The following is a 121,896-nucleotide window of genomic DNA, read 5'->3' as shown; positions in this document are numbered from 1 at the left end:
TCGTGCCCTACACTAGCTCCTCTCCCCTGCTGAATACTTAGAAGACTGACAAGAGCCAGCTACTACACTGAGAGTCTGAAGAGAGGTGGTCTCAGCTCTCTGTAGGGCCAAGAGGTTTTAAACTCACCCTTGGGCTCCTATGCAGCTTGGCATTGCCAAGGACTGGAGTGGTACCAACCCTCTCCTTCCCTTGGAGGCTAGGAGGCCTCAGTGCACAAGGGTTTGTCCTTTCTCTTGCATTTCCTGGGAGGAGACCTTGCAGCCTGAGAAGGAAGAGGAATTCTTAGGAAACCAACTGCTGCCCATCATGCAGCTGGCAGGCAGAGCTGGATGTGTGGAATAGTCTCCAGGCTGCATAGCAAACAGAGCAACCTTGGAGTTGGCCATCCCCTCACTCCACCAGCAACCAGGTGAGAGCTGCCTCTAGGTCTACTCCAAAAAAACAAGACACTGGTGGAAACAGAAATATGTCAGTGCAAGGATGCTCTTTGCACTTGTCAGTAATTTACTAACTCATGCTGGACCCTTCCTCTGTTATGATTTACATGCTATACATGCTATGCACATCCCATAATGATGATATCCGGGGAGTTCTCAAATACATGTTGGTTACCCTCTACTGTGTCATGCCAGCCAGCCAGACATAACCTGGTGAGGCTTACACTGATTAGTGAATCAATCACATCACTCCCTCTTGTCTCAACCCAAGTCATTCTTCAGTAGAACTTTTCAGGCTTGGGGACCAAAAAACCAGTCGGTCCTCTAAAGCGATGTGGTTTCTGCCCCAGAAGTTAATGCATCACCGCTAACATTCAGAATACAGAGGGGGTTTTTGCTGATTGAGTTGTGGAGTGAAATCAATAGTGTGTAGAGGGCAGGGTGGTACTTCACCTCCACTGTTTCAATCATACCTCCCTCGCTCGGCATTTTTTCCCCAAGCTTCAGCAGTGTCCAGATTCCACCAGCACAAAACCGTGGTGTTCAGTCACGGGCCACCAGCTTCTGATGATGCTCGCTTGTCCTCTATCATCTTACTCAGAGCAGGAGAACTCTTTGGGCTTGCTCTGTTTTAGTGAGGTTTAAGGTCTGGTTGCAACTGGACTTCTTTCTTTTTATAAAACACAATGCTCTGTTATTTTGCTAAACATGTCATCTGCCTAATTACAACGACTGCGACAAGCCTGGATTTCGAGCAAGAGGAATTTCTACCCAACACCCCGCAGTGATAATGGGAAACACATTGCTATTAGAGACTGATATTTTTCTTTTTTCTCCTACCAACTGCATGCCAAATGAAGTTTGAAAATGGACCCAAAATAAAAGTCTTGACAGTTGCAAAAGGAAAAGAAACGGTTGTTCCAAAAAACTTAACAGTCTGTTACATCCGATTTTTAAGCAACATTTAAGATGCAGCTAAAATCAAGAAGAAATTTAACTGTTACAGTTGGATTTCTTGCCTGTACACTGACCGTGGCAGTTAAGATGAGAGGCAGTAGTACTTACTGGTTTACTCACTGCTAATACTTACAGTGTTACTTGCTGTTTGTGTATAAAATGCTTCATCCTGGTTAGAAAAGAAAATCAATGTAATGTGTTTTCATTTTAAATTTGCTGATTTTGCCGCGTTCTAACTGGGATCACATCGCCTTAACGTTGCATTAATAAAGACAAAGAGAGAAAAGAAAAGAAAACCAACAAAAAAAAAGAGGGAAAGAGAAAGTCTTCGCTGGTCCTCAGCCCCTGGCTGCCTGCTTGAGACCGCCTTGCTTGCCAGTACGCTTGCTTCAGTGTTCGTGTGTCTGCACTGCTCCGTGGAGGACAGCAGCGATGCCCTGCGGGACGGCAGCACTCCCACCCACCCATGGCTCGTGGTGCGGCCTTAGGTTGCTTGTCCCAGAGCCGAGTGACTCCAAGGAAGGTAGAGAGTTTTCTGTTGTGCCCACCTAGGACTGCTGAGCAGTGCCAGCTTAGGACGAGCTCTTTATCCCAAGAGGAACTTTACAAGATGACCCTGTTCAACAAATAGTATTGAGATGATGACTAACTGAAGTCTGTTTCTGGTGTACAGGTTCCTACAGGACATTCACATAACGCAATTTTGTGTCAGCTTTTCCAGTGGCACTTTCTGCAGGACATGTTCGCATCCAGCTGCTACTAGGAACAAAGTTTCCTCCTCTCCAGTGGCATCACTTGGCATTTTTGGATAAGGACAGCACTGGTGGTGTCACAAGTTCCTTGCTTTGCCATTCCAGGTGTGGGATCTTCTCCTGCTTACCTTCCACCCCCTGCCTACGCCACCCAGAACAGTGCATCAATGGGAGGGTGAGGTGTCTTCCAAGCCCAGAAGCTCCTTTACAAGTCTTTCGCCAAACTGCGCGCGGCTGTACCTTGTCACGTGGTAGGCCTCTGACATTTTGTAGAGGATGTAGGCATTGTTTATAGCGATGCTGATGGCAAACCAGAACACTTGCTGCCAGGTCTTGTTTGGTTTGTGAGAAATGAAATACCTAGAAAGCCAAGAGAAAAGGGGAAGGAAAAGCACTAGTCAGCCAAACACCGGCAGCTGGGACACAAGAAATAACCCCGGACAAAGATTCTGCAGGCCCAGGACTTAACACCTAGTGCAAGGTCATCTTAAGAGATTTTGTACAATGTATTTCACAGTTGTCTATGGCTAATGAGTCCAGTTTTGGAAATTTCTAGTGGTGTCTTTGCTCTCAGAAGCAAAACCTCAGCAACGCTCTCACCTCTGTACCGCTCCACATAAAGTGTACTGATACAGACTGCTCAAGCTTACTGGTGACAAACATCCACATGATGGGAGCTGTGGGCTTGAATCCCTTCATTTTGTAACTAAAAAAAAGCCTCGAGCACATTACGTTACAGTTTAGGGAAGAGTGCTGATGCCTCTCCTCTTGTTTATCTCCACTGTGAGCAAAGAATGATTTCTGCTGCTGTCAACAGTGGGCGGGAGAATGTGGGGGCAGCACCAAAGCGTGCAGTGCTGGTGTGTGGAGCACCTCTCCATAAGGCAGAACTAGAAAGGACCGACATCCTTATATTTAGGTTCTGACTAATTCTAGGACTGCCAGAATATTCACTCTTCAGTTGTAAGATTTCCCATTTTCCTACTTTCACTTTTTTTAGTAACCATTTAAATCTATTACCTCACCTGTTTTTCACATTGATCTCCTCAGATCAGATCCCAACATCGATCTCCAGCAACCACCTCCTCCTCTTTCTTCTCTTTGACTGAATTCTTGCTGCCTTGCCCAGAACTGGCTTGGAAAATCCCTGCTGCTTTTTCTCCTGCCTCAATTTTTAGTTCTTGATATCTTCTACACCTCATTGCTATTCCCACAGCCGAGCTTCAATGCCTTTACTCTTACTCATTTCTGTTTCTCCCTGGTACTTTAAGAGCCAACACCAAGGACCACAACTGGAACTCAGGAACCAAAAGATCTACATTCTGCTCTCTCAGATCATCTAGATCCACAATTGCTCCGGGTGCCACAAATGTCATGGGGCCAGATAACCACCTGAACACCACCTGCTGATAGGGGTGGAGAGCTGAGCCTGAGAGTTGTGGGGTGGGTAGGCCCTTGTTGCATTCTCTACTTAGCCTTCAATTTGCTGTGACCACACACATTGGTTTTGACTGGTGGGTGGCCAGATAAAGCCAAAACACTAGCAATGCAGCTCCTGCCCTTGTGCAGAGCCAGCTTCTCATCTCTGGGACAGGAGTGCTGTCAGGGATTGATTCTGTGAAGTTGGGATCAGGCCCTGAGCCGCAGATCAACATGGAGAACTCACTGCATCCACAGAGAAGGAACAAAAGAAACACACACACATACAGGTACACACATATTCTTACTTACTTGCTGTATTTGTCGTCATATTTGCAGATGTAGCTGAGGTGAGCAGCAAAAGCTTCAACCGCCAGTGGGCATGGAATTTCTCCGCTTTTTCTCTTAATTATAACTCCTGCATCAATTAGAAACATAACAGTTTCAAATGCACATCAGAGCTCTAGCAATTAGAAAATACAGTTTATAAAACATAAGTCTTATTGACAGTTTCTGCCCTAATACTGGGAAGTTATCTACAACAGAGATACTAATTTGAATTTTTTTTCCCCACTGGTAGTACATTGAGCAAGTGGAAGAAGAAGAAGAGGGATCATTTTTCAGTTGGAAAGGAAAAGGTGTTAGACACAAACACTTCTACCATATGTTCAGAAAAAAGCATACATTACTGTAGTCCCACAGCAGCCCCCCCCAGACATTACCAGCCTCTCCTCTGTTGGTTCACAAATTGTGGTCAGCTCTAGAGTTGTGACTTGCTATTTTATGCTTTGAGTTCTGAAGGTCCCAAGTAAGTCCACTGAACCTAAATCTTTGGCTTATCTCCACCTGTGGAGATCAAGAGCAAGAGCACCTCTGCTCCCCTGGGTGTGAATGGACAGAGAAAGTCCAGTAAGGAGGAGCCAAATGGCTAAACCCAGTCAGGGCAGAGGTGATCCTGGTGAAGGAGCCATGACTGCAGTATCTCTGGAATGAGAAGCAGCCTGATTTGCTGCTGTGGGCAGCCAGAGCTCAGCTGTACACTTTGGTTGCTCAGTGGAGCTAAACACACATTTCTCTGCCCATGAGTGATGCTTCCTGCCCTGCCTGGTCAGCTGGCTAGATAATTCAGCTCATCACGGGGGATGACTATCTTGCCTACTGCAGAAATCTGTGGTAACCTACTTACCAACCACTCTCTCCACAGACAAATGAGCAGGTTACTCCAATGTAAGGGCCCTGTTCCCTTACATGGTGCATCTTTGACCTGGCCTTCTACACTGCAGCACACTGTTTTTCTCCAGGCCTGGTGAAGCACAGGCTTGGCTGCATCCTTTATCAGCGTTGTTTCAGTGTGGGTACAATCTTGGCTTTCTCATTTCTCAAGCCTTCAAACTCTTGTTGCCTTCTGTCTGCCAACTCTTTTAGCATCATCCCTAAAATGCTCCTCACGTTTTGATTACAGACGTCACCATTTCATTCCTTCAGCTGGAAGTCTCATTCCATCCATTATCTCTGTCAAGCCCCCTGTGCTGTCCTAGCTGGTAGGCTCTATTTTGAAGCACGACTTATGACACTTGCTTAATGTCATGTTACAGCTGAGCCATGCAGCAATTGATTTGGGGTCTTTAAAGCCTGATTTTTCAGAAGTCCAAAATGATACCACCTGTAAATTGTTCAATACACTCTTTTTTTCACCTCTGCCTCCCCAAGCTGGGTGTAACATAGGCTGAGAGGAGGGGAAAACCCAATCTAACAAAAAAATAAATATATCAATCATTTGTTACATTCACATACATTGTTACATTCACATTACATTATTATAGTGCATATTTTTATATCCTTTTTAATGAGTTCTCTGACCAGCATGAGGTAAAAAGGGCTGATATACCACCAGCTGGCTGCATCAGAGCTGCAAAATCACTTGCTATGCCACCTGGGCGGGTCAGGAAAGGGTATGTATGTTCTTGGTTCCACGGTTTTACAAAATAAATCCCTTTCTTTTTCTTCTTGCTCTGCTCTCTTCTCTTTCTTCCCTTTCTCTTCCTCTGAGGGATTTATATTTCCCATGCAATTTGCTTTGTATTCACAATCCTTAAAAAAAATAAAGTATCACTGTGGTAGCCATGTGGGTACCATATATGGGTACCATATATTCCCTCTCACTTTCTTTTATATTCCACATAACATCCCTCTGCTTTGAGGATATAAATAGCTTTATAAGCACATTATTTTTATAGCCTTTCCTAGGCTTGTTTTGCAGCTATAGGCCACCTCTCCAGGGAAGGCAACTGCGGGAGCTGGGTCGCTCCAAGCTGCAGGTCTCTGTGGCAAGCGGTCCCAAGCCAGCTGACTCACCAGTACATCCGATGAGCTATTTCCCCTCTTGGTCCTCCCCCAGCATCCCCGTGTTCCAGCCCTGGCAGCACTCCAGGGAACACACCGTCTGCACGGTGGCCTCAGCCTGCCTTTGCTTGCGTGCTGGAAGGGGCTGCTGGCAGCCAGCCTCCGTGCTTCCACCATGGACAGGGAGCAGCTTTTGGGTTTGGGTATTTTTAATCTCTTTTTTTTTTTTTTTTTTTAAGTTTTTTAAGCTGTGTGTTCATCAAGCAAAGCATGGAAATACCATCCCAAATGAAAAAAACCCAAAACTCAAAGGTGTGCATATGTTTGCTTCCTCAAAACACTTATTCTAAGCCAATCTGTGCCTTTAGGAGCTAGAATTGTATTTTTTAAAAATGGAGGCTCAATAATACCAGTGCTTGTACCCACTTTGGCAAACACTGAGATTGCATAATATAATGTAACGGGGGGACACTGCATGTTCCAAGTGCTACACAGCTTTTCATGAGGAATGAGATTTGTCACAGTTCTCCATCAGAATTGCAGACAGTCAGCATTGTACAAGGTCTGATGTTGAAGGTCTTCCCATCAGAATCCTCCGGCCCCATCCCCACTCTCACCATACTTGGACACAACCCCCTGAATGGAGTCTCACAAAGGACATGTGGAAATTTGAAGTTAAACCCCTAAGCTCCCCTGTTCTTAAACATACTTTTTAACATTATGCTTCTTTCCCCAGACTTTTCAGTTCTGGGCCAATCCAAAAAGCTGACTTTTTTTCAGGAAACCAGATGGTTACCAGACGCTCCTCACTCCAGCTTCTCCTGGGCTAAGAATCACAGAGGGGCTTGTACAACTGCTTCAAATGATTGCAACGTCTCCAACATCTCCTATCTTCTCACAAGTCACTTGTGAGATGCCAACATGCTACTTGCAGCTCTTTAGCCCTCATGTATGTGGCAGCCGAGCTCTGTTTTCTATCCTTAGTTATTGTCCCTTCAGCTTTTAAAGAGAGCTGGCTGGTGAAGAGCAGCTGTGAAAGCTCTTCTCAGAAAGAAGCTACTTCTTAAAAGGATCACATGTTCAACAAGCTTTTGCTAAAGATGTCATTCTGGTCATCCTGCTGTGCAGCAAGTGAGATTGCTGCTTGCTCCACCCTGCTTCACATGAAAATAAGGAAAAATTGTAGTTATTTCTAGAATGCAGTAATGGAGATGCTGTGAAAGTGGGCACCAGATCTAGAGTGGGAAACCAAAAAAGCAGCCTTGTCCCATAGTTTGGAAGGTTTGGGCCAGCATGTACATCACTCACTTTAGAATAAGGATAACTCCTTACTCTGGTGGTCCTAATCTCTTTTGGCTTCTCAATTCTTTGGTAATATAGTCACAAGGAAAATTAAAACCAAGTTAAAGCTTAAGGGAAATTAAAAAGCCCACCGAATTTTGTTCAAGGCAGAAACTTCATATTTGATAGCAGAGTAAGCAGGACATTTTTGCAAGACCAAAGGAATAAGACTCATCCTTTAGCATCTGAGATGATGTATTATGACATGTTGGTTCAAAACATCCATAATAAATAACCTGCTGTATCTAAGAATAGTATTCATAGATCAGCTCTGACAAGTGTACTGCCCTTCTGGTGCCTCTGGCTGGGGTGGGATTTGCAGTCCCAGTACAGGCAAGATTTACCTTCTTGACTTTCCTTTAAATTGCAATAAATAGCTCAGTATTAGTTACATCCACCTCTCTTCTCATCCTAAATTTTCTTTTGACCGTGTCTTGCCTTCGTTTTTAAGGTTTTCTCTTCATGGCCTCCTCCACCCTGTCAATATTTTCTCTCAACCAAGTCCAAACAGGCACCATACATCATAAGACAACCCCAACAGTGCCAACCTCTGTCCAACTACCCCGTGCAAGTTCTATCCCCCTTCGGCCCTACCTCCTCTCCTGTCTAAAACACGTGCTCTGCGGGTATGTGCTGCAGTGTTGCCCAAGGAGCACAGATTCCTCCTCTTCCTCCTCTATATTTACATGCCTTAGAGGAGACTTTGGTAGTCCAGTTTCAAGTTGCTTTAAACAAGCTTTGCTGCACTGACTTCAGAGGTGCCAAATCCGAGGCAGGCAATCTGGTCTCCTGCCTTCCTACTGAGCCTCCATCTGCTCCCAGCACTCCACTAAAGATTCCCTTTCCCCCAGCACCACTTTCTAAAAAGCCAATCTCTGTTTTCTGCTCCGATTCACCACAAACTATGCTGACTGTCCCAGCCAGTGTTTGGTGAGCAATGTGTGGGGCCTGTCTCATCCATCACACACACAGGTCCTAATCAGTGGGTGTCAAACTACCTCACACACGCTATCTACAATACCATCTATGACAAAACAGACCCAAGGTTGATCACAAGCACCACAGCTCACACCTCCATGTGCTGCTTGCAAAAGGATAGTGCTAGCACAGCGTTTTGTTCCCTCTTTTAACAGACCAGTTAACACTGGCATGTACAAACAGCATTTTTCTAGTAATATTTACGAATTATAACTAAACACTCCATGGTACCCTATTAAAAACCAAACAGGTGACACGTAGTGGTAACTCCTGTCCTGTTAGTGCACTGAATAATCTAAATCCAGCAAAGCACAGCAGGGAAACAGCACCTGACAGTGAACGTCCCTCATGGGGACTAACAATGCTCCAGGGACCAGCAGGGTCCCCAAAGCATTGTATTACAGCATTTATGCTCAGACACCGGTCCATCCGAATCACCAAGGCCTTGATCTGCCTGGTATCCCAGCAGAATTCCTTGGGATCAGCCAAGCCTTCCAGTAAGGCACTGAGCAACACACCAAGTCTGCTTAGCTTACCACACAGTCATTCAAAGCCTTAGCCCTGTTTCTGCAGCCTGTACACCCATGTGAGAGTCACTTGGGATTCAAAACCTGAGTTTGCAAGATGCCTTTGAATTGGCAGCTTTGCATTTAAAGGTTTAGATCATTCTTATTTGTCTCAGGCAGTTGTACATAAATCTGAATAATAAAAATGGAAAGAAATCAAACCAATATTTTCACTAGAAGCACAATTTCAGAGAGTTAGCTAATCATAAGGCATCATACAGAAGTCTCCAAACCTTCTTAAACCATGTATACACTTTCTAAAAGGAAAAGATTTCAGCATCAAAAAGCTCTTTGCAATTATTTGAGCCATCCAAGTGATCTGCTTTGGTTTCTTTTCATCAACTGCTAAAATCAATTTAATATACAACAGGAAGCCTTAATCATATTTACTTCTGGCAAAAAGACGTTTGTTTGTGACTAAGATTTTACTGGATAAGATAAATTAATTGTAGGACCTGCTCCGAGTTCTAAGTGCATCATGACGTTTATTAATTTTTCTGCAGCAGTAGTCCTACGAGATGCTTTGCAAATGGGGTTAGTACAGCATTATGCAACAACCACCTTCCCTCTCTGACTGTCAGCAAAGATAGAATCTTTACGTCTACAGGGATACTGTCTCCATGAGCTCAGGCAAAGGAGGCTGCTTAAGCAGTCAGCTTTTAACCTTTGTATGGGCAAAAGAATAGCTGTAGGAAGACACAAAGGGGAAGTAATCAACTACTGCTCCTGTTCGTCTAGGATATTATGATCAAGCTCTTTGTTCAGGCTTATTATCAAACGGACTGACTCATTTTGCCTTCCCACACCAAGCACGCGCGCCTTCGAGAGGAGCAGCAGGAGCGCTGCTTACCTTGTTGGACTGGTGAGTAGGCGTTGGTCAGAAAACGGAAGTGCCCTTTGTTGTACCAGCAGATCAAGGACATGTTTCCCTTCATTCTTATTCTGTACTGCCCTCTGGACTGGGGAGTCTCAGGGTTGTTCAGCATGGACGGAGGTAGGCCTGTGCAGTCACTCTTCCTGGCGCTCAGCAACCCACAGCAGTAAATCTCTGTGTGTGAACAAAAAACATTCCCTATCAGCAAGCTGCTGCACAGACCCAGAGAACAAGAGCAACGAGGCAAGTCTGAATGACCTGCCTAGGGAAACAGCTTGGGCTACAACTTTCTAGTCCAGCAGACTGGTTAGCCAGCTGGCCTTCTCCTGTGATACTAAGGATTTGTGTCCCACACAAATGTCTCTGGAAACTGAGGCAAGCACAGAAAACCTGCTCTCTTGAAGAAATGCATTGACACCTCCTGCACAGTCATGACGACATGGTAAGAGTTCAGGGTATCGTCCCAACAATAACATCTACCACCTGCGTAACAGCCTTCCCAAAACGTTTAAAACTGGACTGAGAAAACCCCCCCAATGGTGATATTCATTATGGGACAAATCAGAATTTATGATCCAAGGGAGTCTTTGATGTTAAACTAAGAGAATAAATTGTGGAGGGAGCAGGGAGGTAGGGAAAGCTATAGCTTCTTAGATGTTAACTGAAATAAATTCTCCAACGTGACTCCCATGATGCTTTAAATCATAACATCCATAGCCAACAAGCTCTGGTTTAATGTACTGCTTCAGTATGCTGCCCAGTTCTTGATTTTCAGCCCACATTTTAATTGCACTGGCATCATCTGGTTTGTTAAGGAAATGCTGCTTAAGCAATTAAGAACCACTGAAACCACTGGTTGATTTACAAAATGCATGTGTCAGAAGGACAAAGGTGGAAATACAAGTTCAATTAAAACAGATTTTAAGGAAATGAGATAAACCAAACAGTGCCCTAATCCAGTGAGCGCTGATCTTGTCCTGCACAGACATCAGAGGCTCCACAGGCGACATCTTCTGTTGCTCATGCCTTCCTGGCCTTTTCATAAGTGAAAGAAGCAATGAACAACATCTGAAACCACAAAACACGCCTCAATGCAGCCAGGTGAGCACAAACAAGACTTGAAAACAACTTCAGTAAAGACAACGCTTGAATTTGCCATTAGGCTATTAAATAATAACAGCTTGTTTCCATTAGTCCAAGGTAAGCAGAACTTCTTGATCAAATTAACTGAATTCAAGGAAGCCTTGGATGGAAATTTCCTCTGTTCCCCTAGGTTTTGTGTTAACTCACCTGAGTGGGAAAAATGAAAGCAAAGATGGGCATGGAAGCAGGTGATATCTGTGCACATCTTTCATATGTCAGTGGAGGCTTGAGGTAATTTAAAGCTCATGTGTCAAGGTCTGCCTGATTAAATTATTCACTGTGCTGAATTCTGCCCGATGAATAACTGGAAAGCTGTGCAGGGGAAATGCCAGGTCAGACTACAATGCCTGGCTTCCCCTGAGTGTGGTATCCCCGTTCTTGGGTTTCCATTTATGTGGCTCTTCTGCCTCTGTCTCTCTGAAATGACTTAAACTCTCCCGTGCGGGTGCACCCTTTGTCCTTGGTTCCTGTAGTGCCTGGCATGCCAAGGATCCCCTCATCAGCTCACAGATACTACAGCAATAATACAATAATTGCTAATACTCATTAATTGATCCAGTTGCTGTGGGAAGGTCTTCAAGGAGCTAAGGCTCTTCCATTGGAAATGTAAGGTACTCATGTCACAAGGTGGCCAACCAACACAACCACTTCACTGTGAAGGAGGAAATCTGCACTCCAGCAGTTATTTCTGATGAATGAACCAGTCCCTGGAAATCCAGAAGTTCCTTCCACAAAAGACAGAGAGAAAAGCCTGATAGCAACAGGCTTACAGTCAATATAGGAGGAACTGCACCTCCAGGGGAAGGTGGTGGTTTTTTTTTTTAATTTCTTTTCTTGCTAAGAGGTACACAAACAGTGTAGGTCACGTGCCTTCAGACTTCGGCATTAATATAGCAAACTTTCAGAAAGCTTTCTTTGAATACTGAGATCTTCCTGCTCTGATAACAATGAGAAGAATATCCTTAGCTGCCTAAAGTTTGACTCACTAAGGGGTGATATCTTACCCTCTTCCAGGAGACTGCAGTGGTATAAAACCAAACTAATAACTACATTATTGTGCTAGAGCTTCAAAATAGCAACAGCCATCTCTGAGATCCCATAATAATTAATTGTAGCCTTTCCTTTAGCTCAGGCAATACGCCTAGAGAAAGCTTCCAGCAGATGTTTCACTCCTCATACAGAATAATGGGAACAATTTCCTTTCTTGGGAACACACGGCGTAACCTTCCTGCTGTACAACCCAGAAAAGAAAGAGCAGCACTTTGGCAGATTTACTACAGCCCCTCACCATGGCTGACACCTTTAATCTGTAGAGTTTTTTAAAACCACCCAGTTACTTTTGCAATAAGAGCAATAAAAATAATACCCATCTGGCTCAATGAAGTTTTTGTGTGATATTAAATCAGAATCCCAACAGGTGTTTGTCACATACCCAGGAGTCAGTGGAGACAGGTCATCCTCCTCTGGTCTTCTTAAACTGTTAGTGCAATATAAATGTGTACATCTAAGCCACATTGGCAAAGATGAGGAAATGTGGTGAAGCCACCCAGGATTCATTGCTAGGGCCTCCATACCCCGGAGAGCTTGTGTTGAATCCTGTTTCACCACATCTTCATGAGCATCATTTGCAAAGGCTGCCAGGCTTGAACTAGTTCAGTCAAAAATACACATTTTGCAATTGCTTATCCTGCATGCAGCACTGGGTCAAGTCAGAGCTGGGGCAACTGGGGTGCCTGCTGTGGGAAGTAGATGAGAGCTTGCTTTAGAGTCAATGTGCTGAAGTTGCAGGATCCTGCAAACTTGTGGGAGTGCCACGGTTGCTCAGGCTGGCAACTCCTGCAGCTTTGCCAACCCCAGCCCTCTGCAGGACAGAGCCAGCTGCTCCTGCTGGTTCAGAAAACGCAAATGGGATTTTCAGAGATCAAACATTTAAGGAAAGTGGAGGACACAGGGCTTTAGGTGATGTTCTCTAATGGCCAACACTAATGCTTAGGGGGGGTAAAAGAGGTGTACATTATGAATGAATGTCTAAGAGTGGCAGCTGTCTGCTCTCAGAACTGGAAATTTAGGGCATATCAGGCCGGTTCCAGTTCTATTTGAAGGCCAGAGAAAGAAAGGCTTTGTATGTTCCTTGAAAAATAAAAAGTAGACTATTCAGGTTTTTGACTTGGGAAAAGATCTAAGTGCCCTGTCTTATTTTCTGAAGTTTTCTGAGCTCCTGGTATTTTCATAGATTTTAGGATTATGTTCACTGACATCCCTTTACATTCCTAGGCATATATTCTCTACTGCAGTACAGTGAAGGTGGTACACCACAGGCTTTCAAGGAAGAACACTGTGGTTTTTGCAGTAATGCATGTGTAGGTTAGCAAAAGCAAACCATAGTTAAGGTTCCACAAAAGTCTTCACAGGATAACAGGATCCTATGGATTAGAAGATAATTCAGGTTGGAAAATAACTCAGAAGGTCTCTAGTCCCATCCCGTGCTCAGAGTAGGGTCGGCTCTGAGGTCAGTCAGCGCTGCTCAGAGCTTTAGCTTGTCTGGTCTTGAAAACATCCAAGGATAGAGACTGCACAACCTGTCCTGGCATCCTGCTCCACTGCCCTCAGGAAAAAACTTACATCTTGTTTGAACTTCTTTTGTTTCAGCTTCTGTTGGTTTTTCATCCTTTTACAATGCACCACTGTGAAAAGCCAGCTCCATTCTCTTGATGACCTCCTTAGGGTAGTGGAAGGCTGCTTCTGGGTCCCTCTGATGCCTTTTCTTCTCAGGCTGAAGCAGCGCAGTTCCCTCCTCACAACAGAACATGTGGTCCAGCCCCTGGTCAGGCTGGTGGCCTTCTGCTGAACTTCCTCCAGTTTATCAGTGCTTTTCCTGTACTGGGGGCTGTGCTGTACTGAGCTAAACAGGAGGCAACAATCACCTCCCTCGATCTACAGACTACGCTCCAGTTAACACTGCCCAGGGCCGTGCTGACCATCTCTGCTGCCAGGGCACGCTGCTGACTCATGTTCAACTTCCTGACTTGTCATTAAGAAGTTTGAGAGCAGCTAACACATTTTTAGTGGGTGCCTCTTTCTGGATTTTCCACAATTCCCTTTAGTTCTCTTAAATGTCAGTTTAGGCTCCCAAAAGGTTGATGGTCTCTAAGCATTAACTTATTTAAACATTCCCCTATTTCCCTGGTGACAGTCACACACAACCCCCCCCCCCCCCCCCCCCAATAAACAAAACAACCAACCCAAACAATATAAAGCATAGATCAGTACCCATTTCTTTTTGGCTTCATTTTTTTCAATGGGATCTTTCTGCTGTTGACCCTGCTCTGGACCAGAAATGAAATCTTCTTGAACAAGAAAAGTAAATGTGTCAGTTTAAGGATGTGTCTTGAGCTGTCACGAGCACCTGAGCAGAGATGCTTTTCAACAGGCTCTCATGACACTTTTCGGTCTTGGTGTGGCCCTATTCAGATTCAGTTGGCTAAGCCATACATAAAAAAAAAAGCATTAAGGTTGCTGCTGAGGGTGAGTGTGAGATGATAGGTTAGGAGAGCTCTCTGTGCTGAGTCCAGGCTTCTCTGCCTGCCTCTCCCCAAACGTGCTGCCAATGCAGCAGGATCCCAGCGGGTGCTGGCAATACATTTGCCGCTTTGCAGTGCAGTCAGTAAACACCACCTCCTCCAGGGCTCCTCCTCACTGACTTCAGGACTGCTCAGCGTCACTAGCATCTCACCTCTGCCAGTGTTCTCACAGTCCTTCCAGTCTAATACCTCCCTGCAAAGCCCCTGAGCTAGTCCTCAGGAACTCTTGGCAAATGCAGATAATCCCATGGCCTTATTAAACAGAAACATTTTCATCACATGAAAATGTAATACCCTTTATATAGGAGCACCACGCTGTTTTGCAAAGCCTGTAAATCCACTATCTCAGTGTCCACCCCCTCACCCCCCACCCCATAACTTCACCCCTGGGAAGGTGATAGCGTGTACAAGACCTGAAATTTAATTTGGGAATCAGCTGTCAAACATTGTAAGAAGTCTCATGAAGCCATGTAACAAGCCATGAACCAATCTGAAATCTCAGTATATAACCATTAGCATTTTTGATCAGGTGGAAAATCTAAACTACGTTTTAAAAAGACATTACTGAATTTTCTGCGTCCCATAAACTGAATTTGCACGATCTGCTCAGTGTAAAGCCTGTGAGTAATTCACCCCTGTGAACAATTTGAATTATCTGTAAGTCATAACCAGCAGCTTTAGTGGCCACCCATCTTTTTCACTGGGGTTATGCACCAACTAGGTCACACCATATTGTCTTTATCCTTCCACTGCTGAAGATAAAGGGTGCAACTCAGCAGTCAAGTTTTTGTCTGTCAGTCTTTACATTTAAACCTGACATGTCTCAGGTACTAGGAGTGTGTGGGTTATCCTCTACATTTTCCCAACCCCGTATTACGCATCACTGCTTTGGCAGCCTTGTAATGCTTATAATCAGCTGGGAAAACAGTCATTTACTAAACAGTCTCTGCTCAGAGGAAAAGCTCCAGTGCACTATCAATATGTTTGACTTTGGCTGTTTGAAGCATTTGGGAAACCATGACTCTTTTTTGAGAAGACTGGGTGTCCCACAGTACTCCACGAACTTCCAGCTTACCTGAAATAATGCTGCATGGAGCTCAACAGAGACAGCCCTCAATGCCAGTGCAGCCTGAAGTGCTCAACTACAGCACTGGTGCAACTCCCCAGTGTTCTCATTTTAAATGAGAGTCAAGTTATTGTCCCAATTCCCAGCCTTCTTCCCCCCTGTTTTGGGCCACATTTCATTAATATAGAGCCCCAGGTAGATTTAATTTTCTGGGATGGAAAACATGCCAAAAGCAACACTCTGTGGTCAGTAGTGTGTTGAAAAGGGAATGACTGGCACCTCCTCTTATCTGACTTGTAACAACAGCCTCCAGCCTTGCTGCACGAAGGATCTATTGTACATACCCTACCCATTCTGGGAGGCTATGCTGACTGAAGAACAAGCAGAGACCTACATTGAGATGACTTATAAATGACTGTCAAGAGTGCAGGAGCCTGTAATTTAAGGGGAGCCTGAAGCCCTCAGCAACTACAAAGTAAAGTAACATGTGGGTTTTCCAGACCCAAGGCAAGGGGGCATTTGACAGAAAGAGTGTCCTGGTATTACTGTCTGCACTAGCAAGGAGCTGGCTGGGAGAACCACGTTGCTGTATTGATGGACATTCTGTTGACAAGTGTGCTTTTGCTAATGTAGAGTTTATTATGCTTTCAGAATGAATTCTGTCCTACCAAGGCACATTTATACCAACAAAATAGCCAACCATGCTACAGCTTTTGCAATGGCATGGAATGTCATCTAGAGAAGTCTAATAATATCTTTTACAGATATTAAACCAGCAAGGCCTTCCAAAGCACAACTTTAAGGATTCATCCCATCCCCAGTCTTTCACAAAAGGAAAAGAAAAATCACAGGCAACCAGGATATCCCTTGAAAAGTCCCCCAGGCCATACAGGAGACTAGACCTCACATTTCTACAGTAAAGAACAAAAGCAAGGGCTTTAAAATACCTATATTAAAAATGTTTTTACATCCTTATTTTGAAATTTAAAAAGATTAAAGGGCAACTTAGAAAGTCCTCTGTATAGTACCTTTTAATGAATGATATCTTCTCTTAGAGGTGACCAACTTATCTATACAAAGAATTGAAATCTCAGTGAAGCCTTTGGGGAGTTTTTTTAATTCAGTGGCAGGAGGGCCTTTAGGTCTGTCATCATTATAATCCAGTGAGTCACCCAATACCCACCTTGCTTCTCAAATTCTTCAAAGAGATTCAGGCTGGTAATGCTTGGGCCAGTGAAGATGATGTAGTTCTTCCCAGAGGCGTTCTGACAAAGGCTTTTGGCCACCATACTGTGGAGCTGTGGTTTGTTCTTCAAAGCATCCAGGCCATCAGCACCACTGCCTTCTTTGAGATGGACATAAATCTTAAATGAGAAATGGAGAGAAAAATCAGAAGGTTGTAGGGGATCCAGAGGGAGCAAATGCAGTTGCTCAACTCGACTGCTGAGAATCGAGGCAGCAAATACTTTTTATAAATCACTAATATCCAAAGCCCCTTTCAAGGGGCTGTTTCTTTAAAATCACCTCAGGTTAGCTGGCACAGCTACCAATAAATACAGCATCCTTCACCTGTACCGTTTGAAGAGTGCTTGGCAGGAAAAGACAAGTCATAATTGAGATTACGTGTTGCACTGAATCTGCATAGGCTTTAAGGCTGCCAGAAAAAGGAAAGCAGGGGAACTTCAGTTTCAAGAGAGATCACTACAAGAGGAGCAGAAGGAAATGGCCCATTAGCTTCACTGCACTAATGTTCAGATTTATTTCTGCCAGCAGCAAACATTAGGCTGCGACACAAGTGCGTGTGCACCCCCAAAAAGGAGAGGAGTCAGCAGGACACATACCCAACCAGCCAGAACATCCTCACCAAACTCTCCAGGCTGGGCACTAATTCTTGATTCCTTTACTTAGACCACGATTTGGAGACAGCCCACCAAAACAGACTGAAGCAGGAAGCAGGGTACTGTGCAATACCTCGCCCTTAATAGGGAACTGCCTGGCTCATTTGTAGCAGGCTGGAGTAGCCTTAGCATGTATCCTGCTACAGTGCAGGCCACATCGCTATGCATTTCAAGGGACCTGTCACCATCATCTGTAGGTGGACATCAATGTTTGTCTTAGAGCGCAGGAACATTTATCCCTTGGTAATTTGACTAATTAACCAAACACAGTTGAGCCAGTATACCCACCAATTGAAAGAGCACTGAAGGAAAGCTATGCCCTTCATTCCTACAAGTGATCCCTCTAGAAGAGGAGTCTTCTGCACTGTCACGCAGAGGGAGGAAGCACATAACCTCCCCTTTGTACACAGCCCTCGATTTTATTTCCCTGACAGTATTTTACAAGCATAACTTCCAGCAAAGTTGAACACCTATTAAAATCAACTAGGCATCTGACCTTCATCTTGGTCTAAAAGTCAGCAGAAAAAACCTGCTGGAAAGAGAAATGAGAAGCAGCAAGGGTGCTCAGTCACTCAAACGGTGCTGTAACACCACAGAACTTGCAAAGATTTAAGAACATGAGGAAATATAAATTTTCTGAAACATTTGCCCAGGTCTGCCTTGCTGACTTTGGCTCTGAAATACTCAAATCTTCTAGGAATTCCAGAAAATTTTACCCCTTAGAGGAAAAAGCTGACACTCACTCAGCATTCTGGGGCAGGGAAAAGGAATGGTGCCTAGTCTGTTGGAGTGACATATCCACAATGAGCTTTACTTAACCTTGCTTGAGACCTCAACCATCCAGAATACACAGCACTGCTTTCCTGCATATGCCTCTGTTTCTCTTACCAACACATCCCTTCTCAAAGCAAAGTTCACTACGATGCTCTCAGAATAAAAATGCTTGCATGTTCACAGTAGTGCTCCCAGTCACTTGTATAGCAATGATCTTAGAGGGGAACAAAATTCAATTAAATTGCTTCTCCCTATTTCAGATGGTGCATCTCCCAGCACTGGTATTGTAGACATACTAATGTAATATCCCCTAGCATTTCATACATTGTGGAACAGACCCCAGAGAAGAGTGTTAAATATGAAATCTCTGAGAAATGAAACATAATTTGTATTTTGAAGTAATTAATGTGCCAAAGAACAAAGTTGGTGCAAGGATGAACACATGCTAGCTCCAAAGAGAAGTACAGCACATATTAAAAGAAGTCTTAAAATATAGATTATTTATCTTTTTTTAAAAAAAAAAAAAAGTTCCAGTTTGTGACAGAAACGGGTTCCAGATGAGGACATAGGCAGGAATGTTTGTAGACTCCCTGACCATGCTCCACTCACTCTTGAAAGCTGTCAAATTTGTGCTTTCCCTCATGCTAAGGCTGAGGACTAGCTAATTACGGTAAGTCATTTAGGTTATTAATCAGGACTCAAGAGAGTAGTTTAACAGTGGAATACATACAAAGGGCAGCCTGTTCCAAACTCATAGCAAAGTTACCTCATTATTATTATTATTATTGGCATCAAAATTAAGAATAGGTTGCTAGTATGTCAGCACAGAGACTGCACATCAAGCCCTTAACATCTACAGACAAGGCAGCGGAGACAAAAGATGCAAACAGGTTAGTTTCAACCTTGGATTAGCAGTTAGACTGAAAACAAAGCAGGAATCTCTGAGTCTAGGAAAGTGTCCTACCCCTTCACCCCTTCCCTCCCATACTGCAGTAAGTCCTTGCAAACCAAGAGTCCCTCCTGCTCTACGCTAACTAACTTCCCCTAAGGTTGAGCCAGTCTGCTGATGAGCCAATTGGTGCTTTGTTGCAGGCAGGATTGGGTCTGCAAGCAGCTACTTTAAAGCACACGCCCACCATGAACTGGCTACTGAGACAGCTCTGTTTTCCTACTAGGATGCTCCATAGGTTTTGATAGCAGTGGTCCCTGTGCAGCTGGCACCCTCCCTCTGCACTCCCCTCTATGTCAAGGGTCTTTGCAATAGCCACCTTGTGATTCTCCCCCCCACCTTGTGTTGTTCAGTGCCCTTTATGCAAACATCCATATCCATTGATGAACCTTCTCTCCTCCTCCAATGTTAAATATATCCCCCTTTTTTCTCCTCATGCATTTCCTTGCCTATTTAAACACAGCCTTTGTTCTTGGCACAATTGGTCCTGTTTTGGAAAAGCATCATTCAAAGCTTCATCATGCTCAGCTCTACTGGGAGATGGGTGACGGCAGCATAATGTTGGAAGACATAAAGGCGGCTGTGAAACAGCAGCTGGCTACAGACAACTGGCAAGGCACAGCTGCAAATATCCTTGCAAGTGCCTAGGATCCCATATGCCTTTCTTTTTCCTCCCCCTGTCCTCTCATCCAGCTTATTTTATTTCACCTCAATAATTAAGATCCTGCCTATTGAAGCCCACAGCATTCCTCCCCTTTCTGTAATGCATTAACAATGGCATTTAACAGCAGCCTGCAGAAGAAGCTAAGGACTGCCAGAAACTGGCTGCAAGAGCTTCACAGGCACAGTCAGAACCTGCGCCCCAAAAACATTTGTTAAACCATTCACCAGAGGTGCTGGTTTGTCCTGCGACAGCGTTAAAGCTCCGTACCCTTTCCTTGTGCTTCAACAGCAACACATCATCAGACGTACAGGCTTTCTGACTGGTGCTGGACAACAGATGGAGATGTTGGCAGCAACATCCCCTGCTTCTGCGGGTGACAGTCAAAGCAATGCTTCTCAAATATCTGCAGAGACCATTTCTACTGTGTATCTTTTCCAGTGCCTACCGATCCATTCAATCTACAGCACCAAACAGAATAACATCGTCTGTCTTAGGAGGCAACTACAGGGCTGAAGAGCTTTATCCTGTAGTGTTGGGACAGAAATTGAGCTTTCTCTAGTCATCCCTCAATTATTCGTTTCTTATCAGAGCAGCTGCATGTTTGATTCTGCCATCTCACTACCTACTGCAGCCCTACTGCACCAGGAACTTCCAACACAAAGTGTTTTAATCCCATGTGCACACCACCAGCTCTCTTCTCATGCTATCTAAGCTGTCCCTCAAACCCTCCTCCCTTCCACCATCACTCTCCACACAGCGTCGTAACAGTCTCTTCTCTTTGAAAGCCTGATAGTAAGAAAAGACCTTCAGAATCTCTGGATCATCTTTCCCTTCTGCCTACAGCTGCTTCAGCCTCGTCCCATCACAAACACAAAAGTAGGCATCAATCAATACACTGAGTGACAGGGTATGGGTAAAGACTGTGCTGAGCTCCTCCGAAACAAGAAAAACGGTGCTTGGGAAGACCATTTACCTCCACAATCAGAAAAGGCATCACATTTCTGAGTAGGAGATTTCACATGACAGATGAGAGGCAAGTCAGCTGTCATTCAGGCACTGAAATCAAGTATGTTCAGCCTCAGAGACAGACTGCTAGAGGGGGTGCTACCAGAGTTAGGAAGATCTCAGTGTAGGCATCTGTGCCACAAGCCAACAGGAATTTCCATGCTCTATACTAGCAATTTACTCCGTGAAAAATTCATGTGGAAGGTTCATGGGGTCTCGCTAGAAACTGGGTAAAAAACCCGAGCACTTAGGAACAAAAGCTGTGTCTTGACTGCCCTAGAAACAAAAATATTGGCGGTTCTGCTCATATTCAAAGCTCAGATGGCAAATTGAAAGCACTTGTGAATAGCACATCCTAAATACTGTGCATTGATACATAATTGAAGCACTCCAGGGTACAATTCTCAAATGAAACAGATGACATTTGGAAGGGAAAAAAAAATAAAAAGCGGGGATATTAATAAAGAAGAGGAAGATTTTGAAAGCTACATTGTGCAAAATAGCTCATAAAGGGCAGGCACTAAACAACCACAAACCAGAAGGCAAGTTTTTCGATGCCACAAGTTTTAAAAGCAAGAGAACAAAGAACAGTACTGCCATACTTTTTGGATCCTAAACAGTTACAAAAAATAGCTTCATTTTTCTGTAGACTTTACAGCCAAATATTTGACTGTTCATTCCTAGCAGTGCTCTCTACATCCTGCCTCAATCTGTCTTCCTCTCTCATTCTAAACCTCGTCTCTGACTGTTGCTATTACCATCGCTGTTGGGAGACCCTCCAGTCCCACCCCAAACCTTCTCTAGCCCATATTCCCCCTCTTCTTTAATGCCTTCTTCCCAACCAACTCTTAGGTCTAGCTCTTCCTCAGCAGCTGTTGGCACAACTGATTGATGGTATTCTTACTGAGACTGTAGTCTCTAATTTGTTTGAGCCACTCTCCAGTCTCTTCCTACTCTTCTAAAGGCTACTTTGAAATTCATGCAAGGGGCACAGAGTTTTCCCTTTCTATTCCCAGGTAGCTTAGTGTTCCCTACAAAGTTCTTTCTGTGGTCCCCCTCTCTTCTCCCTCTGCCTCCTATTTAGCATAAACACACAGATCCAGATCGTGTCTTTGTGCTGAGGACTGGCATTTCTCTGTGTTGCCTGCATGTGTTCTTCAAATTTTCTTTCAAGCCCTTCGTAAGACTGGCAGAAAAATTTAAGTATAGCTGAGAGTGCAAGCTCAGTAAGGCTTAAAGCTCTTTGTTTTCCTTCCTGTGATAGCCCTCTTCCGTGTGTCTTCTTTATCACTGAGGACACTATGACACCTTGCCTATTTGGTGGGCCAGTATCCTGAGGTTCACCAAACACTGATTTCTCTCTCCTGCTTCTCCCAGGCCAGTCACATCAATGCCAGGCAGACTCATTATCTATAAAACATCTACAATAAAGCAGCTCCTATTCTTTCAAATACATAGGAACTGCCCTGTTCTCCCCTCAGTTACTACAGTTATCCTTCTTTCCTTTGGCCTTTCTTAAATGTAGCTTGACATCCAGACAGTGCTCTGTCCCCAAGACGCTTAAGCCTTTGCTTTGACCAAGTCAGCCTTTCTCCAGTTCCTCCTTCTTTGCAGCACCAACTAGAAGAGGAGCTAGAAAACCGAGACCAGCCTTTGCTGTTAAGCCCTCCCTGGTGAGTTCTTCCTATACCTTTTCAGTATACTGATTCCTGCCCATGTTTGCCTTGTGACACCACACATCCAAACACTGACACCAAACAAGACCACATTTGCTTCCTTCCACACAGCCCTTTCTCCTGCCTGGTTAGAAACCATGGCTAACCGCTGCAAAACTCTGTCTTTTTGCTCTTCAAAACCATTCACAGAACAGAATCATAGTTTGGGTTGGAAGAGACCTTTAAAAGTCATCTAGTCCAACCTCCCTGCAATGAGCAGAGACATCTTCAACTAAATCAGGTTGTTCAGAGCCCCATCCAGCCTGACCTTGACTATTTCCAGGGATAGGGCACCTACCACCTCTCCAAGCAACTTCCAGCATTTCACCACCCTGCCTGGCCTGCACAGGCTCACTAGGAGCAGGAAAAGACACCAGCAGTGTGTTGGTCCCAGCTCCCGGCTGTAGCATTACCCAGCAGACACTGCCACACACACCCTGCTTGCAGAGGCTTGCCAGCCACAACATGCCCAAACTAAAGTGACCCACTTTAGGCTTATGCTTCCATCTTGCTAAACTTGCTTGGGTTTTTTGTTCTGCCTACAGCACCCAGCAGAAGGGGATGGGATCCACGAGGTGGGTTCATTATGACAAAACTATTAAGTGAGGAAGAGAGGAAGCTCCAGTGCTTTTAGCCCCCTTCCTCGGGCAGAGCTGCCCTGAGGGACAACAGCTGCACAAAGGAGACAACCACACAAGTAGTTTTATCATCAGAACCTCCAAGCACCGCAGAGTGGAACTGGAAAATAACCACCTGAAAACTGACACCAGGACTATGTGTAAACGCAGGGAGAGCCCTTTGCATTAGGTCACACCTAGATGTTTGTTTTTCCCATGCACCCAGAAACACAGTAAGACTGTAAACCCCACAGAAACGAATGGGCCTGGCTCATCACACTTCTGCAAAGCTACCTTCAAACTTAATACCGGTAAGCAGAAGATAATTGACTTTTAATTGAGATCTAAGATTCCCAGACGCTGACCCTACAGAACCATGTGCATTAAAAAGCCAGAGGCTGGCAGGAGCCAGAGAAGAAAGCAGATAGGATTTTCCAGCCACCAGTGACTGACAAATGAAGGCGATCGGATTTCCTGGGATCCCCTCCCAGCCAAAGCCTGACCTTGAGAACCTCCGCAAAGCAGCCACTACACCTGTGCATTCCAGATGCAACTGATCCAGCAACAGAGAAATTATCAGGGCTCTGTTTAAAGAAACCCAAGGGCTCAGATTAGTCTCTAAGCAGAACTCAAACAGGCTGAAACACCAACATTGCTGAGCAGCTTTGTAAAACACATGCGTAGGTAGCTAACTCTCTGGCAACTCTGACCTTGAAAACCTCATTCACTCCAGGCTTATTTACCCCTCCCTTTCCCTGTGACTTATGTGGGGTGTTGGGAAACCATTAATCGTTTGGGACACCACCTCAGTTCTCCTAAATTCTGGAAAGCTCTTACTCTGTAAATTCAAGAGGGTTATGAGGTATTTGAGCTGTTTGAAATCAAGATTGAACTGCAGCTTTTAAAACAGAAGCATGATGTTTACGTTGCTTGGGTGTTTTTGCCACAGCTGAGAGCTCTGCCACTGATCTGCGGAGTAACCTCAGGCATCTCCCCTCACTGAGAGTGCTGCTCTTCAGGGATGGAGCTATTTCCTACCCTCTCATGCAAGAGCCACCCAGATCTAGGCTGCACTCTTTCAATACAGCAAGTTGCTGATTGTTCAGTAACATGGGCAGGCTCAAGCTGCAGGGACACGGTCCTTTTCCTTCATGTCTGCTGACTCATCACTTTTTCATGGTGAACGGTGGAAGGTAGAACCTCAAATTCAGTCCCAGGACAAGAGTCTAAAGGCCTTCATAAAACTGAGCGACATTTTTTCACAGGGATATTAGTGAAAATTAAATTCCTTATTGCAAAAGCTTTCTGCCAGTGAATAAAAGCAAACGCAGAGTCCATATAGTTGGGGTCAGAGGACATGTCTGTAATAGCCTCAGAGGACAAATTTCATCCCAAGAATAGGAAAGGATACACACATCTATAAAATCACCTCTTCTCCACCATGATTTCACAGGTCTTCTTAAGCAAATAATTAGGTTGATGAGCTAATTCCATTACCGCCTATCACAGTGATTAATATTGCCTGACTGCAGCGGGCTCTATGATCTACATGCTGCCTTCCATTTTGTTGATTGATGGCTCTTTGTGTCAGGGACCATCTTTAGGATTATTTTTGTGCCAGGACCCGTGGGACTGTGGGAATACCTTGTCTTGCCTGACTCCCTGTGGAGTCCTGTGCTTCTTCCTTCTGCAAAATCACCAGCAAACCTTCTGGTGCAGGAGGAGCTATGCAAGGACTTGGCATCGCTTTGTAACAGTTCTTTATGAGCATCTCTTACAAGCAAGAGTTGCAGACTTTTTGAGAAAAAGAGAGAAAGAAATAAGACCTGCTAAAACTACAGTTTTGATTTAAATAGGATGGCTTAGTCAGCAAATACTCTAAGAAAGAAACACTTCTAGGGTACTGCGATCATTTAAACAGCAATCAAGAGAATAAAATACTGTTTTTTTAAAGGGTCTTAGTGGTAGCACACATATCAGGAAATACATTGGAGGGAAATGAAGAAAGCAAAGAGAAGATGGAGCAGCGAGAGACACCTGAGGTCCTGCAAGCTGAGTTCACTCTTGCTGAATTAGAAGGGAAGCAAGAAAAAGGCCCAAAACCCCTTCCGCAGGAGCAGTTCCTGCTGCCGCCACCTTGATGTCCAGCATCCAGCATGGGTGAAAAAGGCAACAGTATTAGGGCAGTTTTGCTAGCTGCTTCACCAGAGTCAGCTCTCTTGGAGCCCTTCTGACCCTCTGAAAGGTTTTGTTCATGTTCCCAGCTGCTGTAGATGTATATTTACTTTGTTTGAATGATGTGTCCTTCCTGCGTGTTCCCACTTGGCCAGCTGACCGTGAAAAGACACTCAGCAACAAAACTATTCACTGCAGCAAGATGCTTTGCTTGAGAAATTCCAAAGCAGAGATTTGATCTGAAATTGTGCATCCATCTTAAAACAGAGAATTAACTATCAGGGTGGAGTCAGGTTATCTGTATTGCAGAAGACAGAAAAGTAATCTAATATAGAGTCATTATTTATATTATGCATACATAAGCCTATGCACATTCTTATATCCACAAGCAATATTTGTGTTTGATGCCACTTCTGCTCCACAAATGGCTGATGGGACTGAGTATTTAATCCGGGTATCATTTGCTTTATTAAGCAAACAAACCAGTATTTACTTACACACCTTAAAAGAGTAATTCAGAGGTTCCTTCATCAGAACAAGCAGACAGAGGAATTTGTGGAGTCAAACAGCTGAAAGTCCTAACATAAACCAGCCCTCCGAGCTGCCAACCAGGAGCTGTTCACACAGTAGCTCAGCATGTTGCTTCAAAACACTGATACTGGTTTTACATTAGGAAAACAAAGCAACTCTTCTCATCATAGGAAAAACAGATCACTGGGAATACTGGGATTTCTACAAAAGGAGATTTTTTTTTTAACCTCAGAGTCATCATTTAGGTTGAGGGGACCTTGCTTTTGTCCAGGAGTATCACAAATCTCTTGAAGCTCCTTCCATTCCTAGGAGACAGTCATATGTAGCTAACTTCCCTCTTCTGCCTGGGCTGCCTCACCTTTTTATAGATAAATATGACTCAGACTTTTGAAATTTAATTAGCCTGATTTATGAAGTGTTTGTAGTCATATTTTATCCGGAATAAAATGACCTCGATATCATGCTGAGGAAACAATGAGGGAGGGAATTCATCCAGACAGGACTGCAGAATTTCTGCATATTTCCAGGTGGGTGCTGTAAAGTTTTTCTGACAGCAGAGAGGTGACAGACCAGTCAGTATTTAAGCATCAGGCACCAAGCCTTTGCTTCATGATGGCAGTTTCACAATAGATGGAGGGGGAAGTGTGCAAAGGAAGGGGGGAAAACATTGAATTTTCTCCTTGTTTAGAGTAACGGTCTCCACATGTTAAACATATAAAAAAAAATACAGGTCTGTTTTAGTGCAGTAAATAAACCAACCAACCTCCTAAGGTTTGGATTCTGCAAGTTCCCTTGTAAGTGTGTCACGTTAACTGAACACAGCATTTCAAGCATACCACAGCTGAAGATCCACATCCTCCCCAGACTCGGTTTTTCTGTTTTAGCATAAACATTCATGTTCCTGTATATTCCTTTTCTCTCTTCCCTAAGGCCCCTCTCACCCAATCATTTCAGCATGATGATAATTACAGCCAAGTCATGGAATGAAAATAGAAGGCAGCTGGTAAGATGATCCTGGACGTCATCCGGATGCAAGTGAAGCATGAGTATCTAATTCATTAAGGGAGCAGGAGGATTAGGGTGGTGCTGAGCATCTATTCTGTTTAATTTGACATTCCATTAATTTATTCTCTCAACGGACAGGACGTGCAACGTAATTATGAATCGGAAACCTCTAGCATATCTGAAGACTTCTTAGTTTGGTGGCAGTTGGCTGGGGGCTGGGGGGGATGGCAGAAGAGATCAGCAAACTTTATGCTTGCTGTACCCATCACGCTTCAGTAATAAGCTCTGTGTGGGACCGGTGAAGTTCACCTTTGGAGATAAAGGACACTGCCTCTGTGTAGCAAATGACTTCCCAAAAGCCTTGAGAGCAGAAACTTCCAAGGATAGGCACAAGCTGAATTTATTTTGTACCGGACAAAACCACTGCTTTACAACCTGGATGGAAGATGTATGATCCTAATTTTCTTCTTCGAGTGAAGAGCATCGCTGAAAACACCAAGCCCTGTTCCCAATGAGCTTCTTTTCTTGCACAGCCACTCAAACAGTTGTGGTGATTCATGGATCAAATTTTACTTTGAAGAAATATTCAAATGCAGCAAATCCACAGGCCCTGAACATTCTGACACGCGTTCAGCCTGAGCAGGCAGAGTGCATGTCCGACCTGCATCTCCGAACTGCTGCTCGGGAACATGCAGGACACACCATATTTTCACAGGAGCTCTTGGGAAAAAGAAATACCTAGAGGTGAAGTAGCAGGTATTTTGTGCTATCAAAACAAACAGCCAGATTTTTCAAGAGCTCTCAAAATACATCATCAGACAGGGAATCTGAGAATTTGACAAGCTGTCCCCACTGCTTTTCAAAAACAAACCCTTTAATATGTCTCCCACTCAAGCTCATATCTCACCTTGAAGTCAGATCAGATTTTCTTTCTTTGGTAGAGAAATGGAGGTGTGAAAAGAGATGTAATAGGAAACCCTGCTAATATGTTTCTCACAGAAAAATGGACATCTTGATACCATATTGATTTAGTCTCTTGGACACCACTGGCTATCACAGATGCAGCGTTATACTTAGAGAAAGAAGCTGACTCATTAAAAATTACAGAAGTCACAGTATCTAGACATTTAGATAAACTTAGGATGTACAGACAGACCTCTTAACTCCATTTCAATTTAATTAGTGTAGGGCTGGCAGCCAGATGGACAATATTAGAGACAGGCACCCTCAGTTAAATCATACAGCAAATGAGGAACTTCTCAGCGCTGTCCACTGGATCTAGTGTCTGCAGGAGTCAGAGGCCTGCTGCGTTCAGATTTTAGCCCTCAGCAAGGTGACAAAGAGAAGTGATCGTTACCTTTAGTCCCAGGACACATTTAAGGGCCTGCTGGAACTGAATCAGGACATCAGAAAAGGTAAAACCCACCTGGCAGATGAAACCAGTGGATGAGCACTGCCGAACCCAGAGGCTGAATTTCCTCTTTTTCCTTTTGCGCAGCTCCCTCTCTGTGCACGTGGCGATGAAAACAGGGTCCTCATCGATCAGGGGCTCGTGTAGTACCTGCAATTGGCAAGAAAAAGAGGGAGGCAAGAGGGAGAAATGGAAGAGTACGTGACTGATGGGAAACGGTGCTTTGAATTTTTCCGAGGAAGTATGATCCTTGGGTTGTGCTTGTGTGCACCACCTTGTATGAAGGGGCAAACACACTTTTGTTCAGTGCTACCATCCAACAACACCCAAAAAAGCCTCACCAGGCACACTCCATTGCGGGTGGCTGCTCTGTACTTGGTTTGCTAACATTGCAAGGCATGGCTCTCACTACCAGCTACAGTTCAACACCTCTCCAAAATGAAACAGGGGATAGGGAGGGGTGGGGATGGTTAGCAGCATCCTTCTCCAAGCTTCATCATCAGCTCCACCTTGTTTGGCAAAATGTCTTTCACCCAAACATCCCTTACAATATGTTATAAGCTCCACTCCTTGCTTACAGCATGGAGAGAGAGAAGGAAAAAAAAATACTCTCTGCTGCCATTTAAGGAGGTGGTAAAGAGACAGAAAACACTTTTTCTGGTGGCAGGAACTTCAGGAAAGCCTCTATTGCCTCAGGAGCTGAAAAATTTAACAAAAGGAGACAGAAAAATAAAGGACCAGAGGCAGGAATAGAAAAAGACAAGGCAGCGTGGAGCAAATAATGAAAATCTGTGAAAGTGAAGACATTTCTGCATTCTGCAGCCCAATGATACAAGTGGTTCCCTGTTCCTCATAGCTGCTTTGTTACACTTCTCTCTATTAATTAGGCTTTATACTAAAGAACCTACCTGTAGAAAAGCACTGCTACCTGCTTGCAGCCTGCAAGTAGCTGTGCATAACATACACATCCCTGACTGCACGGTGACTTTTCTAGCAAGTCACTGGTGAGAGTACAAATGCTTGGAAGCTGTTGAAAGGTCTCAGCCAATGAATGTTGACCAAATTCACACATCTGCATGTAAATCAGAGCAAGCCACTGCAGGTTCCCCTCTGGAAACAATTCAAACCCTTTAAAAGGATATGTGGGAAATAGGTCAGGTGGGCGATGATCTTCTCTTCCAGTGACCATTACCCCAAAAGACAGGCTCAGATACAGGCATCCACAACACAGAGGCTCTCACCCTCCGACTGACTCTTTCCAAATCTGCTTGTGTGCTGCATTTTGTGCACACCTGCAGTCGGAGCAAAGCTGCATTAAACCTGGGAGCAATGCTTGTAGGAGAGGTGTGGTGCATAACTGGTCAAGCACCAGCAATGAGCAGCTGCTGGCCTCCTGAACACAAGATGTTTGTTGAACATCACTCTGTCAGCCCAAAATAGGCACCCGTGCCCTCCCCACTTCAGGGGCAGCTGTGCACTTTCATTTATACACACTCCACTTCTTAACAGCTCATAAAACATTCACAGGACCATCTGAAAGCACTCTTGTGAAATGTTCAAATTATACACCAAAATGCAGATGCAAGCAAGGAGAGCTGCACACAAAGCTATTTATTCTTAAAGCTGCAGCTGTCCCATTTCCCTCCTGGAGCTAAATCCTTGTCCTCTCTCGAGGTCCACATGAAACACCACTCTTCCTTTCTGATCTCCTCCTGAGGCATTTCACGCTTCTACCTTGGGGAATGCTGACAGCGTTTTGCAAATACTAACCGTGCCCTCATTAGGTTTCTTTCTTTTCTGCCTCTTCGGTGCAGAGGGGAGGACCAAATCCCTTGGGCTGGGTACACTTGTTAAGAATTCCTCAGCTTCTGGAAAGGCCCTCTCATCTCCCAGATCCCGCTGAGTAGTGTGCTTCAACTCTCACAACCTCCCCTGCCGTAGGATGGGGAACAGCAGAAAGAAAGGCTGCACATGCATCACGTTAGGAAAGTTTTTACCCTCTGTCATTATCTCAAGCTGCCTCCTCTGCACCACAGCATCAGCTCTCCTTGCAGCAGCTCTACCACATCCTGCTTAAGCTTTGCACCCTTTCTGCCTTAGAAGGCAGAGTAAGGCCTGTCAGCCTTAAATTTAGAAAGCAAATCTAAATTTTGAAAACCTCTCTCCATATTCCTCTTCTCTCTGCTGACACTCAGCCCTGCCTTCCCCTAGGACCCAAAGCTTCCCCTTCTTTCCCCTATCCCAAATGTTTAAGCCCTTCCCATTTCTCCACAGGCCCACCAGGGCTGCACCGAGGTCCTTACTGAACTGCTGGGAAGAGGGAATGAAAATGGAAGCAGGGCAGGGTAGGGTTTGCTGTTGCTGTAAAGAGGGAATATGAACAGGCAGGGAAACTGAAATGAAAGCCCTGGAGTTTGCTCTTCTTGCTTTCTCCGAAGAGGGTGGGGAGACAAGTGTTGTCACCCCTCCAGGTGCAACCACTGCCTCATCAGCTGCAAAGGACTTTGTGAGCAAGGCACCATGTGGACTGTGCCAGCTGCTGGAAAAGCTCACCCCCATCTCATTTTTAAAGAGGACAATTTGTTGCTTCTTGCACCGATGTGATTTTCTTTTTCAAAAGCTGTTGCCACTGGCCCTTCCTTTTAGTTTGTTCACCCTCCTCCATTCTCAGTCTCCTGGCCTCTCCTGTAACCCCAAATCCATCTTTGCCCAATCCCCATGAAAAGCTGTACTTGCTCCCTTCCCACACCCCAGTCTTGCTGTCACATCAGTATCTGCTTTTCCAGAGTGACCCTACTGTCCCCATGACATATTTTCTCTTGCTTCTCATCTTCCTAGGTAAAAAAATAATAAATATCTACTTTCAAGCTTGACTGACTCCTACACATATTCCTGGCCGCCTCTTCACCATCTTTGATTCACTCCCCAAGCCCTCCTCTCTTTCTCTTCTGACTCCCTTTGATGCAACCTATCCAGTTTGTGGAGGTCTTCACAGAAATTGTCCACATTTTCTTCTCTCAAATCCCCAGTTTTGTTCAGGTCTAAGCAGCTCCTCATGAAGTTGCTTTGCTCCCCCACAGCTATCCCACTGAGGCTTATTTTATCATCTTTACAGACATTTTCATCCCTGTTAGATAGTCTTGCTAAGGTTTCATTCTTTGTTTTGCCCTCGATATGTACATTCACTCCAAGTGTTGGAATCCTGTCTTGGAGTCTTGCCTCTCCAGTAATTGCTCCATCTCACAAGTTCTTTCATTTACTGAACATAGCAGCTAGCCACTGTCAGAGGAGTCTCTCTGTCTCCTCCATGTTAGATAATCTCCAAAGCTCTTTCCACTCCACAGTTCCACCCAATCTTCTCTTACCACAGCACCAATAGGCTTGTGGGCAAAGCCCAGAGCCACCAACTCTTCTGTACTTGGACTTCCTGGGTATCATTGCCTTAGATAATGAAGCAACATATCCTTGAAATAGCTCATCTTCTCTTAGCTGCATCGCCATCCCCAACACAGGCTGTATCTTCAGCCTGTCTCCTTCAGAAGCTGCCTCATCTTGCCTCGACTGTGGCTTTTGGGGGGTACCATCCAGCTGCAGACAGAGTTCCCTGGTTAACTGCACCTGTATGCCCAGATTCAGACATTGCTTCTGCACCGGTGGGTTGTGCTTCTGCTTCTTTGCTCCAAAGCTCCTCCTGGCTAAACTGAATTCTCTGCTTGCACATCCAGCTGTCAGTTCTGGTTTTATTACGCTACATTTCAGAGCATCTCTCTTCCCTTAAGATAACCCCTTACCATCTCCTTTTTCGGTCACTGCAGACATTCTTCTCCTCCTGCTGCAGATCTCACTGGCCAGTGAACCCAAATGTCAGTCTTTACCTACAAGTCCCAGTAAGTGTCTTTGGAGAGAGGAACTGCCTGCATTTTCCATGTTTTCTGAGTAATAGTTACTTATGTTAGAGTAACAACCCACTCACCCAATAAAGTTTTCATCCAAGCCCACCACCATCCTGCATCAGTTTTCCTTTTGGCCTCAACACAAGGCAATCCTGCCCTCCAGATTGTTGCCTGGAAAGCCATTCTCTGAACCCACCACACTGGCCACATCACTTCTCTTTGTTTCTCTCTGATAGCTGTCCTTTATAGCATATCATACACTTTCTCTCTCTTCACTTTCAAAGTCCTGTTCAGCCTGTCCTCATTTTACTGATCCTCTTTGCCATCATTCAAAGGTTAACTCCCACCTCTGAAGAAGCCATGATTTCCCATTCCTCTAACCATTTGTTCAGTCTTCAGTTGACTCTCTTCAAAAAAAAAAAAAAAAAAAAAAAATCAGTTCTTAGAGCACTCCATTACCACTAGGTAATTTAAAAATAGCCATAAAGGTTCATTTTCTGCTGTCAAACTCTCCCTAAAATCAGAGGGTCAACAAGCTAAGAGCTACAGGACATCAGAAATTTACCTTGCTATTCACTGTTCTTACTGTTCTTCTCTCTATCTCTTCTACTTGGCTGATGCCCTGTGCATACTTACGTCTTTGCATTACACTTGCATAAGCCCTAAGGCAGAACAGCCCTGGTGTGGGACCAGCACCCTTGCTCACAAGGAATCATTTTGGAAACAGGAAAACTGAGATACAGAGGTGTGACTTGAGGAAGATCTTATAATTCAGAAATGCCCATTACCAAATCACAACTTAAACATGAAGACACAAAAAAGCTCCGAGTTGATCGTCCTGGTTCTGCCCCTCTGTTTTCAGACAAGTGCTGTGAGCTGGTGTCCTGGAACTACGTTGAAATTGCTTGGCTACACCCCACTGATACCACCAAGAGCAAAACACAAACAAGCTCCTGAGTAACTGGCCAAACTTTAGCACCATGCCTTTGCAGCACGAGGCTGGAGTTACGTGACTCTCTTTGCCAGGGAGTTCACTCCTGCCTGAGGTACAGACTTAGGCCAGCTGTTGCCAGCTGATGTTTCACTGGGCAGATGCAGAACCCCGTGGTGCCAAGATGCCAAAGAGAAGGTGCTTTGGAGGGAGAGGAAAAAGGAGAGTGCCCAGAGTCGTGCTCCTGAGCTCTCCCACGCCAGCCCGGGGCAGCCAGAGACAGCAATCCTGTCTAGTCACATCCCGCTGACAAGCATATAAATACTCAGCAGGCACAGAAGGATATTTGAGCAGTGATGTTATTTTCCTGAGCTCCTCTGGTTTCTGGAATTCAGTGAATACCCTTGGCAGGTGAGTGCCCTTGAATTTGTTGCAGTGTACCTCCTGAGCTCAAGCAGGGCATCCTCCCCAACTTCAGGCTTCCACTTAGAGACAGCAGCACAGCTACAAGGCTAAGCTGCAAAGAGACAACACTGACTCCAGCAACAGACCCCAAACTCCCCATCTTGTTGCTCAGGTAGAGGCAGCAGCTACTTACACAGAAGGCGTTGGGGAGGGACAGGATGCAGAGAATATTCCTGTCATTCCTACCCAGTCCAGGTCAGAACAGCCTCTTTTTTTCTTTACTTTGGAAATGGAAGCTAGCACTGCTGATAAACAATTATAATGTTCTGGGCTTTCAATACCTTCATAAGCTGGAGAGTAATTATTTCCTTTTGTTTGCTCAGTATATTTAGCAAAATGATTACAATTCACTAGATTGTTTTCTTTGTTTTGGTATATTGGCACAGTTCTCTCTCTTCCTGTTTCCTTTCATAGAAACTGTGGTGTCATTTTTGCATGCACATTTTTGGAGGGCTACACGAGGAAAAAAAATCCTAAATATTTTTCTCACAGAAATATCACTTAATCTTTTCTAGCTCTCCAAAAAGGAAAGATGAATTCTGTAGAAGAAATAACTGTGAAGGCACACCCTGCTGGATGCAGACTGGCTGCTCTGTCCATAGGAGTGACTTAAACATGGCATCTTCCTAACCTGTGTTCTCTGAGTCCATGCTGCCAGATGAAGAAAGTCAGAAGCAAGTCTGCCTTATGAGCCCAAACAGCCTTGCTGCATTCAACAACAAGGAGCCCAAGTCAATCTTCTGCTTGGTGCCACCTAGACCTTCGCATGAAGCTTGAGCGTAGACCGCAGCTCAGGCACTGGGTGTTATTTTTAATTATTTCTATTATTTCTCACTGGGCCTGACATTCTGTTTTTTCGTTTACTTCAGCCTGCCAGTCTGCACTCAAAGCAATTTCCAGGGAGAAGCCTTTCCTGCTGTTTTCAGCAGATGGGGTCCATGTCTCTTGAGACAGGTAGTGTGTATCCCTGCCTGATGGCACCCAGGAGAATGTCACACGCAAGGCTCCTTTTGGGAGGAGGCCTGGAACATCCCCCAGTAGGCTACCAGCACTATACTACAGTATTTTTAACAAGAGACTCAAACCCTTTTTCTTTCTCACAGATTTATTTTTGAAGCTGTATTGCTTTTTCTTCCACTCAGCACCACGGACACATGCGGTATAGAAACCACTGATGTAAACACTGGCAAGGGGAGCAGAAAAATAGAGGGGGAAGAAAGAGAATTGGGCTGTCACTACTTCTTCCCCCCTCTTTTTTTTTAAAAAAAAGTAGCACCTCCTTACCAAGCTCAGCACAAGCACACGTTTGCTTGTGGGGGTTTTGGTGCTTTGCCACTGCAAACAGGACACTATGATCTTGTCAATTCAGTTCTCAAACCGTGCGCAGGAGCAGGGAAGGGAGAAGGGATATACAGCAAATCAAATTTTATCCTGTAATGGATTTGCACTCACAGCACACCATTATAAGCATTTACATTAGACGCAGTGATCACATTTCTGAAGCCTTTATCTTCCACCCACTGAAGTCAGTGGCTATAAGGATTAGATTTCATATCTTAATGAGAGCTCAGTCCCAACAATGCTGTGACTCTCGCTGCCTGTTTTGTCTTGATGGAAATGCACCTCACTGTCACAGCTTAGTGAGAGGTCCCTCCTCTCTTTTCTACCATAACAGCTTTTTATACAGCTGTGTTGTCCTGAATTATACAGGTATAATTTTTATTGTCTATAAAAATAGAAAAAAAAGTAATCATTCCCCAAGTACTTCAGGCAAACTTCAATGGATATGATGCACCTACGTCTTCATTAATTTCCTGCAGTGGGCAAAAACGTGATGCTTCTGAGGGAAAACAGGAAGAAAAAGAGGATGATGGATACAACACCTTTTCCAAATGTCTAGGTGAAGACTTTATATTCTGGAAACAGTTCATTGAAAAGTTATTTCAAGCAGTAACATATTTCATGCTTATTCCTTTTTCTTTCCAGACTTCTGAACATGATCAGTAGCAACAGCTCCAACAGGAGATAATTTCTACTGGAACAAAGTTTAAATAGCATGTGATGAACATTATGAAAATAATTCTTTGCACTTTAAAAAATAATAAATTGTTCAACTGTACAACTGTAGCCAGATAAGCATCAGCTACATCAGTTTCTATATTTAACACCTTACACTGGCCAGTCTGCGGAGCAGTCTCCCTATAGAATGGCATTCTGCTCTACCTTTAGTTGTATAGAGCAATGAAAAATCATTGGAGTCCTGTTTACTTCTGTTCCCAGCAGTCCAGAAATATTTTCCATTTGCTGACACTTAGGTTGCCAATCCACTTATCAGTAAGTTTTTCCACAGAAGCATCACCCATCATTAAAAAAGCCAGGCTGGCAAAAGGCACAGGCAGTGCTGCTGAGGGCAGCTGACAACCACAGTAAGCAAAGGCACCTGTCCCCCTCCCCTGATTATTTCCCCTTTGCCCAGTCATGAGGAGGTAGCTGTGCTGCTGGACCATACAACAAGTACCTACTGCTAAGGCCAGGGGTGGTCACTAATGGCAAACTCCACTCTTGCATCTGACCCTCAGCCTGCATGCAGCAGGAGCAGCTACAGGTTTTCCTTCCAGCCCAGCAGCACCATCTCTGCCTTTTCCACTCTCCCTCACAGCAGCAGTTCACAACCTCCCATTCTCAGGATGGCAAAACCTGCCCACCTCACTGAGAAGTCTCCTGGCTTGTTTAGACCAGTAAAGCAAACAACCCCAGCTGAGAGCGCATCATTCCTATTGAAACATGCCTGGTACCTGCACTGCAGAGCAGCAGGTCAGATGTTTCTGAGCACTCGTGCAGCTTTCTCCCATGTTCCACGGAAGCCCTGCAGCACAGCTTCACCCTGTGAAGCCCCAGAGCTTTCTTCAGGCAGCTGTGCTCTGCACTTTCATACTGTGACAACCTAGAGCATGCAGGTGAGCTGTTACCTGCCAACGGGTTAACTCTTACCTGGGCTTGCGAAGGTCTAAAAGCAGAGTCAAAGCCATGCTGCAGAGAGTCCAGAAAAGGCTGGATTTTGTAGAGGCCATGCGTTGTCTGGCTCGAGCGGAAGGCCACAATGTGGAAGTATTTCAGGATCTTCTCAAACCGTGACTGTGTCATGATAAGTGCAATGCTCTTGTTGCTGTAGAAGCCGCTGCTCCAGATGCTGAGAACGGACTCACAGTGGTGGATGCTGGTTGATATCATGTAGCCTAAGAAGGCCTTCATTTCCGTCAAGGTGACATCGATCCAGGCCTCATCACTACCAAACCTCTCCTGGTACTTCTTGGCATACATGTTGGTTTGGACCACCATATTCTTTAGTACGTTGTCAGGGACAAAGAGTTGAAAAAAGTCCATGGCACTGGCAGTCAAGGGCATTTTTCGTGTTGGACCTAGGACAAAAGCAAGGAGGGAAGATAAGCTCACTCCTGATAATCACAAGGCATGTCTGGCACAAGCAATTTATAGCAGGATTAACTTTCCTAAAGCAGGAAAACAAGGCCAAAGTGATGTCGTGTCAGCTAACTCCTCTGAAAGCATACCCACTGTCTGACATCTCATCAGGAATCTTCTCCCCTATATTCTCTGTCTTCACAGAATCACAGAATATTAGAAGTTGGAAGGGACCTCAACACATCTAGTCCAACCTCCCTGCCAGACCAGGATCATCTAGACTAAATCACACAGGAATGTGTCCAGGCAGGTTTTGAATGTCTCCAGAGAAGGAGACTCCACAGCCTCTCTGGGCAGCCTGTCCCAGTGCTCTGTCACCCTCACAGTGAAAAAGTTTCTCCTTATACTCACAGGGAGCTTCCTATGCTCCAGCTTGCACCCACTGCCCCTTGTCCTATAGCAGGCCATTGCTGAGAAGAGCCTGGCTCCAGCCTCCTGACTCTCGCCCTTTACATAGTAATAAACATTAATAAGGTCACCCCTAAATCTCCTCTTTTGCCAGCGAAAAAGGCCCAGCTCACTCTGCCTTTCCTCACAAGGAAGGTGTTCCACTCCCTTAATCATATTGGCTGCCCTGCACTAGATTCTTTCAAGGAGTTCTATGTCCTTCTTGAACTGAGGGGCCATATAGGGTCTCCCTCCTGCACGATAAAACTACAGCTCTGAGAGTAGTTTCTCCCTCTGCGCTGCACACTCGTTTGTAGCATGCAAGTCTGTGAGGCAGCATGCATTTAATTTGTCAGCTTACACACAAGCTGTACGCCTTTTACCCCCAGCAGGCTTTTTAGCCTTTTCCTGGATAGGCTTTATTAGCCCATGTGCATGTCAAAGCAGCCTAGAAGGTGCCCAAGCCCTTGGGTGAGAGTGTGCTGTCCCCCATCCCAGCTGACACAACTCCTGGGTACTAGAACTTGATCCCACCTTTTCTTTTGCACCTCCAGTTCCTGCCCAGCTCATTGTTACTAATCCTGTGACTTTAAAATCTGCTTCTGCTCCACACAGAAGAGCTGTGGAGATCATGCCTATGGGCTTTTGAGTTCTGTGCCTCTGCTACCGTGCCGGAGCCTTGCCCTGCACTCTGACATCCCCAAGAGAGCACATCACCAGAACATAAAGAGACACCACATGGCTGGTGTCGCTGTCCCGCGTCACAGGGAATATTTTTAGCATTACAATGCATACTCTGGTCCTCTTCCTCTCATAATGTAATAAGCCTTGCTGTCCCACGCTGTCATTACTCTAGCTTTTCACTGATTCTGCACCTTCTCTGCCACTTTCAGCTACTCCATAAAGGGGAGGAGGAGGAAAAAAAAAAAGAAAGAAAGAGGCTGTCAGGGTTGGCAGCACTGTATCAGTGTAACAAGTTTATCTAGTCAGACGCCAGATTACATTAAGCCGAATTATGAACATCGAGCCTGCAATACCAGGGACGCACACACCAGTCCTTACAGCCATCCCTCCCCTCTAATCCCTTCCATAAGCTAATTAAACCCCATTTTAAAGGTAGTGTTTTTCACGCTCCCACCCCGTGGCAGTGGTTTTAGTCACCAGGGAAGGGCTCTGGAGGCAGAGACATTCTCTGTTCTCCAGGCAAATCAATCCACCCGAGAGGGGCTGCAAGGACAAACCCAATGGGCAGTGCCTAAAAGCAGTTCTACATCCCTGCACAAAAGGGAGTGTCGTGATTGTAACTCCAAACTAAGAGTTGGATGCAATAAATACCACACCTTAGTTTTAACAACCTCCCTTCAGCCCTGGGACAGTGTGAACAACATTCTTCAGGATCAAAAGCAGGGGGCACACAGCTTCTCATTCAAAGTTCTGCCTAAGAAGAATGAGTCTGCCTTGCACCAACACAGCTGCTTGGATCTCAGCAGCAGCTCCCCCAGCTGAACCAGAGCATGAGGTTTGCCATTCTGCGCTCTGGCTCTGCTAACATCCACTAACATACTGGTTGGGTCGCATTCTCCATCACCCCTCTAACTCAGCTCACATCCTTGGTTGCACTAACAACTGCAGCTTGCAGAAATTGTATGTGAAACAGTACTACAAGGGACTACACAAACACCGTGGTTGGACTTGCTCTTAAGCCTTGATGTTTGGGTGCACTCTGGTGAACCCAAGTTATTACAAGGATAGCAAAAAATAGCACCAAGGCACTAAAACAATGAAGCTTTAGATTGCAAAGAGTGCCAAAAAAGTTAAAAGTGGATTTTTTTTCCTCCCAAGTACACTGGGGACAGAAACATACATTTAAAGATTACTTTCCAGTTTTAATTTGGAAGATTGAGAAATTGGAAGTGAAACATTTAGGTGAAAGCACATTCCTCTGTATAGCAAGACCAGAGTGAAGAGCCACACATAAGCCACGTTCTGGTAAGGACAAAGCAGAAAATTTCAGCTTAAATGATAAAAGGTTTTTGTTCTCAAGTGAAAGCTGTGGGGCTAGAATAGATACACCTACTTAACCCGAACTGCTATTGTAATAATAAAGCCTCTTAAACAAGAGCTCTCTTCTTTTGATCAGGCGATTTATATTCTGCTGGCACCTGCTGGACTGTTATAGCTGACATAAACTGCTCTACAAATGATTCTGTATGAATGACTTACAGCACATCACCTCTGCCTTCCCCGCAACTTAATCACGTTTTGACACTCGAGGGTAGATAGGGCTTTCTGATAACACCACACTGCACAGTGTATTCTAGTTATACAGGAGGTCTTGAGCAGCTACTGAATTCAACTCCAGCGCCCAGGCAACCTTCCAGGCAGAGAGCACAGAGGTAGTTTTAAAATTCTTGCCTTTGGAAGCAGAAACTGGGAGTGGGGGTAACAATTTAACTCTTGCCTACAGCAACCAAAATGCATCCAATAAAGCGCCAAGTTTTATGATGTGAAATATGTAGGTCTTGAGACAGGTGGATATGGGCAACAGGCATGTGCCACTCCATCCTTAGGAAGGCAAGAGCAGTCAGAAGCCCACCAAGTGGCATTTTGGCACGTAGTTAAGTCTTCAGTAGCTCCACAAGTTTACCTTGAAAAGCAATGATGGAAAACTCCCAGGCATCCTGGATGGGACAATCCTTTCGTACTGATCTATCCTGCTCCAGCCACACAGAATCTCCTATCTGCTCTCAGGCTTGAAATAAATATGCAAGATTTGTATCCCATTTGCCATGCAGAACCCACACAGCTCTAAAAAAGTAAGCTGAATCACTTTCTGACTCAAACATCAACCTAATTGTTGACTAAATATAATTCTGAAAGCCCCTGTATAATCTCATTGTCTTAAAAAACAGCCTTTATTGCCAAAGTGAGCACAATTGATTCATAATTTACTGGTATGCAATAAAACAAGAGTGACATTGAATTTCTGTGGGAAGAAAACTGAATTTTTAACATGAATTGGGTTTTGCATAGTTAATGGTGAGTCTAAAATAAATTATTTAAATATGACTTTCTATCTAAGCACACAGATACATCCCATATATAGATCCAACCACACAAAAAAACTTAAATAGTGAATTTGCATGTTTTCAGTATTTTTACATTGATTGAAATGGCATTTATGCAGAAAATACTGATATCAAAAGATTGTGTGTCCTGTACATGTACTGTTTACCTTTCAAAGCCTTACTCAAAGAAAGCAATGGCTTTGCCTAGTGTTCCATCCCCTGAATGAATATACAATTATGCCTATAAAATTCGTATTTTTCCTCCCTCCTTTGCCCTAAAGTGTGTGCATGGGGAATATACGTATTTACGTATAGCAGGGTTTCTCCCTTTGAAAACCAGTCAGGATTTCCAATACAAGTGGTAGAGTCAGAGCACCAGAGTTTGCAAACATGCAGGTAGACCCAGTGGTGTGTGGACACCCAGGGTGGGGACAGGGCTCCACTGAGTAACCTCTGGCTGAGCAGCACATGCCAGCACAAGCATTTTGAGTTTATGCAACTTGGTAAAACATGGAAAATAATAAACTTCCTTTGTTAAGATACAACGTGCACAGACAAACTCTCCTCCTTCCTTCTCACCCTGCCTACCAACAAAAACGTACGTGTGCACTCAGCAGCAACGACCTTGCACGTCATGACTGCTACCAGGACCTCTTCTGACCAAGTTTGTTGCATCTTCTTTTGTGCACACAGAAGGAATGCCTCCCCCAGAGCCACAGCTACTGCAGTTGTAATAACAGACCTGAAGTAAGTGAAGATAAGAGGGAAAGCCATTTGTGTTTCCCTGCTGGAGCTAGGATTGGGGAGCGGAGGCTGGCACCTCGCCCTCAGACCACGTGCATTGCAGAGCCCATTTTGGCTCAAGTCTGCTCAGGGTAAACTGCAGCAGCCTCTCTGGGTCCAATGCCTAGCACAAGAGCAGGCTGGACACTCAGCTTCTCAGCAAGCACACACGCTGCCGAAAAACCAGGAAAACTTAAGAAAAAGTTCATGTGAAAGTTCTGTGTGACCACCCCGCAAGGCAGCCCCTGCGTGTCCTCCTACGATCTCTGGCCTTTTCTCTTAGGTGGGTCCCACCAGCCATGGTCCTTCTCCTGCTCCAGTCCCACCAGTGTTTCCAGCCTTCCTTACTGAGCAGCACATTAGGGAATGAAAAAAAAAAACAAAACAACCAACCCTAAAAAAAAAAAAAAAGAACTCCAAGTGAATTAACGTCTTTTTCCACTTAACTGGTTTGCAGGACTAAGTAATTTGAGCACATTTTTAATAGGTTAATTAATCCTTTTCCATTTTCTTGATTATCAACCTATATTTAGAAGCTCAGAGTTCACAGACTCGGAATAAAAGATGGAAGGTTTTGAAACCTTCTGTAAACCATTGGTGCTTACGACATAACATACAAACCTTAAGGAGGTCAAAAGCATCATCATTTTGGGCAGGATAAATCAGATGTTTAAGAAAGAAATTCTCTTATTGCTCTGCTGTGCAAAAGACTTGGTGCTCTTGTTCAAAGTGCAACAAGGTTTAAGATAAAATATCCCATTACCTTGACAGGCCCAGATATTACCATATGCCTGCGAGTCCCAATTGTATGGTTGGAAACAAGCCTTGTACAGAGCTATCCAGGGTTGACCATGAAATTAATTTCACTTCATTGGCAACTGTGAGCCCCCAGTACTCTTGGATCAGGCACAGAAGTGGCAGAAGCATCAGTTTAAGAATTTAGAAGTAATTTTATTGTCCTCTTTGAGAAAAAAATCTAACAATTTATAGTCACACGTATTAGGTGTATTATACACAGATACATATCTAAGACAAATCTATCTGAAACCTGTTATTTTTTGGCAATTGGGGAATATTTTGTTCTCTGACATATGGCACAGCTTTCAAAGACCAGGGTTTGAAAAGCCAATTAATTTTTTCCTCCTAAGTCCAAGCAATTAGAGACTGATTTATATTCCTGTGACGTTGCCTTTCTAAAAGTACACATGACTTCTGGGTCTTATTTAGAGAACATTAAAAAACTGCTGACAGAACTTTTCTGTCAGAAAATACACATTCATCAAAAAAACCCCACCACTGTGTCATGAAAAATGTCAATTGATGAAATATGACAGACAGTTTAAACAATTTTTCATCTTTCTCAATGAGTAGAGACCAATACAAAGGGCTCAAAAAACAGCAACAAAGCCAATGCTTTAATCTTTCCCAAGCGAGGTGTTTCAGAATTTTGGTTTCACACAAACTTCTCTCATGTTAAGCTTTGGAGGCACTGGAGCTTATCTGGCTTGCCAGAAAAATCAGTTTTTGCATCAGCTCTATTCTTAATGGCCTGGAAGAAGTGTACATCAGACCACTCTCAAACCATAGCTAGTTTGACAGCATTATGACAAGCCTGTCAAGGCATCTTGAAGTAAGTGCATGTAGCAGTCATCTTCCGCGTTTTTTTCTGGTTTATTTTAGACAATGCTCTCCTGTAGGGACCGGGCAGCAAGAACCCAGGTCTTTAATGTAGGATATTATGCTCTAGGTATTTCGTTCATCTTTGTTACAGAAAGCAAACAAAGCTTCAGTGACGTCTATTTCATCAAGTCAAAGGAGTCATCCTAATTTATACTGGTGGTTTGGACTAGTGTTTTACAGCAAGTAGATGTTTGTTGTTTTGGTAGATGAATCTTGCTTCCTTTTAGGACTGCCTAGCACAAAAATTCTATATAAATGGTCAAACCATGCTCCATACTGTGGAGTTGCAAGGAACTCAAGAGCCAGACTACAAGGATGCAACAAAAAACCCCAACACCTCCCAAACAGACATTATATTGGCCTTCTTACACAAGAAAGAACAAACTGGACACAGGCCTTCCAAGTTCTCTTCTAAGACTGTACGGGCTCTCCAAGCAGCACAGACTCCTGCTTAAGTTTTTACTAGGTCACCTTCCCCCAGAAACACACATAGCACCCTTGCCTGGACACTCAGTAGCACACACTTTCACTCTGCTTTTGTGTTCAGTCAAGTTTATTCCAAGCCATTTAGCAAAGCGTGATTTGCCTGCACTTCTCCAGCCCCTAGAAGTAAGCCTTTGACAATGCCCATCTGCACATAATAACTGTAGTCACAAAAATTGTTCCAGACAGCTTTCATGAAAGGGCATTTTCTCTTCCATCCCCTGCATTAAAAAGGATTGTTTTCTTCACAGCGTCAGGAATAAAGTGATCCACACATTGCACTCCGACCCCTACCCAGAGACTCAAGACCTGGGTCTAAAAATGATCCAAGAACAAATGAAAAAGGACCGAAAACCAACATACAGCTGCTCCCTCCTAGCCCTGGCCAAAGGAGTCCCTGACCTCCACACCAGACAGCACTGAGTTATGAAAAGATAGAATTTTAGCAAACCAAACAGTACAATTTAAGCTAAATTACAACATTTAACAAGCTCTTTGGTAAACTAAGGAACTTCCTCCAATTCTGCTTGTTCCCTGCTATGTACTCCATCCAGATTCTAACCTCATGTTCTTCATCATTACAGCGAAACCCCTGAGACACGAATCTAGCCTGTCAATATAGCACAGACTAGGAACAAGTGATATGGCTGTTTCCAGCCAATATAAAATGGCCTTTGAACTTGACATGACAGTAGCTTCCCAAGGCCCAGCACAATAACCAAGGCACCCTGCCCATTGCCCCAGCCCCATGCTGCTGTGCATTAGCTGGCAGTTTAGCTTGGACAAGGTGAAGTTGTTCAGTGGGGCACCAAGAACAAGACTGGGATGCCAAGTGTAAAGGATTTTGGCTGTGACTTAACAGGTTACCACATGTGATAAGTCACCATATGAAATGTCTGGGCCTCTTCAGGGTACTAAACAGGCAGGTCTTATGCCATTCCCATGGACTAAATGTATGCTCTGCCTCCAATAGCGCAGGTCTGAGAATGAGCACGTGAGAGGTGTTGTGGCAGTTTTCCATGGAAGTACAGCTTGTTGTAGATTTAAGCCATGGTCAAAAAACATTTAATTACAAGAGTATGTCTTTGTGTTTACCATTGTGTTGTAAAGCTACACAGTCTTCAAGCTGTGACAAGTGAAGTAGCAAGAATAAAAAGCCAACTGCAGGTAATGTTGACACCTTTAATTATATACATAATTGTTTCTGCGGTGAGATCTTACAGCCCACCAGTCAGCATTATTAACGTCCAATGGAACTTCCCAAACATTGGTACAAAGTCTTATGGTTAGAATAATTACAAAAAGCCAAACACCTTAAAGCTGAAACACTACCAGAGAGTGTCAGCTGACATAATCCTTTCCACATTAGTCATTTGGCCATGGGACTGAACAAGTTTGTCCCTTGTCAGGGGAATTCCTGCTGCAGCAGCTTCCATGGCATTAGTGTCCTGTGCTTCCTTTTGCCACTGCAGTTTTTATTAACGTCCAACTGCACTCAACCATCAGAGCAGCTTGACTGCTCCTTGCAGTCCAGCTGACACCGAGCACATCTGGCAGGTTTGAGATAATGTATGAAGTCAGCATGTTGTTGGTTATCTGTAATACAGCTTTCAGTAGATCACAGAGCAGGTACACATCTGGCTGTAGGCACAGCTGTGCACATTTGTGAAACAACTGTGCAAAGCAGCATGGACAGTTTTATGTCAGCACACTTCCATTACCAGCAGGGTGGCCCTCATCACTAAATCCCAGAAGGCTGCTTTGGAATGGTCCCATGGTGAGGTGCCCACACCAGCAACTTCTGCAGATGCAATGCACCTTCCAATCTTTCTCCTCTGGGCCCCAGTCTGTTCTAGCACATGCTGCTCACAAATACCATTACCTGCATGCAACTTGCTTCTTTATGGCAATTTAAAATAAAAGTCCACCTGTATAAGCATTCCCCACACTTGATGTTAGGACCTTGCCTCCAAAGGGATACACTTTGTGTTTGAAGAAAGGAAAATAGCCTAGTAAGTTTTCCAGGCAAATCATAAGTACATTTAACTTATATTTTGTAAATAAAAGTCAATAAGCAACTGACCCAACTAATGAGCTGAAAGCCTTCACGTCAACTCCTGCCTTTACATACAACACACGCATATGACACCGAATAATGAACCTTGTTTTTCCACCAGGTCTCATGAGGAAATGGTCTTCTGCTTTGTTCAAAAATTTGTTTAAAAAATAATATCCCAAACCCAAATATATCAGATGGAAATCCAGACAGTTCAGTAAAGCTTTAGAGACAACCTTTTCAGGCAAGAACATTCACTTCAGTACAGAAGCTCCAAATGATTCATCTCCATCCCACACAAGCTAAGGTGGCTACAGTACTAGTCTGTACAACTGCTTCCTGGCAGCTACAGCCTCTTCCTGGGGAAGACACAGAATGGTTGTTAGCATAAGCACAAAGTTCCCAAAGTGTTTGATGCTCCTTCCCATGTACAGAACTAAGCACTTAATGCTCTACCCACTTAGGAGGTGAACAGTAGGGTGCTCTTGCTGCAGCCCAGCTACAAACTCAAGAACCAGAATCTCTGCAAGGTTGGTTCCAGGAGCTCCATGGAGATGATATTCAAACTAGTTTTCTAAACTTACTTCCTTTGGGCTGTTCCAGCCTCCCTTGGATTTTACTGTTCTCTCTAGGAAAGCATGCCCATGCATTTCTAGGTGAGCTTCACAAACTGCCCAGTAAGACAAGGTTTCTCTGGTGTGTTCACCCCAAACTGTGAGGCAAAGAAACTCTCATCACTTTAGAGATCACCATAACAAAATAAACCAAGACTTCAGTCACATGCCCCCACATTTGAAGGCTGCACCATCTCCATCAGTGAAGATCACAGCACATCTGCATTTAGACAACTGCTTTTATGCTTACAGTTTTCCCCGTGTTAAATTCTCCATGTTCTTCCCCAACATCGCCAAAGCCTTGGGACAAGCAGTTACAAACCACATGTTCCTTGCTAGTGCTTTAGGCTTAGGGGCAGAAGGAAGTGTAAATACTTCCCTAGGACAGCTAAGAAGATGCAAGCAAATCCTCTATGTGCAGTCCTCGCTAGAGCCAGGGCTCCTTTACACATACACATTATCACTTTGTGTGCCCTTTTCTTCCTGGTCTCTGACTCCTGCCCCTCTTGTTCGACTGGCTTTTCCCCATCTTTGTTCTGCCTGCCCTTAGAAATGATCAGTGCCACAGGCTGTATGAACATCTGTCCTCAGAATAGCCAAGCGGCTGGAAAGTTCAATAAATTACTTCCATATACCATGCACATCAACGTCCCTAATCCTCTTACCACATGCAGGATACATGACGCACTCCGCAGCACTCCAACTGCTTAGGCGTCCTAATAACTCTTAAAACTCCACAACTCCCAGTTTTAAGATCAACAACAAAGTGTAAAAAAAAATAAAAATGAAGTGCAATCATCTGCGCATGAAGGTGGCATTTACCTCTGGTACTGCTAGCATTAACTCCAGGGTGATGCAGGCGTGTTTACAAATCACTGTACCCCCAGGGAAGGCTTTCAGGGAGTTGTATCTGCGGAGAGCGAGCCAGGAACACAACTCTGAGCTAAACAGTGAAGTCAGAGCGTGATCTAGAAATAGTAATCCCCCAGCACAGCTCCTGCAGCCTCTCCCCAGCTCCCGTGTGCGGCTGGCGTAGCTGCTCAGCACCCGGCAGCCAGCTTCACCCACGGCCTGCACAGCAAGTGGGCAGGAACTAGACAACGGAACTAGGTTTACAGAGACCACTGTCACCTGTCTTCCCCCACAGCCTTTCTGGAGAAATGCTTTGTTACTTTGGGCTGTCTCCTCAAATAGAGTCTTAGAATGCTGTACTCAGGTAGGGAAGCAATCTGAGGGCATCTGACAGACCTTGCTTACCGGTAGCCATTCATCACACCAGGTCACAGGTGCACTTAGAGGTCATCTTCTTAACGATGCTATGGGGCTGCCAACACAGGAACCAACAAAAGCTGAAAAACCCTGTAGAATTTAATCACTGTAACAACATGTCTCAGCTTGTAAAAGGAAGAAGTAGCTTATACCTCTTGCATTGGACCTAGTAACAGCAGATATTTTCAAAGAACTTCCTTATGTGCTCTCATTAAAAAATAAGTAATCAGCAGTCACTGAATCACTAGGTTGGAAAAGACCTTTGAGATCATCAAGTCCAACCATACCCATCCTCTACTAAACCATATCCCTATGCACCTCATCTACCCATCTTTCAAATACATCCAGGGTTGGTGACTCAACCATCTCCATCAGCCTTTTCCAATACTCAATAACCCTTTCAGCAAAGGACTTTTTCCTAATGTCTAATCTGAACCTGCTGTGGTGCAGCTTGAGTCCATTCCTCCTCATCCTATCACCTGTCACTTGGGCAAAAAGACCAACACTCAACTCTCTACAATCTCCTTTCAGGTAATTGTAGGTGGTGATAAGGTCTTCCCTTAACCTCCTCTTCTCCAAGCTAAACAACCCCACTTCCCTCAGCCACTCCTCATAAGGTTTGCTCTCCAGCCCCTTCACCAGCCTGGTTGCCCTTCTCTGGACATACTCCAGAAACTCAATGTCTTTAACATGGGGTTATGTTAAGTAGTGGAGTGAAAGAAAAGCCAATAAGCCAATAAATCTTTCTCCTGCACAAAAGCCAGGCCCAGACACCAGTTCCTTGAGCCCACAGGTATAATTACACTGGGTGCACCAACAAAGGAAATTTACATTAGCAACATGGGAGCAGCCACTGCAAAGCATGTCCTTCTGTTTGCAAAGTGCCAAGCACTTCACATTAAGGATTTCTACAGAGGCTACTGGGCACTATCACAACAGAAATAGCAGCTTCACATTTGCTAACAACAGATCAGGACATTTATAGCTCTAGATATCAGTGACTGGAGCTTCACATTGCCTAACTATTATTCTTCCTCTTACAGAAGCACACAGTCTTCACACTGGGGTTCAGAACACATCTTTGGATTACTATGCCAGAGCTAAATCCTGCACAGTTTGGAAAAAAATCTCAGTTTGGAGCAAAAGCCTGAGCCTGAATAGAAGCTATTGATGGAGTCAATGGCATGCTCAAGGCAGTGTTTTACTAACATAGTAACAAGGAAGTTACTATGTATGATGAGCATATGATTTGTGCTCTGTAAACCTGTCATGGTTCAGCCCCAGGCAGCAGATGATCCACCCACACTCAGACTGTCACTGACCAGGCCCTTTTACTGGGGAGGTGCAGGGGGCATGTATCTACCCAGTGACAATTAACTGGAAAAGTTCCTATTTAAATAAGAGCTGTGAATTTTGATTGCTGTTCAAAGATAAAAGTGGTGCTTCCCATCCAACCTGCATGCCCACCAAGCCAGAGCAAATAAATGTTTTCTGATGTCAGAATGGGGAACCAGAGGTCCTGCATGTTTTACTCTGCAACTGATATGCTCTGCTCCCTTGGGCTAATCATGTCTGTGCTTCTGGCTAACCCACGTCTCAGGCTGGCACTGGGACCTATGCCCTGTTTCCTTTTGCCCCATTTCGCACATTCCTAGCCTCTCCCGGCTCCATGCCCCTGGACCCTGACCTTCCCCAGGCTCCATTTCTTCACTCCTTTCCCCACCCTTCCTCTCTGTTTTTCAGACACTGACATACCTCAGAGCTTCCTGTCCTCTTGGCATTTTCCTTGAGCCAAGAGATGAGGCTCATGTTAGTATGAATTCCTCCAGTGTGCAACTGCTGTTTCTAAGGATACCTGTTTCGAGACAAGGACTAGCTGTCAGGTTGGACAGGTGGACAGCTAGATCACTGCTGGTTTGGAGTATGTCCTACTGTATGTTGTTCAGTTCTAAGTCACAGAATAAAGATCTGCACCTGGGCAGCCTGTGGCTGCTCAAAGAAAAAAAAAAAAGTAAAAAAAAGTCCCAACTTCCCCTGGCTCCTGTTCTACTTCTCTGCTTTGCTCCCAAGCACTGCCCCACGTGAATTGATGTAGCACTGGTATCTACAGTCATACTTTATACATAATTTTTCCATTAAACCCTTTCTGGCAAAGTACACCTAATTAGCAAGTAAGCACAGATCAAATGCCATAGCTACTGGTGAAGGAGGTGTGCCACTGGAGAATTCTTTCATTTGAAGACAGCGCAATGTTATATGAGTGCGTTCAAAGTTTTATTCCCTGCCTCTTACACTACAGACCACAGCTATGAGCGTGCCACATCCACACCCTCTTCAGTTGTTCTCAACATAATAAAATAACTCAAAATCTGAAGAGTGAACTTAAGGACTCAAAATCTAAAAGGGTTACACACCTATTTCTGTAAGCATTCTCTTCTGCATAACCTATTCATCCAGCCCATAAAAATAAATTTAATTCCATGGCAGATGAGAAACAACTCACATGAGCTGCTGTTGTAAGTCCCTTTTTCTTGTCTTGGCCAGTCCTTGCTTCTTCAAGCACCCAAGCCTCTTTACCACTGCATTTTCTAGAAAGCTGAGATCTCCCTTCAAGCCCTCACTGAGATGCTGCCTCATTTGGTGTTCACTTATCACAAACCTCAGGTCAACTCACTCTCCTGGAGGGACTAGCGTTTGCTACTGCTCCTGCTTAGATAACATTAGGATTCTCATCTGTTTCCAAACCTGAATATGAAATCCCCCAGGAAAAGGAATATCTGAGAACCTCAAGTTTTGATTTCTATGTCTCTCCCTATTCTCCCAGCCCTATCTGCAGGAATAGCAAGGCAAATACAGAAGAACAATATGTATTTCCACAGGGAGCCTCCTGCTTCCTAAGTCCTCCAGACTTAACTGCTAAAGCTGGCTTTATATTACAGACAGATTTTTTTCCTTTCTATCGCACTTCCACTTCCTCAGTTGCTGTGTCCACAAAGGTCTCATTTAAGCAACATTTCTCTCCATTCATTCATTCATTATGTTGACTGCCTTATAAAAAAAAATTAAAGAGACCTGCTGCATCTCATTCAATCCCATCAGCTTCTTCCATCAGCTCTGATGTGGCTCCTTTACTTCTTACCAACTACAAACGGCCCTGAAATAGGCAGCATTTTCCCTTCCACATCAAGAATTGATTACATTCCTCCCTTAGGGCCAGACTCAACTAGGTCCTATGCACTATAACCCCCATCAATGTTTTAGTAGGGTAAAAAAAACGCTTTCCGATTATTAGCAAGGCTGGGCCTGGAGTTTTTATAACCTAGTATCATCAAAACCTCCAGCCCGCCAGGCAAGCTAGGATGTTATTTATTTGTGGAGGAGGCAGAAGAGAGAGGGAAGACAGAGCAAGCAGGCGAACACAGCGCTTTTCATCACAGCTAAATACTAGAGGTCTGGTAATAAGCCCGGCAGAGCACAGCAAGATGCTTCACAGAAACTCGCTGGGTCAGGACTGAAGTGGGCTGGCAGATCTGGACACAAATGACCACAGTCCTGCCTGCTGGCTGCAGCCACTTGCCCATACATGAACTTTGTATCAAGATCCTTTCATAGACCCTAGTACAGTGGCCTCCAAAATGGGGCGCACCCATCCCAGGGAGCACACAAGACAATCCACTGGGGTGCTAGAAGAAAGTAGTTGGGTTTTTTTTTTACTATTAACACAAAATAAATACTATGTAAATATTATATCACTATCTCATGCTTTTAAAATGTCTATTTTTGCAAATGTTTTATAATGTACATACAGTAATACACTACAGTACATGTACATAAATAATTCATAAATTAATATAAGTAGATGAGGGTACCTGCTCAAGAAACTTCTACTGATAGAGGTATGTGATCAAAAAGTCAGCCTGGAGAAGAGAAAGCTCCAGGGAGCCCTTACTGCAGCCTTCCAGTACCTGAAGGGGCCTACAGGAAAGCTGGGGAAAGGGTGTTTGCAAGGGCAGGGAGTGACAGGACAAGGGGTAATGGCCTTTAAGCTGAAGGAGGAGAGATTTAGACTATGAGGAATAAATTCTTGACTGTGAGGGTGGTGAGGCCCTGGCAGAGGTTGCCCAGAGCAGCTGTGGCTGCCCCCTCCCTGGCAGTGCTCAAGGCCAAGTTGGATGGGGCTTTGGGCAGCCTGGGCTAGTGGAGGGTGTCCCTGCCCATGGCAAGGGGTTGGAACTAGGTGGTCTTTGAGGTCCTTTCCAACCCAAACCAGTCTGTGGTTCTAAATTCAGAGAATATTGCCCTACAGCTCTTCAGTAATAGCATTCAGGACTAAAGCTGTCTAGCAGACAGTTTACTCTTTAGCAGGGGACTGGGTGAGCACTCGAATCCTATGAGCTTCAGCTGATCTACCTGTGGGGTTTATACTGGTATAGCCAGTTTACTTTGAAAATGAGTAAGTTTTCCTTTGTCCTCCTTAGAAAATGGTTGTTCTTGTAAGAACACGGGAGTGATAATACCAGCCACGGGTACTTTTGAATTGGTGTAGTGATTTTCATGTCAGTCTGCTATTAGCACATTACTACACTCTGTCACTAAAGTAGGACCACATATGCATAAATTTAAGTACGTGCTTATAACCTCCTCTGGATTCAAAGTATAGTGTACTATACTAACATTCCTTGACACATTTAAGTCTTTTGCTTTGTGAGTGACACAAATTAAAAAGATGTTTAACAGTCTTAAATGTTTTCCTCTAGCAGAAGTAAGTTTCTAGGGCACACGCTTGTCGTGCAGCCAGCCATGCAAATTATTAATCTTATAAGGAAGACTGAAGCTGTAATATGCATAGTGGTAGAAAAGGATGGAAGTGTCTTTATCACATAAACCCTCTGTATTCTCTTCTCCAGCCCTGCCGGCCTCCCTTCAGGACTTTATGCCTATCACTCAGTAGACTCCAATTGTTCTTCTCAAACCTTGGCAAACAAATTGCAACTGATGTGTTCTTCAGGGAACACGGGGGTTTCATTTTGATCACAGGTCTTACTGTTAGCTTCTACCACTTGTACTCAGATCTGATACCAAACTTATTACTTCTGTGAGTATATAAATTGTTTATTAGAAACTATGTTTAGGGAGCAATCCAGTCACACAACTTGCCATTGAGTTTTAGGCATGTAACAGTGTCAGGCACTTGTACATTCTCTTGTCTTGTACAGTCAAAGTAAATAGGTTGTACTTTTCAACAAACATCAAAAGGCATCTCAGAAGAAATTTTCAAGGCTACAGTGTGGGACTTAACTAACTGACAACACTAATCTCTTCTAAGGGTCTCTCAGACTCCAGTCCAGCAGACTGCAGTTGAGGCAGACACTCAACCTTAAGCTACAGTCATCAAATTATTCTTAGGCACCAGTGCCACACTAGACTGAAGTGCCTGATTTTGAAGTGCGATAACACATGCTTCTTATAGCCCAGGGCAGCTCTACAGTTAACAGTAGAAGTAATGTCAAGTGATGCAGTCTGTACCAAACAAAGAATAACTATAGAAGAGTAGTGAGTTCCTTAGAGGCATAACAAAAATGGTGCTTAAAGGCTCTGCTTAGAAGACATAACTGAGTTTAAAAGCTTGCTTAACTTCTCCTCCTTCTAAACTCACAAGGCAATTTATAATGGCTGGCTGTGTCAGTGGTCACAAAGAAACACTTAAAATTTGTCTGTGTGTCTCCTTTCTTTAAGGAGCATTCAGGTTCCACCAATATGTAGAACAGTGAGTTTATCTAGCCTTGATGAGAAAAAGGAATGCAAAACAGCCATGCCAAAACTGCTTAAACAATCACAACATTGTTTTCTTTATAGAAATTATTACTTGTTTCTGGCCATGTCCTCCTGCCTCTAGAACCAATGTCTGGGGGATAAGGGGCTCCATCATACACTGTGCAAGCCAGGAAAGACATAGTAGACCCAATCTCCACTCCCACCAGTAGTGCTGAGGGAAAAGGGAAAATAATCTTTAAACACTTGCCTCAAAGAATCAGGCCCATTACTCTGCATTAGCCTCTAAACTTTCACAAGTCTCTTCTAGTAGGCAGCAAGAGCACAAATGCATTCACACCTCAGCCCAAATAAAATGTTCACTCAAAACTCTATGCAGGGGCAGGTGACATTCCCAAAGTACAGCCTTCATCCAAACAGAAGTCTGATTAATCATGGGATAACCAAACCCATAAATAAATACCACTCATTAGATCTGAAAATTCAAATTTTGAGCTGCACACTTCATTCCTTCCAGCTTTCTAATGCTAAGTTTGATGTTGTGGTGGGTGTGACAGTTGTTCACATATCACATCTCCTACACACACAGATCTGGAACATCAGCTGCAGCGGGTGTGGGTGAGCAGCATGGCCAGGGGCATCTGCCCGTCACTTTGGTATGTTAGAAGTACCAGCTGTCATCTTTATGTGACACTATGAATGGAAGAACATGCAGAGTCTGGTTTCACACAGCCCTACCTCTCGACATCAACTAGCTTTTTCATGGCAGGAGAAGCTGTTAGAGCCCACAGGTTCTTCTCACTAGAGATGTGCTGTCTAGTAAGGACTGAACTCAAGCAAGACATCTTTCAGCAAGGGCAATTCAAAAGGCTATCACCCCCCATCAGCTACTTTTTCTATAAGGAAAAAAGCTCAATACCTGGAAGACCTTTACCTTCTCCTCCCACAGGAACAGACCTGGGCACGTGAGGCAGAGCAGAATTACAAAGTGTCCAGCTTAGTAAGCAGCAAAATTTGAACAATGAACCCCTGCCCTGGACTACCTGCAATTTTAACAGGAACAGTGGAGACATGGTGTCCAGCAGAGCCCAGAAGAATTTAAAAAAAAAAATAGAAGTTTCATAATGACTAAGAACATGGTGTTAAAATGCGAAGTATCAGTAGGATCTATATTAAGGCGCAAGAGAAACGTTCATTTTTATGACAGCAAAGAATTCTAGGAAGCAAAATACAATTAGAGAAACCAAATGCTGTGGTAGAGAAGAGTAGGTTAGGAAAAGGTTATAGCACAGATTAAAAGGATTCAGTAGAAATGGAAAGCTTCAAAGTAAAGTTCTGAACAGCTTTTGTTATACTTGTTTCTTACTCCTTTTCCGATTAAAGTATTGTGCTGAAGCATTCTCCCTTTAGCTGCCCATTTCAGCTTAAAAAGAAAGAATCCCATCTCCCTTTTATCTTGGGAAGAAAGCTGACATTAGAAGAATAGGTAGCCCACTGCTCCATGTCAAGCCGCTCCAGGTCAATACTCAGACCTCTTTTGAGTCAACCTTTCAGCAAAAGGCCTGAAGAAAAGGCACAGTTTGTATTTCAACGTTCCACTTGCTCAACTGCAATATCTGCCCATAAAATGCTATCAAATGTTTCTGCTTCAACATACAATGCAAATGGCTGCTTTTAGAAAGAAACTAATGCTCACTTAGTTTCTTTTCATTGATTCAGGGAGCGATAGCCAACAGCCAGGAAGAAAAGACTTAAAACCTGGTACAATGTCAACACTAGCACTAACAGCGTCAAGGCCATTTCACATTCCTAGAACAATTTCATATTCGGTACCTACTTTGACAATACCAATTCAAAACCAGCCATAGCTGAATACCATACACTCACTGCCTTGACCCAGAAAGAAAGCAGGTGCTGGCACTGCAATTTGCACTTCGAGCTCAACGTGGTTGGTATTTACCCCAGCCCAGTGGGATTGTAGGATTAGGTACTTCTGGCTATGCTCCCACCCCTCTTAACCAGAGACAGCAGTGTCTTGTACAGACTGAGCAAAAATGCTCTTTAACCAAATAAAATGGCGATGGAGTGGAAGGAGAAGGAAGTGAGGCCCGTGCAATTTTCAGGACATGTATTCACAATTCACCTAGGCAAACTTTAGCTGACTGGGCAAGGATTTTGCCTATGTTTTCAAGGCAACTAATGAGGTTCATAAAAGAGTATGTCTCATGAGTCTGAGGACAGGACACCAGAAGCTGCAATACCTGTGACAGAGGCAATCACACAAAAAAATTCAAATGTTGCAGTTCAGTATCTATCTTAGGTTCTAAAGCTCAAATACTAGGAGCCCCATAACCTAACTGGATCCATGTTCAAGGTAACACACTAAGCTTTTTCTCAGCTTAGTGACTTTCAGACTTTGAAAGAGAAATTAGAGACTTTAAACTTGTTACTCTGATTTCAATGCTCCTCAAAGACCAAATAGATTTTGGAGGAAAGTCTAATCAAGTACTTCAAGACAAATGCAGAGCACTCTTATCACAGGCAGATCACCTTACAATTGGTTTTAGTGGGTAAACTTCTAAGATACTACTTACAGGATAGTTGGATTTATCTGCTCTGTTTCTAGATAGGCACTTGTTAATCGGCAGCAACAGGGATAAGAGTATTAACATCACTCTCCTCTGTACTCAGATTTTGACTGAGAGTTCTCTGGATGAAAGTACAGAACTTTGGGAAAGAGATAGTTTCTTTTTTTTTACTATAACATGGAACTAGAACTGAGTGTATCATCAAGACGCTAACACGCATTGCTGGGCTGACCTGTTACTTTCTCATTTTTAGCCTAGAGGGAAAGAAAAAAAGGGGGAAAAAGCCAATCTCAAATATACTTGAGGAAAGTATCAGGAAGAGACCACCTAAGTGCCAGCAGTACATTTTGCAAAATGAAACAATTTTGTAATTTCATAAAGAAGCAAAGAAACAACTTTCTGATAGCCAGTCCATGAACTGGAGAAACATGGAGCAGACATGCTGTTCTCCCTTCTTGCCAAGACATACATCACATGGTCATCATCAGTTATTGCAGGCATCTGGACAATGACTTGGCTGGGCCTACTCCAGGTCTGTGCTTGTTTTCCTCCACTCGCATAGTCCATAGAGGTTTGTGCTGAGATTTAGCTGCAAGGATGTTCTTCATACCTCAAGGAGTCATGGACCAAGGCAAGTACAAACCCAGGCACTGCTGGAGGATGCAGTAACTAAGTGCCTCCAAAGTGCAGCATTGCTAATCTCAAGTATTTGGGTAGTGTTGCATCAGGCCTCCCTGGTATAAGAATATTAGTGGTTTTAACACAAAGGAGTTTTGTGATTGAATCTTCTATCTCATATGACCATCGACACACAACTCAATAGCATAGAAACGTGGGTGAGAACAATAGCCAGAACAACTACCTTAATGAATCAGGAGGCCTTCAACAAGCACACAGCTGTTTCACTCAAGCATCACACAGCTTTCTCCCTGTTCCCAAAGCTGATGCAGAAGAATCAATAGCAAGTCTTCTGCATAGCAGTCCAACATACAACTTTCCACTAAGCAGCTTCCTTAGAGTTTTCATTTATTTTAACCAGAGAAGAGTTCTGGAAGGGACATCAGGAAGTCCTTTAGTCCAGGCCTCTATCTCCATTCAGCACACATACTGGGTACCAGGCCATTACAACAGGCTAGCACCACTTTTGTTGGGTTTCCAGTGACACACTTCCTGTCTTCTGCAGCCCTGCACTGCCCACCTGAGAGTGTCTATCATGTCTGATTTAATTATCCATCAGCTCCGTGTATACCACATATTCCTTATATTCAGTCTTCAGAGCAGGTAAGGCAGATAATTCCCTTTCTTATAGCAGCCCTTACTTATCCATGTGGCCACCCAGCTTAAAAACAGAATACTGAAAGGTCACCCAGTTCATAGATTTTCTGCTTCTCAGTCCTCTCCCTTCACATTTGACTATTTGCTTTGGGTTGGTGACCTGTACTATCTCTCCTAAATGGCAAACCGATCTCATCACAAATCTTGTTCAAATATCTGGGGAGGATGTTTGCCTTTTCACAACAACATGACACTGAGTCACATTTTTTCTGGTGTTCAGCCTCAACCTCCTTTTCCACCTAAACAGTTCTTCTTCCCCTCGATTTTCCACTTCTGCTGTTAGTCACTGCTGCCTTCACACAACATGTTTTTCTCTTGCACCATGCCCTTTCCCCCCCTCCGGGCTATTTCAGGCTGTCAAGAACCTTGTGAATTCTCACCCTGCCCTCCAGTGTACTTGGAGTCCCTCACAGCTTCATGTTATCCAAATGTGTAACAAACGAATTCAGTAAGTCCACCTCCATTCAGGAAGGCGGCTTCAGATTCTCATTAAATTAACTTAAAAAAATAAATTCTTCCATCAGAACATTTAAGCTTTTGCCAGATCTTTATGCAACATGTTTTGGAGATACTGGGCCAGATCCTATCAAATTCAAATAGAGACAGAACCAGACATTTGCAGTAATGATTTTAGTGAGAATATCTAGATGGTATTTATTCATTCACATACCTTTTCTTCTCGTGCTATATATTTTAATCTCTGTAAGGTTTGTTGCAGCAGATAGAGCATAACACAAAGCACAACGTGAAACTTAGAGCTAGCAATGCAAAGATGGTTCATGCCCGAAGAAGGTGCTTCCAATTCAGTTTAGAAAACCAGGAGATAAGTCTGATGTGGAACACAGTGATTGTGGCGAGCCCTCACAAGGCTCAGATAGCTCCTGCCCATGTACAACCACTCCAGGCACCATAACCTCCACGAGCTGGTACCTTGTTTCATACACCAGAAGTAACTTGAACCAAAACAAACTTGCAGGGAACCTATGGAACAGAAAGGTCACAAGAAGACAGCATGCTCTCTCCCAGTGGCTCTGTGGCAGCAGCTGTGCTCCACATGGCACAGGGGAGGGCTGGCTACAGACAGGCAGCCAGAGGGGTAGGAAGCAGAACACAAATGTCCCTCCTTGGGAAAAGAGTGATGCATTTTGTAGTAAATGACATCCCACTCTTTCCACTTGACAGGGTTGTCCCTGATAAATAAGGAATGACCCTCTCAAAAAAGGCCTTTCTTCATCTGCTTCTGTACTACTGGGTAATGACTCACACTTAAACTGACATCAGAGATGGTCTAAAACAGCAACCCCCTGTCATTGTGCCCCACATCTGGGACTTAAATGCTTGAAGTCGCTTCCTTTCCTTACCCTTAAAAGAAAGGGCTGGGACTATCTGCAGCAATGTTAGCATTATGAAAGTACCTGCAGATCACTCAAAGGCACCCCAAGTCTTAGTGCTTAGTTTCTTTTAATCTCAAAGCCAATGTCAAGAAGGAATTAATGCAGAGTTCATGAGTATAAACCTTCAGACATTGTATTCTACTTCATCTCAAACCAACCAATAAATACATAATAGGTTGTTTATAATTAAGGAATAATTATGATGACCAAGAGATGAGGGAAAGTCTTCAGTTTAAGGAGGTCTTACCATTTAGTGATCCTTTTCAGGTACACAATTCAGCAAACTAAAACCCCTTTGAAAGACTAAAGAAGAATTTATATCCACATAGGTATCTATACCCATGATGAAGTGTATCCAGAATGGCAGACGTAAGAGCATCTTACATTACTCAGGATCATCTTGAGAATTTCTTGCCCCAAGTTCATTTTCACCAGGCTACTGCAGTATGCAAAGGCTTACAAACCACCACCCAGCCCTCTGGGGAAGGCTGTCCACCTCTCCCCTTGCAGTCCAGTTGAACTGTTTTCTCTGCACTGGGACAGAATAAGTAATCCTAGTGCTAACATGCCCAAGTGTACACATCCATGAGTTTCAATACATAAAACCTCTTCAAAGTAGTTTTTCAGGACACGGATTGACAAGATTACCACTGCCCAAAGCCCTGTATCAGCAGGGTGCACACAGCAGCAGACAGCACTGTGACATCAACAGGAACAGCCACACACCCACAGCTACACACTGGCCCCAGACTGCACACCTACAAGTGCTACCCACAGGAAGTCAGCAGCCAGCACCTACCTTTCAAAAAAAGAAAAAAAATAAAGCAGCGATGACTATATGGACTGGATATTCAGTTTCCAAAAGAGCGAATTTCGTAACTAACTTAAAAAAGGAAAGATATTCTAATTTTTTGCTCCAATTTCATCTTTCATATACACCCACCTCTCTGCCATATGTAATCAAAAATGAATCACAGTTCTAACAGCAGCTTTCAGTCTTTTTCTCCACTAGAAATAACACTTCCATTTGTGCCCAGTGATGGGCTCACTGTATCTTCTCAAACCAGTCCAACTCACACCCAATTCCCCCTATTCATACAGGCATACATGATACTCTTTGATTCACTGTCTCCTGTGTGTGTCTCTGGCATGTGTTTTGCACCCTTACAGTGTGCCTCACTGACTACACTTCAGTTTGCTCAGTTTTCAACTAGACAGCTACAGCTTTGTATTGCTCACTGAACAGAAGTTACTTGGGTTTGCTCTTTGTCCTTTTAAATGGTGATCAGAGTTTGTAAATATAGGTCATATGAATCCCTCATGCTGTCCAAGAAAGCAGAATTGAAAGCATGTTTTCTGTCCTGTACCATTAGAACCAGTTGTCTTCACAGAAAATCAGCAGATAATCCAGGAGTAATTTACACGTAGAAAAAGTAAGTGAAGGAACCTCCCAAACCTATTCCCCTGCAGTCCCTCGACCAAGAAGCTCTGGTTTTGGTTTTAAAAGATTCACCCAGTTATGGGTCAATTCATTTTCAGACAGAACCAGTGACTGATTAAATTCCTGAAGGAACAGGATGAAGAAGTGGGAGCTTGGATGAGCTTCTAGAAAGGATGCCTTGCCACAAGGAAGTGAGATGTCAAATGCTAGCATTCTCAGGCATTTGTCTTAGCCATGCATTCCTTTTGAGCCCATCTGTTCTGTTTTCTAATAACATGCCCATTTTTTGGCAGTATGTGGAAGGATGAGGTATTTTAGGCATTATGTTCCACCAACCTCTAGATAAGATGTGTAGCTATATCCACAACTACCTCCCCTTTGGGATGCACCTTGTATTCCCAAACTGCTACATCTACGTGCTCCAAAATTTTCAAAGCTTGAGCATGGGAAGGAAAACACCTACAAGAATAAGCACACCTAAGAGAAATTTCCAGCTTCTTCTGAATCTGTGGCACCCAGGATAGCTTCCCGTGACATAGCAATCTATACAGACTCAGCAGAGAGGCTACTCTCCTCTCCAGACTGACCTAATGGTATGCAGAAAAGGAAATTGTTTGCTGTACTGTTTCTGTGATGTTGACAAAAGGACATGAGTAGCTGTAGGAACCAATCTGCTTCTTTTAAATTACCCCATCAGTAGCTGCAAGGGGAAAAGACTCATTTGATGCAGTGACAGCTCTAAGAGTAAATATACTTTTTCTCTGTAAAAGGCTAGTTGGTGTCTATGGAGAAGACCTTGATCTGCAGTGCTTATAAACTTCCACGTCTCAAGTACTGACCAAAACCGGTTCTCTGTATAAAAACAGAGAGCAGTTTTTTTCCATGAAGTTTATCAATACTAGGTTATTCCCTAAATGCATGTTCAGTAGCAGAGACACAGGGATTTAAAAAAAAAAAGCCAAATAGCTCAGTTGCACCACATTTTAGAATCAATAAGACTGTCACATCACGCACTTGCATCACTTCAGTGATGGTGGAAGCAGGAAAACACGCTCTAAACCCAGTAAAACCACCAGGAGAGAACATTTAGATTTCCTGAGACATATGAGATATTAAGCCTTTGCATAATCCACTTATTCAGAGAAAATTCAAACCTTCAAGTCATCCTATAAAGTATCTGGGAAGTAGCAGTGTACATCCTTGAGCTGTCTTGAGCATGATGACAGCATCACAACACTTCTAGGAAGATGGCAGTAATTCCTACTTAGAATGCAAGAACAGATTATATAGATGCACAGATTTTTTCCAGTGTTTTCAGTTAGTTATGCAAACCAAAAGCAACTAATTTCTCCCATAAGCAAGCAAGAACAAGTCACGGCAGTAGCATGTTATCCACTTACAGTCAGAGAATCTGTCCCACATATTTCTGAAACAGAATCCAGCATCAGCAACTAAGTAGCTTTCATAGCTTTTCTTCCACCTCTGGAAAGCATTGACCTCAATCTAGTCAAACTAAAACCTTCAGATTCAATTTGGGGCTTGAACCAAGCTCACCACCACTGTTAAGACTGTGGCATGCATACAGCCCTCATGGCCCAATCTGACCCAAGAGGTCTTCCTCCAGGCTTCCTGCTGCTGGAATGCTGCCTTCCCACACCCTCACCCTTGGGAAGAGAACGTGCATTGGATCTCCCCCTAGATCCTGTAAAGGCTTTCCACAGCTCTTGGCCCAGTTACAATTACAGCCGTTCCAATAATGGCTAAAAGCCTCTCTCTCCTCATTTGGATTGCTTTCCCCCCTTTGATTACTTAACTTTACTGAATTGTTTAGCTCTGCTAGAACTATTTAGAACATAGGTCAAATGAGCAACCCCAGGCTCTATCAATACATATTGTATCGCATGATTCACCGGAGACCAGCTCAAAGGAACTAAATTAACTTTCCTTATTTAACATTCATAAAACAACAGTACTGAAAAAATTCCAAAGGAGCATGAAGTCTTATTAGCTGACATGCAAACAGGCACTTGTGATTAAACATAAGAAAAAACCCTTCTTTACTATGAGGGTGGTCACAACCTGGAATTTAAAGCTGTACCTTTCTTCCTTGACTTTGCCTGGAACGTGCTACCATCCTGCAGACAGGCTCATTGTATCTCTCAGATAACAACATACCCTCCTTTGTGCACAAGATCACCTCTCATGGCAGCCATGATGGAATAAACGGCTGCTTCTTATAACCTGGTCTTTCTGGTAAAGAACAATTTCTTAAAAACAACACCACCACAAACAATTTAAAATATGCATTTCAACCTCTTCAGGGTGAGAGGAAGAGCCTTATGGCTAGATATGGTCCATACAACTTCTCCCTGAAAGCATGTTCTTCGAAGACAGTAACTTATGGCACATTTAGTGTTTCAGAGAAATACTCTGGAAATCCATAAAACCTAGTTACTCTCTCTAAATGCACCTTGAGTAGGAGCTGCTACGCTCTTTCATCAAGGAATTCTTAACATTTAGTTCTTGAGTCAAGGCTTAAGAAAACGGTTTGGAGGGCACAGAAAAAGGAAACCATAGCACCAACTGGCAGTAACTTTGAGGACTTCAGCATTAACTTTTGCTCTGACTTCCCTGCTATTGCTGCCATCCAATAATGTTATCCTGAACAACAGGAAGCACTCCTACATCCGAGGTCCAATTTTCTGGTCACTAAACTATATAGATAGATATAGGAAGCACTGAACAAAAATGCTAGCTATCCCAATTCAGGAACACCAAGCTGCTTCAGTACCAAGATATTTGCATCTTCTAAGACCCTCCACAATGAAAGACCAAAACCAATAGTGCCTCTGTGTGTTACAGCACATTTCCTGGCCAGATTACTGTGCTAACAAGGGAAGGCACCACACAGAGCCATCCCACTCTTGAAGAAAGTGAACACAAATTAAATCTGAGACAGGAGCAACCAGAATCAAGAATTTGCATTGAGTTACTGGCATTTAAGTCATTAAAGTAATAATAGTGGCTTGCCCACTCTCTCCATTTCAACCGTTTTCCCTGTCCTATCAGCAATTTGTTCTCTTACTCTTTCTGCACTGCCACAACTAGCTTTGTCCTCAGAGGAAGGGATGCCAGAGGAGCCCTAGTTATCCCCTCTTCCAGAATTAAAGTACAGTTTGGGCAGAGGTCAGCTCTGTTCCTAGAAGCCTACCTATCTGTAGGTTCACTTCCCAACACATCAATCCTGCTTCCTGTTCACAGCAAGGTTTGGAGACAAGAAGGGAGATGCCAAAACATGTCTGGATCCAATGTTTGATCATGGATGCCATTATCCCCTTAAACACTTGTTGACCTATCCATGGACCTGCTGTAGCCAGGCTCTCTTTGCAAGGGGAAATGCCTCCAAGACCACCTATCCACCCCTCCATGCCAGTACCTCAGAACTCACATTACTGCTTAGATGTGTGTGACAGGCACTTGAGCTCCCTTGTTTCCTCAACCTAATTTAATCATAACTACACAGTGCTGGTAGGTATCAGTTTAAAAATCAGGGCATCACAACCTGGTCGGGATTTTTCTCAGCACTGAAAAAGAATGATTTCACAGAGCAGCTTAACTGGAAATAACACAAAGTGCCAGCAAGCCATCTGTTCTAACCTCTGTGTTAAAAGTTAACAGCTATTTTGGATTTTCACAAAGGAAGTCAGCTGAAGCTATTCATGTTTTGTGTCCATCCCTCCCCCCGCCGGGGAGTCTAAGCGCCTACCATTTTTACTAAGTGGAACAGGAACAATAGTAACTGGAAATCCCTGAAGAAGGGGCACAAAACAAAAGTCAGGGACACAGACAGCACAGTGTAGCATAGCAATGGCATCCAGCATTTGCTCCCAACACGGAAGTCAATCCAGACCTTTCCCAGTTTGTCAGAATCCGCCACACAGCTGTGTCAAGCAGGCATCACCAAGAACACAGGCAGTGGCTGACTGCACTGAGGTCAAACTGAACCATCTCACGGCCTCCAACACATCTAGGCCTCTAGTATATTTTTTGAGATGACATATCAGTTAGCCTGTCTGTACTCAAGAGTAATTCTAAAGATGGATAAAAAAAATGATAAAGTCAATAGTACTTTCTACTTCTAGTTAAAAAGACCACAAGAGTTTTCTAAGTGCCTCTTCAGGTTTTTTCTTGGGAGCTCTAACTCATTTTCATTAGCTAACTTAATCCTTTTTCTCCTCCACAACTTCCCTTTTGTGAAGAAGCAGTGTCCCAAACTGAACAGCTTGACACTAGGCTTGATCCTAGTCTGATTCAAGGACTTATTTCCAGCATTGACGCAGTTGAAGTCTCTTGAGACTTCAGTCCACAGGGATATTTGCCTTCTGGCATCAGATGATGTCAGGTACCTCCACTTCTTCGCCTGAGATCTCAACCAGAAGGCTACACTAGGAAGTTTTGGTGCTAGCCTGAGATTTATCTCAGTCTCATGAAGGCTTCTTCCTTTTAAGCTCAGAGCCTAGAAAGGATTCTTATATCCAACACATCTGAAGGGAGAACACGGTTTTGTTCGTCCTCTGTGTCTGACCCTGCATTTCTTTCTTGTACTCTATGAGTGACTGAAAGATACACTGTCACTGCAAGGGACCGCTGTCTTCACCTCAGTAGACACCTTTTCCTCAGCAGGTATGGATCTGAACAGTGTCCAACAAAGTGATAACAATGCCAGTACAAGTATGCTTAGTGAGACTCCAATCAGGATACACACAAGGCCTAAAACCAATCCATCTACAAACTAGAATTGCAAGGGCTACGTTATATACAATGCAGTAGTTTCCATAGCCTGGAATTTGAGCAGTCAAAATAAATATACCACAGAGGGTGTAAATTTCACATGTATCAAATCATGACGCTAACAGAACTTCAGCCAAACCAAATCACCATACTATGAGCAGCATGCAGCACCTACCATCATCATGATGATCAACAGAATGAGAAAGCAGCAGCAACCTCTTCTCCATCTATTACTAGGAGAAAATATTTACAGCAATACCCATAAACCTTCCTTGAGAGACTTCTGCATCTATTTCTGACAATCATAAATCATACTCCTTTATTTCAAAGGAAATCTGACTGCATGAATTAATAGGTCAACTTAATTATTTTCCAAACCAGCATTAAAACACTAATCCCAGTTCTGCCTATTTTAAAATGGATAATACTATAAAGTAATGATATGAAGAAATAAGCCAGCAAAGGCAGCAAAATTAAGCAATAATTGATGCTCAAATAGAATCACAACATGAAACCTATGGTCCAGAACCTGATCTTAGATATGCTTGGGATTAAGCATCATCAGTAAAACTTAGAGTAATTTAAAGAGGTGTGCCAGCTTGATATTTAAATATTTTACAGGGTCTAGCTATTTCTGGAGGTAGAAACAGCTTCTATACATGCATATGTCAGAAGCACAACAGAACTGTCCCTGGGCTCCAGTACTAGCACCACCTTACTCCCCCATCCCAAGCTGCTTCCTCAGACAGGAATATACCACAGACAGGTTTCTGCCTGTCACATCGCACAGATTTCAGCACTCACCAAGTGCTGAAGTGCTCTTCTGCATCCACCTTTTCATAGCAATATGAAGGAATTAAAGACTACCAAAAAAAAAGTGAAGACAAGCAACCTTAAGACAGGCACACTGTCTGTCAGCTTGGTTGATGATGACAGCAGTCATCACATCATGCTCCAAGATGTGTCTTATTTCCCACCCCAGCTCTTCATAACCTTTTTTTCCCCTTCTCTTGCAAAGCCCTGTTGGTACACAGTCAACTTAAGTCATTGAGGCCTGGGGCTCCCTAGGCAAACCAGTGATGCAACTTGCTACACAAGCCAGCCCACGTAGATCTCCCTGCTGTGCACTGCTGCTGTATGGCACATCATGTCATTTCACCACTCTTGGTACTCGCACCATGCGAGAAGGGTTAAGGTTAGGTTCTGCTGTACAGAACGCCTTGCAGTCTGAGGGAATCCCAGCCCCAGCCCCGCAGCCCTTCTGCACAGGGCTGGCCAGGTCACCCGCATCGCTCAGACCCGCGGCCCAGGGGCCTGGGCAGCACGTCCCGCTCGGGGCAGCGCCTACCCGCTTCCCGCGGGGAGCCCCGCGGCTACCAGCGCTCGGGGCACCGCTACGGCGCGGCGAGGGGATGCCTGTGACTAAGCACAGGCGGCCTCCCCTCGCACGCCCAGGCTATACGCGCACCAGCGCGGCCCGCCCCGGGCACCAGCGGCCTGACAGCAGGGCCGTTCCCGGGAGGGGACCGGGCAGGAGGCACCTGTCGTCCTCGCCGCCCCCAACGTTAGGGGCCGGGCCCGCAAGGGCTTCCAAGCCGGCGCTGCCGGGCACGGCTGCGCCCCGACTCAGGCCCCGGCGTCGCGCTCGGGGCACAGCCCGCAGGCACCCCCACTCCCCGGGGGCCGCCCGGAGACGCCCGGCCCCGCCGCCCTCTGCCCCGGCAGCCCGTCCTCCGCCGTACCGCTGCTATCCTTGAAGTGAGGGGGTGGGACGTCTCGCAGCGACCGGGTCCAGCCCCCCTTCTCCGTTTCCTCCTCCTCTTCCTCCTCCATAGGGCCGGGGCCGCCCGGGACGGCGCTGCCGCCGCCGCAGACCTGCCGCTGCCGCCGCCGCTCCGCTGGGGTGGCCGCCGCCCTGGGGGCGCGGCGCCGGGCCGCCCTGCCCCGCGGGCCCGGCCCCTCCGGTCGCCCCTCGTCCTCCTCGTCGTCCTCCTCGTCCTGGGAAGAAGCAGCGGAGCGGGAGTCAGCCGAGGTGCTGTAGAAGGGGTTCCCGCTGCTGTCCTGGCCCGACTCCCCGAAGACGTCGTCGGAGATCTGCAGGCTCTCGTAGCGGGAGCGGGCCGCCTCCAGCAGCGACAGCGCCTTCCTCCGCGCCGGCCCGCCGCCGCCCTCCGCCATCATCTCGGCTGCTGCCAGCAGCCGCCCGCGCTCCCCTCGGCCGGGCTCAGCCGGGTCCTGCGGCCGCAAGCAGCAGCCCAGCAGCAGGAGCGGCTCGGGCACGGTGGCGGGCAGGCAGGGTGTAGGGGAAGCCCCGCCACCGCCGGGGCTGAGCCCTGCCTCCCGCTCCCGCCCGCACCACCCGCCCCTGTGTGTGTGCAGGGACATGGGGGGAAGGAGCCAGCTCAACATCTCCAAGTACCACATCCAGCCAATTACCGCGGCAGTCCGCGCCCGGGAGGTGGGGTTATATGGGCGCCGCGGGCTAGCGCGGGCCGCCCACCGCCCGCCCTGCCGCCCGCCGCCGCTCCGCCCATTTAAAACCACAGCGCCGGCTGCAGCGGGGCCGTCGCTGCGCGCCGCTGCCGGAAGGGGGGGTCCCTGCGGCCGGCCCCGGCCCCCGCCCCGGCCCCGGCCCCCGCCCCTGCCAGAGCTGTCCGCCCGCCCGCGGTGCTGAAGCCGGGCAGGGCAGAGGCAGAGAGCTCTGGGCTCGTTCTCCGCAGGCTTGTCAGTAGCGCCTGCATGTGTGCGGGCGGGGCGGTGAAGGGCTTCCGCGGGCCAGGGTCTGGCGGCCGGGTACCACGTAGCCGGGGCCGCCCCAGGGAGGAGAGAGGTGCTGAGGTAAGGCCTGGGTGGGTCGGGGCTGGACCCACACCAGCTCGTTGAGGCTTTGCAGCAGGCAGGGTGGCATGAGCAGCAGTCGGGGCCCTGATGTCGCTACCCCAAAATAAGGCACAGAGCTCCAGCACCGGGGCAGCCCTTGACGCAAAGAGGGAAGGTGCTGGAACAGGGGGCTACGAGGCACCTGGGCCCCACAAGCCAGGCGCTTGCTGGCTGCCACCTGCCTTGGGCTCTGGGGAGGCTGTGCATGGGCCTGGAGTGACGTGTGTGCTCCTGCCTGCTCCTTCCCGCTGCAGGCTGGGGGCCTGCGCACCTGCCCTGTGCCGTTTGGTTTCTCGGGTGGGTGTGGCATGAAGTAACCATTCTGCCAAAATCGCCGCTGACTTGGAAGCAGTATGGTGGCACAAGGAAAATGAGGGCAGTGAAAATACCTGTGCCCTGACTGGGTTAGTTAAACATGATTCAGAAGCCTCCCTGGAGTAATCCAAGGCAACAGCCGAAGCCCCTGGTTGTGTGGCAGTCAGAACCGTGTGTCTGATGTTACAGGGATGTTTGAAATCTCTGATCAAGGTTTATTATTATTACCGTTGGTGCCCCACTGTGCTGGCTACTGTACAAACACTCATTAAGAAGACAGTCCCTGCCTCCTTTCTCACTGACAGTGAGAGCAGCTATAGAGCCTACCCTTCCACAGACAGGCTTGCAAAATAAACAGTAATCAGATTCTGTGCATTGATTATATGCAGTGAGGGGGCATATTATTCCCATTTTTGGATGCAAACTTTCAGTGTAGGTTGATCTGAAGATCTGTTAGGTTTCACAGCTTTTATAATACGGAATTTGTCTGTCTGTAAGAAATAAAGATTAATGTACTGATGATTCTCAAGGACTTTAGCACAACCTGGAATGTGATAAAAGCTGGACTGTGTAGGTATTTAAAAGACCAATCTTATGTTCTATTCAGATATTTTTAAATTGCAATGACTTCATTAAAAGTTTAAAGTTCTGTGTAGTGCATAAAGCCAAATCCAGAGAAAAGAATCCCAAGCAAACAGAAACCCCTGGTGTAATTTGAGGGGTGAGATATAAGCCATATTTCTACTTTTAAAATTTCTCCTAAGTGTCTTATTGATTAAAAATTACTGTTTATGTACAAATGGATTTTTTATTATTTTTCTTTTTACTGCAAGCTCTGCCAGTGTAGCCTGTAACTTGGGCATCACACTGGGTTAGTTTCATCTCCCTGCTCACAGCAAATCATAGCTCTGTAGGCCACACTACCCTTTTAATCGCATCCGTGCCACCCTTTGCCTTCAGGACACCCTGAGAGGAAGGCATAACTGGACTTGAAGAATTTTTCTTGATGGTAATGATAAGTGACCAGCTTGAACCTCATTAATCCAGTTGGCTAGGTTGGTATCTAGAAAACCACAGATTAGACTTCACAAATCTGCAGTCCTCAGGAAATAAGCAGTGGTGCCCTGTGTCAACCTTCTCACGCAATGTTTTTTAAGACTATAAAAAATAAAGATGTTGACAGGTGCTTTGTATTAGAGCCATTGAAATAAACTTCTGATTTGTGGATGGATGCATAGATGCATGCATGCATGCATGGATCTTTCCATCCAGATGCTGTAGAATACACCCCAGCATCCAGGCTCTATGAGAGTGTCCATGGACACTTCAATGTCTTTAAACTTGGTATTTTTCAGTAAAACACAACAATGGGAAGGACTGCTCTGAAGTCTGGGACAGAAAAAGAAGGATAATCAGAATGGGCTCCCAGTAAAAATATGAATGGAACAGTCCAGAGACTGATGTAACCCACCCAGACTTCTGTAGCCACTGGTTGCAGCAAAGATGATTTCTCCCAACCCTTGCACACTTCAGTCCAAAAGCTGGCTGCCATTGCAGCTGGCTGAGGCATGCTGCCAGGGCCTTCCTACCTAATGGCATGCCAGATGTCAGAGCCTGTTTTTTGAAGGGAATGCTGGACATGAGAGGTCTGGGAGGAGACCACTACATCAACAGAGGGAGGCAGGATTGACCCTTGCAGTTACCGATCCAACATTGTGCTTTGAAAACGGAGTGTCTTGCCATGCACACTCATGAGACTTTTGTTGGCAGAATTTGCCCCTCTTTCAGCCTAGTTTGTACAAGGACAAGTACCTCTTGCGCCTGCCCCACAAGCAGATGGACAGCTTTAGTCTCTCATGCATGCATGGGAACATAAGGTCACTTTTCTGGACTACAGAGCCTCCTACCCAAGATTGTTTGCCTAGGATTTTGGCTCGCCTTATGGTCTAAGAGATAGCTGTGCATGGGTTCCTTTCAGACCAGCTATACAAACTGCTAGTTGGATTACAGTAACCCAAAATGATGGGTCTGGATTGTGGAAATTGCAGTGTGTGACATGCTAGTAGTCATTTGATCCCAAATGATTGTGGAGAGGCAGAGATAGGACAGGTGGTTCTAAAAAATGGCCTCATCAGCTCACTGGGTTTTTATGAACAGTCGAGAATAAGGTCACTAGTGGTTGTTTTCAGCTGAAAGAACTAATTATATAAACCTAATGCAACATTATAAACATTGCTGTGTTTTCTCCTTAATCACTTAAACTTGTGTTTAGGTGCTATAAAACACTACTAGAGTAAACGGACTTTTGTAGCCATGGCAACCTGCAGATCTACTTTTAATTTGCCTTCAGAGAAAATGTTTGGGTTTTTTTTCTTTGAAGTTTTCTGGCTTTATCACAACAGCAATGGTGCTTTCTATATGCTGCTTCTGACCCTGCCAACCTCCAAGGTTAAGACTGTGATAAGCCTGAGCCTCTCATCCTGTGGAAGAGGTCCCTGAAGCCTTTAACAATTCCCTCGCAGCCCCAGTGGCCAACTCTCAGTGGCTGATTCCTTAAATTATCTTTCAACCAAGAGATAAAAAGATATTTTGAGGAAGATGCATGTTGGATGACATCATGCATAGCAAAGCAGTGTCAGCACTCATGGTCAGATGGTTCTTCGTATTCCCTTTGCACAGTTTCAAACCTCATCCTGCTTGCACTGCAGCCAAAGGCACCATAATCCCATTGCTTTGGTCAGCGTGGTCTCAGATGGGAGTGGGAGTGGGTCCTTGTTTAGTTTCTCAGTTGGCTCACTGAGAAAGACCACTTCCATTTCACATTTTCCTGCTTTGGTGGTTCTGTAGCTCCCATAAATCAGCTGTGAGCTGCCTGAGGAGCTCTTGCTGAGAAACTGAACCATTGAAAGTTGTCAACTCACAGGTTTCTAGCTCTCCTCCTCTAACCACTTCCCTTTGTAGTGTTTAAAGACAGCTAGCAATGTGTCAGGGTTTTTCTTCTACTGCTATTCCACATGTTTCAGGAAGTGGTAATCTCTCACAGAAGACACACATGCTACAAGAAAAGGATTGTGGGCATGTTTGAGCAGGTCCGTTAAACCAACGTGCAGTGTGATGGGGTTTAAAACTTCATGGGGTAGGACAAGCGAGACCTTGTGCCTGTAGTGGGAAGTCCAGAATTTCTCACTTCTCAGCAACTTACCCTTCATATTTAGACATCGAGCTCTTTGAGGAAGGGTCTTTGCCATCTTTGCACAGCACTTTACACTTCCAAACCCTGGCCCAGATCCAACAGAATGGCGACATGCCTACCTCCTGCCGAAGCTTCCTATTGGCTTCCTATTGGCTTCAGAGTTTGCAGACCTAAGTCCTGGTGTGTGCCTAGTCCCTTCACAGCACAAATACATTGAGATGGAGCAAATGAAATCTGGTTACAGAATTATTCTGTTTTAGTCCCCTGTTCTGCAAGTGTAGCCCAGAATCTGAACTTCTTCCATCTTAGTGCCCTCCTAAAAGGACTCTGTCGAGTCAGAGTCAATTTGTTCAGCCAGCATGAGGTCAGTAGGCATCAGTTCCTTCGTCAGTTATTGCACTGCCTCAGGTGAACACAAAAACATGGGGAAAAAAGCTTCGATGGCGACAACTTATTGCCACTGTATGGTTTCCTCCCAAGCCCTTGCCAAGAGGCAGGGAGGAGTTGTCCCATCCCTGAGAGAGACTGAGGATCAAGCTGTTTCTCAGCTGCCTGCCATGTGATGTCCCTACTTCTCATGGAAGAAATCTATACAACCACTACCAATCCTGTTACATCGCTCTCCACGCTCTGCAGTAAAGGCTTCTGTTACGTGCCTGGTTGCATGGCTCAGGGAGAAGCAGCTCTGCAGGGCTCAGTTTGCCACTGCATCACCCTGCGGTTTGCCACTGCATCACCCTACTTACTCCACATAGGGAGATGCAGAGATCTGTCTCCTCCTCCCTACAATTCTCCCTTTGGAAGTCACATCCCTAATGGGTGGGATTTTTTCTTTTAAACTGATGGGTTATTTAGAGCATATAGGATCTTGACAACAATAACAACACTTGTCTGGATATCTCCTTCTTGCTTTCTGGTTTTCAGCTTCTCAGTAGTGTCTGAACCCTCTGTTTCTCGTATTGATATTTCACATTCCCCACTATGATGTTAGCTCAAAGCTCAAGGAAAAAAGCAAGTTGCTGCTTTCAAGTGAGAGAAGGGAAACAAACATCGTTTTCTCATAGTATAAAAGGGAGAGGTGATTTTTGACAGTTCTAATGCTGGCACAGGTGCAGGCTGAAATTCAAAATTTAGCAGAGAGATATTTGAGTGTTTCAGGGATGAACTTTAGAGCCTTTGAAAACCATGTTCTGTGCATGCATGGTACAATTTTAGTAAAAGCTGTCTTATGAACAACTCTCACCTAAACTCCAAAGGGAAAGATAAGGTGCATTGCTCATGCATGCATGGAAGATTAGCTGTTTCATCAATAATTTATGGAGGCTCCACAGAGTATGCTGCAACGGTCTGCAAAAGCAGACCTGTCTTTCTGGGGCGTTCATGGCATGGAGGCTTCATCCAGCAGACCAGAAGCACAGAACTGTGCTGTCTCTGAAAAATCAGAGTGCTCTAATGCTGCATTTATTTTTCTCTTGAAAACCACCCAGTTTTGCATTGTACTTTCTGAAGGGCTGACCCCATGCACACACTTCACAGCCAGACGTGATGTGGTAAGGCGCGCTGTTAAAGGCTGCAGTCGGTGAGCCGGTGCTCTGCAGCAGCCTGTGTCCCCTACAATGTAAATCATAGAATCGTCATAGAATCATCTTAGAATGATCTGGGTTGGAAGTGACCCCAAGGATCATAGAGTTCCAACACCCCTGCCACAGGCAGGGCCACCAACCTCCAGGCCTGGATCTACACATCACGCTCAGCTTCGGAACCGATAAAGCCCCTGGGATTTGGAGTGTGGTACCATCTGGAGCCTCTTCATTTTGCTAGTTAATTCTATTAAAACACACTACATGATCATTAAGTTTGCAGGGCCTGACACCCACAGCTATTGACAGAAACTTTGTTCCTCAGGACCTGCAACTCAGAGTCAGGTCTGTGATAACATGATCACTCCTTACTGTGCAAAAACCCCACATTAAAACACACCCGCATTTCTACCATGTACAACCCTGTTTGCTGTAAATGATACTTTCAGGTCTTATCCTGTATTTCATGAGCTCAATAAAAATACAAAAGCTTTTCCAGAGAAAGCTATGCTGTGGCAACACATGGAGGAGGTGATGAAGAACAGGATCCCATCCAGGTTGGCTCCTCTTTTGCTGTCTTGCATAGCATTTGCTTTGCCATGGCCATCCTTGCTTTATCACCACTGGCCTGTAGATTTCCAAGTTCATCTCCTTGACACCTTCCTAGAAAGATTCTTCAGCTGCCAAGTCAGGGGCCTGTCTGCCTGGCTGGGTGAATGGGTACAGCCATATTTGGTCTATTGGCTCTGCACCAGCCTCTACAGGCTACATTCATCCCATTGCAGCTCAAACTGCAGGCTTATTCTTTTTGCACATTGGCTTATAGACTTACCTTTCCAACACAGTGGTAGAGTGGTAGTGTCATTAAATAATATGAACATTAATCATTGATAATAAATGTTATATTATTAATTAATAGTTAATAAATACCTATGCTGGGTTTTGGCTGGGATAGAGTTAATTTTCTTCATCATAGCTGGTATGGGGCTCTGTTTGGGATTTGTGCTGACAACAGTGTTAATAACACAGGGGTGGTTTCATTACTGCTGAGCAGGGTTTCCACAAAGCCAAGGCCTTTTCTGCTTCTCACCCTACGAGCAAGTGGGTTGGGAGTGTACAAGAAGCTGGGAGGGGACATAGCCAGGACAAGTGACCTCAAATGACCATACCATATGACATCGTGGTCAGCACATAAAGCTGTGGGGGAAGAAGAAGGAAGGGGAATGAATTCGAAGTGATGGTGTTTGTCTCCCCGGGTAACCATTAATGCGTGGCAGAGCCCTGCTTTCCTGGGGATGGCTGAACACCTGCCTGCCCATGGGATGTGGGGAATTAATTCCTTTATTTGCTTTGCTTTGCATGTGCAGCTTTTGCTTTACTGATTAAACTGCCTTCATCTCAACCCACGAGTTTGCTCACTTTCACTCTTCTGATTCTCTCCCCCATCCCACCGTGGGAGTGAGCAGAGTGAGCTGCATGGGGCTTAGTTGCTGGCTGGGGCTAAACCATGACAGCAAGCCACTGACAAGGTGGCTCTGCCACCTTCTTTCAGAAAGGCTCTTCAGACACAGCAGGGAGCCAACTATTGACTGGATGAGTTGTTCCAGCAGTGACAACCAGCTCCAAGTGACTGGATGTAAGCCTGTAATGTTAATGGCGCTGTCACCAGGTTATGGGTTTGTGTGTCAGGTAGTTTGACAGAGAGTGCCAGATGCCATGCCCAGATGCCACCTGAATGTTCTGTCACAAGACTGGAGGAGATGGTCCATGTTTGTGGGCCCTCCATGGAAGCATTCCAACCACTACTTGTGTCTGGGGCTTAGTTTTCAGATGGGGCTAAACCTTATCAATATTACTAACAAACCATTAAATTTTAGAATATTAATATCATAAGTATATGATGCTATTGAAAAGCAGCCCCAAAGATACACTAACATTATGAATACCTCTTCTTGGAGACTGTCGTGGTTTCACCCCGGCTCAGAGCCGAGATCCACGCAGCTGCCTGCTCCTTAAAGGAAAAGAGCAGGGAAAAGGGGAGGGTGTGGGTGTGTGTGTGTGTGTGTGTGTGTGTGTGTGTGTGTGTGAGAGAGAGGTAAGGGAAGGGAAAAGGAAGGGGCAAATAACCCCAAAACCAAGAAATAAGACGCCCGTGGGTTGGGATAAGGATAGTTTAAACTTTCTCATAAGAGATTACCTCCTCATTTTTTTTGTGCTAGCAACTTGTCAGACAATTATAACCCTATTGAAATGGGTAGACCTTGCAATGCAACACAGGTTAGCAAAGTAAATTTACAATGACACTCTGTTGCATTTCTTCAGATACCAAACAGATTAATTTGTGTTTTGGTCAAAAACAGCCCCCTTGATCACATGTTTTTGGAGGACTCAACTTCTCTCCAGAGAAACAAAAAAGAGGAGGAGAAGGCAAAATACCTTATATATAGGGTGATTTGAATTGCTTAAGGATCTGAAATGGAATCACATCTTCCCACAAAACCAGAAAAATGTTAGTCATAGATTAATGCAGATGGCTGTTAGTCACCATTAAATTTGGAGAGTTTACCCACTCCGTTCAATCAATGTAGACACGAGAGAGAGCAGTTCCCAACTAGGTCCTACAAAAGAAGTCTTCCAGAAGTTAAAATCTGATCATAAAAGGAGAAATACTGACAAAGTGTGAGGGGAAAGGGAAGAAGAAAGTGAGAGAGACTGTTTTCATTAACAAAAATAATAATTGTTAATCTCAAAAAGACCTTCTGTTTGACATCTGTTACCCTGTAGGAGATAATTTCTTTTTTTCTCAGCGAAGACTGAAAGTTCAACCATCACAAAGTAAGTGGGCTTTGCTCTTGAGGGTAATTGAGCATCTGCAGTGGTGAATGAAATGTAGAAACACTTCCCAGCTCTCAGGATTTGGCCCATCAAATGGACCTTTCAGGGCACATCAATGACTGCTGGCTCGACACACTCTGAGTTTCTATTCTGAGATGCACTACTGGAAGCTACCAATTCCAGAAGCTGTAGTCTGTAAATAGCTTGTAACATCGTCAGAATTAAGATATTTAAAAGACATCTGGGAAGAAAAAAAGAGTTTGTGATTCTTTGGCAGAAATTTGCATACCAGTTCTTCTCCAAATACACATTCAGGGTTTGGAAGAGGAACGTTTCCAGGGAGCACTGTCAAGATAAAAATCAGAGTTCTTGGTATTTCAAGATGAAGATAACTATTAACTGAAATGCGGTTTTATAAGTTCTCTCTATATGATGATGAAAATAATTTTTTAAAAAATAGAGACCTCTCCCCTGCAACAAACCAGCTCTTGTATCAGATTTATCTTCCTCCTTTTGGTTGGGTTTTTTTTGTGTGTAGCTTAGACAATGTGTGTAATGCTTGTTCCTTTCATTGGGATAGACATGCCCTAACAAACTCCATCGCTTTTTCATAGCTTGGCAACCTTGCCGTGTGTTGGGTCGATTACGTTTCAAGAGAAGTTTATAATTTTCTTTAAAAAGCCTGTTCCCATTATCTTAAGAGAACATGTGAGAACATTCTAACGTGATGGAATCCTACTCTGATCTTTTTTTTTGCAGGGAGACGATGCGGTCTGAGGGGCACCAAAGCAACGCTGGTGACCGGCTGCCCCGAACTCACAAGCCCGAACACGACCCTTGCGTGTGTGCCCTGTCCTTGCCACACAGTGGATCACCAAGTGAATCACCGCTGTGGAGAGGTGCCGCAACGCCCCAGCTATTGCACTGTCTTCCTCCTGACAGAACCAGCCTACAGATTAAATCCAACACATGAGTTACAAAGTCACAGTGTCTTCTTGTACCTCAGTTTACTGCAGCGCGTTGTCCCATGGTATGGAGCTTCTTGCTGTTTAGCAGGACATCGTGGCTAAGTGGTCTGGTCCTTGGACCTTGGAACGTTTCCCAGCAGCTTTGCTTGGGGATTACTCTTCTTAAATCACCAGAGACTGCTTGTAGGGATCACTTCAGTCTTTGTATGCATTCTGTCACTGGTCAGACGCTTGCGCTGTAGTCTGTCTGGAGTATCACTACCCTGTTTCAGCCAGACTATTGAACTGCTAGTGGAACTATACAAAGATCAGGCACTGGCACATTGGCCTGGAGTTGAATAGGTGCCTTCTCTGGCATCAGGTTATCAGCCTTCTCTGTTGTCAGCTTTATAAAAAAAGGGACAAAGAAAACACATCTTTTTTCATGTTCTTTTTTTTTTTAAAAAGAAAAATCCTGCTAGGTGAGCACTGCCTTGCTGAGATTTTCTCCTCTTTTTTTTTGGGCAAAGCTATGTATGCTGAAAGCAGCAGAATGCTCATGGAAATTCTGCTTCCACTGTAAATCTGACAGTGCTTCATGTGTCATGTCCTAGTCAGCCTAATTTCATGAAGTAAATGAGAAATCACAGTGGGTAGATACACTGGGTCCTCACTACATTCTGGAGTGACATTGGTAACTTTTAGTCTTTCAAAGCTTCTCTGTAACACAGCAAATCTCATGCCAAAAAAAAAAAAAAAAAAAAAAAAAAAAAGAAAAGAAAAAGAAAAAGAAGAAAAACTCTTCTGAACATTGGTTTAGGTTTTGAAGCTTAAAATAGATATTATGCAAAACATTCTAGCTGCGTGCTATCAAACCACTTGTTTGCTCACTCACGGTGCCCACTTTTCCTCACTCGGGTCACCTGCCTTTTCAAAGCTCTTTGTGTGTGAGACAGATTAGTTCCCAGAGAAGATTACACAAATACCATATGGAAATATGACATTACTCTCCCAGTTTAAACAACACCTGGATCGTTCTTCATCTTCCTCACTCTATACAACAACTGCTTGCTCCTCTGGGAAGCACACTAACACCGATGAGAGCCGCAGCCTTCGTCTGTAGGCTGAGGACATACTGGCTCCCTGCATTTCCCTCACATGCACCCGGGAATTGGTCTCCCTCATCTCATTTGGCCCACCCATCTCATCAGGACTAGTAGGAGGTTTTGGCACTGATTTAACTAGGTTAATGGATTTCATCTTCCTTGTAAGGTCCTCTGGTTGAATCGGTGGGATTAGGAGTCTTTTTTTCCTATAGCAGTTCACTGTTTTTTCCAAATCCTCTTCCTCTCCATGCTCAAAATATAGCAACAAAATGGCAAATTAATATCACTGTCTGGTATCTCTCTGGGGAGAAAAGAGGTATCAGTGCATTAATTTTAACTGACTTAAGTGACAGAAAAATATCTTGTGGGTTTTTTTAATTTATGGGCGTTACTCTTAAAAACATTGTGTGGCTCGATTTTCACCCTGGTCATCCTTGTTAGTGGACTGAAACAATTTACAGCGGGAACATTCTCACCTGACTACTATTTCTTCCCCATTAAAGAGGGGGAATCTTGCTGCTCTCTAGACATGGCTTGCCTTCACAAGTTGTATTGTGTAATAACTTACCTCTTTCACAGGTAAGGACTGCATAGCCACCAGACCACCAAGATACATCGTGGGCATGCTGATAAATGTGGTTGTAGTCCTTGTAGCTTCTCTCCTTTCTCCATCCCTGGGTAAATTTGCATGTGCCCTTCCTACGACTCTGTTTTCCTACATAACCCATGTCATTGCCTTCCAGAGAGAAGGCAAAAGCTAGTTAGTGGTTCGTTCCCATCCTCAGTTATTACTACTTAGGTGTCTTCTCTGCCTTCCCTCTTCTCCAGGAAAACTTCTCAACCTCTTTTGCATCCTGGATGTCTTCAGCAGCATCAACACCTGCTAACAAGATGAAACCTCAGATACATGCTGCCAGAATTATACCCCCTCCCAAAGACAATTAGTCTTCAGAGTACTTAAAGATTGGTATGTAAATTACATTTCTCTGGAGCCTTAAACTTCTTAGTAAAATAGACATTTGCTGCAGGCAGCTGCAGTGCAAGTCAAACCAATTTATTTAGTGAAGATTAATACTTTGATGCAATTCCAAGGACACATATGAGAATTATTTTTTAATATTCAGTTATTTCACAGCTTTAAATGTGCGGTATGATGAATGTAGTTGGTTTTCTACTTTTAAGACAGCTTTGCTTCATTTCAATTCCTTTTTCCAAGCAGACACTTTTCGAAGATGAGCAGAGGTCAAATCATCAGCCGTTGGCTGTAACGCTGTCCCCTTTCTGCTAGTTCAGTGAGCTCGAATCACAGAAATCTCCTTGATCTTGAAATACACAAAAGTAGACTGAAAGCTGAAAAAACACCCCCAAACCCTAGCATTTAGCTGTCTTTCCAGGTAGGTATTTTGCAAGATTTGTCTTGCAAAGCTTGTTAAGCAGATCTGTTCGGTACTGGGCACCTTTTGTCACATGGCTTAAGTAAAGACACATTGATTCCACTCTGAGAAAATAGTAAGTAAACGCTGCTGACAAAATAGCTGACTGTATGGCTGCACTTCTTCAGGAATAAGAGTATACACTGGAGTTTATGTAATTGTGAAAAATGCCCTCATGTTTTAAGGAAAGCTTGACTGTTCTTTCATCACATAAACATCCTATATTTATCGTTTCCCACGTCAATGGATGGTTGCTTGTTGATGAGGATGTGTTTGCAGCAGGCATTAAGTCCGATTAATCATTAGGTTAGGACAGATAATCTGGGCCTGATTCAAAAGCATTTGGCCCCATTAGTCTTATCTGGCCATAAGCTGTATGCTGATCATGCTGAGGAAGCTCCTTCTTTGTCAGTGCTCATGTTGGCAGTTTTTTGCCCTCCTCTGCCTCCGCAGCGCAGAAATGCAGGCTCACTGGGATCAAGGCTTGGATCCAGTGAACATGCTGGTTTTAGCTGGGATAGAGCTAATTTTCTTCATCAGAGCTGCTATGGGGCTGTTTCTGGGATGTGTGCTCACAACAGTGCTGATAACACAGGGGTGTTTTCATTACTGCTGATCAGGGCTTACCCGCAATCAAAGCCTTCCTGCTTCTCACACTCCCCCCCAACACAAAAGAAGTTGGGAGAGGACACAGCCAGGACAACTGAACATAGGGATATTCCATATTCTTTACCATATGACATCATGCTCAACACATAAAGCTGGGGGAACAAGAAAGATAAGGGAGAAAGTTTGGAATGACGGTGTTTGTATCCCCAGGTAACCGTTAATGTGTGGCAGAGCCCTCCTTTCCTGGGGATGGCTGAACACTTGCCTGCCCATGGGATGTGGGGAATTAATTCCTTTATTTGCTTTGCTTTGCATGTGCAGCTTTTGCTTTACTGATTAAACTGCCTTCATCTCAACCCACGAGTTTGCTCACTTTCACTCTTCTGATTCTCTCCCCCATCCCACCGTGGGAGTGAGCAGAGTGAGAGAACAGCTGCGTGGGGCTTAGTTGCTGGCTGGGGCTAAACCATGACAGCAAGCCACTGACAAAGTGGCTCTGCCACCTTCTTTCAGAAAGGCTCTTCAGACACAGCAGAGAGCCAGCTATTGACTGGATGAGTCGTTCCAGCAGTGACAGCCAGCTCCAAGTGAAGTGGATGTATGCCTGTCATGAGAATTAAGAGATCAGCACTGTCACCGAGTGATGGGTATGTATCAGGTAGTTTGACAGAGAGTGCCAGATGCCATGCCCAGATGCCACCTGAATGTTCTGTCACAAGACAGGAGGAGATGGGCCATGTTTGTGGGCCCTCCATTGGAAGCATCCATATCCGGCTTGAACATGGAGTCTCCATTCCATGAAGTCTCTGCTGGGCAGGATTTCAGCTGTCTCCAGCACTGTCCTAACTTCTGATTTAACTCAGGAGAAAATTTCATTCTCTTGATCATGCTGAATCCTCCTTCCTTCCTTCCTCCCTTCTTTCATTCCCTCCCATCCTCCCTCCCTCCTCCCTGCTATCCTTCTCCTATTTATTATTTTCCTATTGATCTCTGTTATCACAGTCTGTGAGATGTGGCCATGATATTATGAACCTGGGAGATACAGTGACATTTCTTTGTCCCTGAAGGCAGTCTCAGCAATCTGCAAATGTTAACAAAGGATGACTCCTTCCAAAATTGGTTGGCGCTTTCAGTTCAGGTTATGACATACACACTAAAGGTATAAGGTTAATCACGATGTGTTTTCAGGATGACTCAACACGCAGGAATTCCTGTAAGAGAGGTGGAGGGTACTGGAGGTTTACAGAAGCAAAGGTGACCTTGCTTGAGGGGGAAGACCAAAAGACAAAGAGTCCCAGCAAGAGGGAAGGAAAGAAAACAAAAATGATAATGCTGGGGCAGAATGAAGGTCTCTCTTATGCAGATACTGTCTCTGTCAAGGGGTAGTAGCAGAAGCTTAGAGGAGAAGCCTGACAGGGCACAGCTAACATGCTAACCACTGTTAGCCCCCATTCTTGAGCTCTCATCTGCTTGGGAACTTTCAGAGATGGCTGTAACTACAGCTCTCTGTCGAACAGCCTTGGTAGGCAATATTTCCAACCATTTTTCTAATTGCTTTTTGAGCAGACTTGTGCTTCGCCTTTCACAACACCCTTCGCAGCATGCTGTGGCAATGAATCCCACGATTTAATAGCTTGTAAAGTATTTCCTTTGTTTCACTTGATCATTTCACTTGATGTCCTTCAGTTCTTGCGTTGCAAGAAACAGTGAATAATTATTCCCCATTCATTTTCTCTGTGGTGTTCATGGTTTTATATATATATATAAAATTTACATTTTATTTTTATACTTTTTAAATTCTTTCTTAACTTTTCTAGTCTTACCATATCCTTTTAAAGACTGATTAATCAAAACTGTATGAAGTTTTCAAGGTGTGAGCACATTGCGGACTTTGGCACTGACCTATTGATGTTTTCTATTTTCTACTCCTTTCTCACTAGTTTTTAGCAGTCTATTTTCCTTTTTCATGGATATTGAATATTCAACTGATGTTTTCAGGAATAATCCAGGAAAAAATCCAATTTCTCTCTCATGAATAATAGTTGCTGATTGGAACATAACGAGATGCAGAACTTCAGAACTGAGGTGCTTTAGTCTAATATAAAAATAGAGACAAAAATGGGGGAAGGAAACAAGGATCATAGAATCATACAAATGTAGGGGTTGGAAGGGACCTCGAGAGATCATCGGGTCCAACTCCCCTGCCAAAGCACCTCCCTAGCACGTATTGCACAGATAGGCGTCCAGATGGGTCTTGACTGTCTCCAGAGAAGGAGACTCCACCACCTCCCTGGGCAGCCTGTCCCAGGGCTCTGTCACCCTCACTGTGAAAAGGTTCTTCCACATGTTGGTGTGGAACTTCCTGTGCTCCAACTTGCAGCCATTGCCCCTTGTCCTGTCTCCACAGACCACTGAAAAGGGGGCAGCCATTTCCCCCTGCATCCCATACTTAAGATATTTATAAACATTAATAAGGTCCCCCCTTAGTCTTCTCTTCTCAAGACTTAACAGTCCCAGCTCACTCAGCCTTTCCTCATAGAGGAGATGCTCCAGTCCCTTAATCATCTTTGTAGCCCTCCTTTGGATACTCTCCAGGAGATCCCTGTCTTTTTTATGTCAGGGAGCCCAGAACTGGACAGAAAATGAATTCAAATAAAGATAAATGATACAGAGGGGTTTTTTCCTCAGCCTGTCTTCAGAAAGAACAGGATAGGTGGATGAGAGGAAGCTACACAGAAGCAAGTTGCAGCTTGAGGTGACCAAGACGTGGACCATCCAACCTCACTTTTCACATTTGGGTGAGGCAGCCATTGTCAGTGAGGAATAACAGCATTTAGTGTAATACCTGATGAGGGCAGAAAATAATCAAAGATGCCTCACCTGTGAAAATGACAGCATTTCAGTGGAGATGGAAGGAGATGGAAAGAAGAGAGAATATATGATGCAGCTATTCAGCATGCAACCACACCAAGGACCACTTGTCAGAGGGGCTCAGGTGCAGTCTCAGAAGACAGGGGAGGCAAGGGGTGAATGTCAGCAGCTGGTAGGATAAAGAGCCTCATTTCGATTACTGCTGCTTGTACTCAGCACACGGCACCGCTAACGGTAAATGCAAATCTGGAAGTCTCATCCCAGGTTTGATTTCTGTTCATTTTTTTAATTGTCAAAAGATGAAATGGATAAATGAAAATTATTCAAGGTTCTTTCCATGTAATATATTGGCTCTGTTAATGAATTACATATGAATTTACAGCCATTATTGCCTTAAGAGGCTTCCAGCAGTTTTGTCTGCTGTATTTCGTGTGAAAATTCATGTGCTCCAAGTGTTATTGCTCTTTATTGCACCTAAGGGATTACCGCACACATATGTTGGCTTTATACTATCTGAATAGTTAAATCATTTCAGGCCCTTGCAAGGAGATGACCATCAGTCAATGTGATTTGGGTACTTCACTGTTGACCCCGTGAATGTCTAGATGGCTAAATTATGCTGGCTTTCTCCTGATTATTCTAGTAAAAACTGTTACTAGGCTAGGAACAGGCTGGAGATCAGACAGTTTCTCCCTATTTAGTTATAAATCTGATTTTTCATCATTTATTATTTTTAACTGGCTGATTTGGCTTCACTTAGTTACTCTTGGCTGCTTCGAAATCTAAGAAAAAAATGAATCTGGAAAGCCTGGAGAAAAATGGACAGTCTTAGGGCAATAAATGTCTTTTTTTTTTCCCAGCTACCTTTGCTTTTAAAAAAATTGTTTAGCCTAACGTGGCAATTTTCAGAATGGTCAAGGCAGTGAATTACAAAAACATGAATGTTCTAGCGGGCTTAGAAAGCATTTTAAAAGCAGACTGAAATGGGGGAAAGAAGCCAGCACTAGAGAAATCCAGGTAGCCACAGCACCTTTGGAAGCTGGTTTATTCTGTCCCTTTATACAGACAGGTCAGAGAGGAAAGAGGCAGCTTCTTCCAAACACAAGCAAACGCCACGCTGTTGCCTGGAAATGATTCAGAATTACAGCAGCCTTCCCCAGGGTTTGGAGAGTATCGGCCTTGTCCCACTGCTTCACCAGAGGTCTCACACAGAGATAATGAATGTCCCTTTTAGTCCTCTGCTGATGTCTCCCAGGCATGAGAGACTGAACATGTTAGAGGAAAATCTATTGTGCCTTGCTGGCAATTTTCCTTCTTTTTCTCTGGTGAGAACAACAAAGACAACACAGTGCATCTTGTTGTCCCTAAGCACTGAGGAACACTGGCACTGCACCACTGGAGCAGTCCACATGGCTGGCCATGGCTGGGAGCTTCTCCTCGGGCTTCAGCAGAGCTCCACTCAGGACAGGCGGACTTGGGCTGGTGCGTGCTCAGCTCTGCCAGTGCTGAGGCAACTCAGTCCACTCAAGAGAGATACTGGGTACAGGCTAAAGCATTCAGCAAGCCTGGGTGTTTCTGCTTCCCCTTTGAGTGCCCTCTGTCATCCTGGCAGAGGGGGCACCTTCAGGCCTATATAAATATACACACACACACGAACACACACAGATATATATGCATGCATAGACATACACAATGCACATATACATACATGTATATACACACACACATGCTGGATGAGCCTGATCAGGAAACCAGGCTAGCCTCCATGTTTAATTGCTGCCGTAGACAAACTTTTTGATAGCTTGGAGCCTGCACGCAGTTAGGAACAGCAGTGAAAAGCAGAGAAAATCTGCCTCTGTCTCCTCCAGTGCCTGGGGTCAGACTCTGTCTGCGTCCAGAACGAGAAGCTGTTGCCGCTTACAGAAGCTCCACTGACACAAGCAGAGACCCTGGAGAATTATGAAGTCTCTCAGGCCTTCATGAATTGGAATGCATAGCATAACACACTAGGGAAAGTCTGAAGTTCAAGGCTTGCTTTTCCTCAAGACAAGCTCTGTTTCCACTTCGCTTGTTATTTGAATCATGCCTTGACTACTTTTTAAATCACCACAGCAACTTCTTCTTCTATTCTGATTTCAGTCATGCTCTAAGGTAACCAAAGCTAGTGGCTGCTGGTTCAGGAACTCATGACACTAATTGCTGTCCCTGATAGAGAGGAATTTGCCTTTTTTTCCCACATGGATGCACTTGGAAATCACAGCACACTTACATAAAATAGTTATTAACTCTAAAAGAGTAGATCTCTCAAGGAGTCATGTCAAAGACTTAATGAGTGTAAGAATCACATCATCTTGAATCACTCTTTAGTGTGGCAGAAGTCTCTTTTAGACCAACCCAGGAAAAAACATCAGATCAGAGAAGAGTTGTATTAATTTTATTCAGCACATTGACAGCTCTGACTTCATGTGTGGGGTTTAATAGCTATTTACTTCACAGATCCAAAAGGTATGGGCCAAATGACCACTGGTGTCAGTCCACTGAATCAAATGGAATTAAACCAGGGTGAATCATCTGTGACTGTCTAACGGAATTAATTAATTTTAAATATTTTTTTCTCATCCATTTTGTTGCAATGACCAATATACTGCAGACAGCTTTTTCGGATTTTAGGGTACAGGATGAAGTCTAGAGAAACTTTGAGCAGTGATTGCCAGTGGTGGTATAGAAATGATCACAAACATTTCTAGCCTCTGAACCAGGTGTCTTATTAGGCTTATTTGTCTGATCAAAAGAGCAGAAGAAGGGCAGAAGCAGTCTGTCCTGGGATTATAATTACAAACTGATAAATCCTGGGGATTAAAATTGCTACCTAATGTTTCTCATCTGGTGTGAGTCCTGGCAAAGAGGTGCTGAAGGCTCCCAGGCAGCCTCCATATTCTACACCAGCCCAGTGATGGAAGCTGGCAGCCTGCTGCCCAACAGCAAAGCCAAAAGGGCAAGGTTTGCAACTTGAAGGAAAAGCCACAGACTCTTTGTCCACGTGTGCATGTGCTCAGACAGACAGGACCAAGCACAGAGACAGCTGCGTAATGCGGGACTTGTCCTACCTTAGTCCTTGTCCTACCCAAAGAGGACGAGGTGATCCTCTCTAAGAAACAGACAGCCCACTCTTAACCTGCTAAGACTTACTTGGAAAATGTCCAGAACTGGCTTAGAGGAGGAGAGATTCAAAGAGGCAGCTGAGCCGAGACAGCCTACATTTAGGACACTGTTCAGTCTCAAACAGAACCGCTGCTGGACATTTTAAACATTCTCTCCTGAAGAAAAAGCATATTCTCCTTGCTCTTTGTAAACAATTGCCAGAGTTTAAAGCCCTACACTTGACTTAAGTCACAACCTACCCTTTGTTTCTCCTCTTAGCTGTCACAAACACCTGTAAATAAATTCAGAGTACCACAAGGAGACTCCTGCAGGAGTTGGGACAGATCATTAATGCTCAGACTCATCCACCACTGTTTCTTTGCATGACTTCCTTGGTGTGTCCCCACTCCTCCTTGTCCCCTTCCCTGCCAACCCCATGGCCTTAGCTGTTGGAAGAAGTGCAGAGCAGGTGGACAGGACCTGCCTGAGGAGCATGGGGCGGGAGGCAAAGCTTGGTTCCTCAGGCTTGCTGCCTGTGCTGACAGGCTGAGTTATTTTTCAGAGATTCACGGGCAAGAAGAAATGGTGGCTCAGGAGAGTGATTGTGCTTGACAGCTCTTTCTAATGTCCTAGATTCTGCTAGGGCACAGGAAAAGGACTCTATTCCTTTCATATAAGATGTCAATAAAAGCCTTGTCTTGTAAAGAGGGGGAGGAAGGGGGCAGAGAGAAGGCGACCTGAGGTGCCATCCCCTGTTTGCTCCCTCCCAGGCAGGGCAGCATACGCTCCTCTATCATACACTGTGGTCGACTCATCTGTAGGGTTTCAGTGCTCCCAAGAATGCCTCCCTCTCTCAGCCAAGCGCATGGCTTCGGGGTGCAGCAGTGCCCTGGAGAACCCCAGCTCTCCCAGATGAGCCCTGTCCATTCTGCTCATCTGAAGAAAAGATACTGAGAGCCAACCTGCCAGAAATTAGCACTTGGCTAAAAAGTCTCTGCACTGAGCAGCCATCCTGCTCTCAGTGGACACACAGTGCAGTGTATAGCCACAGGCTTGGGCATTTCTTTCACTGCCCCACTGTTCATTTCTGCTTGCTGAGGGTCACAGGCTCTCTCACCTTGCCTTTCCGTGTCACTCAAGGTAAAGCTACAGCCAGCCATGCAACCATGCTTTTGCTCCCATGGAACAAGAGCTCAGCAAGCTATCGGAGAGTTGGGTTGCAGAACCAGACACTACCAGGTAGGATCCAGTACACTCAGGTATGCAATGTCTATCAACACCATCCAGTTTTATACAGCACCTCCCTGGCTCAGCCAGGACCATGGTCCTGCAGTGCCATGTAATCTCCCACTGGGCACAGTGAGAATCGCTCTCTCCTTGGCAGTGAAAAGCTGTCTGAGCAATGGTGATGTCCTGTGGAGCACACTGCTCATGGCTCTGAGCTCCCCATGCATGCACACTCCTTCTTCATTGGGGGTCCACATACCCAGAGATGGTTCTTAGGATGAGAAGCAGGTACAAAAGATAATTATGGGGTTACTGGCCTGCTGATAGTATTCTCCCAACCACTATCAGCCTGTTTCCCCAAGCATAAATATCGATGTCCTATATATGCATATAGATATATAAAAGGTTGCCTGTAGTGGGTTTGGTGCCACTCAGACCACTTTGGCTCCACAACTGCAGCACATCCAGGCTTCTCAAGAGCGCAAAGGTTCAGCTGTAAAGTGCCCACAATGTTCATCTTTCTTCTTTTTTTCATGCAACTCTTAATGGTAATTTAGTTTGAGACTTTTAAAATAGACAGGATGTGCCATTGCTTCTCTGTGGAACGTAAGAAGGAGGGAGACCTCTGCTCTGCGTTTATTTTATTGGAAGGAGTAAGAAGGTTGTCATAGATCAAAATCTTCCAGCTTCTCTCCTGAGAAAGCACCACTCTGTCTCCTGGGTCTATGCTCTCTATGGAGCTGCAAGAGCACCAGGCATACAAATAAGCATAAATAATATATAATAATTACTTGTGATTACTTCCAGTATTCATTTATTTGCACAGTATAAGCTAAACTCTCAACTGTCATCAGGCAGTGAGCAAAGTATTATTTTAAAAAGCCTGCTGGAAAAATAGCGAGTTGCAAAAAAAATCTGGGTACCAATTTCCCCTAAAAATGTGATTTCCTTCCTAAAATTTTCACTGAAATATGACAATTTCTCTCATATGTTCAATAGGCAACTATCATAAATAGCTTGGTTTTATCTTGTCTTGATAATTTAATTCAGACTGCATTGTTTTCATTCACCTGATTTTGACTCATATTAAAATATTAATACTATGCTACATAGAATGTTCTATTTATCAGTACATATACTAAATATATTTATGTTTTATAATGTTTCAACATTATTGTCTCAGTCGAACCAGAATAAAGTATTTAACATTCAAATAATTTTAAATTCTGAAGTTCTTAATAATTAAATTAAATTTCATTTCAATCCAAAATGCAATCTCTTTCTGCAGCTTCATATTACCTGCCAAAAGAAATTGAAGTTCAGACCAATTTTCATCATGCATCCTTCCCACGGATACTGGGGACTTTCTAAGCAACTCCTTCCTCTCAGTGTAAGCCCTCATCTATTTAGCCCAATGTATTTAGGACCCTCATCTGCTGAGGAGCCCCTGCCTGTGGTAGAAAGGCCCCTTTTAGGCTGGTGCCACTTACAATAATGAAAACTGTTATTGTTTCTTTTTCATTTGTTGATTACTGATCTCTTTGACTTGTACTTCTGTCATGTTGACATCTGGGCTTAGAGGCATCTAATAATAAAGAGAAGCATAATCCCATACACCTACAGCTGTCTCTCTCTTCAACATCGGTGATGTATTCCTATTCTGAAAGTTATCATACATGACACAATAAGATATCAGATTTCCAGTCCCTGAACCCAAATAACCTTACCCTACTAGTCCATTTATTTTTAAAATGACTTCCACTTCTATTCAATTTCAGATTTGAGTACTAGACCCTTTCTTTCCTCTTCTTTTCTATGCCTGCAATTGAAAATCAGGACTCCTCACTTTTCTCAATTCCACGAGGGAACAAATGCTGAAGCCCGAAAGAATGGAAACTGAACCTCAAAGAAATGTCTGTATACAGTCCCCTTATTTAACAGGGATTCAGCTTTTTAATAATCTGTTGTGTGATTAGAGAATTAAAGAGCAAGGGAAATCTGAAAAAGCAAACAAAAATTATAGAGACCAATCATTAAAACAAAACAGACTAATGCACCCAAAGATGAATGATGCTTACTTAAAAATTATATTTTATTGCATCAGGCATAACTTGACCTATATTGGAAACAGAAGGAATTACAGTGATTATGCTGGGATAATGCCAGAAAGCCGCTTGGCTGCATTATTAAACTTGAATGAATCAGCTTCCACTATAAAACGCATCGCTAAACAGACAGGGACAGTAACAAATTATAGAAGGGGAAGTGAGGGAGTCGAGAGGCCATTTTGTCACCATGTTGTCAGCGCACAAGCACTGATCATCTGTCTTCCTGAGGACAGTGCAGGGAGGTGGGGAGATACCTGTACTCTCAGGAAACCAAATCAGTCTTGGCACTGGGCCGCCGTGAAAGGATCACATCTGATCGCATTGAAACCCAGGCAGCAGCTCACAGGTCAGTGTGTTTAACAGAATGGTGGGGCTGGACTGAGGTCCTGCAGGAAGAGACAAGTCCTTGTCACCTGGAGGGCTGGTCACACGTTGTGTCTGCTTGCCATCCTCCTGCTTCTCACAAAGCAAACAGCTGAATGCAGGCATTGACTGTTAAAGATGCTGAGAAGACCAATACACAAATACACTCCTAACACAAAAGAAAGCGGCCTAGGGTGCCAGGGTGAGAAGGGCAATTACAAATGGAGATTAATTTGGTCTTACCCTTGCAAGGTTAGTGGAATTGCTCAGTCGTGACTCAAATCAGCCGAGCAGAAATGAACACAGCTTTGCGGGTCATAGCAGGAACGTAGGTGTCATATATGTGCCTGCGATTTAAACCTGCTTTTCTCAGGACCAAGAGATGCTAAATCAATGAACCAGGATGGTGTAACAATGTCGAGGCCACCTTTTGCCTCTAGAAGATGGATGCATGCAGATAGAGCCAAACAATGAGAACCAGTTCCCAGGGGGTTTAATGTGCCAATATGTGTGAGGAGGGTGGAAGTGACCTGGTGCTACCTTGGAACAGAAGACAGATGAATGACAGGAACTGATCCTTTCGTTGCAAAGATGAAGGTCATCATAAAAAACCCCAAACTTATTATTAATGGGTTATATGACTATTATTAATAGTCAGTGAGAGGTCTTTCAGAGTTGCAATGCTGTATGGCCACAGATACAAAGAGTTTAATAGTAGAACTTGAGCCTGGTCTCGAAGCTTTCAACTGCAGAAATTTCCATGCTGCTAATTTTTGCTGGAGGCTTGAGAACAACCTTTCGAATTCACTCTGGAATTTTTAGACCTTTATTGTGTTTTTATAAGCTACAGGCCCATTCCCTGCTGTTAGAGAGTGTCTCATGGGCTTGATTCACCATCTGTAATTTCCTTATGGTGCTGAACTTTAAGACATTGGTTTCTTTCACAACTTAATCAGGCTCTTCTGGGGGGGGAAAAAAAAAGAAAAAGATACATGGATATATTAGTCAGTGTTTTGGAACTGCTGTGTCTGGCTAATTTATGTGCTAGATATAGGTACATTCTTAAAGATTTTCCTTAGCAAAACCGAAGGAAACAAACAATTTCATTTTTCTATTGACCAAGAGGTCAGATCCTGGGATTTGTGGCATTTGTTTAGTAAACAAAGAAACTTAATTTATGCCAAATTTTGTTTTAAATTTTTTTTTATCTAGCTCAAACCACAGATTTTGTTTTAGCATAGGGGAGCTCTCTAAACACATTAAAGTATGCTGAAATTAACAAACTAGTTATGTTTAGACTTTTTTTAATCACTTTTGAAAATTTTTGATGGTAACAAAATTGCCAGAGCTAATTTATTCCTGCAAATGGTTTCTACTTGAATGAATCAGCATTATTCCATGGGAAATTTGTTCACTGAAAAACCACCTTTATGATCCAAAGCCTCACTTTGCAGGGCCAAACACAACACAGGCATCATCCATTGTAACTCTTTGGTGCAAAAGGCTTGTACCATCTTTCACTACTTTTGGCCTGAGAATTCTTCCACACAGCCCCTTTCCTAAATGCATAAATTTTGACTGTTAAAAAACACTCTAAAGAGCTCTGTTACATGTTGGAAAGATATTTTTCTTATTTAATTCAGGCATCACAGTTTTGACCAACTAAGAGATCTGAAACCTAGTTTCTCAGTCTCACCTCAATTTGACTTTCTGGTTTTAAGCTTAAACAGAAATCCTTGGGCCACCCGAGACCTTCAGAAAAAAAATCAATTTAGAAATTAGATGCATGAATTGCTCCACAGTGGATAGAAAAGAAGTTGCTTTATTTTGTATTTGCTTGAGTTCAAGTATCTCTTTTAAGAGCTAAAACACTAAATCCACTTGGAGGGGAATTAGATCAACTTTTCAGAAAACACCAGTAGTTTTCAATGGAAACACCCCTATTTGTGAAGAGCTACTTCCTCATGGTTTTAGGTCAATCCGAATTTGGACTGCTCATGTGTGCAGCTCTGTGAAACGTCAGATGTGAAGGTGATTTCCTCTTTTGATGCAAAATGCCCCTTGAGTCACAGCAGCATGGAGGAAGATGGATGGTAAAGAACTTGGCCTCTGGAGGGGAGGGGAGGGAGGCAGTCAGGAAAGACTGGAGCTGTTCCTTCCACTGAACCTGGCACATCCAGGATCCCATCCTTGTCTGTAAACAGGAGAAGCAGCATGATTTTTCTGTTCCTTAGGGAAGTGCCGAGGATAGTTTATGAACAGTTATTAAACATTTAGAGTTCACCCAGTGGAGTGAGTGCTACAGGTCAATGTTTTATTAAAAAACTCCAGATTAAGGCTGCTGCCTTCAGTATTTTCATCAGAGGCAGTATTTAAAGCAAAACAATATTTTTAATCTCAAAATCAAGGAGAAAATTACTTCCATTTAGCACTTCAGAGAGTTCTTGTCAGGTTATATATTTGAAAGTGGAGCATTTGAAACTCACTAACCAGAACCCTTCCCGTACTGACATTTTTTCTTGAGCTCCCTGAGAGGTCCACATGTTGCATACTATAAAGTATTAAGTCAAAGCTGCAACACAAGTGATAGTCTGTGATACTGTAGTGCATTGCTCAGGAGTGTGTGGGAAAGAGTGACAGCCATATACTGTAAGCAAACAGGCCGGTGTTGTCCTTGGGTTACAACAAAATTGATTTTATCAGGTGCGGATGCAGCCCACTCTTTTGAACCACATGCTAGAAAAGGCAGCGAGCTCTGCATTTCTAGTTGTTCAGCCTCAACGTTTGCTATAGCGGGTCACCATTCTCTCTATAACCAGGATATGTGGTAAAGCACCCATGCCATTCAGTATAGAGTAAGCAAAACCACCCAGTCCTTCAGTCAGTTTAGGATTAGAAATCTCTTTCTCCCTGTGAGACGCAAAGGAGCAAAGCTGGATTCACCTCGTTTTGACGTTAGGCATGTCTGACTTTCTCAAAAGTACCTGTCATATCGCATTACTTCTGGCTAATCCTTGCTCCTGCAGCTTCACCCTTAACTCTGCATGTTTAAGGGCAACATGGAGGAAAATCTAAATTTGCTAGAATTTTTTAATTCTTTGCTTCTAAACTATTCTGAGGACTGTAAGACAGGAAAGGAAACGAGTCACATTGAACTACAGATCTATGTTTTTTTCACTTGGAGAACCATTAAATATGTTCATACTAGAAGCCTCTTTGAAAAAACACCCCAGCAACAACAGTTCGGCATCTGTCTGAAAAGATACCAACACGATGAGAGGATGAAAGGCATTACAGCACGAGGTGCACACCAGGCACATTTGTGCTGCGTACCTTGAAGCTATTTGTCAATTATTTCCTGCGTGACAGAGATAGTGCTGGAAAACATCAGGAGCAGTGTCATGTTTGCCTCCTGCACACACAGGCAGCTTATACATTTCTGCTGCAAGCAAGCATTCAGACACCACTGTCCCCATCAGTCTGCTGACCTAATATGGCTTGTGCTTGGGTGGTCAGTAGGTCTAGGGAGGTGATTGTGCCCCTGTACTCAGCATTGGTGAGGCTGCACCTTGAGTACTGTGTCCAGTTCTGGATATGTCCTCACTGCAAGAAGGACATCGAGGTCCTTGAGCATGTTCAGAGAAGGACAACCAGGCTGGTGAAGGGGCTGGAGGGCAAATCATATGAGGAGCGGCTGAGGGAGCTGGAGATGTTTAGTCTTGAGAAAAGGAGGCTGAGGGGAGATCTTATCACCACCTACAGCTACCTGAAAGGAGGTTGTAGAGAGATGGGCGATGGTCTCTTCAGCCAAGTAATAGGAGATAGGACAAGGAGAAATGGAACAAAGCTGTGCCAGGGCAGGTTCAGATTGGATGGTAGGAAAAAATTCTTCACTGAAAGAGTTGTCAGGGCCTGGAACAGGCTGCCCAGGGAGGTGGTTGAGTCATCTTCCCTGGATGTGTCTAAAAAAAGAGTAGATGAAGTACTTAGGGATATGGTTTAGCATAAGATGGGAACAATTGGACTTTATGGTCTTAAAGGTCTTTTCCAACCTTGTGATTCTGTGTGATTCTGAGACAGTACCCTCCTGTAATGGCCACGCACAGGCAATACAGCAAGCAACCTAGGGGAACAGTAGTTTGGGGGATGGCTTGACAGGGTGGTAGGCATACACCTACATTTTCAACAGACACCAGAAAAATGCATGAGAAATGTTTCATAGGAAGAGTTCAGGATTTACTTACTTATATATAGAGCCTGAAATTATAAATGAGTGATAATTACCAGGCGATATTCCCGAGCACAGCAACTAAGACAAGACAAAGCGCCTTTCACATCCTTTTTCCCTGCTGCGGAAGCGGCCCTGGGTGAACTCAGCCCCCCACATAACTCAGAGCAGCTCATGGGCTGCCCCACCTTTCCCCTGCTGTGGATTGTTCCTGTTGTCCCACGGGCTCCACTCCTTCACCAACCCACCCTGGCTGACAGCAACCCCCCCGGCCATCACGGGGGAAGGGCACGGATTCCTCCAGCCCGCTTTCCCTGGTGCCTGGCCCCGGCTGGGCTGCGGTGGCTGCAGCCCCCGGGATGCCATTACTGGCCTGTCTGTCATGTTGCTATTAGTGTGACTGAGAGGAATGGCTCTAGCCAGTAAAAGGCATTAGCAGAGGTCATTAATGAAAGGTTCTGGGTATTCTTAGAAAATCGCAGCATTAGTGGGATGACTTGAAATATTTATGAACGTGGGGAATTATGTCAGTTTGCAGATTTGTCTCATTACCCTATTTTATTTCATTTTTTTTTAGCTTGTTGCAAGGCTACCAAGCGGGCCTGTGAGGAATCCAGCAGTGGTCTCTTCAATCACGGAAAGTGCTTTTCAAAAACATTATGGTAATGCTCAGTGCTAAATGCTGTTTGTCCCTGAAAAAAAGGAAAAATTGCTGTGAAGAAAACAAGAAAGTAGCACAGAGAGAAGAGTGTTTGCTGCAGGAGAAGAGCCTCTTCACTCCATCTGCCAGTGTTTTCTGAACACAAAATCAAAATGGCTTCAAGCAAAAAAATTCTGATGGTGAATGGTCCCCAGGCCTGAAAGCAGGTAAATAGGCTAGCCAAATGAGAAGGCAAAATTACCATTTTCATTGGCACATTTCCTCTTGCTTGCTAGGATGTTTCAAAAGAAAGCATGTAAGAATGGTTAAAGAAGAGATATTTGGAGAAAATTTTGAGCTAGTTACTAACATTCGTTTGGAAGTCCTTTGTAGGTGCTGATGAGTCCAGAGGACACAAAATTTGAACCCTCTCTTTAGAGGTAGTTTTACTGACTTTCAAATGTCATAGAATCATAGAATCATAGAATGGCATGGCTTGGAAGGGACCCCAAGGATCATACAGCTCCAACCCCCCTGCCACAGGCAGGGACACCAACCTCCAGCCTGGATCTACACAAGGTTGCCCAGGGCCCCATCCAACTTGGCCTTGAACACCTCCAGGGATGGGGCATCCTCCCACCTCTCTGGGCAGCCTGTTCCAGCACCTCACCACTCTCTCTGTAAAAAACGCCCCCCTAATATCTAATCTAAACCTTCTTTCCTTTAGTTTTAATCCATTCCCCCTTGTCCTGCCATTGTCTACCCTTTAAAAAAGTTGATTCCCCTCCTGTTTGTATGCTCCCTTCAGGTACTGGAAGGCTGTAATGAGGTCCCCCCACAGCCTTCTCTTCTCCAGGCTGAACAAGCCCAGCTCCCTCAGCCTCTCTTCATAGGGCAGGTGCTCCAGCCCTCTAATCATCTTCGTGGCCTCCTCTGAACCCTCTCCAACAGTTCCACATCTTTCTTGTATTGGGAGCCCCAAACCTGGACACAGGACTCCAGATGGGGCCTCGTGAGGGCAGAGTAGAGAGGGACAATCACCTCCCTGTCCCTGCTGGCCACCCCTCTTCTGATGGAGCCCAGGATACAATTGGCCTTGCGAGCTGCAAGAGCACGCTGCTGGCTCAGGTTAAGTTTCTCATCCACCAGAATCCCCAAGTCCTTCTCAGCAGGGCCACTCTCCAGGAGGTCTTCTCCCAGGCTGTATCTATGTCTGGGATTCTTCTGGCCCAAGTGCAACACCTTACACTTGGCAGTGTTGAACCTCATTAGGTTCACCTGGGCCCATCTTTCCAGCCTGTCAAGATCCCTCTGGATGGCTTCCTTGCCTTCTGAGGTTTCGACCACACCACTCAGCTTGGTGTCATCCGCAAACTTGCTGAGGGTGCACTCAATTCCATCATCGATGTCATTGATAAAGATGTTAAAGAGAACCGGTCCCAAGACAGACCCCTGGGGGACACCGCTTGTCACCGGCCTCCACCTGGACATAGACCCATTGACCACCACCCTTTGTCTACATTCTGTCAACCAGTTTCTTATCCACTGGATGGTCCACCCATCAAATCCACATCTCTCCAATTTAGAGATAAGGATGTGGTGGGGGACTGTGTCAAAGGCCTTGCACAAGTCCAGTAGATGACATCAGTTGCCTTCCCTTTATCTACCGATGCTGTCACTCCATCATAGAAAGTCACCAGATTGGTAAGGCACGACCTTCCCTTGGTGAAGCCGTGCTGGCTGTCCCGGATCACATGCTCTTCCCTCATGCGCTCCAACATGTCATCCAGGAGGATCTGTTCCATGATCTTCCCAGGCACAGAGGTGAGGCTCACTGGCCTGTAATTCCCTGGATCTTCCTTGCTCCCTTTCTTATAAATGGGAGTGATGTGACCTTTTTTCCAGTCCCCAGGGACCTCTCCTGACAGCCACGACTTTTCAAATATGATGAAGAGCAGCTCAGCAACCACATCAGCAGCTCCTTCAGGACCCTGGGATGCATGTCATCCGGCCCCATAGACTTGTGACATTCAGTCTCATGAGGCGGTCATGGACTTGCTCTGCTCTTACAGTGGGGGGGCGGGGGGGGATTTACCCCCCCAGTTCCCACCTAGAGGTCCAGGGATGCAAGGTTCTGGGACTTGAAAATTATGAGAATCCTGGCTGCCAGAGAAGACCAAGGCAAGGATCTCATTCAGTACCTCAGCCTTCTCCTCATCAGTTGCAGCCAATTCTCCTTTCTCATTTACCAAAGGGGTTATGCTCTCTTTGGCCTGTCTCTACTGGCCAATGTACCTGTAAAATCCCTTCTTGTTTCTAACATCCCTCGCCAAGTTCAGTTCCCTCTGTGCCTTGGCTTTCCTGATCCCATCTCTGCAAGTCCGAACAGCATCCGTGTATTCTTTCCAGGCTACACACCCTTGCTTCCAGAGCTTGTATTTGCCTTTCTTTTCCCTCAGTTTGACCAGCAGGTCCTTGCTTAGCCATGCTGGTCTCCTGCCCCTCCTGCCCACTTTCTTATTCAGAGGGACAGAGAGCCTTTGAGCTCTCAGAAAGTCATCCTTAAAGAGTAGCCAACTGTCCTCAACTTTTCTGTCTCTAAGGACCACCTCCCAGGAGATCTTGGCCAACAAGTGCTTAAACAGCCTAAAGTTTGCTCTCCTAAAGTTCAGGGTCCTGATGCCCCTCTTTGCCAGGCCCACATTCCTTGAGATTGCAAACTCAACTAGGGCATGGTCACTGCAGCCCAGGCTGTCTCCAACCTTAACACCTTTAATGGTCTCCCCCACATTGATCCTTCCTAATTACTTTCTTTTGCATCATATGGTGTATGCAGAAGTTACAGATGCCTGCCTACAACTGTAAGCTAGAAAAGCAAAGGAAATGTACAGAATTAAGTTAGAGGGGCTTTCAATCTATGTGCTCTGGGCTCATATAGAATCTGACTCACGTAGGAGAACCATGACCAGAAAACTTCTCTTTGAGACCTGAGGATATATCAAGCTGTAGTCCTGTATATAATGCCTGTGTGTTGTGCTCCATTTGACCACAAGTGCCCACTCAAAGTGAGTCCCTGCACTGATGGGCAAGCATGCTCATTTAAATTATTGCAGCACTGGAGAGGTTGTTATTGCTACCTACTGGAAGGAAAAATGATGATAGCCTTCAAATTGGTGAGAAGAATTCAGGTGACCAGCATAAATAGGCAAAAGAGCATTTGTCATTCGCGTACAACACCAGGCAGAAATGACCCTGTGGTGTGTATGTTTGTTGTCATTGACTTAGCTTAAGCCAGTAATTCTGCTGAGATAAGTACCTGAAATGCCAGAGACAAATCACTGAAGGGAAAGGCAGGTATCTATACTTCTCGAGAACTGAAAAAAACAAACCCAGTGTAATACCTGGATGGTTACAACCTAAAAACAAATACACAGTTACTTTGGAGCAGAATTTGACTTACACTGGAAAACTATCAAAATAAGAACTCCCTACGTTCTAAAAATAATCATAGGATTCTGATGTTTTTGTTGCTTTCAGCAATCAATGTAATGATTAATCATTTAAATTACCCACTGTCCTGGATTTGGCTAGGACAGAGTTAATTTCTTTCTAGCAGCTGGTGCAGTGGTGTTTGGGAGTCAAGATGAGAGCCCTGCTAATAACACACTGGTGTTTTAGTTGTTGCCAGGCAGTCAGGGACTTTTCAGTTGTTCATATTTCCCTGCTAATAAGAATGCAGGGGGTGTCCAGGAAGCTGGGAGGGGATACAGCCGGGACAGGTGCCCCAAACTGGCCTAAGAGTGTATTCCATACCAATTACATCATGATCACCATACAGGAGGGCTGGTGGGGAGAAAAGTGCGTGGCTCCAGCACACACAGTTTTTTGGGGACAGTCCAGCTTCAGGATGGCTCTGAGCCTGAGTTGTGCAGTTCAGTGAGAAACTGCATCGTGCATCACCAGTTTCGTGTATTTTGCTATAGAGTCTTATTATTGTTTTATCTCTCTTTCTCTGCTGTCCCAGTAAACTACCCTTATTCCAGGCCACGAGATTTGCCTTTGGTTTTTCTTTTCCGCTTCCCCTTTTTCCCTCCACCCAGAGAGAGGGACTGTGTGGTGCTCAGCTCCCAGCTGGGGGCAGAGCCACAACACCTGCATCTACACAAAACTAAAATAAGGGTAAGAAGGAATGAACAGAAATGTAAATAACTGTGTAAGTAAGTGTGGACTTTAGAAAATTTCTGTTAAACCTGCCACATCCATTCTGCTTGTCAATGGGGGAACACATTGAAGAAGGAAGCAGTATGTAGTAATAATAATAATAGTAGTAATAATAATAATAATAACAATAATAATAGTAATGGAACAACGAACCTATAATGTATATTGAACATGTGAGTCATTAAGGGAACTCTGAGGTGCTCAAAGTCACAGCAAAAAATACAGACAGGATTATGCCATGCAAACCTGATACTACGTGGCAGTTTCCCACTAATGCAAGGGAAAGCATTTCATTATTGATAAGCAGAATGCATTCTATGTTAGCAGCTGAAGTCAACACAAGGGCTAAATTAACAGGCATTTTTACCATGCACACACTTAAATTGGATCAAAACCAATAGAAAGTGACTGTAAAATCCTCATTTCAGACATTGTTTACAAATCTGGATACATGATTTACAGATGTCTTGGTCAGTCATCCCTTTTAGTTAAAGAAGGGACAAAGAGTACTGATAACAATTCATCCCAAAGTTATGCTTTGCTATCTGTGAATGTGCAGAGGTTCCACACTATTCTCTCATACATTTAAGCCAGGATTCCTCATGCAACTAAGCGCTCATTGGCAGGAATAAAGATTAATAAAGCCTGCTCTGGGAAGATCTTCATGCTATCATCAGATGGATTTTATTCTTACACAGTTTATTAAAAATAGAAGATATCTGAAACTGGAGCATTGTTGCCTAGATTTAGTCATATATATATGTAGCATAGTAAATGCATGTCCTTGAAATGGAACAGTATCACATTTGAAAGGAAATTTCTAGAGAAATTATTCCTATGTATAAATGCAAAACATAATCCATCCTTTTATGCCATCATTATTTTTTTTACTATTACTCTTATTGTTGTTAATGAAAATGCTCTACAGAAAGTCTCCTGCTGGAATATTCATGCATAAAGAAACTACTACACTATCTATTTTTTCAAATGAAACTTTTTGCATTGTTGTCCCACCACAAATTTTGATGTTTTACAGTGCATGAGGAGGGCTTTTTTATGCTAAACAGGTTAGTCATAGGGATCTGGCTTTCAGATTAAAAGGAGGGCTTAGAGACAGCCTTGTGGCACATGCAGAGTGCTGCTGACCACTTCTTTCAGCAAGCTCTGGAAATGGGCTGTTGTGCTCTGTGCAGCTGGAAATGTGAGAAGTTTCTCCTTTCTTTGGTTAAAATTTCATTTTTATTCCTTATGCCAACAAATTATTTCAGAACTGCTGCTCCTGTTGTCCTTCTGCACAACATCCTGTGGCCTCAGGAAGACTTCTCCTCCAAGTGACCTCTAGGAACAACAGACCACTCAATTGTCTAAATGGAATTCAGTTGAAATTCATCTTAAAATGCCCCTAACCTCTGCTGAAAAATGATGCCTTCCCCCGAATTTTGAAATGCTACAGGAAGCACATCAACTTGTCTGAAAAACAGTGCATTTCCACCTTAAAGGGCTAGACAGCAAGAATGAACAGTCCCCTAAATGAATGATTTCTGAGGCCCTGGATCACAGTAATGCCATTTGAGAACCTGTCAGCAGTTGCAAAGATGAAGCTGGACCCTGACCGGGTTGCTTTTTGTGCTGAGGAACATGCACGGGTGCTGAAGGAGCTCTGTCTGAAGACAGCCACCCTCTGTCCTGCTTTTGGCAGCCCCCAGGGATTTCCATGCACACCCAGTGAGATGCCAATGGCATGGCAGGTTGTGGTTCCCGGAGTTCCAGTAAGAGAAAAGAGACTTACAGCTGTGCTCATGAAATGAAACTGCAGCTGAGACAAGAGGAAAAGTGAGGAGAAAAATGAGGACAAGTTGTAAGTACTCAGAAACTAATTGGCACCACAGCCAACTTCATTCACTGACACATGGCATAAAACCAAATTGCTTTCTCATCATGAGAATATTGAAGGGTTTTTAATGCCATTCTTCTAGGCTTTCATCCCTTTTATTATTTTCCCCCTAGAGTTCTACTCTTTCCTTCTATCTGAACGTTGATTTTCCTTTTCTCCTTTCCTCCCCTTGTTCTAGCATTTTTGCCTTTCTCTGTCCTTTTTTCAAGCTCTTAACCTAACCTTTATTTTCTTGCTTACTCACTCTTTCAAACATCCTTTTTTCTTCCATCAGTTTGTCTCACCTTCCACCTACTCCACTAACTCACACCCACCCAAACACAAAGCTGATATTTTTTTCTTTTTGCCTGGAAAGTGTGAGTGAATAGGCAATGGATGGGAGTGAAAGAGTATTTCTAGAATGCACATCTTCTACATCAGCCATCCTGGAGTCGAGTTCCCAATGGAACGTGTTGGCATAAAGGCAGAGAAGGCAGCAAGGAGGGTTTTGAAGGTCTTTTTACTAGACTGGAAATGGTGGGACAAAGATGTTCTACACAAAAGTTTTGCCTGGAAATACAGCACCTGCAGCTGAAAGCATGTCTTATTATTGAAATGCTTTTTTTCATTGGAAGCTCAGTTTTCAACCAGCCACAAGGGAAGCAAGCATATGAGACCAGAGGACAATTTGTTCCATGAACTTTGATGATGATGCATTTGATCTCCAGTCAGTAAGCAGAGCAGTGCCCCATGACACTGAGGCATCTATGGGCTGCTCCTTCTATCCATGCCATCAAGCCTTAACTAGACAGAGGTAATTTGTCCTTGGAAGATGTCTGGTTTTGTCCGTTCTGCAGTACTGCTGACTGTGGAACCCAGCAGCTATTTGCACGAGTACCTAATTTGGGGTGACTGGGGCAGATCAGATGAGGCTCCTCTGCCTACACTATATGAGAGTCAGAGGGTTTGCTTTGAATACCCTTCACTTAATGGACTGTTGCACCTGATGGTCCTATTGCATCTGTGGTTCAAAGCAGTCCCAAAGATCACTAACTGTTCCAGACAGATGGGAGGGCATTTGGTGCACAGCTGAAGCAGAGCTTCCAGTTTAATCTGAAGCAAATCCAGTTCCTGTGCACAGACGTTCACTTGGTGAACCAAACCAACAGGTCATAAGAGAAGACAATTACATAATTCTCTTAAAAACTTCACTACTTGTCTGAATTGAAATGTTAATTTAGACATGGGCACTGCAGTCCACTGCTGAGATCCACAGCTCTATGTGTCTAACTTTTCAAGCTAATAACCCTACAGGAGTTCACAGTTGTCTGAAAAGAACACACACACACAGAGAATATTATGTCTGGCACAGAAATTTTCTTCTTTCTTATCTGATTTAAATTTAAAAGGATTTTTTGGCTGTGTGCATGGCAGTAACAAAAGTAACCACTAGCACAGCACAGCACAGGTCATAATGAACCCTGTCTTTTCACGCAGCAAGAATGTACCTTCAGTGAAAAACCATCACATCACATAAATTCCTGTGATGACACATGAGAAGACTCTACAAAGAAATGCTAACTCTTTTCCTTGTAAGTCTGTTGGATACATAACAACACACATAGAAGGAATTTTCTGAGATGTGGGTAGGGCCCTGTCTCCGTGAAGTAAAACACAGATAAACAAAAGTTCCCTGTCAGCCATCACTTTGCTTCAAATTGATCGTGTGGCATTTTTGTTTCCTTGCTTTTTTTAAATATATATTAACACTGCAGAAGGAGCAATTTGAGTGAATGGAAGTCTGGGGAATAAAAATACATTCAATTAAACCCATAATTTTGTTACTGAGAGGGACAATTAGGTGGCAGCAGGCTCCAGGTACCCTTACAAAGATGGGATGGGCATGCAGCACATCCAAAAAGCCAAGGCTGGGGAATGGAGAAATATTTTCCAAAACAAATTTTCAGCCTTTCTCTCAAGATCATACAACATTTATAAATCAACTGGGTCAGACATAAGCAGTGGCATAAAGAAAAAACAGAGTAGGCTGAGTGAAATATCTCACCAATCAAAAATCATGCATCTTCAGTCATCAGTACAACCCCATCAGGAGCAGATTTGCTGGTGCACTGGGAATTAGGGTTTTTTCCTCCTACCCAGACAGCCTTTGGCTTTTCTGCTGGCACCTTTCCTCACTAACAGGCTAATGAGAAAACCAGCTTTGGGCTCTGACTCTTCAATATTTACTGTGGGACAAACCAAGACACCCACCTCCACTATCTCTCTGAAGAACAATTACCCCTCTAAACTACTTGCCAGCCAAAGAACAGTTTCTAATAAGGCATTTTGGGACAAAGTGCCATCTGTTCGCTCTAACAGGCTTGGTCATAAGAAGCAGCCCAGTGCTGGAGCACACACTCAGAGGAAATTCTCTGTTGTCCCTATGTGAATGACTGGCACTCGCAAGGAGAGATTCATACTGTACTCAGATGCGCCACAGGATGCTAATAAGTCTTGAGCAATACAGCCCTGATCTGGATTTAAACCGACAATCAAATAGGAATGAGACATACAGCCTTTGCTTCAAGTCATCTAATCCTTTCTCTGTGACATGATTTTAATATAATTCTTTGTATTCACGTAGTATGGCTTAATCTGAATTGGCTTTCTGAGAAAGACCTGATACGGGCTGATCATTTAGCCTATCCAACCTGTTTTCTCTCAGCCAGACCTAATCTTAGGTCTCCTTAATATTTTCTCCAGCTGTTTTGTCATGACCTTCAGCAGCTCTAGCTCCCTCCAGCTGACCCAGATGCTTGGCTGCTGTAATCTGAATCCCCAGCTCTTCGAGGTCACCCCTGCTCCACTGCTGCTTTCTAAGCTTTCAGTAAGCCCTCAGACAATGCTCTTAAAGGAATAGTTATCATGATATGGAAAAGAAGGAGCTCTTGTCATTAAAAACTGCTTATGACATAGAGGAAAGAGGTTAAGAACAAACAGTCACTTTTCATAATGAAAGGAAATTATAACCAAGAATCCCAAAAGTCATGTGCTGGGACTTGTGCAACAGTTATGGGGAAAGGAGGTGCATGCCTAGGTGACAAACTTTATGTGATGATAAATGATTTAGTAAAATCAGTTCTAAGGATGACTGCAAAAAGCGGCTGAGGGATTTCACAATGCTCAGAAGCTGCAAGATAAAATGGCAGATGAAACGTAAGGTTAAGGTCATAGCATCACATACAGGAAAAAGGCTTCTAAGTACACATAAAAGTGAATGGTCTTTAAATTAGCTATTGACATTGGGGGAAAAAAGTAAGGGAATCACAATTAGCAGCCATCATTAATTAGGTAAATACGCTGTGTGCCTATATTTTTTCAGAGAAAAAAAGACAAGTTTTTTTCTTTTAGAAAATATATGGACAGAGAAAATAAGTCTGTTCAAAGCTATGGAAATAGCTCAGATCCTTTTAACCTGGAAAAAAGATGACTGAGGGAAAACATGATTAAGGTTTATGAAATGATAATGGTTTGGAAAAGGACAGCAGATCTTCACTGATTCTCATAATGAAAGAATGAAAAAGCACCAAACAAAGTAGCAGACAGCAAATATCAATAAAACAAAAAGTGCTTTTTTTCACAGTTAAACCTTGGAACTCTGCCAGAGGTGTTGAGGAGACTAAAGCATTAATGGGTTAAAAAAACTGCTAAAAATACTTATTAAGGCAGAATTCCACTAAGGGCAATTTAACCTGTACTTCAGGTAAGTCTCTCAGATGAAGAAAACTTCCTGGTTCAAAAACCTTCATTTGTTGATGCCTCAACAGCTGAGGCATCAAGAAATAGAACAAAGATTGTTTTATATTTGCCCTTTTTCTTGCTTTCTTCTTCTAAGCAACTGCTATTGGCCAGTATCAGAGACACAGTGAGGAGCCAGGGGACTCTTTGTTCTGACTCCACATGGGCACCCTCCTGCAATTAAGGAGAAAAGGCTACACAGAAATGGTTGACCAAACGCGCCTTTATACATTGAATAAAGAGGAATCATCTCAATGTCCAACTCAGCTCTCAAAGTTTACACAGAAGGCAGTGGTATTTGGAAGTGCAGAAAGTGCATTTCTGATGCAGAACCATACAAAGATAATTCCAGCCAAAGAAGAGTCTTGTTCAGATTGTGTGTTGCCCAGATCTTTGAACGCAGGGTTAACATAAGTGCCTGTGCAAGCCATCCAGCTCAGGGCAATTTCTGACCCAGCTTCCAATCCGCTGCTGCATGAGGGAGGAGCTGATGATGATTTCAAATGAGCTATAAATAAACTGAAGGGCATTAAATAAACAAGTCACATGATGGATGTGATTGAGATTAGCTATTATGAGGAACAATAACAACTTCTTATGGAGGAAAAATAGAGCACATGCAATGATGATTTCGCTAACGGGCCAGGCTTTATACCAGGTGTAGAAAGCAGACAGCAACAAAAGTAAATATGAGCTACATGTATTTATTGCCATGGCCTTGCTCTGAATGTGATAAGCCAAAACCTAAGGGAGAGGCCAAAAGCTGTTTATGTAACTATGTGGGGGGAAGAAAAAGGAAGCAAGAAATGATCCAAACAGGATGCTGCATTTCAGGACATAAGGTGGGAAGTGTTAGTCACAGCATCAGGCATGCATATCTTTCATCCAGGGAGAGGAACTGTCTGTGTGAAGGCATTTGCTCTACTCTCCAAAGCTATCTGGTACAGTGTGCTTTCAAAGGGCGCAGAGGAAGATTGTGAAATGAGACTCTGAATGGTTGGGCATGTCATGGCAGGTGGAAAAGGTAATCTTCACCCCTGCGACTGAATCAAAATGAACAATCTCTCTGAAGTACTACAAAGTCTGGCAATTTCATCAGCTACCCCCTTATGAAAACAATATTCAGTTTGTTTCCATCCACACAAAGAGTTGGGAAGCCACAACTTTTTCTGGGGGTAATGCTACCAGAAGCTTGGAAATTGATGAGGTTTTTAAGCGCCCAAAAATACAAAAAAAAAAATAGGAAAATGCAAAAATTGATGATGTAAATTCAGATAATCGAAGTAACAGATGAGTACTTTTAAACCATCTATTTCAAAGATTTTATTTACCAAAGTTTAGCATCAAATCGAGATTTGAAGGCAAGAGCTACAAAATTATTTAAAATCTTGCATCTCTTACCACTCCTGTTAGTAACAGAAATTCCATCTCAGGGTGTATTTATAGACCAGAATTCTGAATCCAGCTATGACTGGCTGATTTTTCAGCTTTACTTAGCTGATTTTGTAAAACTAGCGGTAGTTTGTATAGAAGGAGTGTTTCACTACTCTCTGTTGTATTAGAAATGTGACTTTGACCAGGACAACAGAACTCCAAAAGAAAATGTTTTTTGCATCATGCAAGGACAAACCTGATGTTTTTTCACTTTCAGTTGTTTTTGAAGAATTCCTTGAGAACACAAAAAGAAAGAGAGAAAAACCCACACCTCTGCAGCTTCACAAGTCATGCTTAGGAAAAGTAGTTATTTAGTGAGTTCATCTGCATCATGATTAATTTCCTCAGTTTTTAATAAAATTGTGATGTGAACATCTCTTTCAAAGAAGAGCATGTTCTTTATACATTAAATAACCCATAAACACTTCAGAGAAGTGAGGGCCAGCCCCTAAGGCTCCTGTGGCTTATCTCCATGTTGTGCCCCTCAGACTGGTGCTTTGGGCACTTTTTGTTCACTGGAACTGAAATCCTGGTCTGTTGTATGTGGCAGAGCTGAAGTTAGGCTGATCACAGATCCCTGGGGTAAGTATTTTGGTTTGCTTTCCACAGGGGGACCTGAAGCTAAGGGGTGGGGGCAGTTTTGCAGCAACCAGAAGGGTCCGTCCTTCACAGGGAACCAAGAGTAGACATGGGTGAACTGAAGGATGAACATGAACCCTAATGAATGTAAGCGTATGAGGGAGTGATGGCTGAGGAAAGGCATGGAGAACCTAGAGGTAGCACGACAGTCTTCTCACAATTCATCCTTCAACATAGGAGATGCGAGCCATCGGCAGGTGAAGTCAGAAAGCACTTCTGGAGCACTGGTCTTAAATCACAAAGGACCAGTTGCCTTGCCAAGCTAGTGTGCAAAGACTGGCTGCCTCCTCAACCAAAGATATGCTGCTGCATTTGCAGCTCCCAACATTGACTACAGCTGTCTCTTGCAAGGGTGAAAACACATATAGAGCTCTGGTCTCTCCTCTTCATTACTGGCAAAGCTGCTCACCTTTTCTCTCCTCAGTTTCAGAAAAATAGATCTGATGTACTACACTGCCTTGCCAAGCAGAGAAGTTGTCACATCCCATCCTAGAAACAGCAGTCTCTGAAAATGGGTAGGTCACTGAATGATACTGAGGTTTTCAAGGCCAGGGCATTGCTACTTAGGGTAAAGAAGAAGAGAGCTTTTCTATTTGCTTATGCCAATAGCTACATATATCACAAATCATTAGAGAGGCTGTTCTGGACAGTCCTGGTTCATAATATGCCATTCTGGAATTTACTGTTCCAGATGGTGACTATCAAGGAAAGTTTCCCCAGGGTTTCTCTTCTGTCATTGAGCATTTAGTTGGCATTAAAAGGAAAAAAAAAAAGGGAAAAAAAAAAAGATAAAAAGAAATCTATCTGTGGCAGACACCCAGCAAGGCAAATTTCATCCTAAACAGCTAAAGAGTTATATAATTACAGTCAACAGAAAGCAGTCTTATCTGGGAAGTGTCAGGCAACCTCACTTCCAGGCCATGATAGGAACTCAGTCCTTGCCACAATATTCTCTTTCATGTTTCTTCTCTTTTTTATTGTTTCCTCTGTGTAACTTTGTGCCCTGGTTTTATACTGGTTGTGCTAGTCCGGCATTAGTCTTGTGTAAAATCAATGGGAACACTGAGTTTAAAAAATACAGATTAAAAGGAAAAAGAGGGGGTTTGCCAACATAATATTAATGACTTGTCAAGACAGCTAAGCTTGGCATACAAAGGCAGCTTTCTATGGCTATCCAAAATAATTTCTACAGTAATTGGCTTCTCTCTCACATTTTTGAAGGATGCATACCCAGTACAATACTATACAACTAATGATTTATGCTCCTCATCAGAGTAAGGAAACTGCAAGAAAAATAGTGCCTTAGCCACACTGGAGAAAAAAATATCTCTGTAACATTGCTACTAGAACTTTCTTCAGCCACTTCATTAAAAATTTAGAAGTGAGGATACTGTAACGAATCATTCAAATCTGTAAAGCCCAGGCTTCCCACAAACTGCAAAGTCACTGCAGTAGTCAATGAACTGAGAAGTTATTTCCCTAGATGACAGTAAAATAACTTCTACAAAACAATCTGTAGCTATCGTGGAGGAGGTGGCTTTAGCAGCTCTATTGTCCTAAAGGGACACCAAAATGCCACAGCTCTGGATTTGGGCATGCTACCCTTTGGATTTTGGCCTATATGTGCATGGATCTTGAAGGTGATGTTCTCTGCCTTTGAGGAGTGGGAAATGGTGAAACCAGAATGGGGGTTAAGGTATTTCTTAAGCTCTTTTTCCTGGTGGCTTTGTGAGGGATTAATCAACTAGGCAGCGAAGAAGGTAGTAAGTGGTGTAAGTGTCTGCACAAGCGGGCTCTGTCCAACCAATTCCCTGTCCCATCTGCAACCCCAGCACATCTTCACTGCTGAGTCCTGGGTACAGAGCACCTATTCAAGGCAGAACTCCCTGCACATGCAAAAGCAGTACTCCTACCCACCTCCCATGCAAGGTACTAGGAAACAGAGGAAGTACAAGGCAAACAATCATACACCTTTCCCTCTCGAGTCTGGGCTATTTTCTAGTCTGGTGGGTCAAGGATATTTCCTGTAAGGCAATAATACAGGTAAGGAGACATCCTTTTTTTTTTTCCATCAGCAACCCAGTTCATCACATAAAAGAGAACAGATAATAGAATAAGTAGTACTGGGTATTACTTCTTGAAGTGATAAAATTATGCTAATGCAATGAAAGATACAGGTGTAAGAATGTGCTGTATCAGCAATGAGTGGATGAACAATACCCACAGCTGTGCTTTCAAAAACTCCCTATCCAGTTATTTTACAGAAGCCTTTAGAAGAACACAGACCTGTGCTGAGTGATGTTGCTGATCCTAGGGAAGTACGGCAGATTACGACAGCCACAGGACCAAAACCCACCAAAACTACAGGGCAGTCACGCCTCCATGTTCTGTGATACTCTTCTTGTTCCAACTCTGCTGTGGGCCAGCTCTGCTGAGTATCTATCTGCACTCGTGCCTTGCCACTCTGCTTACAGCTCTCAAATCCTTAAGGCTTAGCCTAAGCAGAGGAGAAAGGGAAAGGCCAGAGGTGGGCCATGGCTTTTATTGTCCACAGACGGATAGTGCTCTCTATGGAATTGCCTCATATTGGGAAACAATGAAGTCTCTGTTTTTGAGGGATGTGATGAAAGATGAGATGGAGAAAGAAGAGAATGATCCGATCAACCTTTCCAAAGCATGTCATGCTTGCCTCATGTTCTCTAGCATAGGGTGGGGCCTCCATTCCCTTTCACTCCTGCAGAAGTCATCGTGACTTGTGCTGACACCGTAGAGCAGTATCCTCCAATGCTCTGTTGCCACTTCAGAGTGACTTGAGTTCCTCCTAGCTTGTTGACCAGTTTCCCCATTGTGCTCTATGTATCTTATCACATGCTGCCAGGCACTAATGGGAACTCTAATGAACTAATTAACATTTATTGGTAGCTGAACTTGCTGGGAATGCAATGGGAGCTGCTCTTCACTTATGTCACTAGGACAGTCTCTGCCCCCAGCTTAATCAGAGATTTCCAGCTGGTATATTTTTCTCTTTGGCAAACCTTGATGGAATAGAAGGATAATGTGAACAAAAATTGGGAGGAGAGATACTGCACAGGCCTTCTCACATCACAAATCCCAAGAATGTGGAACAGGCAGTGGTGATGAAGAGAAAGAAGACCAGCCACCTGAGTACAGCCATGTGTATCACATAAATCATCCTAAGAAGTTTGGTTTGATCCCTGTGGTAGCAAGTTTTAGAGGAATGACATGTTCCTCTTGCCTGTTGGCCACAGCAAGAATAAGGAATTAACTATCACACATGAGATACAATAGTTAAGTGTAAAAGGACATCTTCAAAAACTGATTCGGGTTTTAGGCAAAACATAGCTTGTCCAAGAAAGCTGAAAATGCCACGGATATTATCTTCAATGAAATATTGCTGTAATAAGGCATGCTTATGACAGAGTCTGGTTGTTAAAAAGAGCTCTGGCTAATTCAGAAATGGAGGAACATGCACAAGGCTCACTAATGGACTGTATCTCTGCAAAGTTAAAAACCAACATATGGGACAGAGCTTCCAAATTCTTTGGAAGAAAACACCAGATATGCTAAACTCCAGTTCTTGTTATGCTATTTTTGTCAATAGCTGAAATGGAGAGATTTCCCGTATTTAAAATGGATTTTGAATCTGGACCAGTATTCACAGAATCTTTTCAGATATCTGGGATGTTCTTCTGGGAATGTTAAAGTGAAGAGTTGGAATGGAAGAGTGAAGAGAAATGGGAGTGAAAACTGATGGAAAACAGGTAAGACAGAGCAGGGAGGGAAGACAGTTAAGGAATCGCAGAATGTTTATGTAGGCAAGAGATACAGTACTACACAATAACAAGTGTAGTACTTATTACATTTCTATTCTTTCTCTCTGTTGTCTACTAACATCAGAGGGACAAGGCATTAGCCCTAGTAAAACTGTCTAATGGTTGTAGAATGGAAGCTTGATGGTGTTCTTCAGTGAATAGTCAAAGAATGACGGTACATGTTTGGCAAGCTTTGAACAACTGATGGTTTGATAAGAAATAGTGGAGATACCCCTCCAACTTTGCATTAGCTTTCAGGGCAGGGGAGACAGAAATAAGTGTGATGAGTTTTGATGTAGTTGCCACTTCTTTTGAATGTCATGCAGTTCTGATCCTAAAACAGGACAGCAATTTGTTTAAAATGTGCTCCCGTCTCCTATGTAGCAGTGTCCTATCAATCATCATGGCAGTGTTAGGATTTCTGTGTGCAGATACAACACTGCCTTGTCACAGGGTTGCCACATGACTTTGAGGAAAGGACAGTGCCAAAGCAGGGATGTTTTTAAGGAGTTTATACATAAACTTCAGGAATTGTTACCTTAAAATCAACCCCATATATCTGCAAAGAAGGGGGATGAATAAAATTAAAACAGTAAATATTTTAAACAGTAGATTTCAATATCAGTAGATAAAATTTGATATTTTTTCCCTTGTCATTGGATTCTTTTTCTGAATTATTTTTACTGGGATAAAACAGTAAAATATAGTAAATAACACTCTTGAATGATTAACCTGGCATGCCCAGATATAATTCCTTTCAAATAAGGAATTCCTTGGGATTGGTATTTTTGTTTGTTTATTTCTCTTGAGTTAGTACCACTTCTCATCTTTGCTGCTGCTGCACATGTTCTATCCAGACTGTATTAACTGCATAGCCAAAAGGGAGAGGGGAGTGCAGAGGAGCTGCACTGCTTCATCCCACGTCACACAAGCAAATGACAAGCCAGTTGCTGCTGTCTGGGCAACTGATATCCCTCCATCTGCAATGGTAAATCTGTGTTTTCTCTCTTTGCATCAAAGCTGCAGAGAGGCACAAATAACTGGGGCAAAGTTCTTAAGGGCAGGGTTGTGTGGCTTTTATTCCCTTGTTGCATAACCCGTTCAGTGAGTGACTGAAGCACCAAGTTAAGACTTATCTTGGATTTAATGATGCAATTGCCCCATTCCGTAGCAAACTGCAGGAATCACTAATTACATCTCTTAGAGGCCAAGCTATTCAGTTTACATCAAAAGAGAGGCTGGAAAAAATAATTACTGTTAACAAGTGAACTGAAACTATTATACAGACTTCCCCAGCGTGCAGAAGCTTCAAGCCATAATCTGAACAAGATAGAGGGTAGCAAACAGCAAATGTTGTCAGAGCACGTGGAATTTCCTGTGCTCTCTCTTAAAAGAAGTAAAATTAAAAAAAAAAAAATCATCTGAGAGGTCCATGCAAAAAATATGAGCACAGATTTCTGCCCTGAGGTCACAAAGACAAATTGGGATGCTGATGAGACACTGCTCTCTGCAGAGCCTCTGCTCTGAAGGAACAAATTAAATTATTGCCATCAGCCAGGCCAGTTCTAGACCAGTTCAAAGTCCCCCTTCACTTTTTCACTCTGCTTCCAGCTGGTCCTGTCAGCTCAGATGTGAAGAAAATTCTCCTCCTCCTCTGGTGTGCTGTAAAGACTGGCTTGAAATAAAACCGGGCCACCCGCCAAACTTGGATTCAGGGCTCCAAGTTGTTCTAAAATAAGCACATTTACCTTCCCCCACATGGCGAGAGCCCCTCCCATGGCTGTCTTCATCTTTCCACCTCTCCCCCGTTCTCACTGCTCACCACCAGTGCCTCACCCCATCCTGTACACTGCTTCCCAAGCCTCACTAGTGCTTTTACGGGGCAGCGCTGGTCCTAACACCGGCTCAGTGTAGGCAGGGCACTGTAGAAGAAATCTGGTAGCTGCAAAGCCACCGCCTCCCACAAGAACACATCTGGTGCTCCAGCATCACTACTATCTTGTGCCACAGTGCACATGAGGCTGTCTCCTTCAAATGGAAAGAGGCCTTCAGTTATCCTGAAATAAAGCCTTTGCATCAGCGGTTGCTGCAGGAGGGAGGCTTGATAAGAGGTAGGACTGGGCAGGGTGGCACATGGCAAGGTCTTTCTAAGCACACAGTCGCAGCAGTCATTGGAGCATTTATGCCTGAAGTTGGACCTAATGGTAAGGCTATGTCTTTTGTTTCCCTAATGGGGGCATTGCAACCGCTGGGATAAGAAGACATCTCAGGTTGTTAATTTGCTTTGAGGTATCTGAATCCTTTTGAGTATTAGCTAGGAAGAGATTGCAGTAGAGTATCTTTCAGGGATTCAATAAATATCCTTGTTGTTTTTACACACTATCAAAGACAGAATGTCAGGCCAGCTGAGCTGTCAATCAGACTTTCTGTAGCAACTGCTATCATCCTTAAAAAAAAAGAACCCAAAAGCTGAATTGGAAACATTTTTAATTTACAGAGGGGACAAGGAAAAACATTTTAGGAGAGGATTGTCACAGAATGGGAGAGAGCTGGAACAGTAAGGCAGACCTGAAACCTCACCTGCTATACTTTATGAGACAATGAGAGAAAATAGCAGTGAGTTATATTGGTAGCAAGGTGACCCAAGGTGCTTTCACGGTTGAACTCACAACTTGTACAAAATAGCCATGGTTTAGGGCCTATGAGCCAGAAATAAATTTAAACCTTGTATTGTGTACACTGCCAGCAGTAGTCCTTTCTTCTGTTTTCTCCTGTCCTTGCTGAGTGTGACACTTCAAGCCTGTGATCTGCAGGACCGTTAGAAAAGCAGGTGTGATGATAGCTTAGTCTATTTATATCTTCTCAAAATGTACCTCAACCTTGAAAATTCTCCCAGGCTCTTTTCTCTTTTTCAAACAATGTTGTTGTTGTGGACGACAACATACTCAGTTGGGAATCACTACAGCTATGTGAAATACAGCTTATGAAACTGCAGATGGATACAAAAACAATCAGGCAGTGGAGATGGGCCTAGAGGTACCTGGTAAAGTATAATCAAGCTGTGAACAGCCAGGGAAATAGTCATCACAGAGAACCAGGTGACTCCACAAGGCAACACCTCAGAGATAGGGTTCATAAAGGCTTGAGTATTATAGCCTCATTGTTTTCCCCACAAGCCTCTCCCATGATTCAGCCAGGAGTTATCCCTTCCCTTGAGTTCAGTTCCCTTTCTTCAACATTCCCACATGTCCTGGAACTCTCCCAGTTTAATTTCCTGTGGTTTCTTCAAATGCATCACGTGGCACTCTTGGGCATCTTAGCAGCCCCTGTATATTTACTGGGTAAGTTCAGACCACTCAGCTTCATTACCTTTCATCCCTTGGGGCTTCCTCAGTGCCACAAATTTTTAAATAGAGTAACCCAGAGAGCACTCTCAAAAACACCAGTCGGCCCATCTCTGGAATGCACCCCATATCTGGGAGGTGCAAAACTCTGATCTCAGACTGAGAAGTTCTCCTAACTTCTCTAATTGTCTGTCAAATGTCTATGCCTGGTCTCCTGCACATGCCCCCAAGAACTCATCCAACTACTGAAAATCAGATGTTGTTGGCTACAGTGAAGAAAAGTGAAATAGGAACTCAAGGAAACAAGCAATGTATTATGAGACCTACAGTAAAAATTACCAGCAAGCAGCACATGTGGGAACCCTGCGAGCAGCTGACAGAAATGCTTCCCTCAGCCTGGCAGCTCCCCTGCAGTGGGATGACTCAGGGGTAGCCCGCTTCGTTAGTGCTGCAGATAGGGCCACTGGTCACGAGCATGGAGCCCAGCAACCTGCCCTCCACCTTCACATTCACCGTGGGTGTGGGGAACCCAGGCAGAGTACCCCATACATCCAATGCCACTCAGGCATTATTCACAGAAGAGGACCACACATACGTGCTCAGAAAGTGGAGGATGGGCAGTAACTCTCAACAGCGAGGGAGGAAGGAGTTCTTCATACCAAATGATACCCATCCCTCCTGTTTCTAATCAGTCTCCAAGGCACAGCACACAGAAGTCAGGTACTCAAAGACAGCAGAAAACATAAAACCATGGGTTTTGCTTTTCAGAAACTGGGGCAGGCCAGGTATTGTCTTCTTGGAACAATGATTTTTTTTTTTTTAAAGGAAAACTGACCACTTCGTCAAGGTGAGTCCTTTGAATCTGTGTAAAGAAGCCATATCATGCCTTTAGTCTTCTCTATGAGAAATTTAAACTTATTTGAACTCTTTGTGTTCTTTATTGCACAGCAATTACCCTGCTGTGAAGGGAAGACTTAATGACCAAACACGTAATTTCTATTGCTAATTTCTTTGCTTATATCTCAGGAGGGTGCATGCTAAAAATTCTTTTTAATAAAAAGAGCGTTCCTAACCTAGTGCACATAATTACACCACTGGTAAAGCAGAGATGCATTCTGCTTTTTTAATAAATGAGTCATGATTTTGCCTGCCTTGCTTTTCAGATGTTGAATGTGATCCATCTTGTAGGGATCTAACTCTCACGAAGCTTCAAGCATGGCTTGTAAATATCTGGTCCCTTTGAAGTGTTACAAGCTATCTAACCAAAAGCACCATAAAACTAGTTGATTGAAAATTTCATCTGCCATTACAATATCTTTCTACACTGTAGCTGAGGTCAGGGGAAACTTTTTTCAACAAAGGCACTTGGCAGCACAAGTTCTGACAAGAGCCATTTGTTAAGACGGTGGAAGACAAGCAGAAAATGGTGGAATCAAGAGAAAATATGAGCTCATGTCTGATTATTTATTGCTGTGTGTAAATTAATTGTTAGCCTAAGTGAGAATCTGACAAAGCTGCCCTAAGGACAGAATGAGGATTGCAAATCATAGCCTTGTTTCTTTCGTGTTTCCTAGCTCTAACTGTACAGCATTAGACAATGACAGTGACTCACAGACTGCATCTTATGTGTAGTTCAGGTTACCATATGTCTCAGATACAGTCTCTTTCCATTTAAAAATTCTGCCTAGGCAGAATGAGGGGATCTTTCACATTCATCTGTGACTCCTGGGCTGCTGGCATCATTTCTTACTAGGCCCAACCTAGCTATCCTATGTCTGAAAATACGAGGTGTTTGCTCAGAGCATTAATACAGTGCTTGGCCTGCGGGGCCACCACATGAACATGTGGATGGCTTAGCACATGTCCTCACAGATACTCCCCTTCTTGGGAGCATCAGCTCATCAACACATGTGTACACCCTCAGCAGAGTGTGACAGAGCCTACAAGCACTATGAAACTTTAAATACACTATATGGCTCACTGCAATTAGCCAACTCTCACAACTTACGGACTGTCGCCTGCGTTCACTTAACAAATCTGATGCACAGCTAGGAAAATGTTCTGAGCAGATTAGAAAGGTTTGTTCCCGGTGACTAATCATGCCAACGCTCACCTACCAGTGAGCTAACTGGAAACCGTAGCATGACGAATATGGAAAAGGAATGACACATACAGTATTTCTGTGAGGAGTTCTTGAAACTGTCAAGATGTGCAAATTTTTTCACAAATATTTGAATAAAGAGTAGAGAGATCTTTCCCCTGGCAGTGAGTCAAACCCAAGCCCTTTATCTGCAAGTGTATTTTTGTTGATTTCAGGGCAAAGATAACATTTCCTTATATAGCTGCATCAGAAAGATGCTTTAAATGACTTCTGAAGACTGTGAATCTTCTGAGCATACATATGGACCTGTGATATGCACAACACTTGAATTAAGGGCTGCCTAAACCTTGTGGACATTGCCAACAGAGCGTGCAAATCAGGCTCCATATAAGATGATGGAAAACCCAGACCATTCCCTTTTAAAATCACCTTGCTGCAGCACAGGGGAGAGAACTTTGTGTGGAGAGATACCATGCCAATTTAATGACAGGCATCTGCTCAGACACCTGCTGTCCTGACCAACCTGACACGCTTCAGTCATTGAGAAGTCCCAAGGTGGAGCAGGGGAGGAGAAGGTTGATGTCTGGATGGGGAGGCAAAGGGCACCCATGGGGCAGCCATGGGTCAGGGGACAGGTCCTGCTGGGGAAGACCAGGCAGCAATCAAGTGCCTTGCTGGTCTTCTTCCCCTGAGCTCTGCCAGAGGCAGACAGCTTTAAATCACCTCTCAATTGGTACATAGCCCTCCCCTGTGGATCCTATGTATTTTTTGGGCCGGCTCCCAGCACCTGTGAGATGTTGCCAGCATTTGGTGATGCTGCTCCCACTGACCCATCGAAGAGCTGTGAGCCAGAGGAATGTGGGGTGAGGAGCAGAGCTCAGCATCTTTGGTGTGCAGCAATAAAATTGCAGGGCTGGCAGGGACAGGAAGGATCTCACCAGGAGGGAAGGAAGAAAGATTTCTCATTTCTCATTTCCACTTTGTTTCTGTTCACTCGCTCTGTTACAGGCTGAAGTGCCAGTGGATACTTCAGCACGGAAAATGGGAGGATGAGACGGAGCCTGATCTCGCTCGTTGCTAAGAGAGTAACCTAATTTGCAGCAGATGGTGTTTATTGTTACTTCCCATCTGCACGAGGATTAAGAATTCTTCTCAGAAGAAAATGATGCAGCCTGACAGCGTCCTGGTAGGAAGGGACAAAATTAATTCAAATCAAATATAGCTCTTCTCATAAAAGACAGGTTTTTCTGAACCTTTGGGTAAGCTTAACTTAAATAGAGGTTAGGATTTTTTTATAAAAAATAGTATCACTCAGTTTCTAGCCATACAGGGCAATTTTTTTAAATGGGGAGGAACAGAGTCAAATAAAGGTTAAGCACATTGCCAATGATCAAAAAGGAACTTAATGTCAGAGCTGAGATTAAAGTTGCAGCTCTCCAAGGTTTTAGACCAGGATGCAGTGCCACAAAGGAACTGACAGCACATTTTGTAAGCATCTGTCCTTGGCCCAAGCACTGGTAAAGGAGAGCTATGGGTATGCTGTCTACAAATGATCGGTTCCTTAAAACCACAGATGTCTCTCCTATGTTCCGCTCCATTGCCCAATGGTTGCACATCTTTTTGTTCATATTAAGAAAGTAAATTTTTCTTTTATTGGTATAATCCATCCAAAGTCATAAGAGTTATACCAAGGTGATTAGTACATTCAGCCTGACAATAGTCTGCTTGGGTTTCTTTTGTATCCCATACCATAAAATTCACACCCTGCATGTACCACTGCAACTTTCAGTTGCACCTGGGCTTTAACGAGCACATTAACAGGACTACAACTTAGAAACAGGGATGGAAATGGAAGTGGAAGGAACTGACAGCAGACAAAGCAAAAAAAGTAATTGAAAAGAGAGATATCAAAAGAGGAGAGAATGAAATTATGATTTGATGAAATACGTGTTCATGTATAAGGGCAACTTGCCCTAACACGTGGAGCAGTCCCTAGACTGCAGTAGTTATACTGTTTTTATGGTGTACCTTCACTTCTGCTCTCTGTATGCTTGCTTCTAGATTAATTTCTGACTGGCATGCCTTCTTTTCCTTCCTGCAGTTTATGTTCTAGAAGAATCCCATGATTCTAGAAGAAAAAGCAGTATCTGGCTATTTTTCTGGCTTTTCTAGAAATCCAGCATCCTCTGGCAGATGGCTGCTGGTGTTCTGGATATCTCAGGGAATTTGTGGCATTCCAGGAAACAGGAATGCATCTGAAGCCAGTGGGTTTGACCAAAACACCTGCCTGGGCTGCAGTAGACAGCCGTCCCTTGCATGGCGGCTGCGCAGTTGATCTGTACATTCGCAGCAGATCCGAAGCAGCTGGGGTATGTCTGATATCTGGCACATGTGCTGCATAAATAGAAACCTCTCTCCAGGATTTCTTGAACAGAAGTCAGGAAGTCCTACATACACCTGCAGCAGGTATTCTGGCAGTTGTTCATTTAATGCTGGAATTGTGGCTGCACTGAGCCATTTCGCACAGTGTCTTCTTGAGACTTGCAGTCCAAAAGGTACAACAGTGGTGGCACCCATATGGTGATGTTGGTCAGAAGATACTTTGCCATCTTAAAGTACATTTATTAAAATACTCAGTTGTGTCTTTTTCACCTTAATTGTCTTATTCAACAATGGCACATGTCAGCCTTGCGCTGTTACTAGGTGGACTCTGTGAGTGTGAGTGTACACTCACATGCAATCTCCATTCTACACACACAACTCATGCATTTTCCCACATGGAGTTTCTCTCCCAGCCTGGTTAGGTTCATGCCTCTTCACTGAGCTGTGCAAGAAACCTTTGCAGGCTTTGTTCCCCAGAATTTTGTAATGGAGGGTCCATTTGCTATCCAAGAAGTCATCAAGTTCAACACAGCTTGGTGATCCCAACCAGATGTATGCTTACTGCACACTAATACAGTTTGCTCCCATTTCACACAGAAATGCTTCTCCAAACCATGTGCTCTTTAAGTTACTTTTTTACCACCTGGAAAAAGTGCACAGATTTCTATGTTTCTGTGAAGCCTTAGTGACATCCAGTGGCTACCAATGCAAATGCTAAAAATGCCTAACCCCTTTGTCAGGGGACATCCAAATTCTTCCATCTCTAGAAAAAGGAGGAAGGTGAAAAATTTGTGTTTCCTGGCTCTTCCACAGCACATTCTTATTGTGACTTTGATTAAACCTCACTGAACTTGCAACATACATATATTATCTTTCCTTTGTGATAGCTGTAAGAAACTATGGAGCTCCCTTAATAAACCAAGTGCCTGAAGTCATGGCACCTCCAAACAAGGCACAGATACAGATCACAATGCAAAACAGACAAGCAAAACATGTAAAACCTCTGAGAAATATAAACCAGATACACATAAAGGATCCCTAGATAGTCTTCCAGGGAGAAGACTTTGAGCTTGACAGAGACAAGCTGAAGAAACGATGAAGAATGAAAGAAAAGCAATAGCAGTCAACTTCTGGACAGTCACAGCATCACAGAACCACAGAACTAAGGAATGGCTTGGGTTGGAAGGAGCCTTTATAAACCATCTAGTTCCATCTGCTATGGGCAGGGACACCTTCCACTAGCCCAGGTTGCTCAAAGCCTCATCCTGCCTGGCCTTGAGCACTGCCAAGGAGGGGGCAGCCACAGCTTCTCTGGGCAACCTGTGCCAGGGCCTCACCACCCGCATCATAAAAATTTTGTTCCTTACACCCAGTCTAAATCAAAACCCTCTTTCAAACTGCTGCCCCTTATCCTGACACTACAGAAGTCTCTTCCCATCTTTCTTATAAGCTCCCTTTATGTATTGAAAGGCTGCACTAAAGTCTCCCCAGAGCCTTCTCTTCTCCAGGATGAATAACTCCAACTCAACTGTCTTCATCAGAGAGGTGTTCCAGCCCTCTGATCATTTTCATAGGCCTCCTCAGGAACACTGCAATCCCAAGAAAAAGTTTAACAGGTGCTTTTGGATCTCCAAATACATTGTGCTGTTGTTCTAGATCTCTTGTCTTAAAGAAGGAAAGATTTTGTACTTTGTTGTAATAAGAACTTTACCAAAGGAATAAATGACTCTACCATCTGTTTCCTTTCCTGATGGAAATAAGTTGACAGTCCCTGTGTTTTGGGTAAGAGTCTGCTGGATCAGACGCAGGCAGTAAACTCAGTTTCAGTTTTGCTACTTTTGTGCTTCCTGGAGCATCACTGAACTACAACTAGCCTGATGAGAAGTTAGCAACCCATAAGAAATTTTCAGATTATTGCAAAATAATTCTCACACTTTGAGAGCTTTCCTTACTGTCATCATGAGCCCATCAGGATGAGGAGAAGGTGGAAACCCAAAGTCTTTTTTTAGTTATTATTTGGGGTACTGAGGTAGGATGCCATAAATTAAGTATCTCCTTTATGCTGTGATCTGTTTGGGCATGGCAATTCAAGCATGAGAGCTGAAGCTTCCTCCTTCTCTGCCTCTCTCCCTCCTCATCCCCCTGTACTCAAGATATCTTTGATGTAAAGCATTAGTTTGTATTTAACACATCAGGGTAAGGGGATGATTCTGCAATATCTTAACATTATGCACATGCAAAACATGTTCTAAGCTGGTCCATATTCACACTGCAGTTGTGAATTTTATACACGTTTGGTCTAGATCTTATAGCACATGTCACAGAACCAGAGAACAGCCCAGGCCAGAAGGGACCTCCAAAGACCATGTGGCTCAACAGTTTATGGAAAAGGGAGCCCTGATAAGGTTATCCAACACCTTGTACTATTGCATCTCGAAAACCTCTGGTGATGAAGACTCCACCACACCCCTGAGGAGGCTGTTCTTACTGTAAAAAAATTCTTTCTTATCTCAGGATGTATGTTCATTTATATCATACGTGTAAAATCGTATTTTAATATAATCACGGAACAATGTCGTTACTGCAGTTTATAGTTGGCTTCCAAGACCCACCACTCAAGGAAATTATAAATTTGTTTACCTTTTTAAGCATGACTGCAGCCTCACAGTAGGGTTATTTACTAATACCTTTGGAGTTAACCACTTGTTGCAGTGACTGACAGTTATCACAGAAATTCTGTCCTAAGGAACCTGCTTTGGCAGGGGGGTTAGACTCAGTGATCTCTTGAGGTCCCTTCCAACCCCTACAATTCTGTGATTCTGAGAAATCAGCAGCTTTCACACACTGACTTCTGCATTCAGGACTGCAACAAGAGTTACAAACTCCTCCACCATTGTTCATGTAAGCAATTCCATTCCTAAAAGAAAACAAAATGACAGCACTCAGTAACATGTCAATATTAGGAAAATACCCTTTCCTGCCTTGAACTTCCATTTATGAATTGGTGTTCACTGTTTTTATTGTCTATTGAAAGCAGGTAACACAGAAGTTTTCTTTCCCAATTTTGCCAGACAACCACGTGATATGTTGATGAAGTTCTCATCTGAGGAAGGCAAGCCGTTAATTAATCAGCACTGGCTCATTAGTTTGTCCAATACTATCTACATTTCCTGAAGGTTCTTAGTACCTGGAGTGTCTACCGCCAAGCAAGGGTAATATTTCTGTCCCTGCATATTGCACACTGTCACACTTTTCTCCTTTGTCACAAGTTGTACACAATGCCTTCAGCTTTTTGAAAACAATAAAACCTGAGAGAACTCTAAAGAATATGGTGGGTGGTAAACCTAGCTGCTTTTCTTCCCAATTTAACCAATACATGCTGGAATGGAAGTATTTCCAGGATAGCAGATTAGTCATTGACAGCCTTCAGGAAAATGATGATACAATTATACTAAACATCATTTGTCATATCATTATGCGTCCCTTGAAATGTTCTTTATTTAAGAATAAAAAGGAATGCTGGAATCTTTAAAATTCATCACCCACACAAAAGCTAAAATAGCCCTTCTACTCTCTGACACCTACATCATCTCTATTCAGGTAACAGCAATAATACTGAGACAAACTTTTAGATGCTCTCTCTTCATTCATCTAATGGGCCCATTAATGATACGTTATCCAAAAACTGCAGATAAAGGAGTGATTACAGTTTTCACAAGAAATTATTAAGTGTAATGTCTTTGTGGTTGGGAAAGGATAATAGGGGAAAAGAGTTTAAAACTGTGTTTTCTAAGCCTGGAAATCTTGGAATGACAGTGACAAGAGTCAGGAAGGGAAAGGGATGAAGGGACTTGGAGTAGAAATTAACTAAGGAATATTAGCACAAAAGTAATGGAAGTAAAGAGAACTTCATATGACTTTGGAATGGCTAATTCCTTCAGTGCTTTGCTAGTCTCCTCTCTCTTGGAGAAACCTTACTTTCTGCACGACTGCCACAGGTGAAGATCACTGTTCAGGGACAGTGTGTGGAAATAGCACCTAATTCTGGTTTTACTATTGACTTACTGAAATTAATATATCATAGTTTACATTGGCAAGTTATTAAATCCCACAAACTTCATATTTAATTTACAATGACATCAATAAATATGAAAAGTGTAAAG

General features: G+C 44.0%; 1 protein-coding gene across 1 annotated transcript; it reads right to left on the bottom strand.

The window, feature by feature from the left end:
• Positions 1-2,311: 2,311 nt before the first annotated feature.
• On the bottom strand, positions 2,312-67,056 carry PGBD5 (piggyBac transposable element derived 5; the record flags this gene model as incomplete). Its single annotated transcript, XM_084262591.1, has 7 exons — positions 2,312-2,507; positions 3,879-3,984; positions 9,645-9,842; positions 16,642-16,822; positions 28,218-28,352; positions 36,483-36,910; positions 66,375-67,056. The coding sequence occupies 7 exons, from the start codon at positions 67,054-67,056 to the stop codon at positions 2,312-2,314; spliced, it is 1,926 nt and encodes a 641-aa protein (XP_084118717.1).
• Between the last annotated feature and the right edge of the window lie 54,840 nt (positions 67,057-121,896).

The sequence above is a fragment of the Gallinula chloropus genome, assembly GCF_964237585.1.
Source record: "Gallinula chloropus genome assembly, chromosome: 3".
Taxonomy (NCBI): domain Eukaryota; kingdom Metazoa; phylum Chordata; class Aves; order Gruiformes; family Rallidae; genus Gallinula; species Gallinula chloropus.
The sequence above is the reverse complement of the archived record's forward strand: the minus strand, read 5'-3'. Positions and strand labels throughout refer to the sequence as shown.